At 45.1% G+C, this 117,500-nt stretch overlaps 1 protein-coding gene across 1 annotated transcript; it reads right to left on the bottom strand.

Moving 5' to 3' along the window:
- Nucleotides 1-23,173: 23,173 nt before the first annotated feature.
- wars2 (tryptophanyl tRNA synthetase 2, mitochondrial) lies at nucleotides 23,174-80,604 on the bottom strand. The gene is made up of 6 exons (XM_055644259.1): nucleotides 80,480-80,604; nucleotides 40,104-40,355; nucleotides 35,210-35,290; nucleotides 29,502-29,587; nucleotides 25,880-25,998; nucleotides 23,174-25,134 (listed from the first exon to the last, which is right to left on the bottom strand). Exons 1-6 carry the CDS (start codon nucleotides 80,570-80,572, stop codon nucleotides 24,686-24,688), a joined length of 1,080 nt encoding a protein of 359 aa, XP_055500234.1. The 5' UTR covers nucleotides 80,573-80,604; the 3' UTR covers nucleotides 23,174-24,685.
- Between the last annotated feature and the right edge of the window lie 36,896 nt (nucleotides 80,605-117,500).

Raw genomic sequence — 117,500 nt, 5'->3', positions numbered from 1 at the left:
TGACCCCTAGTTCTGGACTTCCCCAACATCGGGAATAATCGTCCTGCATCTAGCCTGTCCAACCCCTTAAGAATTGTGTACGTTTCTATAAGATCCCCCCTCAATCTTCTAAATTCTAGCGTGTACAAGCCGAGTCTATCCAGTCTTTCTTCATATGCAAGTCCTGCCATCACAGGAATCAGTCTGGTGCACTAAATGTTATTGCATTTATTCTGTATCTGTACACGGTGTAGGAAGGAAGACGTATTGGTTTATACCAAAGATAAACACAACATGCTGGAGTTACTCAGTGGGATGGGCCTGACCCGCTGAGTTACTCCAGCATTTTGTATCTATCTTCTGTAGACTGTGGACGGCTTGATTGTAATCATGTATAGATTTTTCGCAAACTGGAAAGCAGACAACAAAACGCTTCCCACTCCACTCTACCACAGTACACAATCACAAACTAAACTGTCTGGATATTTCTCTTATACGGCTCGCTTTTCTAATGTGTTACAGGAAACTTTTATCAGTCTGAAGAAGGGTCCCGAGCCGAAACGCCGTCCACCCATTCCCTCCACAGATGCTGCCCGACCCGCTGAGTGATTCCTCCGGCACTTTATGTTTTGCTCAAGATTCCAGCATCTGCAGTTCTTTGTGCCTCAAACGTTAATAATGGCAGGTGATTATAGAAGTGGATATCTACTACGGATGCAATGTCACGTAAATATTTATTTGAGAATATTTGTTTACGAATTACTTGACGCTAAGTATTCTGTCGCCATTGTAACCCAAGACGATATCTGAAGAGTAATGACGACTGTCGCTGACATTTATACAATATACATTATTCACAGGTGAACCTCGAGTCTCTGCGGTTTCCAACCCCTAAACAATCCAGCGAATATTTAGATGTCTCCTAAAATACATGGCATAAAATGTGAACTAATGATTTCTTTAATAGATTTGTCTTAGATATTCTTAGATTGCAGGCATATTCAAAGAGTGTGAAATGTAAAACGCAAAGTGCTGGAGGAACTCAGCGGGTCGGGCAGCATCTGTGGAGGGAATGGACTGGCGGCGTTTTAACGTCGGCTCCCTTGTTCAGACTGAATCCAGTTCAGAGAGAGGCGAAGGAAGCTGATATTCGGCGGCAGAAGTGAACCCAATAATCAAAACCTGCTGGAGATCTGAAATAAAATGCTGGAAACACTCCGCAGGTCCGGCAGCATCAGTGGATAGAAAAGGACAGCTCATGTTTCTTGCCTTTTTGTAGCGATATTGCAACACTTTGTGACTTCGTTAACAGAGTTACTCCAGCACTTTGTGTCTTTTTTTGGTAGTTACTCCAGCGGATGCATAGATCCATCATCAGATGTGTACAAAATCACGAGGGGCGATAGATAGGATGAATGTGCATAGCCTTGTAGTGTGGGCAAATCAAGAATCAGAGGACATCGGTTTGAGGTGAGAGGGGAAATATTTGTTAGGAACAGGAGGTGCAATTATTTGCAGACAGAGGGTAGTGGGGTATAGGGAATTAGCTGCTAGGAATTGAATCATTTGAATCAACTACAATAACAACATTTAAAAGATATTTGGACGGGTACACGGATATTGGTCAAACGCAGGCAAATGGGGCATGCTGGTCGGCATGGACCAGTTGGGCCGAAGGGCCTGTTTGCGTGTTGTATCACCACTGTACCACGGAGGGACTCAGTCATCCTGTCCCGGCCCTCCTCTCTTTTTCACCTCCCATTACAATCTGTCTGAAGAAGGGTCCCGACCTGAAACATCGCTTGCCCATTCGCTCCACAGATGCTGCCTGACCCGCTGTGTTACCCCAGCACTTGTTTTACTCAAGATTCCAGCATCTGCAGCTCATTGTGTCACCAATATATTGTCGTTACGAGGTGAAGATTGTTGTACCCTCTGCCGTTGATATTTCTGCACTCTGTATCTCCCCCTTCGCTCTACCTTTTGCAATTGAGTTTGGTTTGATTGTATATTGTGTGGGCGGTGTCGGACCTGTTGGGATAGCATGCAAAACAAAGCTTTCCACAGTATCTCTATAAACGTGTCAATAACAAACCCAAATCTATTTGATACAGTCAAGAGGTGTGCACAGGAACAGTTTATTGTTCAATTAAGCTTTCACCAGCCCCGTTTGTCAAGAATCACCAGTCTGAAGAAGGGTTTCGGCCCGCAACGTTGCCTATTTCCTTCGCTCCATAGATGCTGCTGCACCCGCTGAGTTTCTCCAGCACGTTTGTCTATGACCACACTTATGCCTGGCTATGACACATTTCATCACCGAATTCAATGGCCTGACTTTACCCTGTGCTGACCTCTACTGGCCGAGCGGGGTCAAGCAGCAGTGATTGTTAACATAAGGCGCGAAGGGTTGGAGCAACTCAGCGGGTCAGGCAGCATCTACTCCAGCACTTCGTGTCCCTTTTAGTAGGGTTACTCCAGCACCTTGTGTCTATTTATAGCCTTACTCCAGCGCTTTGTGCCTTTTTAGTAGAGTTACTTGAGATCGTTGTGTATTTTCAGTGGCCATATTCCAGCACGCTGTGTTTTTGTAGTGATACGCCAGGACTTGGTGTATTTTTTTATATACACCAGCATCTGCAGTTTCTTGATTTCCCATTTTCCACAACACATGAGATTAGTAATCTGCGCGGAGTTTTACTGCGGAATCTGGCTGGGATATATTTTCTAATGCCACTTCTGAAGTAGCCGGGTTATCAATCCCACTTAAACCAGCAAGACGCCAAAAAATCGTCCCTTCCCTTGGTAAGAAGCTCAACGCGTCAGAACAACGCACCTTCACTCCATTCTACTAACCCTTCCTCATTAACCTGCCTGAATGAATCCCCAGTCGATTCAAGCTACAGCCGAACAGAGACACAAGGACCTGCAGATGTTGGCGTCTTGAGCAAGACAAATGACAAAGTGCTGGAGGAACTCCGCGGGACAGGCAGCATTTATGGAGGGAATGGACAGACGATGTTTCAGTCTGAAGGATATTTTTTGTCCATCCCTTCCACAAATGATAGACACAAAATGCTGGAGTAACTCAGCGGGACAGGCAGCATCTCTGGCGAGAAGGAATGGGTGATGTTTCGGGTCGAGACCCTGCTTCAGACTTCCACAGATGCTGCCTGGCCCGCTGCGTTGCTCCAGTACTTTGTGTTTTGTGCAATAAACATTTGATAATCAGGCACGATGTGCCTTTAGATGAGCTAAAATAATTGTGCACCCTTTTCCACACACGCTACATTACTTGCAACATTGTGTGTTGTCATTACAGCTTTACACAACTATTGGAGACACAAGTAACTGCAGACACTGGAATCTTGAGGAAAAATCGCAAAGTGCTGGAGGGGTTCAGCAGGTCAGGCAACATCTGTAGAAGGGAAGATAGACACAACATGCTGGAGTTACTCAGCGGGACAGGCAGCATCTCTAGAGAGAAGGAATGGGTGACGTTTGGGGTCGAGACCCTTCTTCAGACTGTGGAAGGAATGGACAGGCGACGTTTTCGAGTAGGGTTCTGAGGCTGGGAAAGTCTGGCCCGCTGAGTTACTCCAACACTGTGTGCTTTATTCAAGAACCGAACACAATTCTATTTCTTCGCTTGTATAATCCAGCACCAGATTCTTCTGCCACTGCTCCTTGGAATAATGGTGTGGCATGATACATTCAAGTGGGGTCAAACTGATCAGATTGTGGCTTCAATCCGTGTTCCCACTAGTGGCAAGTAAAAACCACCAAGTCTCCGCCTCTGCTAGTTATGGGTCAGTGTTTCTCCGTGCACTAAAACAGATACCGTATCCAACCGGCCCACTGTTACTCGGGAAAGCCCGAAAGTAAGTTACTGGAGACATTTAAAAATCTGGAGATATCTCTCCCCCCCCCCCCCCCCCCCCAATAAAAATATCACGCCACATCAATACAGTGCAATTCTAGTCAGAAATGTTTTATTGTGTTAGGTACTGAAAAAGAACAACGGAACTATTCCTTGCAGCAGCACAACACGGTTGTAAACACAGTACCCAATGGATAATATAATATTCAAATCAAAAACATAGAGACGTTCAATTTAAAATAAAATGGAGCCTCATATAAAAGAACATGATACCATAAAGAACACCAAACTATATCGTATAACACCTTAAACGTGATAAAAGATTGCCTTTCCATCACGTGTACTGACCTCCTTACTTTTGAAGAGATAGGTGACCTGGGTGTACAGGGCTTTGGTGAGACCACCATCTGGAGTATTGCGTACAGTTTTGGTCTCCTGATTTGAGGAAGGACATCCTTGTGATTGAGGTATTGCAGCGTAGGTTCACGAAATTGATCCCTGGGATGGCGGGACTGTCAAATGAGGAAAGATTGAAAAGACTAGGCTTGTATTCACTGGATTTTAGGATGGAGGGGTTATCTTATAGAAAAATATAAAATTATACAAGGACTGGACAAGAGAGATGCAGGAAAAATGTTCCCAATGTTGGGTGAGTCCAGAACCAGGGGCCACACACAGTCTTAGAATAAATGGGAAGCCATATAAGACTGAGTTGAGAAAAAACCTTTTCACCCAGAGAGTTGTGAATTTGTGGAATTCCCTGCCACAGAGGGCAGTGGAGGCCAAATCACTGGATAGATTTAAGAGAAAGTTGGATGGGGCTTTGGGGCTAGTGGAATTAAGGGATATGGGGAGAAGGCAGGCACGGGTTATTGATAGGGGACGATCAGCCATGATCACAATGAATGGTGGTGCTGGCTCGATGGGCCGAATGGCCTCCTCATGTAGCTATTTTCTATGTTTCTATGTTTCTATGGATTTACAGCAGGCGCTGCCTAAAAATAGACCTTTCAAACCTTTTAATTACATGAGTTGGTTCTTTCTTGCAAATGGTATGTTAGCTTTCATTGCAAAAGGATTTGAGTATAGGAGCAGAGAGGTTCTACTGCAGTTGTACAGGGTCTTGGTGAGACCACACCTGGAATATTGCGTACAGTTTTGGTCTCCAAATCTGAGGAAGGACATTGTTGCCATAGAGGGAGTGCAGAGACGGTTCACCAGACTGATTCCTGGGATGTCAGGACTGTCTTATGAAGAAAGACTGGATAGACTTGGTTTATACTCTCTAGAATTTAGAAGATTGAGAGGGGATCTTATAGAAACTTACAAAATTCTTAAGGGGTTGGACAGGCTAGATGCAGGAAGATTGTTCCCGATGTTAGGGAAGTCCAGGACAAGGGGTCACAGCTTAAGGATAAAGGGGAAATCCTTTAAAACCGAGATGAGAAGAACTTTTTTCACACAGAGAGTGGTGAATCTCTGGAACTCTCTGCCACAGAGGGTAGTTGAGGCCAGTTCATTGGCTATATTTAAGAGGGAGTTAGATGTGGCCCTTGTGGCTAGGGGGATCAAGGGGTATGGGGAGAAGGCAGGTACGGGATACTGAGTTGGATGATCAGCCATGATCATATTGAATGGCGGTGCAGGCTCGAAGGGCCGAATGGCCTACTCCTGCACCTAATTTCTATGTTTCTATGTTTCTATGTTTATATTCCTCAAAGGCCCTACCTGATTTATTCTTTCCAACCCTCAAATATGCCTCCTTTTCTTTTTTGATCAAATTTAGACAGTCTCTAGTAATCCAAAGTATTAGTGTGTTCTTGTTGCCCCTTCTCCTTCTCCTTCCCATTGGAACATGCTGGTCCTCAACTCTGATCAGCTCGCTTCTAAACCACTCTCATGCCTGATGAGGATTTAACAGCTGTTCTCAATTTACTCTCCCTCGTTCCTCCCTAATAATGTTGTAATCTGCCTTACACCAAATTAGTTCTTCTCCAAAGCTCAAGACTTAACCTTACTCATAACTATCTTAAAACCTATGGAGTTGAGCTCAATGGTCTTAAAATATTCTTCCAGTGAAACACCAGTTACCAGGCTCATTTCCCAACACACGGTCCATTAAAGACCCTCGGACTATATTTGACCTGACTTTACTGGACTTTGTCTTGCACGTATATACCCATTATTCCCTTTATCATATATCTGTACAATGTAGATGGCTCGATTGTAATCACGTATAGCATTTCTGCTGACTAGTCAGCACGCAACAACCTATTTTCACTGGTACGTGATAATAAACTAATCTAAACTATTAAATTCTACCCTGTCTAAGCCTTATATCTATATATCTATATTACTAAAAGTCTGACCTTGACCGCTTTTGGCCCACTGTGGTGCGATATCCGAGAGAACGCCGCCACCTACGACCGTCATTTTTTGCCACCTCGCTCAGAGACCCCCTCTGCCTTCCTGGACCAGAGGATTTTTCCCATCGATGAAAAATCAGAGAGATATTAATGTTTTTTAAAAATTCCCCATTCTCTCTGCTGCCCCCGCTGGCGTCAGGGGGAGGGACTATAAAACCCGGAAGTGTAGTGCCTCACTCAGTCTCTGCCAGACCCAGGAAGCGAGAGGGTCACGGGTCTCTGAGCTGCGAATAACATAGAACGCACGTCTACTCCATGGTGAGTCCCCTCGATGCAGCTGTAAAGTGGATGCAGCCCAATTGTTTGCCTCGCCTTGGCTTTTAAAATCGTTGCAAAAGTTGGATGCCAGCCCAAGAATCCATTCGGCCCACAGTGTCTATACTAGCCTCTGGAAACCAGTACCTTTGGCCCGCAACACCCATACTAGTGCAACAGACAGCCCCCCACTGGCGAGCAATATTGGAATTGATGGAGAGGTGGAATATTGCGTTGGTGACCAGCCCTCCCGTGTGATGCTGGGACCCAATGGGTCCCACTTAGTCTAGTATATTACTAAAAATCTGATCTTCACCACTTTTGGCTCGCTGTGGTGTGATTTCTGAGAGAACGCCGCCACCTACGGCCGTCATTTTTGGCCACCTTGCTCAGAGCCCCCCTCCACCTTCCTGGACCAGAGGATTTTTCCCATCAATGAAAAATCAGAGAGATATTAATGTTTTTAAATAATTTGCCATTCTCTCTGCTGTCCCTGCTGGAGGGAGGGGGAGGGACTATAAAACGAGGAAGTGGTGTGCCTTACTCAGAAGCCAGAGGGGCATGTCTCTCTGAGCTCTGAATAACACTGAACACATGTCTACTCAACTGTGAGTGCCCTTAATGTGGTTTGAAAATGAAAATATAGTTGGTTTGAAGTAAAAAGGCACTGCCTGCAAATGGTTGTTTGGGGGCTTTGGGTTGTAGTGAAAAGGCACTGCATGCAAATGGTTGTTTGTGGGGATGGGGTTGAAGTGAAAAGGCACTGCCTGCAAATGGTAGTTTGGGGGGTTTGGGTTGAAGTGAAAAGGCACTGCCTGCAAATTGTTGTTTGGCTAAACTTGACAACTTCCTGTTTGCACTATATTGATTTTAGATAAAACGCTACCACTTATGGCTGTGATTTTTGGCCATCTTACTTAGTCCCCCTCCGTTCATCAGGTGCAGAGGATTCTTCCCATCAAAAGTGTTATTAGTGTTTAAAAAATGTTGAGAATCTCTCTTCTGTCAATCACGCCATGAAGGCCACACCTTTTCCGGTGGAAGGGGGAGGGATTACAAAACCCGGAAGTGTGGGTGTGGCTCAGTCTCTGTATGATGGGGGAGGGAGAGGTCACGACTCTGTCTGAGCTGTGAATCAACTGAGCACACTGAATGTCTACTGAACTGTGAGTGTGGTGTTTCGTGTGGTTTTATGATGGTTGTTATGGTGGTTTCACCCTGCTTGAAATAGTATGAAACTGCATTTGAATGTGGTGTCATTGCACCCTGCATGAAATGGTATGAAACTGCATTTGAATTTGGTGGCCATGCACCCTGCTTGAAGTGGTAGGAAACTGAACCTGAATATGGTGGCCTTGCACCCTGCATGAAATGGTATGAAACTGCATTTGAATTTGGTGGCCATGCACCCTGCTTGAAGTGGTAGGAAACTGAACCTGAATATGGTGGCCTTGCACCCTGCTTGAAGTGGTAGGAAACTGCATTTGAATTTGGTGGCCTTGCACACTACTTGAAATGGAATTTCAAGGAAAAGCCGTGAGTCAACTGCCAGCCCACCAGCCGTGAGTGAGCTGCCAGCACATCAGGCTTGAGGGACTGAGCTGCCACCCCAATAATCCATTTGGCCCACAATGTTCATACGAGTCCCTGCAGCCAACAACACCCATACTAGCGCTCCAGAATGCCCCCCCCCCTCCCCACTGGCCACCATTATTGGAATTGGTGGAGAGGTGGAATATTGCGTCGGGGGACCAGCCCTCCCGTGTGAACATGGGACCCAACGGGTCCCCCTTAGTCTAGTTTTATAATATAAATAGTAAACAATTGAGAACCAAGAACCAGCACCATGGCCTCACAGTGCCAGAGACCTTGGGTGTTGTCAATGTGGAGTTTGCATGTTCTCCCCCTGTGACTGCGTGGGTTTCGTCCGGGTGCTCCGGTTTCCTCCCACATCCCAAAGACGTGCGGGTTTGCAGGTTAATTGGCCTGTGTAAATTGCCCCCTAGTGGGTAGGGATGGATGTAAAAGTGTGGTGGTGGTGTTGTACATACTGTGACATGCTACTGAGAATGGTGCTTAGTCTTAAACTAAGTCCAAGTCCACGTTTTTTGTCTTTTGCACGTACAGTGAACAACCTTGCTTGCAGTACCATCACAGGCACACTGATTCAGACAACACACACAACAAATATATACAGAAATAAAACATTAATTGCACATAAAATTCAAAAAGACTGCAAAAAACAAGACAATACAATACAATATAATACGGTTTATTTGTCACATTGCACATAAGTGCAAGTGAAATGAATATGTCAGCAGCGGTACAATTATAAAGAACACACACAAAAACACAATAAAAATTTAACATAAACATCCACCACAGCATTCATCACTGTGGTGGAAGGCACACAATTTGGCCAGACATTAGATGCAGTCTCTTGCCCAGAGTAGGGGAATCTAAGACCAGAGGACATTGGTTCAAGGTGAAGGGGAAAAGATTTAATAGGAATCCGAGGGCTAACTCTTCACACAAAGGGTGGTGGGTGTATGGAATGAGCTGCCAGAGGAGGTAGTTGAGGCTGGGACTCTCCTATTATTTAAGAGCCAGTTAGACAGGTAAATGGATAGGATTTGGATTTGCCACTGCTACACGCGTGGGTTTAAACTAGATAGTGGGGGGAGGAGGCAAACTGGTGATATAAGGATGGAGTTAAAGGGAAAGAGAGTGTAAGAATAGTTAAGAAAGACACCAGAATTAACGGGGCAGAAAGCTCAGGAAGGGATAGGAGAGTATGGCCAAGTGAAATAGAAATCGATGTGAAAGGTGAGGGGAGTAATGGATTAAAGTATTATATATGAATGCACGAAGTATAAGAAATAAAGTGGATGAGGCTCAATTAGAAATTGGCAAGAATGATGTTGTGGGAATTACAGAGACATGGCTGCAAGAGGGCCAGGGCTGAGAACTGAATATTCAAGGGTATAGCTCCTATCAAAAAGACAAGCAGGTGGGCAGAGGGGGTGAGGTAGCTCTGTTGGTGAGGAATGAAATTCAGTCCCTTGCGAGGGGTGACATTGAAACAGGAGATGTGGAGTCAGTATGGATAGAACTGAGGAATTGTAAGGGTAAAAAGACCCCCAAACAGTAGCCTGGATTTAGAAAGCAAGTTGAATCAGGAGTTAAAATTGGCATGTCAAAAGGTAATGCTACAGTTGTAATGGGAGATTTCAACATGCAGGTAAACTGGGAAAATCAGGTTGGTACTGGACCCCAAGAAAGGGAGTTTGTGGAGTGTCTCCGAAGTGGATTCTTAGAGCAGCTTGTATTGGAGCCGACCAGGGAGAAGGTAATTCTGGATTTAGTGTTGTGTAATGTAATGAGCTGGATTTGATAAAGGGAACTCGAGGTAAAGGAGCCATTAAGAGGTAGTGACCATAATCTACCATTTGGGAGGGAGAAGGGAGAAGTGCCAGTATTCCAGTTGAACAAAGGGGACAACACAATACAATACAATAGAATACAATACAATACAATACCGTTTATTTGTCATTTGAACCTCACATGAAGTTCAAACAAAATTTGGTTTCTGCAGTCATACAAGAAAAGAACCAAGACACACACCAACACAATTCACACAAACATCCATCACAGTGAATCTCCTCCTCACTGTGATGGAAGGCAAAGTCTTCTCTCTCCCCTGCTCTCCATTCCTCTCCCGAAGTCAAAGTCAAAGCTCCCGGTGGGCTCTAGCAAGTCCCACAGTGACTTAAAGCGATGTAAGGCCCTGCTCCGGGTCTCGATGTTGGAGCCCCCGGCGGGCGCTAGCAAGTCTGCGGCCATTTAAAGCCGCGCGGGGCGATGTAAGGCCCCGCTCCAGGTCACTTTCAACCCCGCAATTCGAGCGGGAGAAGTCGCCGTTGCCGGTGCCCCATAAAGCGGTCTCCCACCGGGGACCCGCGAGCTCCCGGTATCACCATCCACCGGAGTCGGGTCGCAGCAGCGCGCCACCACAGCTCTCCACGCTCCGAAACCGGCCAGCTCTACGATGGTAGGTCCGCAGCCCCGCAGCCCCGCCGGCTCCGTGACTTGAGCTGTTGTTCCGGTTGGAGGCCGCTCCACGGTGATAGGCTCCAACGGCAACGGAGACCCGACAGGGAAAAGGTCGGGTGCCCGTACAGGGAAGAGATCTAAAAGTTTTGCCCACCCACCCCCCCGCCACCCCACACATACACAGTCAAATACCCACCACAAACTATACACTCAACAGGACAATAATAAAAAAGACAGACGGACTGGAGAGGTCACTGCGACGTCGGTCACGCCGCCAACCCATACTATGAAGCCTTGAGGGAGGAGCTGGCCAAAGTTGACTGGAAAGCAGAGATGACAGTGGAACAACAATGGCAGGTATTTCTGGCAATAATACAGAAGGTGCAGGATCAGTTCATTCCTAGGAGGAAGAAAGATTCCAACGGGAGTAAGGGGCGACTGTGGCTGACAAGTGACGTCAGGGACAGTATAAAAATAAAAGAGAAGTATATCTTAGCAAAGATGAACGGGAAGCAAGAGGATTGGGAACCTTTTAAAAGCAACAGAAGATAACTAAAAAGGCAATACGGGGAGAAAAGATGAGGTATGAAGGTAAGCAAGCCAAGAATATAAAGGAGGAGAGTAAAAGCTTCTTTAGGTATGTGAAGAGGAAAAAATTAGTTAAGATTAAAGTTGGACCCTTGAAGACCGAAACAGGTGAATTTATTATGGGGAACAAGGAAATGGCAGATGAGTTGAACAGGTACTTTGGATCCATCTTCACTAAGGAGGACACAAACAATCTTCCTGATATAGTAGTGGCCAGAGGATCTGGGGTGACGGAGGAACTGAAGGAAAGGCAGGAAATGGTGTTGGGTAAACTGATGGCACTGAAGGCTGATAAATCCCCAGGGCCTGGTGGTCTGCATCCCAGGGTACTTAAGGAAGTGGCTCTAGAAATTGTGAATGCATTGGTAATCATTTACCAATGTTCTATAGATTCGGGATCACTTCCTGTGGATTGGACAGTAGTTAATTTTATCCCACTTTTTAAGAAAGGCGAGAGAGAGAAAACAGGGAATTATAGACCAGTTAGCCTGACATCAGTGGTGGGGAAGATGCTGGAGTCAATTATCTTTATTACTAAAAGTCTGATCTTGAACACATTTGGTCCACTGTGCTGCGATTTCCGAGAGATGTCCGCCACCTACGGCCATAAAAATAAGGGACTATAAAACCAGGAAATGGTGTGCCTCACTCAGAGTCAACATGAAGGAGCCAAGAGGGTCACGTCTCTCTGAGCTCTGAATAACACTGAACACATGTCTACTCAACTGTGAGTGCCCTTAATGTGGTTTGAAAATGAAAATATGTTTGGTTTGAAGTAAAAATGCTCAGCTAATGAAGTAAAAATGCATTGCTAATGGTTGTTAGTGTTTAAAAAATGTTGAGAATCTCTCTCCTATCAATCACACCAAGAAGGCCACACCTTTTCCGGTGGAAGGGGAAGGGATTATAAAACCTGGAAGTGTGGATGTGGCTCAGTCTCTGTATGATGGGGGAGGGAGAGGTCACAACTCTGTCTGAGCTGTGAATCAACTGAACACACTGAATGTCTACTGAACTTTGTGTGGTGTTTTGTGTGGTTTTATGGTGGTTTCACACTGCATGAAATGGTATGAAACGGCATTTGAATGTGGTGTTGTGGCTCCCTGCATGATATGGTATGAAACTGCATTTGAATTTGGTGGCCCTGCACCCTCCTTGAATGGTATGAAACTGCATTTTAATTTGGTAGTCTTGCACCCTGCTTGAAGTGGTTGGAAACTGCATTTGAATTTGGTGGCCTTGCACCCTGTTTGAAGAAGTAGGGTGCAACACCCACACCAGCTCTCCAGAAAGCCCCCCCCCCCCCCCCCCCCACTGGTGGAGAAGTGGAATATTATGGAACGGGTCCCACTTAGTCTAGTAAAAGATGAAATAGCGGCACATTTGGATGGCAGTTACGGAATTGGTCCCAGTCAGCATGGATTTACGAAGGGGAAATCATGCTTGACTAATCTTCTGGAATTTTTTGAGGATGTAACTGGGAGAATGGACAAGGGTTAGCCAGTGGATGTAGTGGACCTGGACTTTCAGAAAGCATTTGATAAGCTCCCGCATAGGAGATTAGTGGGCAAAATTAGGGCACATGGTATTGGGGGTAGAGTGCTGACATGGATAGAAAATTAGTTGGCAGGCAGGAAACAAAGAGTAGGGATTAACGAGTCCCTTTCAGAATGGCAGGCAGTGACTAGTGGGGTACCGCAAGGCTCGGTGCTGGGACCGCAGCTATTTACACTATACATTAATGATTTAGATGAAGGGATTCAAAGTAACATTAGCAAATTTGCAGATGATACAAAGCTGGGTGGCAGTGTGAACTGTGAGGAGGATTCTATGAGGATGCAGGGTGCTTTGGACAGGTAGGGGGAGTGGGCAGGTGCATGGCAGATGAAGTTTAATGTGGATAAATGTGAGGTTATCCACTTTGGTGGCAAAAACAGGAAGGCAGATTATTATCTGACTGGTGTCAGGTTGGGAAAAGGGAAAGTACAACGAGATCTGGGGGTCCTTGTTCATCAGTCACTAAAAGTAAGCATGCAGGTAGAGCAGGCAGTGAAGAAAGCTAATGGCATGTTGGTCTACATAACAGGAGGAGTTGAGTATAGGAGCAAAGAGGTCCTTCTGCAGTTGTACAGAGCCCTAGTGAGACCACACCTGGAGTTTTGTGTGCAGTTTTGGTCTCCAAATTTGAGGAAGAACATTCTTGTTATTGAGGGAGTGCAGTGTAGGTTAATCGGGTTAATTCCCTGGATGGCGGGACTGTCATATGCTGAGAGAATGGAGTGCCTGGGCTTGTACACTCTGGAGTTTAAAAGGATGAGAGGAGAATTTATTGAAACATATAAGATTATTAAGGGATTGGACACGCTAGAGGCAGGAAACATGTTCCCGATGTTGGGGGAGTCCACAAACAGGGGCCACAGTTTAAGAATAAGGGGGTAGGCCATTTAGAATGGAGATGAGGAAAAACATTGTCACACAGAGAGTTGTGAATCTGGGGAATTCTCTGCCTGGTGGCGGACAATTCTCTGGATGCTTTCAAGAGTGAGCTTGATTTGAGCTCTAAAGATTGTGGAGTCAGGGGATATGGTAAGGAGGGAGGAACGGGGTACTGATTACAGTGAATGATCACAGTGAATGGTGGTGCTGACTCGAAGGGCTGAATGGCCTACTCTGGCACCTACTGTCTATTGACAGGTTTGTAGGGATATGGATCAAGCACAGGCAAAAATGGGACTAGTGCAGCTGGGACAATATTGGCTGGTGTGGGCAAGTCGGGCCGAAGGGCCTGTTTCTACAGTGTATCGCTCTATGAGTTAACAAACATAATTAGGGAAGAGAAAAGTAAACCCATGACAGTGGAAGAGGTGGAGCATAGTGACTTATTGCTGGGGTAGGGTTACGTTGCATACGTTGGTTCATGCTCATGATGGTTGTAGGAATGTAGCTGAACATGTTGGTGTGTGACTTCAGGCTTCTGTACCTCCTGCCCTACGGTAGCAGTGAGAAGAGGGCACGGCCCAGATGGGGGAGATCCTTGATGATAGATGCTGCCGCAGTGAGGTAGCATATCAAGAAGTGTTTGGAGATGGCAAACAATGCATGATTATTTGAACAGAGTGGTGTATTATTAGATAACGAGTAGTGTCTCTGGCCTGTCATCAGATAATACATAGGTATAAGCTCGATTTTCCTACAAAGAGAATTGTTAGAATATGGAATGTTGTACCATTAATAACCCTAGAGGCAGAGAGTATAACACAATTTACAAGGAAATTGGTTAAATACTTGTAGAGGAAAAATATGAAAGGATAGAGGAGGGAAATTGGATTAGACAGTTCCACAGGCATAGATCAGATCATGTTGTAAGCATTGGGTTGAATGTTTCCCCTGATGTGTTATACTTGGTGAAATATTATTTTCCCCATGTTCAAGATCATTTAAAGGATTCCAACCTGTTGGAATATAGGTTGTATATTCCATACAATCATATGTTGTTCTGAGGTTCGGGCAAGTGCTGCCTCGATATAACGAGGACAGCACAAGAACAGGCCACCTGGCCCACGACGTCCTTGCCAAACATGAAGCCATGTTCAACTAATCTCCTCTGCATATCCATGTGTCTATCTAAAATCCTCTTAAACGCCACTTTCCAATGAGTCTCCACCACACGTTTTACACTCACTGTGTAAAAAAGATGTACCGACACATCTCCTTTAAACTTTGCCATTCTCACCTTAAATCTAAGCCCGCCATTCTTTGACATTTCCATTCTGGGAAAGGGTTTGACTATCTACTCTGTCTATGTCATAGAGTCAATGAGATCCAAGATGGCACCCAACCCAGGTGAATCTACCCGAGGTGCCACAGAGAAGCCGAGGCCGGAGCCTCGCCGGTCATAGATGGGCAACTATTTGTCTACCTTGGGGATGCAAGCAGAGAATTTCACTGTGACTTGTCACATGTGACAATAAAGTATTAAATTAAATTCAATATCAATTCAATTCAACCTTTGAGTGCTAGTCTCAGAAGTGGCCAAAGGGCCTGTTTCCATGCTGTATCTCTAAACTAAACTAAACTAAGCTAAACTAATCAAGCATTACAATCACTCCACACTTATAAATCTCTACTCCGACAGAAGCATTTCTTACTTTATTCACGTTAGTCCCTTTCTCATGTATCTGTACACTGTGGATGGCTTCGATTGTAATTATGTATTGTGTTTCCGCAGACTGGTTAGCACACAAAAAGCTTTTCACTGTTCCTCGATACACGTGACAATAAACTAGTCAATAAACTCAACTCAATAAACTTGTTGGGTCTCACAGCATTGAAACGGGCCCTTCGGCCCAACTTGCCTCTGCTGACCAGGTTTCCCCATCTACACGTCCCACCTACCCACGTTTGGGCCATGCTCCTGAAAACCTTTCCTATCCATGTACCTGTCTAAGTGTCATTTAAATGCTGTTATAGTATCTGCCTCAATGATCTCACCTGGCAGCTCGTTCCATGTTTCTACCACCCATCGTCTCTCATCATTTTATATACTTCTATCCCGTCCCCCCTCTTCGATGCTCCTGAGAAAACGTTCCAGGTTTGTTGGAAAGCAGAACAATGCAATAATCTTATCAGGCAGGTACAATGTACAAACTAACTATACATAGGCATATGTTGGGATGTCCCAATATAAATGTAGGTGTGATTATTCTAGTAATGGAATTGAAAGGAAATTGAAGACACATTTTTAAAGTTTATATAGAGATGCATAAAATTATATATAGAGAAAAAATATATAGAGATGCATTAAAAATATATAGAGAGGAATAGATTGGGTGGAAGCACAGAGTCCCTTGCCCACAGTGGGGGAATCGAGGACCAGAGGACATAGCTTTATGGTGAGGCTGCAAAGATTTAATAGGAATCTGAGGAGTAACCTTTTCATGCAAAGGGTGGTGTGTGCATGGAACAAGCTGCCACAGAATGTAGTTGAGGGCAGGGACTAATGTTTAAGAAGCAATTAGACAGTTACATTGTAGGACAGGTTTAGAGGAATATATGAGCCAAACGTAGACTGATAAGTGGAGCTGTGACATGTTGGTCAGTATGGGCAAGTTAGGACGAAGGGGCCGTCTCCACACTGTATGCCTCTATGACTTAAAGTTTTGTGACTGAATTAGATTCTATGTCATAGATGGATTTTTTTTTATTTAATGCTCTGTTAATGCTAAACTCTATAACATTATATTTTGGGTTCAAAGGAAAATGTGCAATGTTGTTATGTGCCCACGTTAACACAACTTATTAAATCCCATTGCTTCTTGTTCAGCATAAGTTGTTGAAGAAATTTCAATGAGAAAGACAAGTTCTTTAAAAACCAACTCAATAGAACAACAAGCAGCTATTTGAAAATATTAGCCCGTTAAATATTTCTGTAAGAGTAATTCGGAATGTGTTTCGAATATTTTCTACTGTTGCTTAGCTTGGCCTGGATTTGCACATCTGGAATTTCTGCAGGGGGTTCCGTCAATTGTAGCAGAGGTTTGGAGACGCCAGAGAAATGGCAAATACATATTTTCCACATTGTTGGGTAGCTGCCATGATCATGGTTATATATTATGGAGAAACACGGCAAGGCAAGGTGGCCAGGTGTGCTGCACAGGTGTTTAGCCACAGCTGGATATTGCCAGGGGCTGGAGGCACACTGAACTGCAGACGCTGGTTTGCAAAAAAAGATACAAAGTGCTGGAGTAACACAGCAGGTCAGGCAACATCTGTAGGGAACATGAATAGATAACATTTCAGGTTGGGACCCTTCTTCAAAGAAACCTATCCACGTGCTCCAGACATGCTGCCTAACCCGCTGTGTCTTTTTTCTCTGAATGATAAACATGTTTAGTTTAGTTATGCAGCATGGAAACAGGCCCTTCGGCCCACCAAGTCCTCCCTGACACTTGATTATGCCACTGTCTCATCCACCCCCTGCACACTCAGGGCAATTTACAGAGGGCCGATTAACTTACAAGCCCACACGTCTCTGGGAAGTGGGAGGAAACCCATGGGAGAATGTGACAACTCCTCACAGACAGCACCTGAGGTCAGGGTCGGACCCGGGTCTGTGTCTTTGTGAGGCAGGGGCTGTACCTGCTGCACCGTCTTGTGATCGCTACTAACAACCACACATTGAATCAGTCCAAGTCAAATACACAAAATGCAATAGAAGTGTGCTCAGTGTGTCTCTGTCTCACTTTGCTTCTAGGTAACAGGTCCAGGGTTCATCAAGAGTCAAGTGTTTTATTGTCATATGTCCTGGGTGGGACAATGAAATTCTTACTTGCTGCAGCACAGCAGAATATGTGAATATGTAAACTTAGTACATAACGGGGAAGAGAAAAAAAGAAAAAGTTCAATAAATAACAAATATAGTGCAATAATAAGTCTTTTGCAGTAGTTCGGAGCTTATTTGTTATTGTGTTAACATGTTGTGTTAACATGTTAACACAATTAGTAACGTAATTTAGGCTTGAAATGCTTTAAAATGTGAATGATTATAAAAGGAAGCATTTGAATGAAATTAGGTTCAAGGGGCAAGCAGCATATTTCAACTGCTTGTTGTACGTAACATTTTCACAGATGGGCCCCAGCCCCCATACGAAAGAGATGATTCATGGGAAACATATCACAGCTTACAAGCTGTCCATATGGACACTCAAGATGTGGCTGCCTTTGCACTTACTTTTAAGTGGGAAGTGATTTTTAACCACAGCAATTTAACAGATCATTTTAAGCGATGTGTACATATATTTCGAACAGATTTTTGAGTTCCGTTTCTTTGTCACTTGTACCGAGGTACAGCGAAAAGCTTTTGTTGTGTGCTTACCAGTCAGCGGTAAGACACTACATGATTACAATCGAGCTGTCCACAGATACATGATACAATAATGTGAATAACATTTAGTGCAATATAAAGTCCGGTAAAGTCCAATCGAAGATAGTCCAAGGGTCTCCAATGAGGTAGACAGTAGGTCAGGACTGCTCTCTAGTTGATGATAGCATGGTTCCGTTGCTTGATAATAGCTGGGAGGAAACTGTCCTTGAATCTGGAGGTGTGCGTTTTCACACCTGTACTTTTTGTCCGATGGGAGAGGGGAGGAGGGGCCAGTCAGAAGAAGGGTCTCGACCCGAAACATCACCCATTCCTTCTCTCCAAAGATGCTGCCTGTCCTGCTGAGTAACTCCAGCTTTTTGTGTCTATCATCTGGCCAGGGTGAGAATGGTCCTTAATTGTGCTGGCACCCTGCCTTCTCTTAAGTATGAAAACCAACCAAATGATGTTTGATTAAAAAAAAGACATAACGTGCCGAAGTAAGTCAGCGAGTCAGGCAGTATCTTTGGAGAACATGGATAGTTGATAGAGTTATAGAGTGCCACAGTGTCGAAACAAGCCTATCGGCCCAACATGCCCCTACTGGCCAACATGTCCCAGCTACACTACTCCCACCTGCCAGCATTTGGTCCATATCTCTCCAAACCTGTCCTATCGATGTACCTGTCTAACTGTTTCTTAAATGTTGGGATAGTCCCAGCCTCAACTACTTCCTCTGGCAGCTTGTTCCATACACCCACCACCCTTTGTGTGAAATAGTTGCCCCTCAGATTCCTATTAAATCTTTTCCCTTCACCTTTAAACTATGTCCTCAATTCACCTACTCAGGGCAAGAGACTCTGTACATCTACCCGATCTATTCCTCTCATGATCTCATACACCTCTATAAGATCATCCCTCTTCCTCCTGTGCTCCAAGGAGTAGAGTCCCAGCCTATGCAATCTCTCCCTATAGCTCAGACCCTCAAGTCCTGGCAACATCCTCGTAAATCTTCTCTGTATCCTTTCCAGCTTGACAATATCATTCCTATAACTTGATGCCCAGAACTGAACACAATATTCTAAATGCGGTCTCACCAACGTCTTATACAACTGCAACATGATCTCCCAACTTCGATACTCAATACTCTGGGTCATGAAGACTAATGCCAGATTTGGACAGATATTAATGATCTGGATGAGGGAATTGAAGGCAATATCTCAAAGTTTGCGGATGACACTAAGCTGGGGGGCAGTGTTAGGTGTGAGGAGGATGCTAGGAGACTGCAAGGTGACTTGGATAGGCTGGGTGAGTGGGCAAATGTTTGGCAGATGCAGTTTAATGTGGATAAATGTGAGGTTATCCATTTTGGTGGCAAAAACGGGAAGGCAGATTATTATCTAAACGGTGGCCGATTGGGAAAGGGGGAGATGCAGCGAGACCTGGGTGTCATGGTACACCAGTCATTGAAGGTAGGCATGCAGGTGCAGCAGGCAGTAAAGAAAGCGAATGGTATGTTGGCTTTCATAGCAAGAGGATTTGAGCAGGGAGGTTCTACTGCAGTTGTACAGGGTCTTGGTGAGACCACACCTGGAGTATTGCGTGCAGTTTTGGTCTCCAAATCTGAGGAAGGACATTATTGCCATAGAGGGAGTGCAGAGTGCAGAGAAGGTTCACCAGACTGATTCCTGGGATGTCAGGACTGTCTTATGAAGAAAGACTGGATAGACTTGGTTTATACTCTCTAGAATTTAGGAGGTTGAGAGGGGATCTTATAGAAACTTACAAAATTCTTAAGGGGTTGGACAGGCTAGATGCAGGAAGACTGTTCCCGATGTTGGGGAAGTCCAGGACAAGGGGTCACAGCTTAAGGATAAGGGGGAAATCCTTTAAAACCGAGATGAGGAGAACTTTTTTCACACAGAGAGTGGTGAATCTCTGGAACTCTCTGCCACAGAGGGTAGTTGAGGCCGGTTCATTGGCTATATTTAAGAGGGAGTTAGATGTGGCCCTTGTGGCCAAGGGGATCAGAGGGTATGGAGAGAAGGCAGGTACGGGATACTGAGCACTCCTAGATCCCTCTGCTCTACAACACTCCCCAGAGCCCTACCATTCAGTGTGTGATGTTTTGCGTTAGGACCCTTCTTCAGACTGATTGTAGTGGGATGGGGGGGGGGGGGGGGGGGGGGGGGGGGAGAAGAGAGGTTGGGGCAGGACAAGTGATAGGTGGATACAGGTGATGGAGATTGACTTGACTCCACCAGTCTGCTTGGTTGAAGTTAAGGCAGAGAATTTTGCAGGAATAGGCAATATTGGTAGCGATTCACTGTTCCAAGGCAACAAAATAAATCCCCACCTTTCTCATTAACAGCACGAGAAAGTGATTGCGAGAAACATCATTTAATACTACATGAGAAAATATAACAACTGCCCCTTCCGTTGAATCTTTCAACAGTTAAAATATATCAGGTCACAATTGTAACTTAGTTCCTATCATATAACCATATAATAACCATATAACAATTACAGCATGGAAACATGCCATCTCGACCCTTCTAGTCCGTGCCGAACACGTATTCTCCCCTAGTCCCATACACCTGCGTTCAGACCATGAAATCAAGGACATCAAGGAATATATTGGGACAAATAAATACATCATTGAAATATCCCCATTACTACAGGCACTTGATATTTATTCTTATTGGGAACGCCGACTGCAACATCGCTGAGCTGCGACTGCAGAGCGTCCAGCCGCGGGCGGGTGGCCCAGGATTTCAACACCGCGGGGCCTGGTGTCCGAGTTCGCCAGTGTCAGAGGTCCGACCAGCGCGGCCTGAGAACTTTGGACATATAACAATCTTCAGGGAGGAAACAGGCCCGCTCGGCCCTACAAGTCCGTGAATGAGCAAATTATTCTTCCCCCTTAGATCCACCTGCGCGCACTCATACCTGAAACCTCCAGTTCCCTTCTCATCCATATGCCTATCCAATTTATTTTTAAATGATACCAATGAACCTGCCGACACCACTTCCACTGGAAGCTCATTCCACACCGCTACCACTATCCGAGTAAAGAAGTTCCCCCTCATGTTACCCCTAAACTTCTGTCCCTTTTTTTTTTTTGTCCTCTTGTTTTTTTTTTTTTTTTTTTTTTTTCTCCCTATTCTCAAAGGTATGGATATGTCCACATCAACTCTGTTCTATCCCTTTCATCAAAACTTTAAAGCACTCTATCAAGTCCCCCCTCAACCTTCTGCGCTCCAGAGAATAAAGACCTAACTTATTCAACCTATCTCTGTAACTTAGTTGTTAAAACCCAGTTGCGCTTCAGTAAATCTCCTCTGTACTCTCTCTATTTTGTTGAGACCTTCAGACTATGGGGCGCCAAAATGTGTACACCATACTCCAGAATTGGCTGTAACCAATGCCTTTACAATTTTAAACATATAACATCCCAGCTTCTATACTCAATCTCGGATTTATAAAGTCCGTGCCGATCAAAAGCTTTCTTTACCCCCCTTAGTCCCACCTGCCTGCACTCATACCAGAACCCTCCATTCCCTTCTCATCCATATGCCTATCCAATTTATTTTTCAATGATACCATTTAACATGTACCACCACTTTGATTGGAAGCTCATTGTACACCGCACCACTCTCTTTGTAGTGTTTCCTCTCACCTCCAATTACCCCTAAACTTTGCAGGTTAATTGGCTTAATTTGAAGTCATGTCCTCTTGTTTGAATCCTTTTTATAATCAAAGGGATGAGAAAGTTGTACACATCAAATGATTTGGTGAAGTTTTGTAACTTGGTCGGTTTAAAGACCTCTATCAAGTCCCCCCCTCACCGGGGGTGCGTGCTGCAGCAATAAAGACCTAACTTATTCAATGCTATCTCTGCAACTTAGTTGTTAAAACCCATGGCAACAATAAAGTAGTAAATCTCCTCTGTACTCTCTCTATTTTGTTGACATCCTTCCTATAATTGGGCGACCAAAATTGTACAGCATACTCCAGGTTTGGTCTCACCAATGCCTTGTACAATTTTAACATTACATCCCAGCTTCTATACTCAATGCTCTGATTTATAAAGGCTAGCATATCAAAAGCTTTCTTTACCACCCTATCTATATGAGATTCCACCTTCAAGGAACTATGCACGGTTATACCCAGATCCCTCTGTTCAACTGTATTCTTCAATTCCCTACCATTTACCATGTACGTCCTATTTTGATTTGTCCTGCCAAGGTGTAGCACCTCACATTTATCTTTGGAGTGTTTCCTCTCACACTCCAAAGACGTGCAGATTTGCAGGTTAAACCCATCGCTTTGCAGCATAAAATAAGACCTTGAGTGTTTTTTAATCAAAATGAGTGACAGAGGATACTGAAGTGGTGCAGCGGTGAAGTTTTGTTCCTTACTTGCCAGAGGCAGAAATCATGACAACAGGTGCTGCCTGTACGGAGTTTGTACGTTCTCCCATGTGACCGCGTGGGTTTTCTGCGACACAAAGCATTTTCACTGTACCTACAAAGACGTGCAGACAATAAGGTAATTGGCTGCGATCAAATTTATTCCAAGGCCTCAGTGTAGGCACAGTGGGAGTGATAGTGTACGGGGTGAACGCTGGTCAGCACAACACATCAGGATAAAAATCAGCTTCAAGGCCAGTTTTCACCAACACTGTGATTTGCTACACAGATTATTCCACGCTGCAGTTTCCACACTGCATTATTGCCATAGAGGGAGTGCAGAGAAGGTTCACCAGACTGATTCCTGGGATGTCAGGACTGTCTTATGAAGAAAGACTGGAGAGACCTGGTTTATACTCTCTAGAATTTAGCAGATTGAGAGTGGATCTTATAGAAACTTACAAAATTCTTAAGGGGTGGGACAGGCTAGATGCACTGAAGATTGTTCCCGACAGTTGGGGAAGTCCAGGACAAGGGGTCACAGCTTAAGGATAAGGGGGAAACGCTTTTAAAACCCGAGATGAGAAAAACAGATTTGCCTGTAGAGAGTGGTGACGTCTCTGGAACTCTCTGCCACAGAGGGTAGTTGAGGCCAGGTGCTCCGGCTATATTTAAGAGGGAGTTAGACGTGCCCCTTGTGGCTAAGGGGGATCAGGGGGTATGAAGAGAAGGCAGGTACGGGATACTGAGTTGGATGATCAGCCATGATCATATTGAATGGCGGTGCAGGCTCGAAGGGCCGAATGGCCTACTCCTGCACCTAATTTCTATGTTTCTATGTTTCTAAAGTCTAAAGGAGCAATGGTTACTGCCATAAAGCGTGGAGATGGCGAAAAATAAAATATATTTTATATCCATCATCAGATTTATTTGCTTCACACCAAGCTGGATAATTCACATTCAATCCACCATTCTTCTATTTACTTTTGCCTGCTTCAGACTTTGAAATGAAGAGTTCAGTATTGCTTGTGATAACATTCACTTAAATATTTCAATCAGCAAGAAATAATTCCTGTATTGAGATGAAAAGATAATTTCTCAGCTACAGTGATGTTCATGTAAGTATTGTGATTTCACCTCAGACACTGATTCTACATTGCAATATTCAGTTATCACCAACATTTTCCTATTTCATTGAAGCAGCTCAATTATGCAGCAGAGAAGGTTCAGATTTCAATCAGGTTTTCTTCCTGTATTCCCATTAGGTTCAACTCCTTTTCTAACTGAGGGCAGACAACCTAGACTAGGATCTTAGCTCAACCTGAGCAGGCTAGGACTATTCCTTGGAGCGCAGGAGGATGAGGGGGATCTTACAGAGGTGTACAAATTCATGAGAGGAATAGATCGGGTAGATGCACAGAGTCTCTTGCCCAGAGTAGTGGAATCGAGAACCAGAGGACATAGGTTTAAGGTGAGGGGGTTAAGATTTAACAGGAACATGAGGGGTAACGTTTCTACACAAAGGATGGTGGGTGTATGGAACGAGCTGCTGGAGGGGGTAGTTGAGGACAGATTTAGAGGGATAAGGGCCAAATGCAGGAAGGTGGTACTTGTTTAGATGGTCGGCATGGGCAAGTTGGGCTGAAGGACCTGTTTCCACACTGTATGACTCTAACTTGCTACTTGGTCATGTTAGCTGGGATGCTGCATGCTCACATGGCTCCCTCAAAGTGACCTTCTTCTGCACTAAGTACCACTCCGCATTGTCTCACAAAGTCATGGCAAAATCATGAGAACATTTAAGTTGCTGTACTTTAACACTCAGGCACAAGGAACTGCAGATGCTGGAATCTTCGGTAAAATGTAAGGTGCTGGAGCACCTCAGTGGGTCAGGTAGCATCTGTGGAGAAAGCGAATAGGTGACGTTTCGGGTCTGGACTCTTCTTCAGTCTGAAGAAATGTCGCCTATCCACGTTCTGCAGACATGTTGCCAGACCTGCTCAGTTACTCCAGCACTTTGTGTCCTTTCAGGTTGATGGCCTCATCAGTAATAGGAAGGGTGAGAAATCAGAAGCTGTTTTAAGTTGCAGAGAGCAGGGTGGGGTGAAGAGAACATGAATAATCATGTACGTTACATGATTGCTGAGCACCCATTCTGAACAACTTGATTACATCTACCACCAGGCACCCAGTGCAAACAGTATTGGCCATAATGCTGGATTAGTCACAGAGTGGATTAGCTGAAGCCGACCAGCTTTTGGATCTCATGGTAAAATGGGCGAGCGAGCTCTTTTGCCTTTTGAGCTCCACGATGCAGAACCTGTTCGAGGAAACCTCGGTCTGCTCTCAGTCTCTCAATTTTGTTCTTAATTGGAGCAAACTTCTCAATGACTGCCTCAGCCACCACACACTTGTAGCGTGCAGTGTCCAGCCCTTTGCTTTGTTGTACAACCTCCTGGATGGTCTTTCCGGTCACTGCCGTGTGCACCGCTACCAGGTTCGACACTCCCGGGCGTGTGTCCGGGTCATACGTCACTTCAGACGTGAAGTCTGTCACTGCTTTGCGAAACTTCAATAATATCTCCTCTGCTGAATCAGTGACGTACACCGTCGCTAACCTTTGAGGATCTGACTTTGACATCTTTGTGGCAGGGTTTCTCAGCGATTTAATTTTCTTAGTGTCACCTGCAGTGAGGGGAAGCAACAAAAAGAAAATAACTATTTGGAAAGTTAAACTGAAACGTTGAACTAATAGTCGGCAGTGAAATCGATAGTTTGTGCAACAGAGGCGAGGCGTGAAGTCGCATCATCTTCACTCTAGACTGACCAGGTAGAATCAATAGGGTGAGAGGGGCAAAGTTTAAAGGGGATGTGCGGGCATGTTTTTTTTACAGAAGGCGGGGGGTGCCTGAAACGCGCTGCCAGGGGTGGTGGTGGTTGATACAATGGTGTTTAAGAGCCTTTTAGATAGGCACAGGGTGGCACAGTGACGCAGAGGTAGAGTTGTTGCCTGACAGCACCAGAGACCTTGGTTCAATCCTGACTGTGGGTACTGCCAGCACGAAGTTTGTACGCTCTCCCTGTGACCGCGTGGGTTTTCTCCGGGTGCTCCAGTTTCCTTCCACATTCCAAAGACGTGTAGGTTTGTAGGTTAATTGGCTTCTGTAAATTGTCCCTGGTGTGTAGGAAAGTGCTAGTATCACAGGGTGATCGCTGGTCAGTGGAGACTTGATGGGCTGAAGGGCCTGTTTCCACGCTGTATCTCTAAAGTCTAAAGTCACATGTATTTGCATGGAATGGAGGGATATGGATCACGTGCAGGCAGAGATTAGTCTAACTTGGCTTCATGTTAGGCACGGACATGGTGGATCAAAGGGCCTGTTTCTGCGCTGTGCTGTTTCTATATTTGTTCTATAATCCCTCTACTCACTTAGAATAGCTTTTGGTACAGGGAAGGAGCCTCCATATTGGTTATTGAAGATCCGGGCTATATCTTGTGCCAATTCCAGATGCTGTATCTGATCCTCGCCAACAGGTACGTGGGTTGCTCTTATAGGAAGTAAGAAAAATAATAATCACTGCTGAGAAAAAAACTCGACCGAGAAAAAAATCTCTGAAGAAAGGTCCCGAACCAAAACATCGCCTGTCCATTCTCTCCACGGATGCTGCCTGACCCGCTGAATTCCTCCAGCGCTTTGTGTTTTGCTCAGGATTCCAGCATCTGCAGTTCCTTGTGCCTCCAAAGGTAAAAGAACGGTTAAATAGGGAACTGGAACAACATGGCACTGTATCTGTTACACCGCTCTCTTTCTCTCCCCCCCCCCCATCTTTCCCGTATGCCCCACCTGGATCCCACCTATTTCCCCCCTCCATTCAACCCCCCCCTCCCCAACCTCGCTTTTCCTGCTTTCTTCTCCGCCCCCATACTCTGAATGAAGACGTGTGTCGACCCGAATCCGCAAACGTCTCCAAAGATGCTGCTTGACCCACTGAGTTACTCCAGCACTCTGTGTCCTTTAAGTTCTCAGTCAATCTCAGTCAACAGTATCAGGAACGTGTTTTTTTTAAAGCATCTTTTATAACCTCCCTTCTTCCAGAGCAATTTAGAGTTTGTCACCAGTTTTGAAACGCAGTCACTTATAATTGAGAAAATTGCAGCAGGAAATGACAGATAGCAGAGAGTCCACAAATGAAAGGATTGCAACAACCAGATAAACTATTAAACAATAGTCCTCCTTACTCCACTCAGTCTGAAGAAGGGTCCTGCCCGAAACCTCATCTGTTCATTCTCTCCACAGACGCTGCCTGACCTGCCGAGTTCCTCCAACACTTCAAATTATTTCACAACGCTTGTGATGTATGGGTATGAGAGATGGAGAGAATTGTCCTGCACATCGTATGCACATTAGCACATTGCACCTCCGCCTAATGGGTGGATGGATCTTGTTTTAACATCCAGGGTGGCACAGTGGTAGAGTTGCTGCCTTACAGCACCAGAGACCCGGGTTTGTTCATGACTACGGGTGCTGTCATTACGGAATTTGTTTGTTCTCGCCATGAACTGCGTGGGGTTTGCCCAGGAGCTCCCGTTTCCTCCCACTCTCCAATGACATACAGTCGTATTGGGTAAATGGCTTGGCAAACTTGTAAATTGTCCCGAGTGTGTGTTGAATCATGTTAATGTGCTGGGATCGCTGGTTAGCGCGGACTCGGTGGGCCGAAGGGCCTGTTCCTGCACTGTATCTCTAAACTAAACTATCTCATACAAAAGAAGGTATTTTTAACTCACTTGGACCATCTCTGACATCTCCCTACCGTTTCTAGATCTCACCGTCTCCATCACAGGAAACAGACCATTGACCGACATCTACTACAAACCCACTGACTCCCATAGCTATCTTGACTACACTTCTTCCCACCCTGGTTCTTGTAAAGACCCTATCCCCTACTCCCAATTCTTCTGTCAACACCGCATCTGCACCCAGGATGAGGTTTTCCATACCAGGGCATCGGAGATGTCCTCATTCTTTACGAAATGGGGGTTCCCCTCTTCCATTATAGATGCAGCTCTCACTAAGGTCTCCTCGATATGCCACAGCTCCACTCTTACTCCCCCTCCCCCCATTCTTAACACGGACAGAGTCCCCCTTGTTCCTTCCACCCCATCAGCCGTCGCATACAGCAGATAATCCTCCAACATTTTCGCCACCTCCAACAGGATCCCACTACTGGCCACATCTTCCCATCTCCATCCGTTTCTGCTTTCCGCAGAGACCGCTCCCTCCGAAACTCCCTGGACAACTCGTCCCTTTCCACCCAAACCACCCCATCCCCAGGTACTATCCCCTGCAACCGCCGGAGATGCAACACCTGTCCGTTTACCTCCCCCCTCGACTCCATCCAAGGACCCAAACAGTCTTTCCAGGTGAGGCAGAGGTTCACTTGCACCTCCTCCAATCTCATCTACTGCATCCGCTGTTCCAGGTGTCAACTTCTCTACATCGGCGAGACCAAGCGCAGGCTCGGCGATCATTTCGCTGAACACCTCCGCTCAGTCTGTCTTAACCAATCTGGTCTCCCGGTGGCTCAGTGCTTCAACTCCCCCTCCCATTCCCAATCTGACCTTTCTGTCCTGGGCCTCCTTCATTGTCAGAGTGAGGCCCAGTGCAAATTGGAGGAGCAGCACCTCCTATTTCGCTTGAGTAGTTTACACCCCAGCAGTATGAACATTGACTTCTCTAAGTTCAGATAGCCCTTGCTTTCCCTCTCTCTCCATCCCCTCCCCCTTCCCAGTTCTCCCACCAGCCTTCCTGTCTCCACCTACATTCTATCGCTGTCCCTCCCCCTCCCCTGACATCAGTCTGAAGAAGGGTCTGGACCCGAAACGTCGCCCATTCCTTTTCTCTATAAATGCTGCTTGTCCCCCTGAGGTACTCCAGCATTTTGTGTCTACCGTACTTTTAACGGTGTATCTATGTGGATGTGTTTCAGTTTGCCTGGGTTTCAGCACAAGTTACAGAGAAAGGTTGAACGTTAGGTCTTTATTCTTTGGAGCGCGGAAGGTTAAGGGGGGACTTGATAGAGGTCGTTAAAATGATGAGTTGGATGGACAGAGTTGACGTGGATAAGCTTCTTCCATTGAGAGTACTGAAGATTCAAACAAGGGGACATGATTTGAGAATTAAGGGACAAAAGTTTAGGGGTAACATGAGGGGGAACTTCTTTACTCAGAGAGTGTAAGCTGTGTGGAATGAGCTTCCAGTGGAAGTGGTGGAGGCAGGGTCGATTTTATCATTTTAAAATAAATTGGGTAGGTATATGGACGGGAAAGGAATGGAGGGATATGGTCTGAGTGCAGGTAGATAGGACTAGGTGAGAATAAGTGTTCGGCACGGACTAGAAGGTTGAGATGCGCTGTTTTTGTGCTGTAATTGTTATATGGTGTTGCAGTGGGAGACAAGACAAGTGCACACTGAATATCCAACAGTAATGCAGATGTGGAATAGACCAATACAGCCTGTTAATTTGCTTCACAATTAAAATAGTTGAGATTTATTAATGTCACGTGTACCAAGGTACAGTGGAAGGCGTGCTATCCAGTCAGCGAAAAGACTATACATGATTACAATCAAGCTGCCCACAGTGTACAGATACAGGATAAAGGGAATAATGTTTAGTGCAAGATAAAGTCCAGTAAAGTCAGATTACAGGTTATCTAAGGGTCTCCAATGAGGTAGATGGTAGGTTAGGACCGCTCTCTAGTTGGTGATAGGATGGTTCAGTTGCTTGATAACAGCTGGGAAGAAACTGTACCTGAATCTGTAGGTGTGCGTTTTTACACTTCTGTACCAGATAGGAGAGGGGAGAAGAGGGAGTGATCGAGATAAGACTGATCCTTGTATCCTTGCCGAGCCAGCGTGAAGTGCGGATGGAGTCAATGGGAGGGAGGTTGGTTTGCGTGATGGTCTGGGCTACATGTACAACTCAAATACACAAGTATATTCAAATAGACACGTGATTGCCTTGCAAAGCCCCAGAATTGAATCTCTTACTTGTATAACAGAATATCTGCAGCCTGCAGCACTGGATATGAAAACAGACCCAAACTGCCTTCTTCCTTCTGACCAGAGGCTTTCATCTGTAAAAAAATATAACACAAGTCCTTTACCCATGGTGGGGATATCAGAGGGCATATACATACGATTTAATAGGAACATGAATAGCCACTTCATCCACAGAGTATATTCCAGTGTAGTCATTGAAACCTACCGACTAGTGAAAGGCCTGGACAGAGTGGATGTCTAGGATCAGAGGCCACAGCTTCAGAATAAAAGGACGCACCTTCAGAAAGGAGATGAGGAGGAATTTCTTTAGTCAGAGGGTGGTGAATCTGTGGAATTCATTGCCACAGAAGGCCGTGGAGGCTAATGGATATTTTTAAGGAAGAAAGAGATAGATTCTTGATTTGTACGGGTGTCAGGGGTTATGGGGAGAAGGCAGGAGAAAGGAGTTGAGAGAGAAAGATAGATCAGCCATGATTGAATGGTGGAGTAGACTCGATGGGCCGAATGGCCTAATTCTGTTCCTATAACATGAACTTGTATAGAACAAGCTGTCAGCGGAGGCTATCGGGTAAAGTGTGGGTTTGAGGATGGAGGAAGTCACCCAGTCATTTCTCCAACAGATACCCCTCAACTAACCCTCCACCAATACTCTCCTCCACCTAGCAAACCTGGTCCTTACCCTTAACAACTTCCCCTTCGATGATACCTCCTGCACCCACGCAGAACTCATAGACTTCATTAACTTTACTACTGATTGATAAAAATACATCTCTTGATGCTCCTGACCACATCATCAGTAATGTAACCTGGGGTCATTGGGTGTTTCGGGTCTTTCAACATCAGACACCCTCACCCAGGTGATCCAGACGTGGTTGATCAGACCACGACTTGTGTTCAGGTGGCATTCGCTCCTCCCCCTGGACCTCCTCTCCTGATCCAGAGCCTTCTCGAGGCCTTCTCCGCTGCCTCTGTGGTGTTCTTGATGGCCCTTCTCCTTGCCATTCCGTTGATGCCCAGTGCACTCGAGGCTTTGACGAGCGATTGCCCTGCAAAACCTCTGCAGCCAACCTCGATGGGCATACACCTTGCCTTCCAGCCCTGCTTGCGGCAGTCTATGACCAGCTCTTCATACTTGGCCATCTTCCTCTCGTGGGCCTCCTCCAGACGGTCCTCCCACGGCACTGTCAGTTCCAACAAGACAATGTTTTTAGTCGCCTCTGAGACCAGGAGGATATCTGGCCTCAGGGTGGTCGTGGCAATGTGCTGTGAGAACTTCAGCTGTTTCAACAGGTCTACGGAAAGCTGCCAGTCCTGCGCAGTCGCCAGGATTCCTGACTGATTCCTGGCTGCTGTGGTTCTTGGCCGCTGCACTCCGGCCTTCACGAAGATGATCATCTGGGTGGTGGGGCGTTCTCGTCTACAGCTGCTGATTCCCATGATGATGGCTTCTGCAATGGGTTTGAGAACCTGGTCGTGATGCCATGTGTACCGGCCCTGCCCAAGAGCCTTTGGGCAACAGCTCAGGATGTGTTCCAATGCCCCCTTGCCTGAGCATTGCGGGCAATCTGGAGATTCCGCTTTGCCCTAGATGAAGAGGTTCGATGGGCTGGGCAGGACATCATACACTGCCTGGACCAGGAACTTGATGCACTGTGGTTCAGCCTGCCAGAGCTCAGTCCATGTGACGATTCGGTCCATGGCCTGCTCCCATCTTGTCCAGGCTCCCTGCTGCCTCAATCCAACTGCTCTGGTACACCTCTCCTCCTCCACCACTGCCATCACTTCCTCCTGGACCAGCCTGCGCCTCTCCTTCCCCTTGGCCTTGTCAAACTGGGGAAATGGGAAGATTCCCAGACCAGCTCTTCCCCGAGTCACTGCTCCCACCAGGACTCTGTGGCGTATCCGGGACTCTGCTTGCAGCACGGCTTCACCGGCTCTCCACTTCCTCCCAGTTTTCACCTCCACCCCTGCCTGAGCCACCTTGGGGTCGCTGGAGTCCCTGTACAGCATCACCTCTCTGGCCCGAGTCACCTTGAACTCCTCCTCCAGGGACTTCAGGGGCAGCTGGAGCTTGGTGTTATTTCCGTAAAGGGCGATGCTGCTAAGACTCCTGGACAGTCCCGGGACTCCTGAGAAAGCTGCTGAGTTTCCTCTCCAATCTCTCTACGATGGATATTGGGACTTCGTAGACCAGCAGTACAAGATTTACATCCTGCACTCAAATTCACTTGGACCATCTCCGACATCTCCCAACCGTTTCTAGATCATACTGTCTCCATCACAGGAGACAGACAATCGACTAACATCTATTACAAACCCACTGACTCCCATAGCCTACACTACACTTCTTCCCACCCTGCTTCCTGTAAAGACTCTATCCCTTACTCACAATTCCTCCGTCTACGCCGCATCCGCGCCCAGGATGAGGTTTTCCATACCAGGTCATCGGAGATGTCCTTATTCTTTAGGGAATAGGGGTTCCCCTCTTCCATTATAGATTCCCGCAGCTCCACTCTTGCTCCCCCTGCCCCCAATTGTAACAAGGACAGAGTCCCCCTTGTCCTCACCTTCCACCACATAAGCCGTCGCATACAGCATATAATCCTCTGACATTTTCCCCACCTACAACAGCATCCCATTACTAGCCACATCTTCCCATCCCCATCTCTTTCTGCTTTCAGCAGAGACCGTTCCCTCCGCAACTCCCTGGTCAACTCGTCCCCTCCCACTGCCTCCGCAGGTACTTTCCCCTACAACTGCAGGAGAAGCAACTCCTGTCCCTATACCTCCCCCCTCGGCTCCATCCAAGGACCCCGACAGTCTTTTCAGGTGAGGCAGAGGTTCACTTGCACCTCCTCCTACCTCATCTACTGTATCCGCTGTTCCAGGTATGGACTCCTGTATAGCGGAGAGATCTTGCGCAGGCTCGGCTCATTTTGCTGAACAACTTCGTTCAGTCCGCCTTAACATACCTGATCTCCCAGTTGCTCAACACCACTCCTCCCATTCCCAATCTGACCTTTCTGTCCTGGGCCTCCTCCATTGTCAGAGTGAGGCCCAGCGCAAATTGGAGGAACAGCACCTTATATTTCGCTTTGGCAGCTTACACCCCAGCAGTATGAACATTGACTTCTCCAACTTCAAGTAGCCCTTGCTTTCTCTCTCTCTCTCTCCATTCCCTCCCCCTTCTCAGTTCACCCACCAGTCTTACTGTCTCAGACTACATTTTATCTCTGTACTGCCCACTCCCCTACAACTTGTACTCGCTAGAATTTAGAAGATTGAGGGGGGATCTTATAGAAACTTACAAAATTCTTAAGGGGGTGGACAGGCTAGATGCAGGAAGATTGTTCCCGATGTTGGGGAAGTCCAGAACAAGGGGTCACAGTTGAAGGATAAGGGGGAAATCTTTTAGGACCAAGATGAGAAAAACAATTTTCACACAGAGAGTGGTGAATCTCTGGAATTCTCTGCCACAGAAGGTAGTTGAGGCCAGTTCATTGGCTATATTTAAGAGGGAGTTAGATGTGGCCCTTGTGGCTAAAGGGATCAGGGGGTATGGAGAGAAGGCAGGTACAGGATACTGAGTTGGATGATCAGCCATGATCATATTGAATGGCGGTGCAGGCTCGAAGGGCCGAATGGCCTACTCCTGCACTTATTTTCTATGTTTCCCCTGACATCAGTCTGAAGAAGGGTCTCGACCCAAAATGTCGCCCATTCCTTCTCTCCAGAGATGCTGCCTGTCCCTGCTGAGTTACTCCAGCAATTTGTGTCTATCTTAAATATCCTTAAACCATTGCATGTGGCAGTAAATATTACATGTGGACTTCTGCTGTTTTTCTCCACACCGGAGTAACCATGCTTCAAGAACTCCTGGAATAAAAAGGATCTGCAGATGTTGGTTTTCGCCAAAGATAGACACAAAATGCTGGTGAAACTCTGCTTTAAAGCTGGAAAAGAGGAGGGGCAGGGCACAGCATGGCAGGTAATAGGTGAACACAGGCGAGGGGGTTTATAGATAGACAGACTATATGGTCAATGTATTACAGTATGGGTTATATCACCGGCTCACAATGCCGTGAGTATATGGAACTATAATTCCAATGAAATGAGCTTTACTAACGCAGAGACTAAACGCCATGTACATAATCTTTCAATTTCTATGGCAAGGTATCATACTCGAAAACTAAAATAATAAATGCTATTAGTCGCCATTGAGCCAATATTACATTCTGTTTCTTGGACTTCTGATTGTGTAGTTGGTTTGGTTTAGTGTGTACCAAGGTACAGTGAAAGGCTTTTGTTGTGTGCAAACCATACATGATTATAATCGAGCCACCCGCAGTATACAGTAGTATATGATAATGGGAATAACGTTTAGTGCAAGATAAAGCCAGTAAAGTCACATCAAATATAGTCCAAGGGTCTCCTATCCGGTAGATAGTAGTTTGGCACTGCTCTCTATTTGTGGTAGGATGGTTCAGTTGCCTGATAACAGCTGGGAAGAAACTGTCCCTGAATCTGCAGGTGTTTGCTTTCACACTTCTATACGTTTTGCCTGATGGGATAGGGGAGAAGAGGGAGTGGCCAGGGTGAGACTCATCCTTGTTTTGCTGCTGGCCTCGCCGAGGCAGCGTGAGGTATAAATGGAAATATAATTTGAGGAAGGACATCCTTGCTATTGAGGCAGTGCAGCGTAGGTTTAGGAGGTTAATCCCAGGATGGCGGGACTGTCATATGAGGATAGATTGGAAAGTCTGGACTTGTATTCACTGCGAATTAGAAGGTTGAGAGGGGATCTTATAGAAACGTATAAAATTATAAAAGGACTGGACAGGCTAGATGCAGGAAAAATGGTCCCAATGTTGGGAGAGTCCAGAACCAGGGGCCACTGTCTAAATATAAAGGGGAGGCCATTTAAAACGAGAAAGATGCGAAAAAACTTTTTCACCCAGAGAGTTGTGAATTTGCAGAATTCTCTGCCACAGAAGGCAGTGGAGGCCAATTCACTGGATGAAATTAAAAGAAAGTTAGATGGAGATCTAGGGGCTAGTGGAATCAAGGGACATGGGGAGAAGGCAGGCACGGGTTACTGATTGTGGATGATCAGCCATGATCGCAATGAATGGCGGTGCAGGCTCGAAGGGCAACATGGCCTCCTCCTGCACCTATTTTCTATGTTTCTAATGGAAGGGAGGTTGGTTTGTGTGATCGTCTGGGTTGCATCCACAATTTTGACCTGCAATTTTGTGCGGTCCTGGATGGAGCTGTTCCCAAACCAGGTTGTGATAAAATGGTTTCTACTGCGCTGACCATGTATAAAATAATAAGCAAAACATAAAATGCTGGAGGAACTTCAGCTGATCAGGCAGCATCTGTGGAGGGAACGTTTTGGATCGGAACCCTTCTCCAGACTCTTCATGACCTGAAACATCCTCTGTCTATTCTCCTCACAGATGCTGCCTGCCCCACTGAGTAGGCATTCCAGCTTCTGCAGTTACTTGTGTCACGATAAAATAATAACATTTACTTGGTGAAAAAAAGCCCAATATTACATAAATGCGAGAGAAAAATTTACATCTGTAATTTGAAATTTCAGATGCCCCCGTTAAAATGACCAGAGAAGGACATCAGCTGATGTAGTAATATAACTGCAAGCTTTAGCGGAAATGTTTCAACAAAAGACTGGGTACCTTCCATTGTGGCAAATGACGCAATCGTGGCAAGCTGGTCAGACAACCCAAGATCCAAGCTAATTCAGTGTGTTCCGAAATCTTGAAAACAAATAAGATATATATATATAGGATATTCGATTTGGAAATATATTGCTCAGACATCAGCCAGACACATGAAGTTTCAATCAGTAGTCATTCTCACTACAACAATGAGAATAGCCTGAGTGGCATGTCATTTACAAAGTATCTTTACAATGCAGAATACCTCCCCACAAATTCCATCCTCTGATATCTTATCGATATTATTCTTCAGAATTCACTAGTGGACTTGTAAGGGGGGGGATTTGAAGAAAATATAATTTTGGTTATTGAGGTCTTATTGTTAGTTGAAAATTATGATAGTTTCACATATTAGCAGGAAGCAAGCTTAGCAGGGTTGTTTGAGGAAAATTAAACTTCCTGAGGAACCCCATGGCAAATTCTAAATAATTCTGAATCCAAGTGTCTGTGGAATTCTGAGCCTCATGTTGGAGGCAGGTTCTCTGGATGCTTTCAAGAGAGAGCTAGATAGGGCTCTTAAAAATAGCGGAGTCCGGTGATATGTGGAGAAGGCAGAACGGGGTACTGATTGGGGATGATCAGCCATGATCACATTGAATGGCGGTGCTGGCTTGAAGGGCCGAATGGCTACTCCTGCACCTATTGTCTATTGTCTATTGTCAATACTAGCGACTTAAGTAAACTCGCACTAACGTAAGCAGTTCTTTAAACCCACTGGTAGACAGAAATGCTGGAGAAACTCAGCAGGTGAGGCAGCATCAATGAGCGAAGGAAATAGGCAACGTTTCGGGCCGAAACGCTTCTTCACTTTAACATTTTTATGATATTCTTGCCATAGAGGTAGTACAGAGAAGGTTCACCAGACTGATTCCTGGGATGGCAGGACTTTCATATGAAGAAAGACTGGATAGACTCGGCTTATACACGCTGGAATTCAGAAGATTGGGGGATCTTATAGAAACTTACAAAATTCTTAAGGGGTTGTACAGGCTAGGTGCAGGAAGATTGTTCCCGATGCTGGGGAAGTCCAGAACTAGGGGTCACAATTTAAGGATAAGAGGGAAATCTTTTAGGACCGAGATGAGAAAATCATTTTTTACACAGAGTGGTGAATCTGTGGAATTCTCTGCCACAGAGGGTAGTTGAGGCCAGTTCATTGGCTATATTTAAGAGGGAGTTAGATGTGGCCCTTGTGGCTAAAGGGATCAGGGGGTATGGAGAGAAGGCAGGGATGGGATACTGAGTTGGATGATCAGCCATGATCATATCGAATGGCGGTGCAGGCTCGAATGGCCGAATGGCCTACTCCTGCACCTATTTTCTATGTTTCTAAGTTTAAACCCACTGCTTTATTTCCGAGATGCACGTCTCAGTACCAGTGCGCTACTGCCGTCGAATGCGGCCGTTTTTGCCAGCCAGTCAGTTGTCCCATGGATACTCCTCCCGTGATCTCTATGTCGGGGCTCCCTCCATGGTCTCTATGTCGGAGCTTCCCCTGTGTTCTCCTTGACGGAGCTCCCCTGTGGTCTCCGTGTTGGAGCTCCCCCGTGGTCTCTGTGTGGAGCTCCCCCATGGTCTCCGTCTGTGTGGAGCTCCCCCATGGTCTCTGTGCCGGAGCTCCCCCGTGGTCTCTGTGTGGAGCTCCCCCGTGGTCTCTGTGTGGAGCTCCCCCGTGGTCTCTGTGTGGAGCTCCCCCGTGGTCTCTGTGTGGAGCTCCCCCGTGGTCCTGTGTGGAGCTCCCCCGTGGTCTCTATGTGGAGCTCCCCCATGGTCTCCGTGTCGGAGTTTCCCTTGTGTTCTCCGTGTCAGAGCTCCCCCCCCATGGTCTCTGTGCTGGAGCTCCCCCGTGGTCTCTGTGTGGACCTCCCCCGTGGTCTCTGTGTGGAGCTCCCCCGTGGTCTCTATGTGGAGCTCCCCCATGGTCTCCATGTCGGAGTTTCCCTTGTGTTCTCCGTGTCGGAGCTCCCCCATGGTCTCTGTGTGGAGCTCCCCCATGGTCTCTGTGCCGGAGCTCCCCCGTGGTCTCTGTGTGGAGCTCCCCTGTGGTCTCTGTGTGGAGCTCCCCCATGGTCTCTGTGCCGGAGCTCCCCCATGGTCTCTGTGTGGAGCTCCCCCGTGGTCTCTGTGTGGAGCTCCCCCGTGGTCTCTGTGTGGAGCTCCCCCTGTATTCGCGTCAGAGCTCCCCCGTGGTTTCCGCGTCGAATAGTAAATTTATGCCTGTGCAGTAGCACTTCCGTTTCTGACTTACGTAACATCTGACTCACACAAGGTCCACGTACATAACCCTTACTTAAGGCGGAGAGAATCTGTATTCATGAAACAAAGAAACTGTGGACCTTGTTTGAACTGTTTTGGACTTTACAGGTTAATGACAACAAACAGAACCTCATAACACCAGAAACATTGCGGACTTTATGTACTGTCTCGCTGATGTCTTCTAATCTTACGCTACAATCGTTGCTCTTTTGTACATTTATATATTGTGCTTTTATATCTATTGACATCAAAGAATGGTTTTGACTGAATCAATGTATTCTGACAAATCACAATCAATAGTCCACTGGGGAGGTTGAGGTTTCTGACAGTCAAGAACCATTCAACATATTATAAAAGGCCAATCTGAGGAGTAAATAAAGCCCCCGGCTGGCGATGGCGACACAATGGAAAGGGCGGGAGAAGTCCACACTGGCCTTTCTCCACAGTGTCCTGGAGCCTCCTCCACAGCCAGAGTGAGGCCACACACAGCAAACTGGTGGAACAGCACCTCATATTCCGCTTGGGCAGCTTACGACCTAACGGTATGACATTTTCCAATTTGATGTAACTACTTAAACAAACACCTGGCCCCATCCTCCCCCTCTCTTTTCTGTGTCCCACGAGGAGTTGTACCCATTTATCTCCTTGTACATATATTCCTTCCTCTGGATTCACAATCCGTACCTCTTCTACTCTCATCTCATAAGATCATAAGAGATAGGAGCAGAATTAGGCCACTCGGCCCATCAAGTCTACACCGCCATTCAATCATGGCTGATCAATTTCTCCCTCTTAACCTCATTCTCCTGCCCTCCATGACCCCTGACACCCATCTCACACTTTGTCTCTTCATCACTGGCCTTCGTCCAACCATCTGCTAATCACAACAAACCCCCTCATTTGAAACCACCTACCACTTGCCAGGCTTTGTCCTGCCTCCACCTCTTCTCCAGCTCTCTCCCCCCCTCCCCTCCCCCCACCACAACACAATCAGTCTGAAGAAGGTACACAAAAATGCTGGAGAAACTCAGCGGGTGCAGCAGCATCTATGGAGCGAAGGAAATAGGCGACGTTTCGGGCCGAAACCCTTCTTCAGACTGATGGGGGGTGGGGGGGGAGAAGGAAGGAAAAAGGGAGGAGGAGGAGCCCGAGGGCAGGGGGATAGGAGGAGACAGCTCGAGGGTTAAGGAAGGGGAGGAGACAGCAAGGGCTAGCAAAACTGGGAGAATTCAACGTTCATGCCATCAGGACGCAAGCAACCCAGGCGGAATATGAGGTGCTGTTCCACCAATTTCCGGTGTTGCTCACTCTGGTCGGATTGGGAATGGGAGGGGGAGTTGAAGTGCTGAGCCACCGGGAGTTCAGGTAGGTTATTGCGGACTGAGCGGAGGTGTTCGGCGAAACGATCGCCCAACCTCTGCTTAGTCTCCCCCGATGTAAATCAGCTGACATCTAGAGCAGCTGATGCAGTAGATGAGGTTGGAGGAGATACAGGTGAACCTTTGTCGCACCTGGAACGACTGCTTGGGTCCTTGAATGGAGTCGAGGGGGGAGGTGAAAGGGACAGGTGTTGCATTTCTTGCGGTTGCAACGGAAAGTGCCCGGGGAGGGGGTGGTACGGGAGGGAAGGGAAGAATTGACAAGGGAGTTGCGGAGGGAGCGGTCTTTGCGGAAGGCAGACATAGGGGGAGATCGGAAGATGTGGCGAGTGGTGGGGTCACGTTGGAGGTGGTGGAAATGGCGGAGGATTATGTGTTGTATTTGCCGGCTGGTGGGGTGAAAGATGAGGACTAGGGGGCCTCTGCCCTTGTTGCGAGTGCGGGGATGGGGAGCGAGAGCAGTGTTGCGGGGTATGAATGAGACCCTGGTGCGAGCCTCATCTATGGTGGCGGAGGGGTATCCCCGTTCCCTGAAGAACGAGGACATTTCCGGTGCCCTGGTGTGGAACGTCTCATCCTGGGAGCAGATGCGGCGTAGGCAGAGGAATTGGGAGAAGGGGATGGAGTCTTTATAGGGGCAGGGTGGGAAGACGTGTAGTCCAGATATGAAGAAGGGTCCCGGCCCGAAACGTCGCCTATCTGTGTTCTCCACAGATACTGCCTGTCCCGCTGAGTTACTCCAGCTCCTTGTGTCTGAAGAAAAGTAAAATAAAATATGTTGACTTCCCTGCTTTGAAAAGATCCCATGCCAGAAATTTGAGGCCAGATGACAAACCACAAAGCCCCAAAACCAGAGGGAACAAGATGAGAGGCCTTGGAAAGCAGATTTAAACAGACATTTTTTGAAGTAGAAAGAGGAATGGGAAACTTTGCGACAACTCCTATGAAAACATTCAATTAATGGCACAAATTTATTTTTACGATTCAAGCCGCACCATAGCAGCCACCTGTATCCAACTAGAGAAAACGTTGTTCAGTGTTGCTGGGGCTGTTTGGATCTTCTAGTCCAGCTAAGTATTTTCTTTGGATGAATGTGTTATTTGTACATGAGGAATGCAAAATGTTCAGTAATCTTCAGGAGGTCCGGAGCCTTGCCAAAACTAAATGGGTAGTGGGAAATAATAAAAATGAGGTTGAGAACGTTAGCTGGAACTGACCTTGGATTGTTGGAAGAGGACTGATCGCTCAGGGTCGATGCCGCATGCCAGGAGACTGGCTGTCATGTCGAGAATGTTGTGCCTGAGCGTGCTGGCGTCCTGAGGAACCGTGATGGAGTGCAGATCCACGATACTGTAGAGAACGCAGCTGTAGCCATCCTGCAGCCTCACCCAGCTCTCAATGGCTCCAAGATAGTTTCCCAGGTGAGGCACACCAGTCGGCTGAATCCCAGAGAAGACTCGGTCGGCAACCTGCATTTTAAACATAAATAAACAATTCCTTACAACACACCACTCACTAAACATTGCTGAGTGCATTCAGATAACAAATCTCCCCTTGGATCAATTATGGGAGATATTAATTCTATTGGTCCTACCCATAAATTTTGAGTTAGGTTATTGATATATTGAACAGCCCACTATCAAAGGGATCTACAGGAAGACATAAGGCATTGCAAATGCTGGAATATTGAGCAAAACACAAAGATCTGGATGAACGTTTAGGCAGCACAGTGGCAGGGCGGTTGAGTTGCTGCCTTACAGCCCCAGAGACCGATACTGAATTGAATTGAATTGAATTTTATTTTTGTCATTCAGACCTTTCGGTCTGAACGAAATTTCGTTTCCCTGCAGTCATACATATAATAAAAATGACAAAAACACACAATCAACACAAATTTAACATCCACCACAGTGAGTTCACCAAACACCTCACTGTGATGGAAGGCAAAATCTTAAAGTCTCTGTCTCTTCCCTCTTTGTTCTCCCTCTGCGCCGAGGCGATCCAGGCTCCAGATGTTGTGACCCCATCGGGTGATGGTAAGTCCCGCGGCTCAACCGTGCTCCGCAAACGGGCCGGTTCAAACTCGCTGCCGCCGCCACAGCTTCGGGGCCGAGTCGGGTCTCCGCTGTTGCTGCTGCTGCCGCCGCCACAGTTCCGAGGCAGAGTCGGGTCGCCGCTGCCGCTGGAGTGCTGCCACAGCTCCGAGGCTGCCAGCTTCGCCATTAGGCCTCGGCGCAGACGGAGACGGACGCGGGAAATACGACAGAAAAAAAGTCAAATCCCCCCGAAGGAAGAGACCAAAACATGTTTCTCCCACCCCACCCACACATATACACAACTTAATAAAACAAAATGAACTAAAAAACAGGACAAAGGAACAAAAACAGATGGACGCAGCTGTTAAGCCAGCGCCACCATCTTGAGATCGAGACTGACTGCGGTTGCTGTCTGTATGGAGTTTGTATGTTCTCCTTGTGACTACGTGGGTTTTCACCTGGTTTCCTCCCACATTCCAGTGTTTATAGGTTAATTGACTTTGGTAAATATTGTAATTTGTCCGTAGTGTGTAGGGTAAGGCTAGTGTATGGGATGATTGCCGGTTGGCGCGGGCTTGGCGAGCTGAAGGGCCTATTTCTGTTCACCTAAAGCCCAAGTCCTCGATCCTACCAACATCTTCGTAAATATTTTCTGCATCATTTCCAGCTTGTCAACAGCTTTCCTACAATATGGTGACCAGAACTGACCACAATACTCTAACGTGGCCTCACCAATGTGCTATACAACTGTAACATGACCTCCCAACTTCTATACTCATTGCTATTATCATCAGGAAGAAGATACATGTGGCTGGAAACTGTGACCAACAGGTTCAAGAATAGCTTCTTCCCCTCAACCATCAGGGTCTTGACACACACACTCTCTCTCTCTCTCTCTTAAGCCCTTTCCTCCTCTAGTCAAGTCAAGTCACTTTTATTTCTATAGCACATTTAAAAAACAACTCTCGTTGGCCAAAGTGCTTTACATTGGTGGAGGTACTGACGTTATACAACATTGGTTCATAGATTAAGTACATACTTAAATACAGACATATGGCCCTCCCTCAGAGGACGTCAAGAAAGGCTTGAGAGTAAAGATGAGTTTTAAGTCTAGGGAGCATAGGCCATTGACAAATGTCCTTCACCTCACTCGGTTGTTGGGAGTTCTTACGAGATCTCTCCAGTTGAGCCCACTCTCAGACATTTCTGTCTGGACATCTCTTCTCCTGCTGTTCCTGGGGCGACCTCTTATCCTTTTTCCTTGGGGGTTCTATTTCAGGGCTTGCCGGGTGATGTTTGTGGCAGGTTTTCTGAGAGTGTGTCCAATCCAACTCCTTCGAATTTGTAAGTCAATGGGCTCCTGGCTTGTTCTTTTCCACAGGTCCACACTGCTTACTTTGTCTCTCCACCAGATGTTAAGTATTCTCCTGCGGCAGGTGTTAATGAATATTTGCAGCCTGTTTCTAGTGTGTTTTGTAGTTTTCCATGTCTCTGATCCATACAGCGTCGCCTGTTTCGCAAAGATGCGTATTTTGATGTTGATTGAGATCGTGGAGCCCAGCTCGGCCTGTGGTCTTCGGGAGCCGCAGTCTCCAGTAAGAAGTGGCCGATTCGGAAGTCCAAGCCACTGAGGGTGTTCTTCCGTTCTGACATCGGAGTTCCATCATCCCGGTGAGAGGGCCTGAACATCAGGACGCCATTGCAGTGACTGTGGGGGCTTCGGGAGGCCCCGACCACGAGTGAACAACAAAGAGGAGTATGACTGAACTTTGGTGCCTTCCCTCACAGTGGGAAACTTTGATTCCACTGTGTGGGGATGTTTATGCTAAAGACTATCGTGTTCTGTGCTCTTTTATTTAATTTGTATGGCTGTATGGAGACCCCAAATTTCACTGTACCAATTTGAGCATGTGACAATAAATGTCTCTTTAATTTTTTTATTTTTTAAAAAATATTTTTATTAGAAGCAAACATATTATAAAGTATAGTTACATATTATAGTAAAAAAAAACTTTTCATAAACATCAATCATACATTATTAAAATTTTCAATTGTCGATTAATTCTGCTTCTAGTGTTTTTTTTAATATAGATGGAAAGAGAGAGAAAGAGAGAAAAAAGAAATAATCAAAATACAAATATCAAAAAAAGAGAAAAGGTGGAATGATTTACTTATAATACGTCATTGGAGATAAGTTCGTAGATTATAAAGTATAACTTTTCATCTAATCCTGAGTTCAAGCTTCAGTTGGGTTTTCGTGCCGGGCCAATCTATCCCTTCAAATAGTTAATGAATGGAGCCCATATTTTAACAAAAAGTTCTTGTTTGTCCATTAAGACAAGTCTTTTCTAGATGTAGGGTCTCCGACATTTCCTCAATCCACATTTTATTTCTCTTGAATCTTGAATGTGTTTCGAGCTCCAGATCTTCCTGAGCATGTTAAACCCCAACCTAGCCTTATTGATTCTACTTTTTATGTCTGCCTCTGCCCCTCCGGTGATGTCCACAACACTGCCTAGGTATGTGAATGTTTCTACCTCCTCTAGAGCAGTGCTGTGCATAAGGATAGGGTTGCTGGCTTTATAGTGGCTCCTCGGGTCTAGCAAGCTTCTGCAATTAAACATGTTGTGGTCCTGGTCCTGGTATGTATAATAATTAAATAACTCTTGATTCTATTGTACATTTCCACCCAATTTATTCTATTCTGTGTGCAAGGCCACTGGCTAACATCAGAACTACTGATGGGGTGGAAAATTGCAACCTTCACGTAGTCCGCCCTGTTTCGACGAATGCAATCAACCCGGCGTGCACAATCAAATAAGATCAAATAGAACAAGTTGTCCTACAACGTTAGGCTGTGCACGCCATATGCAAGAAGAAGAAGCAGAACTCCTGATGCTCATCAAACGTTTCACCAAATATGAAGTAAACTCTGCCTCAGCAGAGTAAGATACAAAGTGCTGGAGTAACTCAGCGGGTCAGGCAGCATCTCTGAAGAACATGGACAGGTACAAAGTGCTGGAGTAACTCAGCAGGCCAGGCAGCATCTCACAAGGTGGTTTTGGACCGGGACCCTTCTTCAGTGGGGGGGGAAGTGTGGGGTGCCTGCATTTTCAGAGTAATTGACTTGGGGGTCACCAAGTAGCAGTGAGCAGATGCAGCTTTGGCTCAGAGTCCAAAGTTCAATTACACTCGCGTTCCAGCTGAAATTTGAGATCTTCACACTTCAGTGCCATACTGTGCCGTGTATACAGCAACTGCATCCACAGTAGTTTTATAGCCAGTGCACCTCATTAAAATCGCAAAACGTGCTCCTGCAAAAGGTACGTTTTTTTTGGAGAGCTGAGGACAATTGCCCCTCGTCTAAAAGTAATGATAAAAATGTCCATGAAGGTACAATTTATTTAAGCCATTTCAGAGCACAAGATCTAAAAAGAGGGTAAAGCATCTGAAGAACAGATACCTAACCATTCCAGTTTCATAGAACATAGAACAGGCCCCTCAGCCCACAGAGTCTGTGCCGAACACGATGCCTAGATAAACTAATCTCGTATGCTTGCATGTGATCCAAATCCCTCCATTCTCTGCATATCCATGTGCCTATTTAAGAGCCTCTTAAACATCAAGATCATATCTGCCTCCACCTCCACCTCCAGGTGTAAAAAACCTGCCCCCACCCCAGTTCCTTTAAACTTCCTCCCTCTGATCTTAAAGCTATGTCCTCTTTGACATTCCCCTTTAGTCTTTGACATTTCCACCCTGGGGAAAAAAAAGTTTTGATTGCCTACCCTATCTACACCAAGAAGAAGCACAGAGGTAAGAGCTAAATAGGCATGAAGATAGCCTGCTTTGTTCTGGCCGCCTCTGTTTTTCAGTCTGACCCCAAATTATGTTTCTCCAGAGATGTTGCCTGACCTGCTGAGTTACTCCACAGCTGGTAGGAATACAGAAGTCAGCAGTGGAGTGTCTATCTTCGGTATAAACCAGCATTTGCAGTTCCTTCCTACACAAAAACTCATCTATTTTTGATTGCTGGTTGGTGTGGACTCGGTGGGCCAAAGGGCCTGTTTTCACACTGTCTCTCTAAAACTAGAATGTTCTCCAAGGAGGAGATAGAGTTGGCCATAATGTGAAAAGCCATTGACTGACTACCCTATCCACACCTCTCATATCAAAACAGCATGTTCTACCTACTTGTATACAGAACTACAGCTGGTATAAATGCAGTAGTTAGCTCTGCATTAGGAAGTAGCTGCCTGCCGCATGTGTGAATTTGGAGTCCAGCTGCTGGAACCAGGCAGACACTGTTTGTTGTGAATTCTCGGAGACTGGGGGCGGATAAGAAGGCCATGGAAAGATGACTTCCAGCCCACTTTAACAGTAGTGTGTGAGATCCTAACGCCGCTCCCCCCTCACCTCGTCAAAGTGAGACTGTTTATAAATATGATTCAGATTTAATGCGGACAAATACTGGATTGAGTGTGCCTGGCATTCCATTTATCCTCAGGGATTGAATTTATAACATTTTCAAACTGATTTGATTGGCACGAAACCAGCGTCGGACCAATGAAAACAGCGAAGACACAAGCAGAACACGGGCTTCCCTTTTTAAAATATTAAACATTAATACTTGAGTTAGTAAGTTAAAGCATTGAAGAGTGACTGATTCCCAAAAGCATTTCTATATGGAGTAGCATAGGTTGAACGTTGTATGATGCCTGATGTGTCGGGCACTGATGTAGGGCAGGGCCTGGAATTTGCAACAGTGATGGCTGTGAAAGTGCAGGCGTTCACTGCCGTAACTCCACTGGGATTACTCTGCAGAAGTAACTTCATGAGGAAACTGTGAAATGTTAGTTACTGATGCACCCTGCCTCTACGAGCGATGTCCACTTGGTGCTTATTACCAATTCAAGAGAAAGCGGGATGAGATAGAACTAAAAATAGACACAGACAGCAGGTCAGGCAGCATCTCTGGAGAAAATGGATAGGAGACGTTTTGTGTTGGGCCAAGTCCCAAGCCGAAACATCACTTACTTATCCACTTTCTCCAGAGATGCTGCCTGACCCGCTGAGTTACTCCAGCATTTTGAGTCCATTTTTGGTATGGGCTAGCATCTGCAGTCTCTTTTTATTAACATAGAACTTGTGTGGAGATACGAGGAGCTGCAGAATGCAGTAATCATTACTACTGGTTTGAAACCGCAGAAAGCTTTATAAAAAGTTTTAGGGCGGCACAGTGGTAGAGTTGCTGCCTTATAGCACCAGAGGTCTGGGCTCCATCCCGACTACGGATGCTGTCTAGTTTGTATATTCTCCCTGAGACTGCATGGGCTTTCTCCGGGTCCTCCAGATTTCCATCAACTCTCCAAAGACATACAGTCTTGTGGGTTAATTGGCAATGGTAAAAATAGTAATATGGCCGCTAGCGTGGATGATGGTGCCAGTGACGGGGATGATCGGTGGTCAACGTGGATTTGGTGGGGCAAGGGGCCTGTTTCCATGTTGTATCTTTAAAGTCTAAAGTAAAGTTTGGCACCTTATTTTGATGCATGAATATTTCAATAATCAGGGCCCACCAAGTCCATGCCGACCAGCGATACCTGTACACTAGCACTGTCCTACACACTAGAGACAATTGACAATTATACTAAACCAATTAGCCTACAAACCTGTACATCTTGGAGTGGGGGAGGAGACCGGTGCTCCCGGTAAAAACCAATGGTCACAGGGAGAACGTACAAATTCCGTACAGACAGCACCCGTAGTCAAGATCGAATCAAAGTCTCTGGCACTGGAAGACAGCAACACTACTGCTGCGCCAACATACCCACCTGCTTCTGTTATAGGGTCTGTCCTATATGACCCATTGTCAACATTAGACTTTGTCTATGGAACTGATGCACTACAATGCTGAGAAGCATATTCTACACTCTGTATCTGCCCCTTTGCACTATGTATTGTGCTTAAGTTTAACTTGATAGTATTCATGTGTATTATCATTCTGAAGAGCTGTTCGTCAGTCTGGTGGTTCGCTCTTTCATATTTGCCATGATCAGCCATGATCATATTGAATGGCGGTGCAAGCTCGAAGGGCCGAATGGCCTACTCCTGCACCTATTTTCTATGATTCTATAGCTTCTGCCAGACAGGAGCAGGGAGAAGGAATGACCAGTGTGGGACAAGTCTTGATTATATTGACTGTTTTTCTGAGATAGCGTGACATGTAGATGGAGTCAATGGTGGGGATGTGCGATGGACTGGGCTACATCTACAATTTCTGTGATCTTGGGCAAAGCTCTTCCCCAAACAAGCTGTGATCCAACCCAAGTTAGTCTGAAGAAGAGTCTCGACCCAAAACATCACCCATTCCCTCTCTACAGAGACGCTGCCTGTCCCACTGATTTACTCCAGCATTTTGTGTCTATCTTGTGTGAATCAGCATCTGCAGTTCCTTCCTACGCAGTGTGAGATGGTGCACGTGCAGAAGTTTACAAGAGTGATTGGAGGCAGGCCGAACTGGAACAAGTGCATGTAACAAAAACATCCATGTAGACCAATCTGATTAAAGTATCTGTACAACTTCAAAATGAAGTGAATGGTTCTCTCACTTTTACTGCTCATCCTAAATTCTAAGCCACTAAAATATCAGAATGACTTTCTACTAAAATGAAAGGATATTTATAGAAGGTCAAGTGTATTGTACACATCTTCAGAACACTATAATGTTGGCACATAGATCATTGAAAGTGACAGAAAATGCTGGAGTAACTCAGCGGGTGGGGCAGCATCTCTGGAGAGAAGGAATGGGCAAATTTCCAGGTCGAGACCCTTCTTCAGACTGATGTCAGGAGAGGGGGCAGGACAGAGACAGAATGTAGGTGGAGACAATAAGACTGGTGGGAGAACTGGGAAGGGGAAGGGGATAGAGAGAGAAAGCAAGGGCTATCTGAAGTTAGAGAAGTCCATGTTCATACTGCTGGGGTGTAAGCAAAATAGGAGAGGCTGTTCACCCAATTTGCACTGGGCCTCACTCTGACAATGAAGGAGGCCCAGGACAGAAAGGTCTGATTGGGAATGGGAGGGGGAGTTGAAGTGCTGAGCCATAGGGAGATCAGGTAGGTTAAGACGGACTGAGCGGAGGTGTTCGCTTGGTCTCACCGATGTAGAGAAGTTGACACCTGGAATAGAGGATACAGTAGATGAGGTTGGAGGAGGTGCAAGTGAACCTCTGCCTCACCTGGAAAGACTGTTTAGGTCCTTGGATGGAGTCGAGGGGGGGAGGTAAAGGGACAGGTGTTGCATCTCCTGCGGTTGCAGGGGAAAGTATCTGTGGAGGGGATGCTTTGGGTGGGAAGGGACGAGTTGTCCAGGGAGTTTCGGAGGGAACGGTCTCTGAGGAAAGCAGAAAAGGTAGGAGATGGGAAGATGTGGCCAGTAGTGGGATCCCGTTGGAGGTGGCGAAAATGTTGGAGGATTATATGTTGTATAAATCTTGACCTCTAGAAATCCTGACAAGATTCTTAGCTTTAATTATAGACAAAAAAAAGTATAACAGCAACGTTAAGTTAAACTTGCCAAAACACTGTTAAGGCTTCAGTTGGTGTAGTCTATTCAACTGAGGGCACCAGGCTTTCGTGTTATGAAGCGATGATGAAGCTGTTTAGAGTTATGAATGTTTTGAACATACTAAATCAGGTGACCCTGTTCCCAGTTGCAGAAGGGTCAACATCGGACACAGATTAAGATTACCAGAAGAATCAGAAGTGACATGAGGGAAGAAACACAAACAAATCTTGCAGTGATTTATTAAGACCTAGAACCCACTTCCTGAAAGGATGGTGGAAGTTGGTGCAAGAGTGCCATTCAGTTGGGAATTGGGGAAATACTTGAAGGAAAATCGCTCATGGTGCAGGGAGCTGGACTAATAGCTCCACCGAGGAGCTGATGCAGAGATCTAGGGCTGAATAACTTGATTGTGTTGTTACCTCAAAGTGCTTCAATGAAGTACAGCTGACCAGAATGGGAGAAAGGCTAGGGATGAGGTTCAAGAGTAAATTAAAAGAGGAGAGATAGGTAAGAAGACGGGGGATTTTAGGCAGAGAGCATGGCTGAGATGTATGAGGCTTCGATTAGAGTGAGTCACACAGCACGGAAACAGGCCCTTCGGCCCACCTTGTCCATGCTGACCATGATGCCCCATCTGAGCTGGTCCTATTTGCCTGCATTTGGCCCACATCCCTCTAAATCTTTTCTATCCCAATACCTGTCCAAGTGTGTTGCAAGTACTGGTGCATTACCTGCCTTTTAAATCTTGCCCCTCTCAACTTAGTCCGATGTCACTCCCCTTCGCTGGTTAAAGACCCCATGCACTAACCATGCACTGTCTATTCGCCTCATGATTTTACACACCTCTCCAGGATCACCCCTCAGCCCCCTGCACTCCAAGGAATAAAGTCCTAGCCTGCCCAAACAATCCCTATGCCTCAGATTCTCAAGTCCGGGTAAAATTCTCATAAATCCCCTCTGCGCTATTTCCCGCTTAATGACATCCTTCCGATAAAGGGGTGACCGAAACTGAACACAATATTCCAAATGTGGCTTCACCAATGTCTTGTACAACTGTAATTTAGCATGTTCAAAACATGTTCCCGATGTTGGGGGAGTCCAGAACCAGGGGGCCACAGTTTAAGATAAGGAGTAAGCCATTTAGAACGGAGACGAGGAAACACTTTTTCACACAGAGAGTTGCGAGTCTGTGGAATTCTCTGCCTCAGAGGGCAGTGGAGGCAGGTTCTCTGGATGCTTTCAAGAGAGATCTATATTGGGCTCTTAAAAATAGCGGAGTCAGGGGATATAGGGAGAAGGCAGGAACGGGGTACTGATTGGAGATGATCAGCCATGATCACATTGAATGATGGTGCTGGCTCGAAGGGCCGAATGGCCTACTCCTGCACCTATTGCCTATTGTCTATATTGTCTATTGTCTATCCCAATGTCTATACTCAATATGCTGACTGATGAAGGCCAAAGTACCAAAAGCTTTCTTGACCACCCTATCTACTTGTGATGCCACCTTCAAGGAACTATGTACCTGCATTCCTAGATCCCTCTGCTCCACAACACTCCCCAGGGCCCTGCCATTCACTGTTTAGGTCCTGCAATGGTTTGACTTCCCAAAATGTGGCATCTCACACATTTGCATTAAACTCTCAACCATTCCGTGGCCCACTTGCCCAGCTGAACAAGATCCTGCTGTACAATTTGAAAACTATCTTCCCTGTCTACGAGCTGTCAATAGGTAATTGAACCATCCTATCACCATCTAGAGGGGGGTTCCGAGCTACCATCTTGGAGATAGACAAAAGTGCTGGAGAAACTCAGCGGGTGCAGCAGCATCTATGGAGCGAAGGAAATAGGCAACGTTTCGTCCCAAAACGTTGCCTATTTCCTTCGCTCCATAGATGCTGCTCACCCGCTGAGTTTCTCCAGCACTTTTGTCTACCATCGATTTTCCAGCATCTGCAGTTCCTTCTTAAATACCTCATTGGAGATCCTCGGACTATCTTTAATCGGACTTTACTGGGCTTTATCTTGCACTAAACGTTATTCCCTCTATTGTGTAACTGAACACCGTGGATGGCTTGATACTCATCATGTGTCGACATTCGGCTGACTGGCTGGCATGCAACAAAAGCTTCACACTGTACCTCGGTACATGTGACAATAAACTAAACTAAAAAACAAATATCTAAAATGATGCAGTTGGGGGAAGACCTTTCAAAGGGGTCAATGTTGGAAGGGTAAAGGGCAACTGTGGAGCCAGCGCGGGAGGAAGTCTAATGACAAGTTTCAGATACAGTCAAATTTAATTAGGACAAACTTTTTTTTAAAACAACCTTCTTCTTACAACAAGCCATTTTCTTGCTCCCTGGGTGGTTACGTACAGTCAATAAAGTTCAAGCTTTAATAATACACCCCACAAATAACTGCTTGACCAAATGTCTGTATTAATGATGAAATTCGACCGCACACCAATTTCAATGCCAGCTTTCTGTATGAATTTAATTCCACCAATCCGACCAATGTAACAAAATGTGTTTATCCAACGCACTGTGACATATAGACGGACTCTTATGCAATATTTGAATATGCCATTTAGTAGTGAGTTAAATTATACTTTAAAAAGAAAGCAAAACTTTCATCTATTACCTGGTCCTGCAAAAATAATCCTGTTATAATGCCCTGTGCTTCGAAGTGGTGAACCAAAGGTCCTATCTTCTATATTAGACAGCTCTGGTCTTCAATACAGGGATGAATTAGTTTAGTTTTGTTTAGTTGTTTAGTTTAGATTAGCGATGCAGTATAAAAACAGGCTCTTCAGCCCACCGAGCCCATACCGATCATCGATCACGCATTCACACTAGTTCTATGTTATCCACCCCTTTCACACTAGAGGCAATTTACAGAGGGCCAATTAACCTACAAAACTGATTCAGATTCAACTTTATTGTCATTGTGCAGTGTACAGTAGAGACAATGAAATGCAGTTAGTATCTCCCTAGAAGAGCGACATAAATATGAGCAATAAATAAATCTATTTACGTGCATACAGTCATAGTATTTTTGTTTCCTGATGGGAGGAGTGTCCGGTGGGCGGGGGGGTGGTGATTGGCAGTCACCGAGGTACAGTGTTGAGTAGTGTAACAGCCGCAGGGAAGACGCTGTTCCTGGACCTGCTGGTCCGGCAACGGAGAGACCTGTAGCGCCTCCCGGATGGTAGGAGGGTAAACAGTCTGTGGCTGGGGTGAGAGCAGTCCTTGGCGATGCTGAGCGCCCTCCGCAGACAACGCTTGCTTTGGACAGACTCAATGGAGGGGAGCGAGGAACCGGGGATGCGTTGGGCAATTTACACCCGGACTTCTTTGGGATGTGGGAGGAAACTGGAACACCCGGAGGAAACCTACAGGTCACGGGGAGAACATGCAAACTCCACACACAGAGAGCACCAAGGTCAGGATCAAACCCGGGTGTCTGGCGCTGTGAGGCAGCGGCTCTGCTAGCATGTCGCCCTTTATTTTAAATTTTATTAACTAATAATTAAAAACAAATGAGATTCTTCATACACAGAAAATACATCACCGACTGGCAAATTCACATAAGTTGCTCTAATGCAAAATGACATCAATTACAGAATTTTAAAAGATATTATTTCATGGGAAATAATTATTTACTTAGGAAATAATCTATCCCTGAGGAATTGTGCAGTGAAATCAAAGGCAAAGAAATCATTTTTTTCATGATGTGATATAACCCACAATCCATTCTAAGCACCATTCACGTTTAAATTCACAAATGTCTTCTATATTCTGTCATACAATATAAATAGGAGATGAAAACTAAAACAAAGTTTCTACCCACTAGATACATTAGCAGGCCATTTTAAACAATAATTTGCAATTTCCTTCCCAAATGTTATGATTGCATTCTTATGCAATCTATTCACGTTCAGTCATTGCTGAAACAATCATTTTCATTTAGTTTTGAATGCAGTAAAATATATTTAGGCTGTGGGCCAGTTAACGCTCTAAGTCATTGGTTATGGTCTACATCTCACGCCATAGATTTTGATTGGCGTGCCAATGAGGAACGAAGCACGTGTCTAAAGATGGAAACAGGCCCTTCTGCCCACTGGGTCCATGCTATACATTGATCACCACACTAGTTCTATGTTATCCCACTTTCTCATCCACTACCGACACTCTTGGGGGCAATTTACAGAGGGCCAATTAAACTGCAATCCCGCATGTATTTTGAGATGTGTGAGGAAACATGGAGGAAACCCACATCATCACAGGGAGAACATGCAAACTCCACACAGACACCCCCCCCCCCCCCACCCCCCCTTGAGGTCAGGATCGAACCTGGGTCTCTTGCACTGTGAGGAAGCAGCTCTACCCGCTGCGCCACTGTGCCACCCACATAGTTGTCACTTGTAAACCTGCTCTAATTAAGCAGGTGATGCTGTGACTGATGCAGACTGGGGCCAGGCCACCTATCATTGCATCAACATGGGCAACTGTCAGAATGACTATGACCATGTATCCTTTCCCCAGATTTCATTCCCGTGCACTCGCAGGGAGAACGTGCAAACTCCACACAGATAGCACCTGAGGTCAGCATCAAACCCGGGTCCCTGGCGCGGTGAGCCAGTAACTCTACCCGCTGCGTCACTGTGTTGCTCTAATCTCATCTGCAACGATTTTCAGTTGAATTTTATGGACAAGACCTGCCTTGACCTCATGACGTGGTTGCCCCTGTGGAGAGTTAGGGTCTCCCCGTCCAACACTGGGCTGCCTCGGCCACTCTGATCTGCCTTTAGAATCCACCAAATGTAAACATGCGGGAAACAAAGAATATGGGAGACTAGCCCCGTGTAGGAAAGAGTGGTCCATGCAAATTCAAAACAGTCTTCAACATAAAACTGTCACCTGTTTGTTTTGGATTAGTTCCATTATTATGTAAGTTCGTAAGTCATAGGAGCAGAATTAGTCCATTCGGCCCATCGAGTCAGCTCTGCCATTCAATCTTTGAATGGCAGAACAGAACCCCATTCTCCTGCCTTCTCCCCATAACCATAGACACCCATTCTAATCAAGAATCTATCAATCTCCACATCAAAAATACCCAAAGACAGCCCCCTTGCTTCTGGTAGTTAGTCATAAGCACAAAAAACAGCCTTCAGTCCAACCTGGCCTCCTCAGCATTGTGGCAGTGAATCCCACTGATTCACCACCCTCTGGCTAAAGAAATTATTCCTCACTTCCTTTCCAAAGGAATGCCCTTTAAACTATGCCAACTGTGCTCTGCAAATTCTTCAGAAAATAGTGAAATCATTCTGTTGGGAAATTGAGATTGAACAAAGTATTTTCCAGGAAATTTTTCCCACTGGCTAATCTTCCCTCGGCAAAGCACAGAGTGGGGAAGACAGCAGACCGGGCAGCATCTGTGGAGGGAATGGACAGGCAACATTTGAGGTGGGGATCTTTCTTCACACTGGTTGTAGTTGGGGAGGGGGGGGAGGGGGGAGGGGGGGGGGGGGGGGGGAGTGGGGGGGGGGGGGGGGGGGGGGAAGAGAAAGTGATTTACTGTGCAAAATTATTTTCCAGGCTCCTCTGGCCTCTCTTTTGACTAGAATAAATATCTTCTTCAGATCATTAGGCACCATATTGGAATTGATCCAAGCTTGATATTGGTGAAGTATAATTAGCTCTTCAGGCTGTGAATTTGACAGACAGACACCAAGTTTGGGAGCAGAAAATCAACTCGGAGTAATCAGTCAATCATGAAAGCTGTTGGATCCTTCAGCAGGCGTGACTACTTAGCTTCACAGCCACTTTCTGGAGCTGGGATAGAATCAATTACTGTGCAATCATTAATAATTAACTAGTGACAAAGCAACAGTGAATATTAATGAAGGATTTATTCCTTAAAATAAACTTCACAGACTTTCAAAGAGGCAGCTTTGGGGGATTGTAGACATGTTAAGTAATTTTGGAAACTGTGTGGTAAATGGGCTTCCTTTCCCAAAAGCAATGGAATTAGTTTCAAGGCAAGATGGGGACTTCTAATGATATCCAACAACACTACTTTTTGAACACATCAGCACACACAGTAAGCCTTCAAAGTGCTTCCAGTTTTCTCCCCCTCACCCTCTCCCCACAATCAGTCTGAAGAAGGGCCCTGACCCAAAACGTCGCCTATCCACATCCTTAACATCACCTATCCATCTTAAAGGGGGAGAGTGGAGAATCCTAAAGCAAGGGTGCTTTCTCAGCTTTTTACTGCACTCCCTATAAACTCATAGCTGTGCAGCCAAAATCTACTCTAACTCCATTTGCTAGTTTATAGATGCCACCACCATAGTAAGGAGGGCGATTTGAAGAAAGTTCCCAACCCAAAATGTCATCTTTCAATGGTCTCCAGAGATGCTGCCTGACCCGCAGAGTTCCTCCAGTACTTTGTGTCTTTTTTTTTGTTGTAAAACCAGCATCGGTATTTCCTAGCCTCTACATTAAAAAAAACAGAGCTTCCTTGTGCAGCATTGAATGGATCTTTCTCTTGTACAAACCTCCAATTCTGGTTCTGGGTGTTTAAGTGTACGAATCATAAGAAGTTAGCAGTTAGACGCAGCAAGGAATTAGGAAGGCAAATGGCATTGGGTTTGAGTTTATAGTTAGAGAAGTATTGCTACAATAGTACAGCTGTACACAATTGTGTTTGTGAGGCCAAAGTTCTGTGCACAGTCTTGGTACTTTTATTTGCACTAAATGTTATTCCCTTATCATGTATCTGTACACCATGATTGGCTTAACTGTAATCATCCGTTGACTGTTTAGCACGCGACAAAAGCTTTATACGTGACAATAAACTAAACTAAACTAAACTTTTATTTCAGAAAAAAACCATCCAGAGTCTTCAGTGTTCAAGAAGGAACTGCAGATGCTGGAAAATCGAAGGTAGACAAAATTGCTGGAGAAACTCAGCGGGTGCGGCAGCATCTATGGAGCGAAGGAAATAGGCAACGTTTCGGGACGGAACTGCCGCAACCGCTGAGTTTCTCCAGCAATTTTGTTTACCTTCCAGTCTTCAGGTTGTCCAAAATAGATTCACAAGGTTAATACTAAGATGACAATGTTATCCTATTATAAGCAGCTGAAGGAGCTAAATCTCTTCTCTCGAGTTTAGAATAATAATTAGAAGAATGGAAGGGTTTCTCATTGGAACCTACAAGACCCTAATGGGCCAATGACAGGGGAGATTTGGGGATATTTCCACCAGCAGGAGAGTCTCAAAATTAGGGGCTTGGTTGCAAGACGAGGAGTCATCATCATCATCATTCTTTATTGTCATCATGCAAAGCAACAAATTGTACAGTGCAAAATGAGAAGACATTTCCCAGGGAATACCGGAGCATCGCACATAAACACTTAAACATTTGACACATAAATAAAAACAATCCAGTTCCTGATAAAAACAGTACTAATAGTTAAAAAAAAAAGTGCAGGTAAAAAAGCAACATTAAAATACAATTTAAAAAAAGTCATAAAATGTCCAGGGCAGCTGATTTAAGTGACCTGAGCCAGTGCCGGAGTTATTACTCAGTGCCAGTTATTAAATTGTCAGTGCAAAAGCAGCAGAATCAGGTGTAGTGACTGTTTAGCAGCCTCACAGCCTGTGGCAGGAAGCTGTTTAGCAGTCTGGTTGTCTGGGCTTTGATGCTACGGTATCTCTTGCCTGATGGCAGGAGATCTAGGTGTATGTGGAGGGGGTGCAGTCTGTCCTTTGCTATGCTCAGTGCTTTTTTCAGGCAGCGGCTCTGGAACAGTTCTTGTACCGAGGGTAGGGAGACGCCAATGATCCTCCCTGCTCCCTTCACTACCCTCTGCAGAGACTTCCTGTCTGAGCAGTTACAGTTGGAGTACCACGTGTACATGCAGTACGTGAGTACAGACTCCACCGTGCCCCTGTAAAAGGTCCTGAGGGTGTTGGTGGGAAGTGAGGCCTGTTTGAGTTTCCTCAGGTAGTGCAGTCGCTGATGACAATCCCAGTGTTGTTCCTGCACCAGGTGAGACTGTCTGTTATTTGCACTCCGAGGAACTTTATGCTCTCCACTCTCTCCACCGTGGTGCCACTGATGTTGAGGGGTGTGTGTTTGGGCTGCGACCTCCTGAAGTCGACTATCATCTCCTTTGTTTACTCTACGTTTAATTCTAGATTGTTGTTGCCGCACGTCCACTAGTTCTTTCACTTCCACCCTGTACATTGTTTCATCCTCTCCACTGATGAGTCCCACCACTGTGGTGTCATCTGCAAATTTTATAATCCTGTTGTCCCTGAATCTAGCAGCACAGTCATGTGTGAGCAGTGTGAACAACAGCGGGCTGAGCACACAGCCTTGAGGGGAGCCGGTGCTCAGCGTGATCGAGCCTGAGGTGTTCTTGCCAACACGGACTGACTGCGGTCTCTCTGTCAGAATGACGTGCAAAATTCAAGTTTGTAGACTGTTCTTCTCAATAGTTCTTCTGTCAACGGTTATATAGATAAGAATCCCGGTTATAGTTTAAATAAAAATTCATGTGTGAAATGAAACTCATGTTAAAAGATCGTGTTGTTGTACACAACATGGTTCCCAAACCAATGATCAAAAAGGAATTTGTGACCTGAATAATTGTTACAGAAATCACCTGGTTCCTACACCACTCAGCATACAAGAACATCTTGTAAAAAGAATTCACTCTTGTCCAATGTGATCTTGCGCTTCTCAAAATCCAACAACTTCCTGAACTATGCATAAAATGAAAGAAATCACTTGAGGAAATGGCCAACCAAACGCACCTGACCCAAGCAGTAAAGCTCACCAAAAGCTCATGTGCCAAATTCTCCCTTAGTTTAGCAAAAGCTATCAGTACAAGAACCCATGACACACCCGAACAAAGAACAAATATAGAACAGTACAGGATCAGGCCCTTCGGCCCCCAATGCTCATACTGAACATGACACCAAGTTAAACTAATATCTCTGCTGCATGTGATCCACATCGCTTCGCTCCCTGCATAATGATGTCGGCTTGTACTCGCTAGAATTTAGAAGATTGAGGGGGGGATATTATAGAAACTTAGACAATTCTTAAGGGGTTGGACAGGCTAGATGCAGGAAGATTATTCCCAATGTTGGGGAAGTCTGGAACAAGGGGTCACAGTTTAAGGATAAGAAGGAAGTCTTTTAGGACCGAGATGAGAAAATCATTTTTCACACAGAGAGTAGTGAATCTCTGGAATTCTCTGCCACAGAGGGTAGTTGAGGCCAGTTCATTGGCTATTTTAAGAGGGAGTTAGATGTGGCTCTTGTGGCTAAAGGGATCAGGGGGTATGGAGAGAAGGCAGGTACAGGATACTGAGTTGGATGATCAGCCATGATCAGATTGAATGGCGGTGCAGGCTCGAAGGGCTGAATGGCCTACTCCTGCACCTAATTTCTATGTTTCTATCTAACAGCCTACTTTTAGATTACACTAAATCTTCTTTCCATGTGTAGATCAGTTATTTCTAATATATTGTTTTAAATGAAGTGGTACTATAACAATATTTAAAAGACATTTGGATAGGTACATGGATAGGAAAGGATTAGAGGGATATGGGCCAAACGCCGGCAAGTGAGACTAGTGCAGATAGGGTTTCTTGGTCGGCATGGGTAAGTTGAGCCGAAGGGCCTATTTCCGTGATGTATGACTTTATGTTCAAGAAATATCTGCTTTCATCCAAAACTTCTAGTTATTGTCAGGTGGCTTACTATACATTCTTTTTGTGTAGGAAGGAACTGCAGATGCTGGTTTATACCAAAGAAAGATACAAAGTGTTGGAGTAACACAGGCAGCATCTCTGGAGAAAAAAGGATGGGTGACATTTCGAGTCGGAGCCCTTCTTCAGACTCGAGTCCAGCCAATTCTTCAGTATAAACCAGCATCTGCAGTTCCTTCCTATGCTTTCCATTTGCTCTCCTGAGAGCAGACCATTTAGGGCATTTGTTAATTTTTCCACTTCTTAGTCAAGCACTCACTTTGCTAAAACCCTAGCGGTTCCCAGCAGAATTGGCTGTTGGCATGTGCTATAGTAACTAACACACGCTCCGTTTCTGAGTTTCAGGAAACTCCTCGCATTCAATAAATGTTATGCAACAGATTGCATGGAGGAAGTTACATGACTTTTAAAAATGTAGTACATGGCAGAACCACGACCTGGTAAATTTATGGGAGAAAAGTCCGGGTGAAGAAATATTTTGAAACATACTTGGTGAGCAGTGGCATTGTCACGAATCACATTAAGTTACATGCCATTTTTTTTTGTCCTTTACAAACAAGCTGTTGGTTTGAGTAATGCACATGTGGCAAAAAGAAAGGATCTGTTCATTAAATTTGCGGTTCATGGTCAAGACAGGCAAGATTGATGCTTTCCTCCAAAGTTCCCACTGTGAACGACAGAGCGAGCACAGAGACCTCTTGTAAAAGCTGGAGTGTTTGGGGAGAGAGGCTCACCATGGGCTTCTATGGTGGCAGACATTAACACTTAAGCTGCCTGCGCTCGGGCACGACTCCAGCAACACTGGGTGATCGCCAGGAGCTCAACTGATACTTCACGCAACAGCCCCCTCATGTAACACCTGTGGCAGCGCGACACTCTGTAAATTAGAAAATGAAATGCATAATTCAAGAATTGTACTAATCCAATTGCAGTTATAGGTTGACTAAACTGATTTTATCCCGGAAGCCTCTGGCGCCAAGTTAATTCCAAATTGACAAATTTTAGTTTAGTTTATTAATACAGTGTGGAAACAGGCTCTTCGGCCCAACGAGTCCACGCTGACCAGCAATCACTCTGTACACTGGCACTACCCTACACACTAGGGACCATTTACATCGATACAAAAATATGCATCCCCCTTCAGCAGCAGCTTCATTTCTTAGTTCCCTCCCCCTGCAGCAGCAGCAGCAGCAGCAGCTTCCTCCATGCAATATGCTAAATCTTTAGCTGCTTCATCAAACATGTTCCTTCCATAATATGATTACATACAAATTTTGACTTGGAAATGTATTGCAGAAACAAAATAAACTGTACATGCTGATTTACAAAAAAAGGCACAAAGAGCTGGAGTAACTCAGCGAGTCAGGCAGCATCTCCATAGACCATGTTGAAGAAGGGTCCTGACCTGAAACGTCACCTATGCATATTCTCCAGAGATGCTGCCTGACCCGACTCCAGCACTTTGTGTCAATCTTCGGTATAAAACCAGCATCTACACTTCCTTTCTACACAATCTTTTAAGACTGAAAATGTTTCCTAAAATATATATATAACTATTTGCTTGGTACAATAGAATAACTGAAAGTGAAAAGAAGAAAGCTGAAAAGAAAAAAAATTATCTCAATTAAAATGTACCTTTTATCTATTGTCCTTACATTTATAAGTTCCAGGATAATTTCCGTAAAAGGTGTGTATTAGCGGGGATAATTCATTCATTTTTAGGCTATGGCCTATTTTGTGGATAGGATCTAGTGCATTTTTGTAGGTATGTTACAAAACTTACCTTCAGTGGCGCTGCAGTTCTGTCACTGCCCCTGTGCGCGACTTTGGCGCCTTTGAGAGGGGGGGCGGGTTTAAAACGCCATTTTCTCCAGGCTGTTTAAATCGATGTTGGTCAGCCTGTTTAGTTGCTCAAGAAAAATCATTCCGACTGCTGTTTTCTGCACTTATTTTTAAACTAAGTTGGATAATTTAATTGTTAGAGTAAATTAAAAACCATCTTATAAAGCCGTGAACGCCGACAACGGGACGGATCTCACGTAGGGGACAAGGCAAGGTAGGCTGTTTACTTTTACATTAAAAAGTACTTCTTAAGATGCCTTTAATCAAAATTTTAAGTTGCGAGAAGGCGACTTGGAGCCCATCCGAACCGGCAGTATTTTCCTGCCGACATGGGGTTCAAATTCACCGCAACCGCAACGACAATGAGATTTAAAAATCATGTTATATTGTGAATTCTTGTGTGAATGTTATTTGGACACTTAGGCTATTTAAAAATGTAAATCTTTTCTTAAGAAATGGATAGATGTTTAGATCTAGTAATTGAATTTTGTAATTAGCTACAATTGGGTAACTAACTAATTATATGCTTTAATTTCAGGTCATCCAAGTAAGATATGATTGCGTCCGGCTGGCATGAACGTTGAATTCTCCCAGTTTTGCTAGCCCTTGCTGTCTCCTCCCCTTCCTTAACCCTCGAGCTGTCAACTCCCATCCCCCCGCCCTCGGGCTCCTCCGCCTCCCTTTTTCCTTCCTTCTCCCCCCCACCCCCCCATCAGTCTGAAGAAGGGTTTCGGCCCGAAACGTCGCCTATTTCCTTCGCTCCATAGATGCTGCTGCACCCGCTGAGTTTCTCCAGCATTTTTGTGTACCTTCGATCTTCCAGCATCTGCAGTTCCTTCTTGAACAAGATTGTTTAATATTTGTTTCAGAATGCTTCAATCTATAATAACTGAAAATTTCATCCACTTCTCTTAAATTTTTAAGAAAGTTATGGGCTTTTGACTGTTCTTGAACAAACCTTTTGTGTTCAGTCAATGGAAAAGCAATAGGGAACAAGATGCTAATTTCCGAGTATGAAAATGGCCATAACTTTAATACTGAAGATATGAAAGTGAATTAGGTGTCAAATTAAACTTCTTTTTATGCTTTATTTGATGGGATAAATTGCAGGCTTGATTTTTAAAATCTCAACATTTTGTAACATTGCTAATTTTTGTCCAAAATTAAAGCAAAGAAATCCAACATAATTTGCACATCTTTTACACCAATGACACGGACATCAAGTAAAAATGTTGCCTTCATTAAAAAGCACAACTGGATGCAAATATATTGAACAGAGAGACTATCCCAAAGTGAAGGGAATACATTTCCTTCGCTCCATAGATGCTGCTGCACCCGCTGAATTTCTCCAGCATTTTTGTCTACCTTCGATTTTCCAGCATCTGCAGTTCCTTCTTGAACACTTTGTCTACTCCACTGCGATATCTCCTCAAGGTATGCCTACTTTGAAGAAGTTCTCCTCCTCTCTCCTTAGCCCTCGAGCTGTCTCCTCCCATCCCCCAACCCTCGGGCTCCTCCTCCTCCTTTGTTTCCTTCCTTCTCCCTGCCACCCCCTATCAGTCTGAAGAAGGGGTTCGGCCCGAAACGTTACCTATTTCCTTCGCTCCATAGATGCTGCTGCACCCGCTGAGTTTCTCCACCATTTTTGTGTACCTGCTAAAGCCGTTTAGTTTAGGTTTAGAAATGGATTTTAAAGCTGGAGAAAACTATGTTTCAAGGCAACTAGGGAGATCCATGTAAGGTTGTGTAGGAAGGAACTGCAGATGCTGGTTTAAACCAAAGATAGACACAAAAAGCTGGAGTTACTTAGCGAGACAGCATCTCTGGAGAAAAGGAAGTGGTAACATTTCGGGTAGAGACCCTTCTTCATGCTGAAGAAGAGTCTTGACCCGAAATGTTATCTATTCCATGTAAGGTCGTGTTCTAGCACTAAATGTTGTACCCTTTATCCATGCAGTGTGGACGGCTTGATTGCTTTCACATTTAGTCCTTTCTCTGTCTGGATAGCACACAAACAAATGTTTTTCACTATACCTCGGTACACCTGACAATAATAATCAAAACTAAAAAAAGTGGGGGTGCAAGGATAAAAGATAGTAGAAAACAGAACTGAAAGCAAAAGTGGATAAAAGTTACAGTGGAAGAGATTAGTTGATGGGGTAAGGATCTTATGTTAGTTTATTCAGTGATAACACGGATAACACCAATGGTATTGGTTCACGACAGAAGTTAGATGAATAGTTAACTAATCTGCCGGAGCACATCGACAACATTATTTTTATTTAGATTTTCAATTCAGGTCTGCAAAATGATTCTTTTTTTTTTTAACTCTTGAAATTCAGAAATGCTGCGATTTGCTTTTATAAATGTTAACGCTGAATTTGACTTTTACAGTTCATTGAAACCATTTGACCTGCCCATTAAGAAGAATAACACCGGTGGCTACGTACTAATCTCACGTCCACAGAGACCTGCATTTATGGAGACCACGGACATCAATAGGATGATAATCAAACCCAAAAGAACTCTTGGGTTGATCCTACTCGCGTAGAAATAAATTTTACTATGTGCAAATTTTTAAATTAATCAGCGCCCTGACTGCTTCAGACTGGAAAAGGGGGGTGATTTTTTTTTTCTCTCCACAAATTAGACTTTGTCATTCTTGGTGCAATGAAGTGAATGCATTTGGCAAACCTCCAGGAACCCTGCTGCCAACTAGAACAACTTACCTCAAAATCTTCACAAACCAGTTTCTAATGAGGTTTAAAAGTCCCCCGGTTAAGTTTCTGCAATAAATCCTCAATAGCGCCACTATTGCTTGCAATTTTTCTTATTTCCAATGGAGTTTTTCTCACAATGGCTTAAACACTCTGCATTGTGCGTCAATGAAATCCCGAATTACATTACGACAAGCGGACTGCTTCACAATTAGCAATGTTGCTTTTTTAAAATGAAATCATTCATTTTTATAAATACCTAGGGAACTGTGATTTGAGTTAGCACTCCATAAATTTCTGGCGTCACATGCCTCATCTGGCAGGAGTCACAGGAATGCATTAGCCTTCAGAGAATTACAGGACAGCATTTATAAACCCAGTAGGAAACAAAAAATCTAAACAATCCATGACATGTCCAATTTGTTGATAGGAAGGATACTCAAAGGACAGGATTGGGTAGATCAAGTTATCAAATCAAAGCGTGGTGAAGTGGTACAGTCTCATCAGCAGCTTAGTATAAATCTTCATCGGATGAAGATTCCAACCTCAAATGTCCATCCAATTTTCTGTTGAGTGTTGACACAGGTGCTGCACATTGCCAACACTTTCTGTCAGTTGGTATTTTTCTTTTCATCTCTATTCTTTGTACATTCCTCACATTGGAAGGCTCCGTCCGGGTAGAACAGTACCTCTGTTCACTTGCGTTTTCCAAGGGTGGAAAAATGCCGCATTGGAAAATGGGTGGGTCCGTACCGCACGAGCACAAGCCAAACACTTCAATGTCATTGAACCACTGCCACTCACTAGAGTGGAGCAATGCAAAGCTAGAAATCATGCAGTACAAAAACTCAGGTTTACATTCATTATTGTCGCTTGTAATGAGGTACAGGGAAAAAGATTTATTCTGCATGCTATTCATTTACATCTGACAATACTACACATACCCACAACTAAGTCAAACTTATTACAATAGGTAGCGCAACGGGGAAGAATATAGTTCTTAGCATTGTAACACATCAGTTCAACAGACAAAGTCCAATGTCCGCAATGGGGTAGAGGTGAATCGGACAGTACCCTAGGTTATGGAAGGACCGTTCAGAAGCCTGATAACAGAGGGGAAGAAGCTGTTCCAGAGTCTCGCGGTGCGCACTTTCATGCTTCTGTACCTCTGCCTGATTGGAGCAGGGAGAAGGAATGACCAGGGTGTGACATCTTTGATTATGTCGGCTGCTTTTCTGAGGCAACGTGAAGTGTAGATGGAGTCAATGGTGGGGAGTGTGGTCTGTGTGATGGACTGGACTACATCTATAACTCACTGCAATTTCTTGCGGTCTTGCCAAAAGCTGTTCCAAACCGAGCTGTGATGCTATTGAACCACAGTAATACCTCTGCTGTTGTGCAGGAAATACCAAAGAACTGTGATGGAGAGCATTGTTTAAATGGTTTACTGATAATTGATTGTACTTGTGAACATTGTATATTGATTTGTTTGTGTTGTTGTGTTGATGCGCCTGGGGTTAAACCTGCAGCAAATAAGAAGTTATTTGTTCCACTGCTAGTGCAAATGACATTTAAATTATATCATATCATCAAATGTTCTTAATTCATTCCAGTCCAATGAAGGGTCCCGACCTGAAACTTCACCTACCCATGTTAGATTTGACTTTACTTTAGACTTTAAATACTTCTAACCTAGATTAACAGTCATACAACACGGAAACAGGCCTTTTGGCCCAACATGTTCATGACACCAAGATGCCCCATCTACACTAGTCCCACCTGGTCGTGCTGGCTCCATATCTCTGTAAACCTTTCCTATCCATGTATCCATCCAAGTGTTGTCATAGTCCCAGCCTCAACTACCTCCTCTGGCTGCCCGTTCCATACACCCCCCACCCTCTGTGAAAAGGTTGCCCCTCAGGCCCCAATTAAATCTTTCCCCTCTCACCTTACACCTATACCCTCTGGTTCCTGATTCCCCTACTCTGGGTAAAAGACTCTGTACGTTCATAAAGAACTTGCCACATGTCCTTTGCCAAGACTCCTACTTTCCTTTCTCCATCCTAAAATGTTATTGCGTCAGGAAACAGAGGGTTGATCTTGTCACTCAACAAAGTCCCAAGAGGTTTCCTCCCAATCACCACATTGTGCTGAATAAAAAGTGAAGTGAAGGATGAAAAAACAAGTTGAGCTGCAGGGATAAGCTTTGAGAGCCCCTGTTCCAATAAACTCTGCATCCTCACTCAACGACATTTCTTCCTCGTTCCACAATTAATAGCTGATGTTATAATCATGAATATTGGTCATTTGTGTTAACCAGGCCAAGTACGTAACAGATTTTCACTCAAAGTTTAGAAAACAAAACTAAATTTGGCAAGCTAATGTAAAAATAAAGACACAAGGAACTGCAGATGCTAGAACCTGAAACAAAACGCAAAGTGCTGGAAGAGCCCAACATCTGTGGAGGGAATGGTTCAGTGCATCAGGTTGGCCCCGCTTCTACAATTAGTCTGAAGAAGGGTCCCGACCCGCAATGTTGCCGATCCTTTCCCTCCACAGATGCTGGCTGATCCGCTGAGTTACTCCACACTTTGTGTTTTGCTCGATATAAATTACCTTGATTGACATTAATTTTGTTGGTTTCTGCTGTATGTTCAACTCACATATCCAAGGTACTGAATTATTCCATAAACAGTTGTGACACACAACATATCCAAATTTTCCTCACAAAGTACCCCTCCTATTGGGGTATGCCGTGATATGGGCATCAATAAGGTTTTAAGATATTTCTGATATCCTCATAAAGCTTCTGAATATAGCACTAGATTACGTACAATTGCACTTGCATCTTCGGTTTAATCTGTACTTTCTCTGTAATTGTAACACTACAATACTGGAGCACTATATTGGAGATCCTTGGACTATCTTTACCTTACACTATATGTTATTCCCTTTATCCTGTATCTGTATACTTTGAATGGCTCGATTGTAATAATGTATAGTCTTTCCGCTGACTGGATGGCACGCAACAAAAAACTTGTCATTGTACCCTTGTACACGTGACAATAAACTAAACTAAATTCTACTTGACTTCTCCAATTTCAGGCAGTCCTTGCTTTCTCCCTCCTTCCCCTCCCCACTCTCCCACAAGCCTACCGTCTCTGCCTCTTCCTTTCTTTTTCCCTGCCCTCCCTCCACGTCAGTCAGAAGGGTCTCGACCCGAAACATCCCCTATTCCTTCGCTCCATAGATGCTGCCTCGCCAACTGAGTTTCTCCAGCATTTTTGTCTATCTTCCATTTTTCCAGCATCTTTCTTAAACACAAATAAATTCTACTCTGGTATTTTTCTCTTTGAACTTCATGTTGTACCTGTGTCTGGCTGGATTGTGCTCATGTAGTATGATTTGACTGGATAGCACGCAAACAAGACATTTCACTGTATCTCGGTACACGGGAAAATAATAAACAATACAAATATAGGCAAACAAATATACAAAGCGCTGGAGCAACTTAGCGGGTCAGTCAGCATCTCTAGAGAATATGTATAGGTGACATTTCGAGATCCATCTTCAAGGTCTGACGAAGGTCCTGACCCAAAAATATCGTCCATCACGTTCTTCAGAGATGTTGCCTGACCCACTGAATTACTCCAGCATTTAGTGTCTTTGTTTCTGTAAGCCAGCATCTGCAGTTCCTTGTGTCTACAATACAAATATAGAGTAGGACCGAACTTTGAATAACACAATCCAGTAACAGTGAAAAAATTGGATTTAACAGACACAATTAAGTCAAATCCAGAGTTGGCAATAACAATGTTTTAATTACTTCTTAGAGCCTGGCAATTCTTCCAATAGCTATAATATTAAAAAGTTGAATTTGAAGCTGCTTCATCACTTCCGACCTCATTGTCAGATCTAATCCCACAATGGAACAGGGAACAGATCTACTCCCATTTATTAGAAATATTTTTGAAATCTTAATGTCAAGAGCATATTTTTTTCCAGTTCCAACTGAATTTCATATGATTTGTGAAGGACACAGTGGCCCTATGATTGGATTTGCTATATTGTAGCATGCGTCTAAAGAATACCATATTCATTTTATACCTATTACCAGATTTTGCTCCCATTATGTCCGGACACTTGGGAAAACTCCCCCGGTGTTTCTAATATTACAGAGAGTTACATTTCATGGTTTGATCCTGCACTGTTTCATAATTCAACTTTCTAAAATGTTTTTTTTTAAATGAGGGAGGAGTGGAAATAAGCTTATTTTTAATTTTGAATCCAGTTTGGTACAGAAGACTGGGCCTAACATAAATGCCAGGGGGAAAAGAAATGTGTAGGCTAATTTGTTTCCAAACAACTAGAGCTTCTGAGGTTTTAATAATGATGGCAGAGCAATTTACAGAATCATAGAGCAATGAAACAGGCAAAACTTGTCAAAACCAGCCAAGTTGCCAAATTGAACTAGTCTCATTGGCCTGTACCTGACCCTTTTCCCTCCAAACTTTTCCTATCCATGTACCGAACATTTAACATTGGTGGTTACTATTTCAGTTCAAATTGAGGAGAGGGAGAGAGGAGAGGAGGGAGAGGGAGATGAGGGGGGGGAGGGGGAAAGAGGGGGAGGGCGAGGAGAGAGAGAGGGAGGGAGGAGGGAGAGGGGAAGGAGCGAGAGAGGGGAGGAGGAGGGAGGAGAGGGGAGGGGGAGGGAGGAGGGAGAGGAGAGGAGGGAGGAGAGGAGAGGGGAGGAGAGGAGAATTTTTATACTTTGGCAATAGGAGAGGGGGGGAGGATCATGGGAGGAGGAGAGGGGAATTGAAGAGAGAGAAGAAGGGAGAGGCGAGGGGAGGGGAGAGGAGTGAGAGAGGGACAGAAAGGGAGAGAGGACTGAGAGGGGGAGGGAGAGAGGGAGGGAGGGAGAGAGAGAGGGGGAGAATGAGAGAAATGGAGAGAGAGAGAGGAGAGGGAGAGAAGGAGGGGAGAGAGGGAAAGAGAGAGGGGGAAGGAGATAGGGACGGAGAGAGAAGAGAGGGAGGGGAGGAGAGAGGGAGAGGAGGAGGGAGGGAGAGGGGAGGGAGGGAGGGAGGGAGAGGGGAGGGGGAGGAGAGGGGAGGGAGGGAGAGGAGGAGGGAGAGGAGAGGAGGGAGAGGAGGAGGGGAGAGGGGGAGGAGGGGAGGAGAGGGAGAGGGGGAGAGGGAGGGAGAGTAGAGGGGGGGGAGGGGAGAGGGGAGGAGGGGGGAGAGGGGGAGAGGGAGGAGGGAGGGGGAGAGAGGAGGAGAGGAGGTGGAGCAGAAGAGGAGAGGGCGGAGACGAGAGGGGGAGAGAGAGGAGGGAGAGAGAGGGGGAGGGGGGGGAGGGGAGGGGAGGGAAGAGAGGAGGAGGGAGGGGAAGGGAGGGAGAGGAATGGGGGGGGAGGAGGAGGGAGAGGGAGAGGGGGGGAGGGAGGGAGAGGGAGGAGGAGGGAGGAGGGAGGGGAGGGGAGAGAGGGGGGGAGGAGAGGGAGGAGGGGAGAGGGGAGGGAGGAGAGGAGAGGGGAGAGGGGGGGGGAGAGGAGGGGGAGGGAGGAGAAGGGAGGGGAGGGGAGGGGGAGGGGAGAGGGGGGAGGGAGGAGAGAGGGAGAGGGGGAGAGGGAGGAGAGGAGGAGGAGAGGGAGGAGAAGAGAGGAGGGGAGAGGAGGGGAGGGACAGGAGGGAGGGGAGGAGGGGAGGGGAGGAGAGGGAGGGGGGAGGGGAGAGGGGGGAGAGGAGAGAGGAGGGGGGAGAGGAGAGGAGGAGAGAGAGAGGGGGGGAGAGGGGAGGGAGGAGGGGGAGAGGAGAGAGAGGGAGGAGAGAGGGGGAGGAGAGGGGAGGAGGGAGGGGGGAGAGGGGGAAGAGGGGAGAGGAGGGGGGAGGGAAGGGAAGAGAGAGGGGGAGGAGAGGGAGGGGAGAGGGGAGGAGAGGGGAGAGGGGAGGGGAGGAGGGAGAAAGAGGGAGAGGGGAGGGGGGGGGAGGAGGGAGAGAGGGGGAGAGGAGAGGAGAGGAGAGGAGGGAGAGAGGAGAGGGAGGGGGGAGGAGGAGAGGAGGGGGAGGAGAGGGAGGGGAGAGAGGAGAAGGAGGAGAGGAGGGAGGAGAGGAGGGGGGGAAGAGGGGAGAGAGGGGGAGGGGAGGGAGAGGGAGGGAAGGGGGGAGAGGGGAGAGAGAGGAGAGGGAGGAGAGGAGGAGAGGAGAGGGAAGGGGGGGGGAGGGGAGAGGGGAGGAGAGGGGAGGAGGAGGGGAGAGGGGGGGAGAGGAGAGGGAGAGGGGAGGGAGAGGAGGAGAGAGGAGGAGGGGAAGGAGGGAGAGGGAAGAGGAGGAGAGGAGAGGGGGGGAGGGGGAGAGAGGGAGGGAGAGAGAGGAGAGGAGGGAGGGGGGAGGAGGAGGAGGGAGAGGGAGAGGGGAGGAGAGGAGAAAGAGGAGGAGAGGAGAGGAGGGGGGAGAGGAGGGGGAGAGAGAGGGGGGGAGAGAGGGAGGGAGAGAGAAGGGAAGAGGGAGGGAGGGAGAGAGGGGAGAGGGGGAGAGGGAGTGGAGAGAGGGTGAGGGAGAGAGAGAGGGAGGAGGAGAGAGAGAGAGGGAGAGAGGGAGGGAGAGGGGGAGAGAGAGAGGAGGAGGGTAGTCAGAGCATGAGGAGAGGAGAGAGGGATAGAGCCCTCAGGGAGAGAGGGGGGGAGAGAGAGGGAGGGGGGAGAGAGAGAGAGGGAGAGAGATGGGAGAGCGGGGGGAGGGGAGAGGGAGGGGAGAGGGAGGGAGAGAGAGGGGGATAGAGATAGGTGAGAGAGAGGGGGAGGGAGAGAGAGAGGGGGGGAGGGGAGAGAGGCCGGGGAGCAGGGAGAGGGGAGAGAAGAGATAGAGGAGAGGGAGAGAGGGGGAAGAGGAGAGACAGGGAGAGGGAGAGAGAGAGATAGATAGAGAGGGGGCTAGATAGAGGGAGGGAGAGAGGGGGGAGAGAGGGAGAGAGAGAGAGGAGAGAAACAGGAGATAGAGAGCGGAGAGAGATGGGGAGAGAGGGGGGATAGAAAGGGGGGAGAGAGAGGGGGGAGGGGAGGGAGGAGAGAGGAGGGAGGGAGGAGGGGAGGGGAGAGGGAAGAGAGGGGAGGAGAGGAGGGGGGGAGGGAGGAGGGGGGGAGGGAAAGAGGGGGGGAGGGGAGAGGGGGAGAGGAGAGGGGGGGGGGAGGGAGGAAGGAAGGGAGGGGGAGAGAGGGGGAGAGAGGGAGGGGGAGGGGGGGGGGGAGGGGGGGAGGGAGGAGGGGGGAGGGGAGGGGGAGGGGGAGGAGAAGAGAGGGGGAAGGGAGGGAGGGGAAAGGAGGGGGGAGGGAAAGGAGGGGGGAGGGAAAAGGGGAGGAAAGAGGGAAAGGGGGGAGGGAAAGGGGGGGAGGGAAAAGGGGGGGGAGGGAAGGAGAGGGGGAGGGAAGGAGAGGGGAGGGAAGGAGAGGGGAGGGAAGGAGAGGGGGTTATCTGAGCCTTTCCAAATCAACAGCAAATTTTTTTGAAAGCGGTCAAATATCTGTCATAATTCGCAGAGTAAATAACCACAAATTTTTAAAATTGTAAAGAAATTAGTACCTGAAAAAAACGGGAAGTAACAAACGGGGAAAAGCAACGTTAGAAATATATTTTAAAATTAAAAAAGCGCTGTCTTTGAAATTAAATGTTGCGCAGGACAAGAGGATTTTTCCCATTGAAAAATAAAAGAGCTATTAGTGCTTAAAAAATGTTGAGATTCTCTATGCTGAAATGTTGAGATTCTCTATCCCCTTCAGGAGGAACTATAAAACCCGGAAGTGTTGAGTGCCTCAGTCAGTCTCTGTAAGTTGGGGGTAGCGAGAGGATCAAGTCTCTCAGTCTTAGCTGTGAATAACACTGAACACATGTCTACTAAACTGTGAGTGGTTTTACTGACCTGTCAGTACCCTTAATGTGGTTTGAAAATATAGTTTGGAAATGCTAAAGCTGTGTTGATTAATTAAAGGTGCCTTGCCTAATTAAAGGTGCCTTGCCTAATTAAAGTTGCCTTGCCTAATTAAAGTTGCCTTGCCTAATTAAAGTTGCCTTGCCTAATTAAAGTTGCCTTGCCTAATTAAAGTTGCCTTGCCTTCTATATAATTAAAAGTCTAATCTTGACCACTTCCTGTTTGCGCTTTATATTGATTTTAGTTTAAAATTCAGTTTTGTACTGCTTATCGGAGATTTCCTCAGGCTGCAAGTCGAGGAAGAAAAATTGATCGGACTTCCATTCCTTTTTATTTTTTTATAAATAAATCTACAATTTAATAGTTTGATTAAAATAAAAAGAGACTTCTAACGCCCTCAACGCCTACGACGTGACGGGTCGCAAGAATGGGACAAAACAAAGGGTAAGTCAGCTATTTTACATATAATCTTGTTTCTTGGGATGGCTTTAATCTAATTTTACATTGCGAAAATGTGATTTGGGCCCCATACGAACCGGCAGTGTCTTTCCTGCTGATATGGGCTTCAAATTCACTGCAAATGCAACGTTCCAACCCAGAAATAGATGATTAAAGATGATTACAATTATTTTTTTTGGACAATCATGTCATAAGAATATCTAAATCGTCTATATTTTGTGTAATTGTATAATCAATATGTTTATACTAAATATACACAATAGCTTTAGCCATATTTATTATGCAAAAAATAATAATTTTGATTATATTGAAAGTAGATGTTTCTAGATTAATTTATGGGAATTAAACATTAAATTCCTTCCATCTGGCATATGTACATGACAGTGAGATTTAAAAAGCATGTTATATTGTGAATTCTTGTGTGAATGGGATTAGTTTGTTATTTGGATACTTAGGCTATTTAAAACAATTATCCTTTTCTTAAGAAATTGGAATCTACAGGACATTCTTAATGGGAAAGTAGTGGGCAGAAAGGCATGTCATGTGTGGTTTGAAGAGCAAAAACTTGTAGTTTACAATGCCAAAATTGAAAAGTTGAGGAAAAACAAGGTGTACAGAGTTGCTTATTGGTTACAATCTGAGGAGTATGATGATGCTACTGATTATGATATGCCAATGTACCAGCTAGCAACTGATCTTCTCCATAAAGACTTGGTCTATTGCTAGAAATTGTAATTTATTTACCTATCTGTTATGGACTTACAGCATACAATACAATAATATTAAAGTTCTGATCTTGAGAATATCACATTTTTGAATTTTCAAGGTAGTCTGGGTGTTTATTACTATTTCTGTCACAACGGTCAATTTTGTAATTAGTTACAATTAGGTAATTAACTAATTCTATGCTTTAATTTCAGGTCATCCAAGTAAGATGTTCTATGTTTCAGAATGCTTCAATCTATAATAATTGACAATTTCATTCAGTTCTCTTAATTTTTAAGAAAGTTATGGGCTTTTGACTGTCCTCGATCACAGCTTTTGTGTTGTCAATGGAAAAGCAATAGGGAACAAGATGCTAATTTCCGAGTATGAAAATGGCCATACCTTTTTTAATACTGAAGATATGAAAGTGAATTAGGTGTCAAATTAAAGTTCTTTTTATGCTTTATCTGATGGGATAAATTGCAGACTTGATTTTTAATATCTCAACATGTTGTAACATTGCTACACACTCCCCCCCCCCCCCCCCCCCCCCCCCCCCCCCGCCCGCACAACCCCCCCCCCCCACAACAACCCCCAAGATCATGGCTCTTACCCCATCTTTCTCTGGGCTCACTCCACCCCCCGCCCACACACCCCTCTCCCCCACAAACCCTCCAGCCCCCACAACAATCCCTCCATGACTCTTCCCACGTCTTTTCTGAGCTCCCCCCCCCATCGCCCACACAACCAAGCCCCAACAACAACCTCCCAGTCCACGCATACCCCTCCTTCCCTCTACCCCCCCCCCCCCCCTCAACACACACCCCACATCCCTCCCCCACCACTCCCTTCACACACATGAAGAGGAGGAGGAAGTGCTTGGGGACGAGGGGAAATGAGCCGCACCTGCACAGTTAGGGGCTATGGGTGAGTGGTGGAATATTGCGTTGGGGGATTGGGTTGCGTTGGGGGACAAGGCCTCCCAACGGGTCCCACTTGGTCTAGTCAATCATAAAGGCCACCTAATCCAGCTCTTATAAGAATCTCAGCAAAGAGAAAAAACTCTCAAAACAAATAATTGTTGCAGTATACTTATTATGGGAAAGCAAGCACCTTGAACTCCCGTTCCATTTCTATCTTAAACCATTGGAAAACACCCTCGCTTAGTTTAGGAAATATTTTAAAAATACATTTCCTGCTACAAGTAGAAAGGTATTTTGCAACCTGAACAGGTCCAATCTTCTGGACATACAACTTATGAGGAATTCATGAGGAAAATGCCTACAGCCCATGGCTGGTGAGTTGCATGGGATTCCTTTTTGTTGGACTATTATATAAGCAGTTTATCCCCATGTTATGCGTCTTCAAAATAATCTGTGCAGCATATGGTTCCCAAAGACAAATGTCAAGTGATTTCACTGGCCTGATAGATTTTATGCTGTAAGTAAAACAAACATTCTTTCACCCTTAAGTCAAATTTGGCTGTAAATGAATAAGATGTCTCAAAGTTGAAAAGCCTGGTTATGTTGGGGTTCGTGTTTTATTCAGAGCTTGTTGTTGTTGTTGTTGTTGTAGTGTGGGGTGGGGGGGGGGGGGGGGGGGACGGGGGACGGGGGACGGGACAAATCGCGTTTTTAAACCTAAAATCTGGCTGTAATTAAATGTTCCAAAGTAATTCTGGGAAAGAGAGCCTCTTTGGAATTATTTTGGCAAGTAAGATGGCGATCATAAAATGAGGAAAAAATAAGAAAGGGAAAGTGACAGGAAAAAAAAAGATTCCAGACAGAAGTACAAAACAAAAGAGGTGCAAACAAAGAGAAGAACATGGATGTAGAAACAAGTTATCGCAGATGCCGGTTTACCAAAGAAAGACACGGAATGCAGGTCGGGCAGCATCCCTGCACAAAAATGGATAGGTGACATTTCAGTTTGGGACTTTTCTTCAATCTAAAGAAGTGCCACAACCCAAAATCTCACCTATCCATGTTCTCTAGGTATGCTGCCTGGTCTGCTGAGTTACTCCAGCACGTTGTGTCTTTTGTAGATGAACATGGATGACAGGAAGTATTGGGTAAGAAGGAACCGAAGATAGACTCAAAAAGCTGGAGTTAATCAGCGGGACAGGCAGCATCTCTGGAGAGAAGGAATGGGTGACGTTTCGGGTCGAGTCTGAAGCAGGGTGTCGACCCGAAACGTCATCCATTCCTTCCCTCCAGAGATGCTGTCTGTCCCGCTGAGTTACTCCAGCATTTTGTGTCAATGACAGGAAGTATTATAAGCTTAAGAGTAGAGTTACATAATTGGATATAAGAACATAGAAAAGTACAGCGCAGGAAAAGGCCTTTGGCCCCCAATGTTTGTGCCGAACATGATGCCAAGATAAACAAATCCATATCCTTTCATATCCATATCTGCACCATTCTGAAATATTTATTTTATATTTCCTAAATTTGTAAGTTGGCAACAAAAATAAAGGGGTAGTTGATTGCATGTAAATGTAGTGGCAGAGAAGGACAAATTTGAAAACGTCCCACATAGGAGATTAGTGGGCAAAATTAGAGATGGTATTGGGGGTAGGGTGCTGTCATGGATAGAAAATTGGTTGGCAGACAGGAAACAAAGAGTAAGGATTAACGGGTCTCTTTCAGAATGGCAGTCAGTGACTGGTGAGGTACCGCAAGGCTCAGGGCTGGGACCGCAGCTCTTTACAATATACATCAATGATTTGGATGAAGGGATTCAAAATAACATGAGCAAGTTTGCAGATGACACAAAGCTTGGTGGCAGTGTGAACTGTGAGGAGGATGCTATGAGAATACGAGGGTGACTTGGACAGGTTGGGGGAGTGGGCAGATGCATAGCAGATTAAGTTTAACGTGGATAAATGTGAGGTTATCCACTGGCAGCTAAAACAGGAAGGCAGATTACTATCTAAATGGCGTCAAGTTGGGAAAAGGGGAAGTACAACGGGATCTGGGGGTCCTTGTACATCAGTCTATGAAAGTAAGCATGCAGGTACAGCAGGTAGTGAAGAAAGCAAATGGCATGTTGGCCTTTATAACAAGTGGAATCAAATATAGGAGCAAAGAGGTCCTTCTGCAGTTGTACAGAGCCCTAGTGAGACCACACCTGCAGTTTTGGTCCCCTAATTTGAGGAAGGACATTCTTGCTATTGAGGGAGTGCAGCGTAGGTTTACAAGGTTAATTCCCGGGATGGCGGGACTGTCATATGCTGAGAGAATGGAGCAGCTGGGCTTGTACACTCTGGAGTTTAGAAGGATGAGAAGGCACCTCATTGAAACATATAAGATTGTTAAGGGCTTGGACACGCTAGAGGCAGGAAACATGTTCCCGATGTTGGGGTTAGTCCAGAACCAGGGGCACAGTTTAAGAATAATGTGTTATTCTTAAACTGTAACATGTTTATTGCATTGTTACAGTTTAAGCCATTTAGAACGGAGACGAGGAAACACTTTTTCTCACAGAGAGTGGTGAGTCAGTGGAATTCTCTGCCTCAGAGGGCGCTGGAGGCAGGTTCTCTGGATACTTTCAAGAGCGAGCTAGATAGGGCTCTTAAAAATAGTTGAGTCAGGGGATATGGGGAGAAGGCAGGAATGGGGTACTGATTGGGGATGAACAGTCATGTTCACATTGAATGGCGGTGCTGGCTCGAGGGGCCGAATTGCCTACTCCTGCATCTATTGTCTATTGTAATTAGTGAAGAAAGGTTTAAGTGCAGAGTTGCATCTGGCTCATAACTTCAGGTACAACAAATCAAAGCCTGGCATTAATCTCAGTGTTTCCTCAGCCTTGTTTCCACCCTCATGGTTTTTCTGTGCAGGGAATGAATGTCAAAGTGAGATTACATAGATCTATTGTGAACGGGTGATTGATGGCATGGACTCGGTGGGCCAAAGGGCCTGTTTCCATGCTGTATCTCTAAACTAAACAGCTTTTATAACTAGGAAGAGATGACGGGCCAGATGCAGATTTCCCAATGTGGGAGATGGGTAGATCCTCACTGCGCAGTAACGTCTTGTTTGAGGGAGGAAAGTAGTGTTCTTGTGAATGTACTGAATACTGGATCCCCAAACAGAAGGTTAAGGAGTTCCAATAACTAGTGTTGTATGGAACAGGCCACTGGGTCTGTATGGAGTGAATGTGCAGCACCTACTCAATGCTTTGGATTGCAGTGAAGGCTTGCCCTCATTCAAACACCATCCTCTGGTGCAATTCCTGCATCCTCAAACCTCGCAGCACGGGTGTATGGCACGATCTGCGTGGACCACACGCAGAGAGTTTTCATTGTGCCTTGTTCACACGACAGCAATAAACCAAAGTTCATCTTGCATATTGTTTTTTTTTAAAAGAACCCTCAAGTTAGCCCCTTGCCCTCCACACAGGTGCAATGCAAGAGCCATACATGCAAGATGACACAACTGCTACAATACAGCATGACATGCCACCTAGTCTATGACATGTACATTTATTTCCTTGTGAAGCAAGTGCAATGCTGTAGGAACTCAGTGGGTCAGGCAGACTCTGAGAAGGGAATATTCCTTTGTAAATCCTTTGGTGGCAGCTTGGATTCTACAGATAAAGTACTGGAGGGACTCAGCACATCAAGCAGCAGGCTGCGGGAATGGACAGACGACGTTTTGGGTCACGACCCTTCCTTTCCAATTTGAGACGTCATCTGTCATTCCCTCCACAGATGCTGCCTGACCTGCTGAGTTCCTCCAGCACTTTGCTTTATGCTCAATATTACAGCATTTGCAGTTCCTTGTCAGAGTTCCATCCTCAGCATAGAAAGAGGCCCTTCACCCCAACTTGTGCATGCTGAGCAAGATGATCCATCTACACAAGTTCCACCTACCCATGTTTGGCCTTTAAACCTTTCCTCTCCAAATATGTGACCAAGTGTCTTTTAAATGTCGTTGGAGTATCTGCCTCAACTACCTCCTCTGGCACTTTGTCCCATACCCAGTGACCTAAGTGAAAACGTTGCCCATCGGGTTCATATTAAATCTCTCCTCTCTCACCTTAAACCTATGTCCTCTCAAACCTAAGTGTCTCCCTGCAATATATGACCTCACTTGGGCAAATGAGGAAGACATCAGCATTAACCATCTGAGATGTTATAGTAAGAATGAAAAATAAGAAAATAATAATAATAAAAGGAAGACACAACAAGCTGGAGTAACTCAGCAGGACAAGCAGCATCTCTGGAGAAGGAATGGGTGACTTTTCGGGTCAAGACCCTTCTTCAGACTGAAAATCAAGGGAAAGGGAAACAAGAGAAAAAGACGATGATGTAGAGAGATATGGAACAATGAATGAAAGATATGCAAAAAGTAACAATGATAAAGGACCTCAAGGGGTCCAAATGACAAATAAATTGAATTGAATTGGAAACATGCCATTGTTAGCTGTTAGGTAAGAAATACCGGACTGATTCCTGGGATGGCAGGACTTTCATATGAAGAAAGACTGGATAGACTCGGCTTGTACACGTTAGAATTTAGAAGATTGAGGAGGGATCTTATAGAAACTTACAAAATTCTAAAGGGGTTGGACAGGCTAGAAGATTATTCTCGATGTCGGGGAAGTCCAGAACTAGGGGTCACAGTTTAAGCATAAGAGGGAAGTCTTTTAGGACCGAGATGAGAAAATCATTTTTTACACTGAGAATGGTGAATCTGTGGAATTCTCTGCCACAGAAGGTAGTTGAGGCCAGTTCACTGGCTATATTTAAGAGGGAGTTAGATGTGGCCCTTGTGGCTAAAGGGATCAGCGGGTATGGAGAGAAGGCAGGGATGGGATACTGAGTTGGATGATCAGTCATGATCATATCGAATGGCGGTGCAGGCTCGAAGGGCCGAATGGCCTACTCCCGCACCTATTTTCTATGTTTCTTTGTTTCTAATTAGAAGCTGGTGCGACTTGGATGGGGGATGGGTGGAAAGAGAGTGAATTCAGAGGTTACTTGAAGATACTTGAAGTTGAAGTCATACCACTGGGCTGTAAGCTGCCCACGCGAAATATGAGATGCTGTTCCTCCAATTTGTGTTTAGTCTCACTCTGACAATGGAGGAGACCTAGGACAGAAAGATCAGTGTCGGAATGGGAAGGGGAATGAAAGTGTTTAGCAACTGGGAGATCAGGTAGGTCCAGGCAGACTGACGGATAGGGGAGTGGCAGAGAGGGAAAAGGGACTATATTGAATACTTTTGTAACTTTGTTGGCACACTTTACATGGCGACTCCTGCATACAAACAATCTCACTGTACCAAGTACATGTAACAATAAAGTATCAATCAATAATAACGTAAGAAAAATGAAGAATAAGATCAACCATATAAAAATAAAGAATAAGAAAATAAATAATAGTAAAAATCAATAAAATAAGGAATAACAAGATTAAGGAAATAAGAATAAGAAAATAAAGAGTAGTAAAAAAAATAAGAAAATAAAGAAAAGAAAAAAACCATAAATAACAATAAGAACTTCATCTTAAAAAAATAATGATAGGATTATAAAAATTGTAAAGAATAAGTAAATAAATAACAGTAGGAAAATAATAAGCGAACTCAATGTTGGCATTTATTTCAAGAGGGCTTGTATTCAAAAACAGGAATGTAACATTGAGGCTCGATAAGGCGCTGGTAAGGCCGCATTTGCAATATTGTGAGCAATTTTAGGCACCATATTCAAGGAAGGATGTACTGGTTCTGGAGAGGGTCCAGAGGAGTTACAAGAATTATCCCAGGAATGATCGTGTTAACCTATGATGAGCGTTTGTCGGCACTGGGCCTGTACTTAGGTATGTTGCAAAGCCTACCTGAAGCGTCGCTGAAAATCTGTCGCTGCGGGTGTGCGCGATTTTGGCGCCGTTTAGAGGGGGGCGGGTTTAAAACGCGATTTTCTCTAGGCTGTTCAAATCGAAGATGTTCAGCCTAGTTAATTATTAACGAAAAATCGCTGGAAGACCCCGTCGCCAAAGCTATTATTAGTTTTAAAGGCCTCGTATAATAGTTATAGTAGTTTAAAAATCAATCTCTAAACCCGCGACCACAGGCAGCTGTCAGGGTCGCATAGAACAAATAACAGAAGGTAGGCTGCTTATTTTTACATTGAAAAGGGCTTCTTAAGATCCCTTTATACAAAGTTTAATATTGCGAGTAGCTCATTTTGGGCCCATTATATCCCGCAGTATTCTTCTGGGCATTTGAGGCACAAATCTACTGCAATGTGAACGTTCTAAACCAGCGCGTTCACAGGAACCCACTAGAAAGCTGATTTAAAATGGACTTTAATTTACAGCAATTGAACACTAAATTCCTTCCATTTGGCCTATAAATTAATGTAAATGAGATTTAAAAATCATGTTTTATTGTGAATTATTTATGAATATTATTTGGACACTTAGGCTATTTAAAAATGTTAATCATTTATTAAGAAATGGATAGATGTTTAGATCTAGTAATTGAAGTTTGAAATTAGCTACACTTGGCTAACTAACTAATTATATGCTTTAATTTCAGGTCATCCAAGTAAGATTCTTTTATATTTGTTTCAGAATGGTTCAATCTACGATAACTGAAAATTTCATTCAGTTCTCTTAATTTTTAAGAAGCTGATGGGCTTTTGACTGCACACGATCACAGCGTTGTTGTTATGTCCATAGAAAATCAATAGGGAACAAGATGCTAATTTCCGAGTATGAAAATGGCCATAACTTTTTAAATACTTGAGATATGAAAGTGAATTAGGTGTCAAATTAAACTTCTTTTTATGCTTTATCTGATGGGTTAAATTGCAGACTTGATTTTTTAAATCTCAAAATTTTGTAACATTGCTACTGTACTCGCTGGAGTTTAGAAGAACTTATTGAAACATACAGAATAGTGAAAGGTTTGGATAGAGTGGATGTGGATAGGATGTTTCCACTAGTGAGTCTAGAACTAGAGGTCATAGCCTCTGAATTATAGGACATTCTTTTAGGAAGGAGATGAGGAGAAATTTAGTCGGAGGGTGGTGAATCTGTGGAATTCTTTGCCACAGAAGGCTGTGGAGGCCACGTCAGTGGGTATTTTTTTTAAGGCAGGGAAAGATAGATTCTTGATTCGTACGGGTGTCAGAGGTTATGGGGTGAAGGCAGGAGAATGGGGTTAGGAGGGAGAGAAAGATGATTGAACCATGATTGAATGGTGGAGTAGACTTGATGGGCTGAATGGTCCAATTCTACCCCTATTCCTTATGACCTTAATAAATGATATTAATAAAATGAAAATAATAAGAACAAAAAGCAAGAATAATAACAGTAAATAAAAAACAAAGATTATTAATAAAATAAGAAAATAATAAGACAATATAATAACAAGAAACTAACAATAAGAAAATAATCAGTCTGCTGGTTCCTGAACGGCGCATGCGCGTTGAGTCCACCATGGGGCCGTGGCGGGGGGGAGAGCGCGGACGGAGCGGCCGCGGGAACCACCGGGCGGGGACGCGCTTTGCAGGAGGGACCGAGGCTGTAAATACCTTCGGGACAGATGTGGCCTCGCCGCTGAACCGCTGCAGGCCGCATTTAAACGTGGCAACGCCGAGAGCCCGCCTCGCCACCGGCGCCGCCATCTTGGGCTGAAAGGTGAAGGGCCGCCCTGGGGTCGGGTGACGTCACGCGGAGGCCCTCCCTGCTGGGTGAAGTTGGCCTGAACAAGGTAGGTTTAAAAACGCCTCAAAACATGCTTTAGTCATAGTCACTCTAGAGGATCTTTGCTATGCTACAAACTGGAGCAGGCCTGGTGGAACATTGCTTGGGTTAAACAAAGTGGAGAGCTGCATGGCTGTGACTGTGGCTGACAAGCAGAGAGAGTGGGTCCTTGGTTAGTCTACAGTCTAGTCTTTCTTTTATTCAAGATTCAAGTGAGTTTATAGGGTGATTTCACGAAAGGTCACTGGAGCGTAGATCCGCACACACGTGACCAAAAATCTCAAGTGGAGGACATGCTATACATCCGGTACATGTTAGTGGATGGGAAAACATGCACTTTCCCACCCGTTAAAAACATCGAAAACGGCCAGTTTTTGAGCTGCAATTTACTGTGCCAGTCGGGGCGACCGTGAGGCATAGCTACCTAGATTTTAAGTCCAAAAAAAAGATAGAAACTAAGGTAAATTAAAGAGGGAGCTGAAGGTGCCAATCCAGCGGAAGTGAACAGCGGACATTTGCCGTGGAGATTTAAAGGTCCAAAATATCGGGAATTATAGCGTTTGCTCGCTGCATTTCATCAATAAAGATAAAAACGTCAATAATGCCTTACTTTTGATGAAATGCAGTGAGCAAACGCGATAATTCCCGATATTTGACTTGACTTGACTATTTTGGATCTTTAAATCTCAACGGCAAATGTCCGATAAGCATTTCCGCTGGATTTGGTCCTTCAGCTCCCTCTTGAATTTACCTTAGTTTCTATTTTTTTTTTGGACTGTAAATTTAGGTAGCTGTGCCTCACTGTCACCCCGACTGGCACAGTAAATTGCAGCTCAAAAACTGTCCGTTTTCGATGTTTTTAACGGGTGTGAAAGTGCGTGTTTTCCCATTCACTAACATGTACCGGATGTATAGCATGTCCTCCACTTGAGATTTTCGGTCACGTGGGTGCGGATCTACGCTCTAGTGACCTTTCGTGAAATCACCCTATTGTCATGTGTCCCTGATAGGACAATTAAATTCTTGCTTTGCTTCAGCACAACAGAACATAGTAGGCATTGACTACAAAACAGATCAGTGTGTCCATATACCATTATATAAATATATACACACATGAATAAATAAACTGATAAAGTGCCAATAACAGATAATGGGCTATTAATGATAAAAAAATGAAATTTTAATTTAGTTTAATATTGTCATGGGTACCGCGGTGCAGTGGTCAGCTTTTTGTTACATGTTGGCCAGTCAGTGAAAAGACTATACGTGATTGAACCCAAGCTGTCCACAACAAAGATGCCACAGTGTACAGATACAGGATAAACGGTATAGAAATGCTGCTGTTGAAATAAAGACTTAAAAGAGTGCATTGACTGTAATGTATGATTGCAGATCCAGTTCTGGGACCAGTAAAGACCATCTTGCAATTGATCCTTTGCCTCTGTCCATGTCCACTTACCCCGTCCAGAGAAATGACTAATAGGCTTGTCCCACTTGGGCGACTTTTTTAGGCGAGTGCAGGAGTCTCTGCGCTCACCACATGTTCGCTGGTGGTCCCTGCTGAGTCTCCTTTATGGTCGCGAGGAGTTCCCGCATTCTGGAAACTAGTCGTGGCTTCAGTTTAGGGAGGAAGGTTTCACGGCAGTCGGGTCATGACCCGTGCTGTTGCTATGCTACGCCAAGTGGAGTACACGCGATGAACTGCAGGTCAGCACTGACCATTGTTTCCAGGGTAGCGGGCCCGTTAAAACCTGCCGAAAGTGTCAATTTTTGCGCTGTAAATAATTATGGAAATCGGCATAAGCATGAGAGAAATTTAGCCTACTTCAGAATTCCAAAAGTGAGGAGAAATGACGGAAGATAGAAGCGAGAGCTGAAGGGACAACAACAGCCAAAGTGCTTGGCGAACATTGGCCGTTTGCTCACTGCATTTCATCAACTAAGGCATTATTTGTGTTTTTTCTTTATTCCTTTGGCATCTAAAAAGTTTCAGAAGTGATAAATCTGGCTGTAAAATTTTGGTTCTCAAGTGGGTTTTTACATACGAAAAGAAAACGCCTCTGAAGCAAAATTTACAGCCAGATTTATTACTTCTGAGACTTTTTAGATACCAAAGGAATCAAGAAAAACCACAAATAATGCCTTAGTCGATGAAATGCAGTGAATAAACGCGATAATTCCCAATATTTTAAATTCCGATATCTGCACGGCCAATGTTCGCCAAGCACTTTAGCGGCTGTTGACCCTTCAGCTCTCGCTTCTCTTTACATTAATTTTGCTTCACCTTTGGAATTCTGAAGTTGGGTACATGTCTCGCACACTTACCCCGACTTCCACAATTTTTTACAGCGCAAAAATTCAACATTTTGGCGGTTTTTAACGGGTAGGAAAGTACGCGTTTCTTGCATTAATAACACATACTGAAAGTTACGGATGTCCTCCAGATGGATTGAGCGGTTCCGTGCGTCAAGCCCTATGACCCAGTGACCTTACGTGCACACCCCCTATGGTCGCCGCAAATTTTTCAACATGTTGAAAATTTTTCTGCGACCAAACATTGGTCGCCATGGAGAAAATCGATACTTTTGTAGTCGTAGGTGCAGTTGTAGTGTGGTCGCCATGTAGTTATAGGTAGTCGAGCTAGTCGTAGGAAAGTTTTAGTTGATCGCCTTTGCTGACCGGCATTTTCATTGGCTCATTGGGGGGGGAAAAAAAAGTAAGCACGAGTTTTCAGAATCGAGGAGAACCAACCAGTAATGCTAAATGCCCGCCGAACTTCACAGCTGTATCTCTGGCTTATTAAAAGTTGGCTGGCTTCTTAAATGTGTCTCCACTCCTTCTCCCGCCTTCTCCCCTCTCCCCCCTCTCTTTTAAAGGACTTACCGTACACTGTGCTAGCTATCTTAACCTTCCTGTTCATCGCGGTGTGTGTCTGTACCATCTTGGCTTTGCACCGTGTGAATTTCAGACCGCGCTCCCCCGCTTTCCCTGGCCCCTGCCTTTGCGATGTGTGTGTGTGTGTGTTCCACTCTGACGCTCGCCGTTCCAGTTCCCGCTTTTTCAGCGAGTCGCGGCAGTCTGCTGAAAAATCGTCCAAGTGGGTCACGCCCTTAAGGGCAGGGACACCCATTGTAAATGTGATGCTGGTGCATGGAGCTGGTTAAAAATGATGTGAAGAATGATGGCACTATCATTGAAGGAGGCTCAAGGAACGGCAGATACTGGAACCTTGAGCAATACACAAGAGTGCTGGAGGAACTCAGTGGGTCAGACAGCATCTGTGGAGGAAATGGTTTAGGTTTATTATTGTCACATGTACCGAAATAAAGTGAAAAGGTTTGTTATGCATGTTGTCCAATCAGTTGAGATACTACTTTACATAAACACAATCATGTCAAACTCGAGTACAATAGGTAGACAAAAAGGGAAGAGGGACAAGTGATGTTTTGGGTTGGGACACTTCTTCAGACTATCAATTCCTTCCACAGATGCTGCCTAACTTGCTGAGTTTTTCCAGCATTTTGTGCTTTGGCCATAATCAAATGGATCTACCCGAGGTGCTGCCGCAAAACGGCAGCCATTGTCATCAAAGATAACAACACTCTCATCTTGCTGCTACCATCAGGAGGAGGCACAGGAGCCTGAAAACTGATCACCAGGTTCAAGAACAGTCCCAGGCCAGCAACCATCAGACTCTTGAACACTCCACACTAACCTCAGCAACTACGATCTTCTATGGACTGTGTCTTTAGCTGCATTACGTTTTTTTTGTGTATTATATACAACCTAGTAATACAGTTGTTCATTTATAGTATTTTGAATTATGTTATCTGTATATATTGAGTTTATAGAACTGTTATGCAGCTGCAAGTAGGAATTTCATAGTTCTGTTGGTACATATGACAATTAAATGCTCTTGACTTGTATTTGTACACATTAAACTGATTATTTAAAAAAAGTATTTCATGGGATCATTTTCAATATGTGAATACTGTAATATCTTCATGCTAGTTTTAATCACAAAATTGAATTAAGAAAAACCATTCTGACCCTATTCATCAAAATGGAATTCCCAGAGTATACATTTGCTTTGCATTTCCTTCATCATTCTAATAAATTTGGAAAGTATCGACTACTCCACATGAAAAAAACTTTCCTGACCTCACAGTTAACTGATCTTTCACCAATTTGAACTTGTAGCTTCTTGCTTTGCTTTAAATAATTTATAAGATGTTTTGGGTCGCCACCGTAACATCAATCAAGAAATAAATAAATCTGCCTCCCTTCTTAACCATGAAGGGAAACATCAAACTATGTAATGTACAAAGTGCTTGCACTCGATCATGGTTTTCTGCAGTTCCTAATGGTTTTTTAAGGCCTCTTGCATTGAATAATCAAAGAGTAATTCTTCTCCACGGTCACATAGATGTGGCATAAAGCATGGAGGAATACAGCCAGCCAGTCAGTTGTCTTATCCACCTTGGATCCCTAGATGCCAACTACATATTCAGTTTGGGTAGTTTACAACCTAGCGTTATGAACATTAAATTCTTCAATTTTAAGTGATGAATCAACAACACTCCACACTTTTTCAAGTGAGTGAAGAGACTCAAAAGTGTTTTATTGTCATATGTACCAAACTGAACTATGACATTCTTATTTGCAACAGCATAACAGAATACTCTGTAAACTATATATATATATATATATATATATATATATATATATATATATATATATACACTAGACTAAGTGGGACCCATTAGGTCCCAGCATCACATGGGAGGGCTGGTCCCCCAATGCAATATTCAACCTCTCCACCAATTTCAATATTGGTGGCCAGTAGGGGCCTTCTGGAGCGCTAGTATGTGTTGTGGGCTGAAGGGACTGGTTTTCAGAGGGCTAGTATGAACATTGTGGGCCGAATGGATTCTTAGGCTGGCGGCTCAGTCTCTCAAGCCTGTTGTGCTGGCAGCTCACTCACTCACGGCTGGTGGGCTGGCAGTTGACTCGCGGCTATTCCTTGAAATTCCATTTCAAGCAGGGTGCAAGGCCGCCAAATTCAAGTGCAGTTTCTTACCACTTCAAGCAGGGTGCAAGGCCACTAAAGACAGCGAGTCATGACCTCTCCCTCTTTCATCCTGCAGAGACTGAGCCACACCCACACTTCTGGGTTTTATAGACTCCCCCCCCCTCCCACCCCCCCCCCAACAAGGGGCGTGGCCTTCATGGCGTGATTGACAAGAGAGAGAATCTCAACATTTTTTAAACACTAATAATTTATTTTTTTCATCGATGGGAAAATACCTCGGCGCCTGATGAGTGGAGGGGGACTCTGAGTAAGATGGCCAAAAAATCACAGCCGTACATGATAGCGTTTTTTCTAAAATCAATATAAAGCGCAAACAGGAAGTGGTCAAGATTAGACTTTTAATTATATAGAAGGCAAGGCAACTTTAATTAGGCAAAACAGATTTAGCATTTCCAAACCAAAGGCAACACAGCTTTAGCATTTCCAAACTATATATTTTCAAACCACATTAAGGGCACTGACAGGTCAACAAAACTACCCACAGTTTTGTAGACATGTGTTCAGTGTTATTCACAGCTCAGACTGAGACCCTCTTGCTCCCCCATCTTGCAGAGACTGACTGAGGTACTCAACACATCCGGGTTTTATAGTCCCTCCGGAAGGGGCGTGGCCTTCAGGAGTGAGAACCTCAACATTTTTTAAACACTAATAACTCTTTTATTTTTTATCGATGGGAAAAATCCTCTTGTCTTGCACAGCGGAGGGGCTCTGAGTAAGATGGCCAAAAATCACAGCCGTAAATGGCAACCCCTGCACTCCACCACCTCTCTACCCCAATCCCTCCCTCTCTTTCCCCTTCCCTCCGTCCCTCTCTTCCCCCCTTCCTCCCTCATCCCTCTCTCCCCTCTCCTTCCCTCATCCCTCTCTCCCCTCTCCTTCCCTCCTCCCCTCATCCCACTCTCCCCCCTCCCTCCCTCATCCCTCTCTCCCTCATCTTTCTCTCCCCTCTACCTCCCCCTGTCCCTCCTCCTCACTATGTCTTCTCCCCCCCCCCCCCCCCCCCCCACCCCCCCCGTGTGCTGTGGCGCTCTCTCTCTGTGTAACGGTGCGGTGTGTTAGGGCCACACCTGGTGTCCGCAGGAGCCGACAGGAGAGGAGACCAATCTGCATGGCGCGCCTTTTACGATTTTTAAACCTTAATAATTTTTACAATATACCATACAATACAATACAATACCGTTTATTTGTCATTTGAACCTCACATGAAGTTCAAACAAAATTTGGTTTCTGCAGTCATACAAGAAAAGAACCAAGACACACACCAACACAATTTACACAAACATCCATCAGAGTGAATCTCCTCCTCACTGTGATGGAAGGCAAAGTCTTGTCTCTCCCCTGCTCTCCATTCCTCTCCCGAAGTCAAAGTCAAAGCTCCCGGCGGGTGCTAGCAAGTCCCACGGCGACTTAAAGCCGCGCCGGGCGATGTAAGGTCCTGCTCCGGGTCCCGATGTTGGAGTCCCCGGCGGGCGCCAGCAAGTCCGTGGCCACCCAAAGCTGAGCCGGGCGATGTAAGGCCCCGCTCCAGGTCACTCTCAACTCCGCAATTCGAGCGGGAGAAGTCGCCGTTGCCGGTGCCCTGCAAAGCGGTCTCCCACCGGGGACCCGCGAGCTCCCGGTGTCACCATCCACCAGAGTCGGGTCGCAGCAGTGCGCCACCACAGCTCTCCACGCTCCGAAGCCGGACAGCTCCTCAGGCTCCATGACTTGAGCTGTCGTTCCGGTTGGAAGCTGCTCCACGGTGCTAGGCCCCAACGGCAACGGAGACCCAACAGGGAAAGGTCGGGTCCCCGTACAGTCAAAACCCACCCACAAACTATACACTCAACAGGACAATAAAATAAAAAAAGACAGACGGACTGCAGAGGTCGGTCGCGCCGCCATCGATCGGAATGAAACACGTTGCACTCACAGCGCAGGTAAACGGTGAGTAAGCTGGCGAAAATCGAAACGCAAATGTGTACCGTTTTTGTGCAAATAGAAAAACTGCACAAACCGGAAGAGCACAAGATCAAAGTTTTAGATATGTTAAAAATAAAATAGATAGATAGATAGATAGATAGATAGTATAGTATTTATAGTATTTATTCTCTGGAGCGCAGAAGGTTAAGGGGGGGGGGGCTTGATAGAGGTCTTTAAAATGATGAGAGGGAAAGACAGAGTTGATGTGGACAAGCTTTTCCCTTTGAGAATAGGGAAGATTCAAACAAGAGGACATGACTTCAGAATTAAGGAACAGAAGTTTAGGGGTAACATGAGGGGGATCTTCTTTACTCAGAGAGTGGTAGCAGTGTGGAATGAGCTTCCAGTGGAAGTGGTGGAGGCAGGTTCGTTGGTATCATTTAAAAATAAACTGGATAGGCATATGGATGAGAAGGGAATGGAGGGTTATGGTATGAGTGCAGGCAGGTGGGACTAAGGGAAAATAATTGTTCGGCACGGACTTGTAGGGCCGAGATGGCCTGTTTCCGTGCTGTAATTGTTATATGGTTATATATACTGACTAACATACGTACATACACCAAACAAACAACCAATAATAGTGCAAAATGACCAATCCAATACCGTCTATTTAATTTAGAGCTTATTTGGAGGTTGTAGTGTGTAATAGCTTGATGACTGAAAGGAAGAATCCTGAACCTGGATGCTATATCTTCTTCCCGATGGCAGGGGTGAAATGAGGGTGGGGTCAGGGTGGTGAGGGTCTGTCTTTTTGAGGCAGCATCTCCTGGAGATCCCTTCGATGGAGGGGAGGTCAGTACCCGCGATGGACTGGGCCTCCCCTCTCTTCACTATGCCCCACCTGGATGCTCACCCATTTCTCCCACTGTTACCCTCCCTTTTCCCCTTCCCCCATCCCCTACCACCTTTACCCCTTCTCCAGCTTCACATTTCACACATATTCTCTCCTTCTCTCAAGTCTTTTGTAGTCCACCCCAACTCTGGCCCTTGTCCACCCATCTGCCAATCAAAGCCCCCTGCATCTGTATCACTTGCCTTGCCCTGTGCTGCCCTACCTCTCTTCCCCTCACTACAATCTGAGGAAGGGTCCCGACACAAAACATAGCCAAATCCATGTCTTCCAGAGATACCGCCTGAGCCGCTGAATTACTTCAGGCTTCAGGTTAGGTTAGGTAAGGGGGAGGTGCAGCGAGACCTGGGTGTCTTTGTACACCAGTCACTGAAAGTTGGCGTACAGGTACAGCAGGCAGTGAAGAAAGCTAATGGAATGTTTACCTTCATAACAAGAGGATTTCGGTATAGGAGTAAAGAGGTTCTTCTGCAGTTGTATAGGGCTCTGGTGAGACCACATCTGGAGTATTGCGTAGAGTTTTGGTCTCCTAATTTGAGGAAGGGCATCCTTGTGATTGAGGCAGTGCAGCGTAGGTTCACAAGATTGATCCCTGGAATGGCGGGACTGTCATATGAGGAAAGATTGAAAAGACTAGGCTTGTATTCACTTCAGTTTAGAAGGATGAAGAGGGATCTTACAGAAACATATAAAATTATAAAAGGACTGGACAAGCTAGATACAGGAAAAATGTTCCCAATGTTGGGCGAGTCCAGAACCAGGGGCCACAGTCTTAGAATAAAGGGGAGGCTATTTAAGATTGAGGTGAGAAAAAACTTTTTCACCCAGAGAGTTGTGAATTTGTGGAATTCCCTGCCACAGAGGGCAGTGGAGGCCAAATCACTGGATGGATTTGGGATAGAGTTAGATAGAGCTCTAGGGGCTAGTGAAATCAAGGGATATGGGGAGAAGGCAGGCACTGGGGATTGGGGACGATCAACCATGATCACAATGAATGGCGGTGCTGGCTCGAAGGGCCAAATGGCATTCTCCTGCATCTATTTTCTATGTTTCCACTCCAACACTTTGTAATCTAGATGTCCATCAATGCCAATATTTCAAATATTAAGTTTTATGGCAATTCCAAACTGTAATTGTTCCTTTCAGCAATTAATTAGTTCATTTGCTGCTATTTCTGAGTCGTTAGAAATTTAAGAGCCTGGATAAATATCTAGAAATTGCATAAGCTTGCTTTAATTGTTTTTCCTTCCTAATGAATAAGATTTTTTGTAGAAATTCCTTATCTTTTAACCTTGAATTGTAATTGCACAATAACTGCACATATGTACTGTACCATAACACCATAACAGGATGTAAAAAACTGTTGGACAGGTAGGAGATGTTTAGAGGGATATGGACCAAGTGCAGGTAAATGGTCTATCTTTGATGCAGCACTCCCATACCGCTCTCTTCAGTAAACCCCCCACCTTGTTGCACACCCATTTCTCCCACTATCCCACCACTCTCCACCTCTCCTCATCTATTTTCATCTATATCCCCTCCTCTCCTGGAGTTAACATTTCACTACTCCTTATCTGACACCCTTTTGGCTCCTTTTCACCAAAGATCCTATAGCGGAGCAAGATAGGCCACTTCTGCGAAATGCAATGGGCTGACGTGTAGTACGCTACAGAGGGGATCCTGGGCATTTTTCCCCGCCCATTTTAGTAACCGGAACCTACCCGACCCGACCCGACTCACAGTGTAATCAACATTGCAGGGGAACAGTTTGTGTGTGTGATATAGGGTTAGATTCATAATTCTGTTAGTTCATACTTCTGTTAATTCTTGTCAAGAATAAAATTTGACTGGTAATTGTCTTTTTTAATGTTTTTTAAATCATTTATTTTTAAATGGCTCATAAGCTGTGTTTTGTAGTAACCGGAACCTACCCGACCCGACCTGACTCCCAGGGTAATCAACGTTGCGGGGGAACAGTTTTTGTGCGTGATATAGGGTTAGATTCATAATTCTGTTAGTTCATACTTCTGTTAATTCTTGTTAAAGAACAAAATGTTTATAAACACACATACATGAATGTGATATAGATGTATATAATCATATAACACACACAATTATATTTCTTCTGATTTTTATATCCAATGATGAACTATATTTCAGACTAGACAAGGGACAATAAATAATAAACATTGTAAACCTCCCCGCAACTTCACACACACTAGGCCCTAGACCCTATCCCACCCCTCAACCCCCCCCCCCCCCACCCCCCACCGGCACTCCCTCGCCTCCCCCCACACTACAATGTCTCCCCCCCCCCTCCTATGCTGTAGTCCCTTAACCCACCAGCCCCCAACCCCACCTCTCCCCATGCTCTCTGCACCCCGGCCCCTCTCTGCACTTTGTGTTTTGCTCAAGATTCCAGCATCTGCAGTTCCTTGTGCCTCTCTTTATTTGAGAGTGTCTACCAGGGCAAGTACAAAAGAGTGCTGGAGCAACTGCAACACCTTTCACTGTAATGTTTAAGAAACCAGAGAGCAGCTTCTGTTCTCCGCACGAATGAGCCTTTATTTTAAGCTTTGCCATTGGAAAGACAATCAGCAAACAGACATCAATGGTTCTTAGAAACATAGAAATTAGGTGCAGGAGTAGGCCATTCGGCCCTTCGAGCCTGCACCGCCATTTAATATGATCATGGCTGATCATCCAACTCAGTATCCCGTACCTGCCTTCTCTCCATACCCTCTGATCCCCTTGGCCACAAGGGCCACATCTAACTCCCTCTTAAATATAGCCAATGAACTGGCCTCAACTACCCTCTGTGGCAGAGAGTTCCAGAGATTCACCACTCTCTGTGTGAAAAAAGTTCTCCTCATCTCGGTTTTAAAGGATTTCCCCCTTATCCTTAAGCTGTGACCCCTTGTCCTGGACTTCCCCAACATCGGGAACAATCTTCCTGCATCTAGCCTGTCCAACCCCTTAAGAATTTTGTAAGTTTCTATAAGATCCCCTCTCAATCTCCTAAATTCTAGAGAGTATAAACCAAGTCTATCCAGTCTTTCTTCATAAGACAGTCCTGACATCCCAGGAATCAGTCTGGTGAACCTTCTCTGCACTCCCTCTATGGCAATAATGTCCTTCCTCAGATTTGGAGACCAAAACTGCACACAATACTCCAGGTGTGGTCTCACCAAGACCCTATACAACTGCAGTAGAACCTCCCTGCTCCTATACTCAAATCCTCTTGCTATGAAAGCCAACATGCCATTCGCTTTCTTTACTGCCTGCTGCACCTGCATGCCTACCTTCAATGACTGGTGTACCATGACACCCAGGTCTCGCTGCATCTCCCCCTTTCCCAATCGGCCACCGTTTAGATAATAATCTGCTTTCCCGTTTTTGCCACCAAAATGGATAACCTCACATTTATCCACATTAAACTGCATCTGCCAAACATTTGCCCACTCACCCAGCCTATCCAAGTCACCTTGCAGTCTCCTAGCATCCTCCTCACACCTAACACTGCCCCCCAGCTTAGTGTCATCCGCAAATTTGGAGATATTGCCTTCAATTCCCTCATCCAGATCATTAATATATATTGTAAATAGCTGGGGTCCCAGTACTGAGCCTTGCGGTACCCCACTAGTCACTGCCTGCCATTGTGAAAAGGACCCGTTTACTCCTACTCTTTGCTTCCTGTTTGCCAGCCAGTTCTCTATCCACATCAATACTGAACCCCCAATGCCATGTGCTTTAAGTTTGTATACTAATCTCTTATGTGGGACCTTGTCGAAAGCCTTCTGGAAGTCCAGATACACCACATCCACTGGTTCTCCCCTATCCACGCTACTAGTTACATCCTCGAAAAATTCTATAAGATTCGTCAGACATGATTTACCTTTCGTAAATCCATGCTGACTTTGTCCAATGATTTCACCACTTTCCAAATGTGCTGCTATCCCATCTTTAATAACTGACTCTAGCAGTTTCCCCACTACCGATGTTAGGCTAACTGGTCTGTAATTCCCCGTTTTCTCTCTCCCTCCCTTCTTAAAAAGTGGGGTTACGTTTGCTACCCGCCAATCCTCTGGAACTACTCCAGAATCTAAAGAGTTTTGAAAGATTATTACTAATGCATCCACTATTTCTGGAGCTACTTCCTTAAGTACTCTGGGATGCAGCCTATCTGGCCCTGGGGATTTATCGGCCTTTAATCCATTCAATTTACCCAACACCACTTCCCGACTAACCTGGATTTCACTCAATTCCTCCACCTCCTTTGACCCGCGGGCCCCTGCTATTTCCGGCAGATCATTTATGTCTTCCTTAGTGAAGACGGAACCAAAGTAGTTATTCAATTGGTCCGCCATATCCTGGTTCCCCATGATCAACTCACCTGTTTCTGACTGCAAGGGACCTACATTTGTTTTAACTAATCTCTTTCTTTTCACATATCTATAAAAACTTTTGCAGTCAGTTTTTATGTTCACTGCCAGTTTTCTTTCATAATCCATTTTTCCTTTTCTAATTAAGCCCTTCGTCCTCCTCTGCTGGTCTCTGAATTTCTCCCAGTCCTCCGGTATGCTGCTTTTTCTGGCTAGTTTGTACGCATCATCCTTTGCTTTGATACTATCCCTGATTTCCCTTGTTATCCATGGATGCACTACCTTCCCTGATTTATTCTTTTGCCAAACTGGGATGAACAATTTTTGTAGTTCATCCATGCAGTCTTTAAATGCCTTCCATTGCATATCCACCGTCAACCCTTTTAGAATTAATTGCCAGTCAATCTTGGCCAATTCACGTCTCATACCTTCAAAGTTACCTTTCTTTAAGTTCAAAACCATTGTTTCTGAATTAACAATGTCACTCTCCATCCTAATGAAGAACTCAATCATATTATGGTCACTCTTGCCCAAGGGGCCACGCACAACAAGACTACTAACTAACCCTTCCTCATTACTCAATACCCAGTCTAAAATAGCCAGCTCTCTCGTTGGTTCCTCTACATGTTGGTTTAGATAACTATCCCGCATACATTCCAAGAAATCCTCTTCCTCAGCACCCCTGCCAGTTTGATTCACCCAATCTATATGTAGATTGAAGTCACCCATTATAACTGCTTTGCCTTTGTCGCAAGCATTTCTAATTTCCTGTTTGATGCCATCCCCAACTTCACTACTACTGTTAGGTGGCCTGTACACAACACCCACCAGCGTTTTCTGCCCCTTATTGTTTCGCAGCTCTACCCATACCGATTCCACATCCTCCAAACTAATGTCCTTCCTTTCCATTGCGTTAATCTCCTCTCTAACCAGCAACACTACCCCACCTCCTTTTCCTTTCTCTCTATCCCTCCTGAATATTGAATATCCCTGGATGTTCAGCTCCCAGCCTTGGTCACCCTGGAGCCATGTCTCCGTGATCCCAACTATATCATAATCATTAATGGCTATCTGCACGTTCAACTCATCCACCTTATTACGAATACTCCTTGCATTGAGACACAAAGCCTTCAGGCTTGTTTTTACAACGCTCTTACCCATTATACAATTATGTTGAAAAGTGGCCCTTTTTGATTTTTGCCCTGGTTTTGTCTGCCTGCCACTTTTACTTTTCACCTTTCTACCTATTGCTTCTACCTTCATTTTACACCCCCCTGCCCCTCTGCTCTTGTACCCATCCCCCTGCCACATTAGTTTAAATCCTCCCTGACAGCAGTAGCAAACACCCCCCCATTCCAGCCCAGGTGCAGACCGTCCTGTTTGTACTGGTCCCACCTTCCCCAGAACTGGTTCCAATGCCCTAAAAATTTGAATCCCTCCCCCTTGCACCATTTTTCAAGCCACGTATTCATCTGCAATATCCTCCTATTTCTGCTCTGACTGGCCCGTGGTACTGGTAGTAATCCAGAGATTATTACCTTTGAGGTCCTACTTTTAAGCTTATCTCCTAGCTCCCTAAATTCATCCTTTAGGACCTCATCCCTTTTTTTACCTATATCGTTGGTGCCAATATGCACCACGACAACTGGCTGTTCACCCTCCCCCTCCAGAATGTTCTGCAGCCGTTCAGTGACATCCCTGACCCTTGCACCAGGGAGGCAACATACCATCCTGGAGTCTCTTTTGCGGCCGCAGAAACGCCTATCTATTCCCCTGACAATTGAATCCCCTATTACTATTGCCCTTCCACTCTTTTTCCCCCCCTCATGTGCCGCAGAGCCACCCATGGTGCCATGAACTTGGCTGCTGCTGCATTCCCCTGATGAGCAATCTCCCTCACCAGTTTCCAAAATGGTATACCTGTTTAGGAGGGAGATGACCGCAGGGGACTCCTGCACTACCTGCCTACTGCTTTGCTGACTATTGGCCACCCGTTCCCTTTCTGCCCTCTTACCTTTTACCTGCGGTGTGACCAACTCGCTGTACGTGCTATCCACGACTTTCTCAGCGTCGTGGATGCTCCAGTATGAATCCAACCGCAGCTCCAATCGTTCAATGCGGTCTGCCAGGAGCTGCAGCACATGTGCACAGCACAGTGAAATTATTTCCCAAAACCCATAAATGCACAAGGGCCATATTATGGCACCATTTATATGAAGAAAAAGTGCAAAGTCCAGTCCACATGTGGGAAATACTGTGGAACCCATATTCCTTGGTGTGAAATGTAGGAAGGAACTGTAGAAGCTGGTTTAAACTGGATAGACACAAAAAGCTGAGTAAGTCTCGACCTGAAACATCACCTATTCATTTTCTCCTGAGATGCTGTCTGACCCGCTGGGTTACTCCAGCATATTGTGTCTATCGTCCTTGGTGAGATATTTGTTAGTGAGGCCACTCGTATATAAGTCTTCAACACCAGTTGCAGAAATGTGGGAGCAGGTTATGAATTGCTGTGCTCACAATGCTCTCTAACTAAGAATATCCAAATTCCAAATTCAGTTCTAGATTGTGCTGATTAACTTGTTTGTAGTCGCCATCGCTTAAGGAACTTTGGTCCATAATTCCCTGCAGTAAGAGGGTGAAGTCTGTCAAGATTCATTACCAGTGTGATGAACTTTTTCCAAGGAGGCTAGATGTTTGTACATTGGTTGAGGGGATGATTGGATTCAACTCGGCCCCGGAACCGTGGCGGTGGCAGCGGAGACGTGACTCGGCCTCGGAGCTGTGGCGGCGGCAGCGACTCGGCGCAGAGGGAGAACAAAGAGGGAAGAGACAGAGACTTTAAGATTTTGCCTCCATCACAGTGAGGAGGTGTTTGGTGAATGTTAAATTTGTGTTGATTGTGTGTTTTTGTCATTTTTTTTTGTTATATGTATGACTGCAGGGAAACAAAATTTTGTTCAGACCGAAAGGTCTGAATGACAATAAACAAATCTAATTAGCCCAAAGACTTTATTACCTACATCTCAAGAGACAAAAGCCAAGAGTGTTAAAATGGTCATATGCACTGACAATGTGACAAGTAAATGTTTACAGCTTAACAGCTCCTAAATACACAAAACACAAAGATAAATATAACAATCAAATATGTAATCAATTATTAACTGTAAAATTAGAGCAGAAAACCGAAGTCTGTAGTGCAACACAGTCTAAAGAGTAATTTTGTACATTCCATGTATAGTAAAGAAAAAATCAGTAAATTAATAACCCCAATACTAGTGCAAAAAATATCCCAAAGTACTTAGTACAACCAAAGACACAGTCCATAGAGGATCATAACTGCTGCGGTTAGTGTTGTGCAGTGTTCAAGAACCTGATGGTTGTTGGGAAGATGCTGTTGTTGAACCTGGTGGTCACGGCTTTCATTCACAAGAACATTGATTACTAGGTAGACACAAAATGCTATAATAATAATAATAATAATAATACATTTTAATTTTGGGCGCCTTTCAGACATCTCAAGGACACCTTACAGAGATTAACAGGAATAAAAAACATATAATCAGAATAAAATAAATAATAAAAGACATCACAGAAACACAAATTAAAAACAGAATTCAGTCCAAAAACAAAAAAATCAAAAACACAATGTGAAGAGAGAGCAGCGGCAGCTAAAGCACGCCAGCGTTCACTCTCGCTTCACGGCAGCCATCTTGGACAAAGACTAACAGGATTACGTACAGACAAAAAAAGAATCCCCCCACAATGGATACCACTGTGGGGGAAGACACAATGTCCAGTCCCCAACCCCGTTCACCCAAAGTCAGGCCTATTGAGGCCACCACAGTTGCCTCTACGGAGGCCCGATGTTCCTGGCCGTTCTCACCGGGTGGTCTTGCCCCGGCGTCGGGAGAGTCCACTCAGCGGCTGGGCCACCTGGAACGGCCGCTTTCTAGCTGGGGACCGCAGCTTCCGAAGTCGACAAGGCCGCGCCGGTTTGGAGCTCCCAGGCAAATCGGCGCCGCCCGCTCCGCAGACCCGCAGCCTGGAGGTGTTGAACTCAGCGGTCTCAGCTCACCGGAACTCCAGCGCGTCGCTCCAGCGCGGCGACCCAGGCAAGGCATCGCCCGCTCCGCTCCACGATAGCGCTCCAGCGCTGTGCCGCCACCGAGGCCGAGATGCTGAGCGGTCCCCGCCAGGAAACGGCGCTCCAGGCCCGCTGGTAGGCCGCGAGGACGGGTTGACGGGCAGCCCGGAGAAAAAGCTGCCTCACTGACCAGGTAGGGACCTAGAAATAAAATTGCCACCTACCCCCCACATTAGAAAGTCCATATCTCCAAACGGACAAGACACAGGACTAACTAAAAATTATTAAAAAAGCGAATTAAACGGACGGCTGCTGGTTAGCAGCCGTTCCCCAAGATGGCTCCTCCTCCTATAGTAACTCAGCGGGCCAGGCAGCATCTCTGGAGAAAAGGAATAGGTGACTTTTTGGGTCGGCACCCTTCTTCTGACTGTCACCTATTCCTTATCTCCAGAGATGCTGCCTGACCCACTGAGTTACTCTAGCATTTTGTGACTATCTTAGGTATAAGTCAGCATTTGCAGTTCCTTCCTACACAATGATCATTTGGTATTGGTTTTCTATAGTCATGTGAAACTTTGTTTTGCATTCCACCCAGGAAATTACTCTCCATGTATACATCAGGTAGTAAAGATGAGCTGGAAGCAAGAGGATTGGGTAATGTTTAAAGAGCAACAGAAGATAACTGAAAAGACAATACGGGTAGAAAAGATGAGGTACGAAGGTAAGCAAGCCAAGAATATATAGGAGGATAATAAAAGCTTCTTTAGGTATGTGAAGAGGAAAAAAATAGTTAAGACCAAAGTTGGACCCTTGAAGACCGAAAAAGGTGAATTTATTATAGGGAACAAGGAAATGGCAGATGTGTTGAACAGGTACTTTGTATCTGTCTTCACTAAGGAGGACACAAACAATCTTCCTGATATAGTAGTGGCCAGAGGATCTGGGGTGACGGAGGAACTGAAGGAAATCCACATTAGGCAGGAAATGGTGTTGGGTAGACTGATGGGACTGAAGGCTGATAAATCCCCAGGGCCTGATGGTCTGCATCCCAGGTCACTTAAGGAAGTGGCTTTAGAAATCGTGGATGCATTGGTGATAATTTTCCAAAATTCTATAGACTCAGGATCAGTTCATGTGGATTGGAGGGTAGCTAATGTTATCCCACTTTTAAGAAAGGTGGGGAGAGAAAACGGAATTATTGACCAGTTAGCCTGACTTCAGTGGTGGGGAAGATGCTGGAATCAATTATAAAAACAAAATAGCAGCACATTTGGATAGCAATGACAGGATCGGTCTGAGTCAGCATGGATTTACGAAGGGTAAATCATGCTTGACTAATCTTCTGGAATTTTTTGAGGATGTAACTCAGAAAATTGACAAGGGAGAGTCAGTGGATGTAGTGTACCTGGACTTGCAGAAAGCATTTGATAAGGTCCCACATAGGAGATTAGTGGGCAAAATTAGGGCACATGGTATTGGGGGTAGAGTGCTGACATGGATAGAAAATTGGTTGACATACAGGAAACTAAGAGTAGGGATTAACGGGTCCCTTTCAGAATGGCAGACAGTGACTAGTGGGGTACTGCAAGGCTCAGTGCTGGGACCACAGCTATTTATAATATACATCAATGATTTGGATGAAGGGATTCAAAGTAACATTCGCAAATTTGCAGATGACACAAAGCTGGGTGGCAGTGTGAACTGTGAGGAGGATGCTATGAGAATGCAGGGTGACTTGGACAGGTTGGGGGAGTGGGCAGACCATGGCAGATTACGTTTAATGTGGATAAATGTGAGGTTATCCACTTTGGTAGCAAAAACAGGAAGGCAGATCCTAAATGGCGTCAAGTTGGGAAAAGGGGAAGTACAACGGGATCTGGGGGTCCTTGTTCATCAGTCATGCAGGTACAGCAGGTACAGCAGGTAGTGAAGAAAGCAAATGGCATGTTGGCCTTTATAACAAGAGAAGTCGAGTATAGGAGCAAAGAGGTACTTCTGCAGTTGTACAGAGCCCTAGTGAAACCACACCTGGAGAATTGTGTGCAGACTTTTCGCTGATGATTGTTTGCTGTACCATGCAATTAAGTCAGCTGATGATGAAGATGCTCTCCAAAAGGATCTCGATACTATGGTTGAGTGGTCACAACAATGGGGCATGCAGTTCAACCCTTCCAAATGTGAAACTATGCATGTCACCAGAAAGAGGAATCCAGGCGAAACATCTTACAATATACTTGGTGCCACCCTTGAAGAATCCAAACAAACCAAGTATCTTGGCATCAAATTGCAGAATGATCTGCGTTGGAATGGTCAGACTCATCACGCAACGGTGAAAGCACCAGGTGTCGTAAACTTTCTGAGGCGCAACTTTCATCATTGTTCAACTTCTGTCAAGGAGAAGTTATACTTCACCCTCGTTAGACCTCATTTGGAATACGCAGTTGCAGCATGGGACCCATACACAAATACAAACATTTCTTCCATCGAACGTGTCCAAAGACAGGCAGCTCGATTTGTTACTAACACCTATGAGAGAGTAGCGAGTGTCACCAAACTTCTGAATTCTCTGGGGTGGAACCCTCTCCAAGACAGACGTGAAGCTCACCGTTTGACCTGTTTTTACAAAATGTTAAATGGTCAGCTCGACATAGACTACAAGACCTACACCAAACCCAAACCAATTAGGAGCAGACGAGGGCATTCGATCCAATTTGTGATCCCAGCTACAAAGACAAATGTGTACAGCAATTTGTTCTTCCCCCGCACAATTAAAGCATGGAATAATCTCCACCCAACTATAGTTACCCAACCAGATGCAACTAAATTTAAATGCTCTTTCTTCCCAATAACCCTTTCTGGCTTAAGCCCTCCCTTCACCACCTCCAGTTTAAATTCCATTTGGAATATTTTGGAGGACCAAGAAACCAAGAACCAAGTTTTGGTCCCCTAATTTGAGGAAGGACATTCTTGCTATTGAGGGAGTGCAGCGTAGGTTTACGAGGTTAATTCCCGGGATGGCGGGACTGTAATATGCTGAGAGAGTGGAGCGGCTGGGCTTGTACACTCTGGAGTTTAGAAGGATGAGAGGGATTGCTAGATGCAGGAAGATTGTCCCCGATGTTAGGGAAGTCCAGGACAAGGGGTCACAGCTTAAGGATAAGGGGGAAATCCTTTAAAACCAAGATGAGAAGAACTTTTTTCACACAGAGAGTGGTGAATCTCTGGAACTCTCTGCCACAGAGGGTAGTTGAGGTCAGTTCATTGGCTATATTTAAGAGGGAGTTAGATGTGGCCCTTGTGGCTAAGGGGATCAGGGGGTATGGAGAGAAGGCAGGTACGGGATACTGAGTTGGATGATCAGCCATGATCATATTGAATGGCGGTGCAGGCTCGAAGGGCCGAATGGCCTACTCCTGCACCTAATTTCTATGTTTCTATGTTTCTATCTCATTAAAACATATAATATTGTTAAGAGTTCGGACACACTAGAGGCAGAAAACATGTTCCCGATGTTGGGGGAGTCGAGAACCAGGGGCCACAGTTTAAGAATAAGGCTTAAGCCATTTAGAACGGAGACGAGGAAACACTTTTTCTCACAGTGAGTGGTGAGTCTGTGGAATTCTCTGCCTCAGAGAGCGGTGGAGGCCGGTTCTCTGGATACTTTCAAGAGAGAGCTAGATAAGGCTCTTAAAGATAGCGGTGTCAGGAGATATGGGGAGAAGGCAGGAATGGGGTACTGATTGTGGATGATCAGCCAGGATCACATTGAATGGCGGTGCTGTCTCGAACGGTCGAATGGCCTACTCCTGCACCTATTGTCTATTGTAGTATGTCAGTGAATCGTGCATTCAAGCTTTTGTACCTCAATGGTTCAATGATGGTACTTTATTGTCACATGTATCTGGGTAAATTCTTTTTTTGCTTAAAGTTCATTAATAATCTTACTGTACAATCTTACTATACATCAGCCACAATCATACTTCAGAGTAAGACAGTAAATTACATTGAGGCAGAACATAAGAGTGGCCACATTTCCGGTTTCATTTTGTACTGTTATAGATCAGTGTTGTTAAAAATGTTAGTTTTAATTTGACCATAAAGGCCCGTTGCCCTGGTGATGGCACTGGGTTGGAGTTGGAGGGTCAGCCTGGCCAGGTGTTGTTGTTGGTGTCCTCCATAGCTGCTTGGTGCCGCTGCAGGCTACGTCCGATCCACACTCTCGACCTCTTGGAGCGGAACCCGATCTAATCATTCCCCAGGCTGCTGCAGGGCCTCCAGTGGCACACTCAATCAATCAATCAATCAATCAATCAACCTTTATTGTCATCTTGCAAGCAACAGTTGTTACAGTGCAAAATGAAAAGACGTTTCCCAGTGAATAGCGGAGCATCGCACATGAAATTTAAACACTTCACACATAATAACACTAAAAACAATCCAGTCCCTGATGGAACAGTATAAATAGTTAAAAGCAGGTAAAAAAAAAAAAAAAAACACAATGTTAAAATTCAATAAACCAATCATAAAAAATGTCCGGGGCCGCTGATGTGAGTGGCCAGTGCCAGTATTAAAGTGTCCGTGCCAGCCGCAGAGTCAAGTCAAGTGACTGTGGGTGCAGAGTGACTGTTTAGCAGCCTCACAGCCTGTGGCAGGAAGCTGTTTAGCAGTCTTGTAGGCTTTGATGCTACCATATCTCTTGCCTGATGGCAGGAGATCCAGGTGTGCGTGGAGGGGGTGCAGTTTGTCCTTGGCAATTCTCTGTGCTTTCTTCAGACAGCGGCTCTGGAACAGTTCTTGTACCGAGGGTAGGGAGACGCCAATGATCCTCTCTGCTCCCCTCACTACCCTCTGCAGAGCCTTCCTGTCCGAACAGTTGCAGGTGGAGTACCACGTATTTATGCAGTACGTGAGTACAGACTCCACCGTGCCCCTGTAGAAAGTCCTGAGGATGTTGGTGGGGAGTGACACTCCACCGACATCTCAACCCAGACACATCACACATCCTCCCCTCGTCACGGACAACCACCGCTCAGCACCCTGCACCCCGCAGCCGACCTCGGAACCCTCAGAGCGCCCCCTGGGGCGTGGGAGGGGAGAGCCCAGCCTGCTCACCGGCACCCTTCCACCTCCATCCACCACCATCTCCACATAACATCCCCACAATCATGAATCTTCAACGACAGAGGTTCAACCGAATGATGTTCAACAGAAAGACTTAACAACTAAAAGTTAGTGGTTATTTTATGTAGCTTTACAAAGGTTGCACGACGGAATACATTGCCGTTGTCTTCCTTTCTGTCGATGTATGAAGGAGAGGAAAATAAAGGAGACAAAGAGAAAGCAACCCATTTCCGTCTATATATATCCCTATGTCGGGAACTGCAGAGACTTCCATCTGTGTCTCTGCTTGTGGCTGACATGAAAGCTATTACTAAGATAGATGATCTTGCATGGCACTGTACATTACACATCTTGATTGAATCAGCTTGTAATAGGACAAAAGATGTAATACCCAACTTGCTGGAATCGGCAGACATTAATCGTAACTTGGCCTATTTTCGCCTCCTGTACCGCCCTCGAACATTAAACCCACCACAATGGGCCACAGCAATTGGGTTTGTAAATCTCATGAGTTCATCTTTATTTGAAAAATAAATTTTTGGCATATGTTCGCTGATAAAGGGTTTGAGAGAGAGTTTGTGCCAGCTATTTCGTTCTCAAAGGGTTAGCTCTGGATAAAAGGATTAATATCTAAACAAACATGTCACTCACCAATCTGACCTTCCTTGGTGCACAGTTTTTGAACCTTGCTGTCTTCGCCATTCCCAACGTGGAGGGGAGCGGCCACCTGCACAAACATAGCCCTTCGACGGAGTCAGACGTCCGATCGAGGCATCTGATACCCTTGTGCATGCGCTTAATGCACAACAGACCCAACACCATCTTGTGCCAGACAATGTCTAACGTTAGAGCTCCACTCTTGGCTTGACAGTGTGGCCCTGATTGACAGACATCTGGCTGGAATGGGGAGGCTGAAGCCACCCTGGGAGATCAGCAGAGGTTTGGAATACTCTGTGAGAGTCTCTATTATAGATACAATACAGTAGGATCTCAGTTAAAGACATAGCCCTTGAGGCAGTTCGACATATGGCTCAGTGTTCAATCCACCTAAACAATATTGAATAAAGAAGGCTGGCATATTTTTACTACCCATTTAATTTGCTAATAATAACATTGCTATCAATAGTGTAGTTTTTATTATATTGAAGCATCTCAATATATTTCTTATGGAGAAGTTTTTTTTTGGACACTGTTGACTGTAATGTTGCAGGGGTGTTGTTACATCCAATAAAAGCTGACCGTCAGTAAAAGTAACAACGCAGCCATCTGGACAACTAGTCCTTGAAATTTGGAGACACAAGGAACTGCAGATAGACAAAAATGCTGGAGAAACTCAGCGGGTGAGGCAGCATCTGTGGAGCGAAGGAAATAGGCAAGGTTTCGGGCCGAAACCCTTCTTCAGACTCGGCCCGAAACGTTGCCTATTTCCTTCGCTCCATAGATGCTGCCTCACCCGCTGAGTTTCTACAGCATTTTTGTCTATCTTCGATTTTCCAGCATCTGCAATTCCTTCTTAAACAAGGAACTGCAGATGCTGATTTACCAAATAAGATACAGAGTGCAGGAGTAACTCAACAGGTCAGGCAGCATCACTGGAGAACATTGATGGGTGACTTTTTTTAATTTGTTGGGCTGGAAACAAGTATTAGACAATAGACAATAGACAATAGTTGCAGGAGTAGGCATTCATTGGAGACCCTCAGTCTATCTTTAATCGGACTTTACTGGACTTTATCTTGCACTAAACGTTATACCCTTGATCATATATCTGTAAATATGGATGGCTTGATTGTAATCGTATATTGTTCCACTGGCTGGTTAGCCATGACAATAAACTAAACTAAACTAAATTAGCATGTGGCAAGTCAAATCAGTTTCTGTACAAGGTTCGGTTACTGTAACTTCCTGATTCACACAAAGGGGGAGATCTTGCATGTTTAACACTCTCAAAGATCTCTGCTTCATTGTTGTTGAGCAGTTTGAGGAAAATGTAACTCTTTGGCTCAAAACACGCTATAGAGTCATATGTACTTATATTCTGCTTATGGAATTCATTCCATTGATTTATCTCAACCTCGTACCAATAAAGGGGAACAAAAACAAACCCCTCACATGTATTTCACTGTTTATGCTTATTGTGTTGCCGGAGATAAAGTTGCTTCATCTTTATTGCTTGGAGTGGTTAAAAATAACTTGGACATAAATGTAGATGGGTTAGTTAGTAAGCTTGCAGACCACACCAACATGGCTGGAGTTGCCAATGATGATGATGGCTCATAAGATCATGTGATAGGAGTAGAATTAGGCCATTTGGCCCGTCAAGTCTGCTCTGCCATTCAATCATGGCTGATCTATCCCTCCCTCCTAACCCCATTCTCCTGCCTTCTCCCCATAACCTCTGACACCTGTACTAATCAAAAATCTATCTATTTCTGCCTTAAAAGTATCCAATGACTTGGCCTCCACTGCTAAAGAATTCTACAGATTCACCACCCTCTGACCTAATAAATTTCTCATCATCTTCTTCCTAAAAGAACGTCCTTTAATTCTGGGGCTATGACCTCAAGTCCTAGACTCACCCATAAATGGAAACATCCTCTCCACATCCACTCTATCCATGCCTATCACTATTCTGTATGTTTCAATGAGCTCCCCCTCATTCTTCTAAGCTCCAGCGAGTGCAGGCCCAGTGCCAACAAATGCTCATCATAGGTTAACCTACTCATCCCTGGGATCATTCCTGTAAACCTCCTTTGGACCCTCTCCAGAGCCAGCAAATCCTTCCTCAGATATTGTGCCGAAAATTGCTCACAATATTCCAAATGCGGCCTTACCAGCACCTTGTAGAACCTCAGCATTACATCCCTGTTTTTGTATACAAGCCCTCTTGAAATAAATGCTAGCAGTTTGCTTTCTTTACTACCGATTCAACTTGCAGATTAACATTTTGGGAATCCTGCACCAGCGCTCCCAAGTTCCTTTACACCTCCAATTTCTGGATTCTCTCTCCATTTAGAAAATAGTCCACACCTTATTCATACTACCAAAATGCATGACTCCACACAAATGTGAGGATTAATGCAAAAAATGTATGCCATTTCTTTATTCCCCATTATCACTTCTGCATCATTTTCCAGCACTCCAACATCCACTCATGCCTGTTTCTTACTCTTTATATAACTGAAGAAAATCTTGCTCACCTCTTTTATATTTTTGCCCAGCTTACCTTCGTATTTCATCTTTTCTTCCCGTATTGCCTTTTTAGTTACCGTCTGTTGTTCTTTAAAAGCTTCCTAATCCTCTGGCTTCCCACTAATCTGTACTATGTTAAATGCTTTCTCTTATAGTTTTACACTGGGATTGACTTCCCTTGTCAGCCACACTCGCCTCTTTCGTCCCCTAGAATCTTTCTTCCTCTTTGCAATGAAAAGATCCTGCATCTTCCAGATTATTCCCAGAAATTCCTGCCATTGCTGTTCCCCGTCACCCCTGCTAGGGCCCCTTACCAGTCAACTTTGGCCAGCTCCTCCCTCATGCCTCTTTAGTCCCCTTTACTCAGCTGCAATCCCAACACATCCGATTTCACCTTCTCCCTCTCACATTGCAGATTAAAACTTGTCAAAGTATGCAGCAGGATATAGGAAATGTGTACAGCGTTTACAGGGATATGGGCCAAACTCGAGCGAAAGGGACTGGCTTAGATGGGCCATCTTGATCGGCATGGGTGAGTTGGGACTAGCGACCTGTTGCGGACTCTATCACTCAACAACAATGGCAGAGAAATGGTAGATGCTGTTAAATGCAAACAAGTGTTAAGTGTTACACTTTGGGAGGTTGAATGTAAGGGGAAAGTATACAGTTAATGGCAAGACCATCAACAGCATCGATGCATTGAGGGATCTTGGGGTCCAGGGGGTAGCCCCCAGAAAGTGTCAACACAAGTAGATGTGTTAGTAAAATGGGTGTATGGTATGCTCACCTTCATTGGTCCATGCATTGAGTATAAGAGTCAGGAAATCATGTTGTTGTTCCCTATAAGACTTTGGTTCGGCCAAATCTGGAGTATTGTGTTCAAGAAGGAACTGCAGATGCTGGAAAATCGGAGGTAGACAAAAGTGCTGGAGAAACTCAGCGGATGCGGCAGCATCTATGGAGCGAAGGAAATAGGCAACGTTTCGGACCAAAACATTGCCTATTTCCTTCACTCCATAGATGCTGCCGCACCCGCTGAGTTTCTCCAGCACTTTTGTCTACCCTGGAGTATTGTGTGTTGTTCTGGTCATTACAGGAAGGATGTGGAGACTTTAGAAAGAGTGCAGGAGAGGTTTACCAGAATGTTGCCTGGATTAAGGGGTATTAGCTACAAAGAGAGGTTGAACAACCTTGAATTGTTTTCTCTGGAACACCAGAGGTTGAAGGAGACCTGATAAATGTATATAAAATTAAGAGAGGCATAGATAGGGTAGACAGTCTGAATCTTTTTGCCGGGCTGAAAATATGGAAGACTAGAGGGCATGGTTTTATGGTGAAAGGAGATGTGCAGAGCAAGGGTGGTGGGTGCCTGGAACGCGCTGCTGGAGGTGGTGGTGGAGGCAAGTACAATAGTGGCTTTCAACAGACTTTTAGACGGGCACATGGAAATGCAGGGGTTGAAGGGATATGGATCATGTGCAGGCAGACTCGGCTAGTTTAATTCGACTTCATGTTCGGCACAGACATTGTGGACTGAACGACCTGTTCCTGTGCTGTACTGGTCTGTGTTAAATGTTCAATATTCTGTGTTTAGCACTTGGATGTTAAGCACCGGTGAGGGAGCTGCTTTGAGGATGAGGTTCAACTTTGGTGCAGGGGAGAGGGCTTTATAGAAATAGTTCAAGTTCACATTTATTGTCACAAATGCTAGCTCTTAATTGGAATTAAATGAGAGAACAATGTTCCCAATGTTGGGCGAGTCCAGAACCAGGGGCCGCAGTCTTAGAATAAAGGGGAGGCCATTTAAGACTGAGGTGAGAAAAAACATTTTCACCCAGAGAGTTGTGAATTTGTGGAATTCCCTGCCACAGAGGGCAGTGGAGGCCAAATCACTGGATGGATTTAAGAGAGAGTTAGATAGAGCTCTAGGGGCTAGTGGAGTCAAGAGATATGGGGAGAAGGCAGGCACGGGTTATTGATTGGGGACGATCAGCCATAATCACAATAAATGGCGGTGCTGGCTCGAAGGGCCGAATGGCTTCCTCCTGCACCTATTTTCTATGTTTCTATGTGCACCAGAATTTCCAATATGTACGGCCAACGGCAATGTTTCCTGTCAACAGTGCCGGTGGAAAGTTGTTAGTTCTGAAATTACTCAACTCACTGAGCTGCACTGGAACTGAAGAAATATGATTACACAAAAGCAATAAACACTGAATCAAGAGAAATATTTAAACATTCTTAAAAGGTGGGGAAAATATAGTGATATCTCTTTACAAATAAGAACAAGCCTGGGTACAATTCACAATTGAACACAATTAATGAATTTAATTTGTGCTGCAGAGAGCAATCGTAACAATTATGTCAATGGAACAACCTTGTGTCAATCATGACTCCTGGATACCAATCTAATCATGTAGACGCAAGGAACTGCAGATGGTGGTTTTCTAAACAAAGACGCAAAGTGCTGGAGTAACTCGGGGTCAAGCAGAATCTCTGGAGAACATGGATAGATGACATTTAAGGTCAGAACCCTTCTTCAGACTGATGGCTTGATTGTAATCATGTATTGTCTTTCAGCTGACTGGTTTGCATGTAACATAGCTTTTTCATTGTACCTCAGTACTGGTGACAATAAGCTAAGCTCAACAGCCAGAAGAAGGGTCCTGTTCCAAATCGTCACCTATCTATGTTCTCCATGACTGCTGAATTACTCCAGCAATTTGCTTCTTTTTTAAACCAATCTAATCATGACTGTGTAGAAAATCTCTTGTTTGAAGAGAAAATTGTTCACCTGTGAAGAATGTCCAATTCTTCTTAAACTTGTGCCGTAAACCAGCAAATCCACACATTACGGTCATGTGGGACCTAATTTTGGCGTTTCATCTGAAAGTCCGCATATCTAGGAGTGTACTACTATTCTACGAGTGTAGTACTCTTGCTATACAGTGTGCAGGTGGTGACCCTCAAACCTGTGCAGGTTGTGACCCTCAAACATTCAATGTGATCATGGTTGATCATCCACAATCAGTACCCCGTTCCTGTCTTCTCCCCATATCCCCTGACTCTGCTATCTTTAAGAGCCCTATCAAGCTCTCACTTGAAAGTATCAGAGAACCGGCCTCCACTGCCCTCTGAGGCAGAGAATTCCACAGACTCACAACTCTCTGTGTGAAAAAGTGTTTCCTCATCTCCGTTCTAAATGCTTTATCATTTATTCCTAAACTGTGGCCACTGGTTCTGGACACCCCCAACATCGGGAACATGTTTCTTGCCTCTAGCATGTCCAAACCCTTAATAATCTTATATGTTTCAATAAGAATCCCTCTCATCCTTTTAAATTCCAGAGTATACAAGCCCAGCCGCTCCATTCTCTCAGCATATGACAGTCCCACCATCCTGGGAATTAACCTTGTGAACCTACGTTGCACTCCCTCAATAGCAAGAATGTCCTTTCTCAAATTAGGGGATCAAAACTGCACACAATACTCCAGGTGTGGTCTCACTAGAGCTCTATACAACTGCAGAAGGACCTCTTTGTTCCTATACTCAACTACTCTTGTTATAAAGGCCAACATGCCATTAGCTTTCTTCACTGCCTGCAGTACCTGCATGCTTACATTCATTGACTGATGAACAAGGACCCCCAGATCCCATTGTACTTCCCCTTTTCCCAACTTGACACCATTTAAATAATAATCTGCCTTCCTGTTTTTGCTACCCTAGTGGACAACCTCACATTTATCCACATTAAACTGCATCTGCCATGCATCTGCTCACTCACCCAACCTGTCCAAGTCACCCTGCATTCTCATAGCATCCTCCTCACAGTTCGCACTGCCACCCACCTTTGTGTCATCTGCAAATTTGCTAATGTTACTTTGAATCCCTTCATTTAAATCATTGATGTATATTGTAAATAGCTGCGGTCCCAGCATCGAGCCTTGCGGTACCCCACTAGGCACTGCCTGCCATTCTGAAAGGGACCCGTTAATCCCTACTCTTTGTTTCCTGTCTGCCAACCAATTTTCCATCCATGTCAGCACTCTACCCCCAATCCCATGTGCCATAATTTTGCGCACTAATCTCCTATGTGGGACCTTATCAAATGCTTTCTGAAAGTCCAGTTAGACTACCACTGGCTTGTCCATTTTCCTAGTTGCATCCTCAAAAATTTCCAGAAAATTAGTCAAGCATGATTTCCGCTTCGTAAATCCATACTGACTTGCCAACTGGTCTATAATTCCCTATTTTCTCTCTCCCGCCTTTCTTAAAAAGTGGGATAACATTAGCTACCCTCCAATCCATAGGAACTGATTCTGAATCTATAGAACATTGGAAAATGAATGCCAATGCCTCCATGATTTCTCAAGCCACTTCCTTAAGTACCCTGGGATGCAGACCATCAAGCCCTGGGGATTTATCAGCCTTCAGTCCCATCGGTCTACCCAACACCATTTCCTGGCGAATGTGGATTTTATTCAGTTCCTCCGTCACCCCAGTGTGGCCACTAGTACATCAGGAAGATTGTTTGTGTCCTCCTTAGTGAAGACGGATCCAAAGTACCTGTTCAACTCATCTGATATTTTCTTGTTCCCCATAATAAATTCACCCTTTTCAGTCTTCAAGGGTCCAACTTTGGTCTTAACTAATTTATGTTAAATATAGGTTAATTGGCTGTGGAAAAATTGTAAATTCTCCCTAGTGTGTAGGATCGTGGTCATGCACTGGGGGGAGATCACTGGTCGGCACAATTTTGGTGGGTCGAAGGTCCTGTTTCCATGCTGTATCTCTAAAGTCTAAAGAGACTTCACCACCCATCTTTCTGACCCAGAGAGTTATAAACCTTACCAACTGCAGCTGACATCTCACAAATAAATATATAATGCATTGAAAACCAATTCTTGGCCAACATTGATTAAATAGAAAATCACAGCCACTTTCACCCCCTCCCCAATGGTGTTCACCCATTTCCCCCACAACCCTGCCCCTGTTCTCTTGCCCTAGTCCACTTCTACCTATATCCCTCCCCCTGGCTTTACTTTTCACTCCTCTTGTCTCCGCTTCTGACACCCTTTTGTCTCCTGTTCACCTCTAGTTCCACCCATCAGTAGTCAATCCCTCCACCTCCTTACCTGTACCCACCTCTCACTTGCTAGGCTTTGTCCCTGCCCCACCTTTCTCACCCCTATCCCATCATCCTGAAGAAGGATCCTGACCCGAAATGTCGTTTGTTCGTTCCTTCCACCAATGTTGCCTGACCCGCAGAGTTCCTCCAGCACTTTGTGCTTTGTTCAAGAATCCAGCATCTGCAGTCCCTTGTGTCTATCACAGCCTTTGGGATGTTTTGAAACAGATGCCAGTAAAAAAAAGATTTGTCCGTCAGGCATCCAATTAATATTTACATGCATATAAATATATATTTTCTAATAATGTAATAATATAAAATGTGCACTTCATTAGGCAGCAGTTTGACATGGTCGCGTGATTATCAGCATTATACAAGGCCTGCCATAGTTTTTGAAAGTTTCAAATTAAATCATGGAAAGTATGTAACTCGTACCATTGCTTTGGCTTTCCTTAATAAATTCAGGCACGCTAACCTTTGGAGAAGTTCTCCAAAGAAGTAATTTTGTGCTAAATGTAAAAATATATCAATGGTGCAGCTTAAGTGAATATTCACAGAATATTGCGAATTGAGACACAAAAGAGTCAAGTGTTTAATTGTCATAGGTACCGACAACGGAGCATACTTACAGCAGCATAACAGCCCTGCTCAATTAATATAACTTTAATTGTGCATGGCTGTTAATGTTTATATAAAAAACAAAAATCTTCTAAACTCAAAAAATTCAATATTAATTATATATATGAATTAATTTAATGATATTTTTGCTTTATATATATTTGAAACAAAAAAAATCTTATAAATTCAAAAAAATTAAACAAACTATTTATATATATATATAATTGATTTATTAATGTTTCAGTTTGTTATATATAAGATCCAAAAACTTCAATAAATTGATAATTGCAATGTTCGTGCAAAAAAACCCAAGTCAGTGCAACCAATGACAGTCCATAGTTCAGAAAACAGACTGCAGGAGGAATGGAGATGTGTTTTCGCATAGTTCTCAAATATCTCCAAAAATATATTGCGCCTCCAGCAATGTTTGTATAAAGGATTGTGGTACTGAGCTGTGTCTTGCTCAAGGGTCTATCTCAGGAATGTTTCAACACACCACATGACAAAGTGATGGAGTGTTAGGTTGGTGCACTCGATTTCCCGTGGCTTATGAAGTTAGACGTACTACCCCGGCCAGCTGGCTAGTTGGAACACAGAGGCGCAATGAGTGGAGCGGCAGCAAACTGGGTTTAATACGGTGTGGGTTTGCCCATTCTCCCCATGGCTGTGTGGTGGTGCTGTCGACAGATGCTATAATGCCATTTAAAAAGCTTTTAGATAGGCAGATGAATATGCAAGGAATGGAGTAGTATGGTAGGAAGGAACTGCAGATGCTGGTTTAAACCGAAGACTGACACAAAATGCTGGAGTAATTCAGCGGGACAGCAGTATCTCTGGAGGGAAGGAATGGGTGACGTTTCAGGTTGAGTCTCTTCTTCAGATCTCGACCCGAATGTCACCCATTCTTTCTCACCAGAAATGCTCTTGTCCCACTGAGTTACTCCAGCATTTTGTGTCTACGGTGGAGTATGGATCCGATTCAGAAACAGCCTGTTATCAGGGTTCTCAATGGTCCTTCCATAAGCTAGTGTACTGTCCTATTCACCTCTACCCCATTGCGGAAATTAGACCCTGTCTCTGGAGCTGATGCGTTGCGATGCTGAGAGCTGCTGAGTTATCAATGCTGAGTTAGCAGGCAACTGAATCATCCTATCTAGAGATAGGAACTGGAGAGCCATCCTGAACTACTATCTACCTGTGTAGGAAAGAACTGCAGAAGCTGGTTTAAATCGCTGGTGGTGGAGTAACTCAGCGGGACAGGCAGCATCTCTGGAGGGAAGGAATGGGCAATCACCTGGACTTCTCTTGTCCATCGGCTGTGCATTTGCTTCTGCCTCAGGCCTGGCAGTCAAAGGCAAACTGCCTCAAGAAGGCACCATTATTTAAACACATAATCAAAGACTTGTCCGTGGATAGTCACCATGTGGTGGTAGAGAAGCTTGTGTGGACCTGAGATCCTGAGAGCAATACCTTTCTCAACCCGGTCATTCCTTCTTCTCAGAGGAAAGAACTGCCGATGCTGGTTTAAATCGAAGGAAGACACAAAAAGCTGGAGTAACTCAGCGGGACAGGCAGCATCTCTGGAGAGAAGGAATGGTGACGTTTCGGGTCGAGACCCTTCTTCAGTCTATCTACTTCACTGAAGACCCTCGGACTATCTTTAATCGGACTTTACTGGACATTATTTTGCTTATTCCCTTCATCATGTATCTGTACACTGTGGATGGCTAGATTGTAATCATATATAGTCTTTCTGCTGATTGGCTAGCACGCAACAAAAGGTTTTCACTGTACCTCAGTTCACGTGACAATAAACGAAACTAAACTGCACTCCATGTCTTCCCATTTACTCCAGCTATTGAAGTTGAGTTTTACTTGCTTGTATTTATCTATATTATTAAAACTCAAATCTTGACCACTTCCTGTTTGCACTGCATATTGATTTTAGAAAAAACGCTACCACTTATGGCTGTGATTTTTGGCCATCTTACTCAGAGTTCCACTACACTGCACAGGTCAAGAGGATTTGTCCCATCACTGAAAAATAAATGTGCTGGTGGTAGTGATTGGTTTGAAAAAGCTTATAATTAAAAGTTTAACTTGACGACTTCCTGTTTGCACTGTATATTAGTTTTACAAAAAATGCTACCACTTATGACTGTGATTTTTGGCCATATTACTCAAAGCCCCCTTTGTTCATCAGGTGCAGAGGATTTTTCCCATCGATGAAAAATAAAAGTTATTAGTGTTTAAAAAATGTTGAGATTCTCTCTCCTGTCAATCATGCCTTGAAGGCCACGCCCCTTCTGGTAGGAGCGGGAGGAACTATAAACCCGGTAGTGCGGGCGTGGCTCAGTCTCTGCAAGATGGGGGAGTGAGAGGTCACGACTCTCTATCTGAGCTGTGAGCCAACTGAACACACTGATTGTCTAGGGAACTGTGAGTGTGGTTTTTATGTGTTTTTTATGTGGTGTTTTGTGGTGGTTCACCCTGTTTGAAATGGTATGAAACTGCACTTGAATTTGGTGGCCTTGCACCCTGCTTGAAATTATATGAAACTGCATTTGAATTTGGTGGCCTTGCACCCTGCTTGAAGTCATATGCAACTGCACTTGAATTTGGTAGCCTTGCACCCTGCTTAAAGTGGTATGAAACTCAGGGCTGCCAACTCTCACGCTTTGAGCGTGACACTCACGCATTTCAGCCAATTCTCACGCTGAAGACAGAATTCGCACGCTGACAGGCTGTCTTCAGTCCCTGCACAGCAAAGATCCTATAGCGGAGCTATACGATCTTTGCTGCACAGTTTGTCTCTGTGTGCCACATGACAGCGATCTATCTGCACGGATTGGGGAAGCGTGTCGGAGCGGGTGTCAGCGGCTTTTGTGCACCGTCTGCGAGGGCTGCTCTGCCGGCTGCCGCTGCAACCTCGCTCCCTCCCTCCATCCTGCCCTTCAACTCACACGGCAGTGCCAGCGCCGCCAATCCACGTTGCACCGTGCCCGTCAGACTCCATTGGGCGGCTGGGGACGGAGAGGGAGGGGAGAAAGAAAAAAAGGGAGGGATGGAGGCAAAGAGAGACAGGGGAGGAAATGTAGTATGGGATTGAAGGAAAGAAAGGAGAAAGGGGAGAAAGAGGAAGCGTGAGGAAAGAGAGGGAGGGGGAGGATGGGGGGGGGGAGGGGGGGAGGAAAGGTATGTGTGTGTCTGTTTCCCTGTGTGTGTCTCCTTGTGTGTATGCCTCCCCGTGTGTGTGTCTCCCTGTGTGTGTGTGTGTGTGTGTGTGTGTGTGTGTGTGTCTCCGTGTGTGTGTGTGTGTGTGTGTGTGTGTGTGTGTGTGTGTGTGTGTGTGTGTGTGTGTGTGTGTGTGTGTGTGCGTGTGTGTGTGTGTCTCCCTATGCGTGTGTGTGTGTCTGTCTGTCTGTGTATGTGTGTGTGTGTGTGTCTGTGTGTGTGTGTGTGTGTGTGTGTGTGTGTGTGTGTGTGTGTGTGTGTGTGTGTGTGTGTGTGTGTGTGTGTGTGTGTGTGTGTGTGTGTGTGTGTGTGTGTGTGTGTGTGTGTGTGTGTGTGTGTGTGTGTGTGTGTGTGTGTGTGTGTGTGTGTGTGTGTGTGTGTGTGTGTGTGTGTGTGTGTGTGTGTGTCTTCCTTTGTGTTTGAGTCTCCCTGTGTGTCTGGTGTCACATCCTGGCCTTAGACAGGGCTGCCAACTCTCAAGCTTTGAGTGTGAGAGTCACGCATCTCACGCTGATGACAGAATTCTCACGCTGTCTTCAGTCCCTGCACAGTTTGTCTCTTTTGCGCCACATCACTGTGATCTGAGCGGTCTGTGGAAGAGTGTCAGTTGGCGGCTGGGAGTGATGTGGCATCACTTCTCTTCTCTTCTCTGTGAGCTGATCTGGGAACGGCAGCCAGTCCCTGGGACATGCAGAATGCCAACTTGGTCATTATGGACAAATTGGGCCAGCCATGTACATGTTGTATAACTCTGACTATGGAGATCTGAATGGGCTTAGAATGACCATTCAAGTAAAATTGCCCTCACTTTCCCCATTTTGATTCTTGAGATTAATATCCCTTTGCTCTGCTAACAGCATTAAAGTACTTATGAGGTAGTCATAGATTCATAGACAATAGGTGCAGGAGTAGGCCATTCAGCCCTTCGAGCCTGCACCGCCATTCAATATGAACATGGCTGATCATCCAACTCAGTATCCTGTACCTGCCTTCTCTCCATACCCCCTGATCCCTTCAGCCACAAGGGCCACATCTAACTCCCTCTTAAATATAACCAATGAACTGTGGCCTCAACAACCTTCTGTGGCAGAGAATTCCACAGATTCACCACTCTCTGTGTGTGAAAAAAAATGTTTTTCTCATCTCGGTCCTTATTATTAAACTGTGTGTGGCCCCCTTGTTCTGGACTTCCCCAACATCGGGAATAATCTTCCTGCATCTAGCCTGTGCAACCCCTTAAGGATTTTCTAAGTTTCTATAAGATCCCCCCTCAATCTTCTAAATTCTAGCGAGTACAAGCCGAGTCTATCCAGTCTTTCTTCATATGAAAACCCTGACATCCCAAGAATCAGTCTGGTGAACCTTCTCTGTACTCCCTCTATGGCAACAATGTCTTTCCTCAGATTAGGAGACCTTTAATTTGTTAGTTGATTTTTTGTTGACTGCCATAATTTCTGAAATGGTCTTAAAGTAACTTAACTGTTATAAAGCAGGAATAAGTGATTTTTGTCCACTTGCATAAAATGTTTGCATTATTAGCAGGGCTGCCAACTCTCACGCATTGAGCGTGAGACTCACGAATATCACAAAATTCTCACGCTGATCACAAAATTATATAATGAGAATAGGACCTGTTTTGCTTTACAAATAGTGTAGGAAGGAATTGCAGATGCTGGTTTAAACTGAAGATAGACACTAAAAACTAGAAAAACTCAGCAGGACAGGCAGCATCACTGGAGAGAAAGAGTGGGTGGTGTTTCGAGTCGAGACCTTCAGCCTGAAGAGGTTGAAAACCAGCCATAAAACACAATGACGGGCATGTGTAAGGGCAGAAATCAGAATCATGTGTTCATCTTTATTCACGTGACACCATAATAAATATATTACAGAAACAATAATTTAATGGGGTGGCGCAGTGGTAGAGTTGCGGCCTTACTACCACATGGGTTTTCTCTGGATATTCCGGTTTCTCCCATATCCCAAAGAAGTGCAGGTTTGTAGGTTAATTGGCTTCTGTAAATTGTCCCTGGCGTGATGGATGGAATTGGTATGATAGATTGCTGGTCAGTGTGGACTTGGTGGGCGGAAGGGCCTGTTTCCATATGTATTTTTTACATATATATCTTAATTTCATTGAACCGTATATGATTGAATATGTGGCATTATTTTCATCTTGTTTCTATATTCAAAGGGTAAGGTTGAAACGGTCTGAAGAAGGGTTTCGGCCCTAAACGTTGCCTATTTCGGCCCGAAACGTTGCCATAGATGCTGCCGCACCCGCTGAGTTTCTCCAGCAATTTTATCTACCTTCAATTCTCCAGCATCTGCAGTTCCTTCTTGAACAAGGTTGATTGATTTATTTGTGCAGAACAGTGATGGAAGTCTGACTTTTGCTTTGTTTCTCTGTGTTTTTCTCTATATATATGCATAACAGCATGAATATAATCTGATTTCAATACATGAATATAGTCATTCATGTGCTGCACCTGTTGCTCAGAGCCTGGCTCTATTGTGGAATGTAATTAGGAATGTAATTTAGCCTTACCTTATTCATACCTAATCCAATTTAAAGCATAAATGTTGCATTCATGTGCTGCTCGCTACACACCTGTTGCTGAAAATGCAAAAGCTCCCTACCGTGGGAGAGCCTGGCTCTATTGTGGAATGTAATTAGGAATGTAATTTAGCCTTACCTTATGCTTCATACCTAATCCAATTTAAAGCATAAATGTTGCAATCAAATGCAAGTTAAAAGACTCGCTACAGTATGCACCAGATTGCACAATTTCAAGCTGAAAAATGCAAAAGCTCCCTACCGTGGGAGGGGCCCACACACCCAACCTTCCCCCCCCCCCCTCCCGCCGGCCACCAATATTGGAATTGGTGGAGAGGTGGAATATTGCGTTGGGGGACAAGCCCTCTGTGTGAACATGGGACCCAATGGGTCCCACTTAGTCTAGTGTATAATATATCTGATCTGATTGGATAGCATGCAAAACAAAGCTTTTCACTGTACCTCGCTACACTTGACAATAATAAACCTAAACCGAATGTGCAGGTAGATGTGCAGGTAGATGTGATTAGTTTATCTTGGCATCATGTTCGGCAAAGGCATTGTGGGTTTGTTCCTGTGCTGTACTGTTCTGTGTTTCCCAGAGATTTTCTGGTTTTCTCCCACTTCCC

This window comes from Leucoraja erinacea, chromosome 13, assembly GCF_028641065.1.
Source record: "Leucoraja erinacea ecotype New England chromosome 13, Leri_hhj_1, whole genome shotgun sequence".
Taxonomy (NCBI): Eukaryota; Metazoa; Chordata; class Chondrichthyes; order Rajiformes; family Rajidae; genus Leucoraja; species Leucoraja erinaceus.
Note: the sequence above shows the minus strand (reverse complement) of the source record. Positions and strands in the feature narration are given on the sequence as shown.

Excerpts from the sequence above, each read along its gene's own strand:
- wars2 (XM_055644259.1), bottom strand. The coding sequence starts at position 80,572 with ATGGCGGCGCCGGTGGCGAGGCGGGCTCTCGGCGTTGCCACGTTTAAA. Across the intron at positions 40,356-80,479 it reads AGGCCACATCTGTCCCGAAG|GTTGCCGACCGAGTCTTCTC; the intron begins GTATTTACAGCC and ends TTTAAAATGCAG. Across the intron at positions 29,588-35,209 it reads GTCATTTGCCACAATGGAAG|ATGAAAGCCTCTGGTCAGAA; the intron begins GTACCCAGTCTT and ends ATTTTTTTACAG.